The 144,179-nt window shown below is 36.3% G+C and overlaps 2 protein-coding genes, 2 long non-coding RNA genes, 1 other non-coding gene and 1 pseudogene across 5 annotated transcripts; 2 read left to right on the top strand and 4 right to left on the bottom strand.

Annotated features, from left to right (window-relative positions):
• Positions 1 to 51,377: 51,377 nt before the first annotated feature.
• LOC147488249 (small nucleolar RNA R71) lies at positions 51,378 to 51,483 on the bottom strand. The gene has a single exon (XR_015203397.1). It is a non-coding gene; the product is annotated as a small nucleolar RNA R71 (small nucleolar RNA).
• Positions 51,484 to 74,100: 22,617 nt separating this feature from the next.
• LOC147488248 (uncharacterized) lies at positions 74,101 to 74,876 on the bottom strand. Its single transcript, XR_015203257.1, has 3 exons — positions 74,739 to 74,876; positions 74,498 to 74,635; positions 74,101 to 74,405 (listed from the first exon to the last, which is right to left on the bottom strand). It is a non-coding gene; the product is annotated as an uncharacterized LOC147488248 (long non-coding RNA).
• Positions 74,877 to 75,999: 1,123 nt separating this feature from the next.
• On the bottom strand, positions 76,000 to 77,643 carry LOC147488247 (uncharacterized). Its single transcript, XR_015201838.1, has 4 exons — positions 77,519 to 77,643; positions 76,715 to 76,793; positions 76,320 to 76,406; positions 76,000 to 76,236 (listed from the first exon to the last, which is right to left on the bottom strand). It is a non-coding gene; the product is annotated as an uncharacterized LOC147488247 (long non-coding RNA).
• Positions 77,644 to 78,262: 619 nt separating this feature from the next.
• Positions 78,263 to 79,317, bottom strand: LOC147488246 (SNF1-related protein kinase regulatory subunit gamma-1-like). The gene is made up of 2 exons (XM_086572147.1): positions 78,877 to 79,317; positions 78,263 to 78,533 (listed from the first exon to the last, which is right to left on the bottom strand). Exons 1-2 carry the CDS (start codon positions 79,252 to 79,254, stop codon positions 78,375 to 78,377), a joined length of 537 nt encoding a protein of 178 aa, XP_086428273.1. The 5' UTR covers positions 79,255 to 79,317; the 3' UTR covers positions 78,263 to 78,374.
• Positions 79,318 to 104,167: 24,850 nt separating this feature from the next.
• LOC147488245 (uncharacterized) lies at positions 104,168 to 105,631 on the top strand (annotated as a pseudogene).
• Positions 105,632 to 107,244: 1,613 nt separating this feature from the next.
• Positions 107,245 to 108,575, top strand: LOC147488244 (uncharacterized). Its single transcript, XM_086574320.1, has 2 exons — positions 107,245 to 107,553; positions 107,706 to 108,575. Exons 1-2 carry the CDS (start codon positions 107,245 to 107,247, stop codon positions 108,573 to 108,575), a joined length of 1,179 nt encoding a protein of 392 aa, XP_086430446.1.
• Positions 108,576 to 144,179: the final 35,604 nt, after the last annotated feature.

Raw genomic sequence — 144,179 nt, 5'->3', positions numbered from 1 at the left:
GAACTCCCTAAGTAACCTTACTCATCTGTTTTTCAAGAACATACGGTGTGAAAACTGAAATGCAGCACTGTAAAGATCGTATTTTTTTCACAAGGTAAACCAACTTTGAAAAATCTGAAAATATTCCAGTAAATCAACAACACATTAAATATTATGTTTGAAAATTTTCAGAATTTTCAAAAATTTAAAAATACCTTCACCGCAGTGTTTTTCTCTGTGAATCCACAGCCCCTATGCCTAAAACAATGAACAGTTCCGAAAATTCAATAAATAAGAATGAAAAATTAAAAGGGTGGGTGGGTAGAGAATGGGGGATTGCCCCTTGGATTCAAGCAATTGAATTCTGGTCTAGAACGAGATTAAGATGGCAGCGGCACCATTTGATAACCGTAATAATAATAAAATCCTAATATTAATGTTAACAACACTAATACGTAATCCTACCGTTCTTACATTTAAATCAATTCTTCTTACTCTCAAAACATAATCATGCAATATAATGAGTAAGGATTCGTCTACTCTTAAACCTCTAGACTTAAATCGAATTCAACTAATCAAACCCAAAAGGAACAATGGTGAGAGTAATGATTTGATGTGAAATTTCTATACTACTATTCCCAACACAAGAACAATAATAACAATAAGACATAATTAAATTAAACTGAAATTAAAACTAATTTAGAACTAAGATTGTTAATAACTAATTATGAATTTAAGACAACTAAATCTAAATAAGAATTTAAGCAATAATCTAAATTGAAATGAAGAACTAATACTTTATTCTAAAAACTAAAATATGATTCTAAACTAACTAATTGAATGAATGTAAAAAAAACTAGATCTAGATCTAAAAACTAATCTAGATCTATCTTTTTTAACCCTAAACTCCATTAACATTAGCTTCCTAACCTAACTATCATTAACAAAGAGTCAAGCTCTTGTTTTTATACTTTCAGATCCAAAAATCGTGCATGGGCTTGGAGCCATGTTTTGGGCCGGAAAATCGGGCCCAAAACCCAATTTCTTTAGTCCAAAATGGGCTCTTGGTTTTTGTAGTTGGCTTCGATAGATGTTTTGTCCACTTCTTCTCCTCTGATTGGGTCAAGGCTTAGACCATTGGAAAGCTCTTTCCGAGCCGGTCGTTTTGACATAAGATACTCCCAATTCCGAGGTCTGAGTCCAAAGATACGGCCTTCGAAAGTTCTGCTGACTTGTGCACTATTTCTGCCCGTGTTGACTTTTCAGCTTTTGACCGGGCTTTACAAAGGCTTTGTCTCCTTGAATCTTGGCCTTTATTCACAGAACTCCTTAGCAACCGACCTTTGCTCCTTTATCTCGCTAAAGTGGCACATTTCTGCACATAATAGACTTTGAAGCCCGAAATGCATAAAACACGTGAATCAGTATTAACTCTTAATTATTACTCACATAATTGGTCTAAAAGTATGATTGTTAAGGGGTTAAAACTACAGTTTTGGGCTCTTATCAGTGCCAGCCCCTCTGACATCCACCACCGTGTAAGGGCCCTCTCAATTTGGTCCCAGCTTCCCGTCATTTACTTTCTTGGTACTTGGAGTAACTCTGTGAAGCACTAAGTCTCCTACTTGGAATTGTCGTGGTTTCAACCTCTTGTTGTACTGCCTTTGCAGGCGTCTGTGGTACTTCTCTAGTCTGACGCGTGCAGTTTCCCTCCTCTCCTCAGCCAGGTTCAAGTCTCTAGATAGTATGCCCCAATTCAAACCCCCTTCCACCGCCTTAGTGCATGTCGTGGATGCCCCATCTCTGATGGGATCACTGCCTCTATGCCGTATGCTAACAATAAAGGAGTCTCTCTAGTGGAGGTTCGTGGTGTAGTACGGTAAGCCCAGAGCACATGACTCAATTCATCGGCCCATGCCCCTTTCCGATCTTCCAACTTTCTTTTGAGGTTGTTCATTATGGTCTTGTTAGATGATTCAGCCTGTCCATTACCCTCGGGATTGTAGGGAGCTGAGAATCCCTGTTTCACATTATAAGACTGCAAGAACTCCTTCACCTTTGATCCTGTGACCTGTGTTCCATTGTCCGCTATGATGGAATGTGGTAACCCAAACCTGCATATGATGTTTTCCCATAAAAAAATTAATCACTTGCTCCTCCTTCACCTGTTGTAATGCCACGACCTCTATCCATTTGGTAAAGTAATCTGTAGCGGCTAGAATAAATCTCCTCTTACCACTGGCTATTAGCAGTGGACCCATAATATCCATGGCTTACATAGCGAACGACCACAAACTTGATACATTGTGCAGCGACTCCGCTGGTGCAAATATTAACTGAGAAAACCTCTGACGTTTTTCACATTTTTTAGCAAACTCTACCGCGTCCCTTTTCATATGAGGCCAAAAGTTACCTTGAGTCAACAGTCGTTGTGCTGTGGTTCTTCCTGCTGAATGGCTCCCACAATCTCCCGCATAAAATTCTGCAGTACTTCTTGTGCCAGGTTTGGCCCCAGGCACCTCAACAGCGGTCCATCAAAATTCTTTTTGTACACCTCCCCTTCTATTAGAGTGTATCTTTGCAAAGTCTGTTCAAACCTTCTCCTCTCTTTCTTATCAATCACCTCTCCTCCGGATAGAAAGTGCTTTATAGGGTCCATCCATCCTCCTACCCTTTCCGCAGTCTGGCATACCTCTTCCACCCTCTCGATACTCGGTTTCTCCAACCTCCTTACTCTTATGGTTCTCTCTTCTGACCCAGGTATTGTAGCCACGACGTAAGCCAGGGCATCCGCATGTTTATTCTCACCACGACCCAAATGTATAAACCTTATTTTTTTGAACTTCGCCACTCTAATGTGTACAATCTCTAAATATCTTGACATTCACGCACATATAGCCACAAAGCCTCCGTTTGCCTGAGACACCACCAGATTAGAGTCTGAGTACACCATCAACTCGTCCACCCCTAAATCCTATGCCATTCTTAATCCCGCTATGACAGTCTCATATTCTAACTCATTATTGGTTTCCACGAACTCCAACTTCATTGACAACTCTATTATGTCATTATCTGGAGTAACCACTACGACACCTATTCCGCTACACATATCTATGGGAAACCCGTCCGCAAACACTCTCCACCCATTCCTCTTATCCCATGGATCTAACCAGTCCGGTTCCTCTTCATGTTCAGGCTCCATGACCATCTCCTCCCCCCAAGTCGGATCCTCCGTCGGGAACTCTGTCAAGAACTCCGCCACTGCCTGAGCTTTTTCCACAGTCCTTATTTGATATTGAACTTCATAAGAACTCAGCATCACCGCCCATTTTAGCATTCTTCCAGACTTTTCTGCTCTCAGCGCTTACTTGAGGGGCAGGTTTGTTACCACCACTACCGAATGTGCTTCAAAGTAAGGTTTCAACTTCAATGCTGAGAATATCAGTGCCAAAGTGTACTTCTCTACTCTACTGTACTGGGTCTCCGTATCCAACAAGGTTTTACTCTGGAAGTACATTGATTTTTCAACCTTATCAACCACTCGGACGAGGACCGAACTTACTACATACTCTATAACCCCAGGTATAGGTACAATTTCTCTCCCTATTCTGGTCGTGACAGCAAAGGTGCCTTGCCCAAATAACCCTTCAGGTCCTGAAACACTTTGATAAGAGCTCAAAACTGTAGTTTTAACCCCTTAATAATCATACTTTTAGACCAATTATGTGAGTAATAATTAAGAGTTAACACTGATTACGTGTTTTTATGCATTTTAGGCTTCAAAGTCCATTATGTGCAGAAATATGCCACTTTAGCGAGATAAAGGAGCAAAGGTCGGTTACTAAGGAGTTCCGTGACTAAAGGCCAAGATTCAAGAAGACAAAGCCTTTCTAAAGCCCGATCAAAAGCTGAAAAGTCGACGCGGGCAGAAACAACACACAAGTCAGCAGAACTTCCGAAGGCCGTATCTTTGGACTCAGACCTTGGAATGGGGCCTACCTTACGTCAAAACGACCGGCTCGGAAAGATCTTTCCAATGGTCCAAGGCTTGACCCAATCAGAAAAGTATAAGTGGATGAAAAGTCTGTTGAAGCCAACTGCAGCTGAAGAGGCCTTTTTGGACTGAAATAATTGGGTTTTGGGCCTGATTCTCTGGCCCAAAACATGGCTCCAAGCCCATGCACGATTTTTGGATCTGAATGTATAAAAACCAAAGCTTCACTCTTTGTTAATGGTAGATAGGTAGACCTAGATTAAAGATTAGATTAGTAGCCTCCATTAATTAATTCTAGATCTAGTTTTCCTTAGATTTAATTAGTTTAATTTAATTAGTTTCATATCTTGTTTTTATTTAATTCCTTGAATGATTGTTCGTCATTTAATTAGATAAATAAAATAGTTATTATTATTCAATTTCGATTTTTGTCATTTGCATTTATAGATCTAGTTTAAATTCTTGTTCTTATTTCATTCTTAGTTAATTAATTAGATTTCAATTATTGTTTAATTTAGATTAGTAAAGTTAGAATTTTGATATGATGTGTAGTTATAATTCAATGGGAAATGATGGGTTGATGATTCGAGGCTAAAACCTCCATTAGGGGGGTTGATGAATCTTTGATGAAAACTTAGTGGTATAGTGTAGAAGTATTGTAGAATCTATTCCACTCTTGAAGGTCGTGATTCGCCATGAGAATGGGTGGATGACCTCACATGTTAGTTAGTATTTGGTAGAAATGCCATGAACACTAGGGATTAGAACTCGAAATTCTTGCCGTAAGAACGTAAGAATCGAGTACAAGAACTTATGCTAGGTTATCAAGTTGGATTCGAGGTGGATTCAATTCCCCTCTAATCCTTTATCTAGATTCAAAACAATCATATTTCCATAGCATTCGTAGTTTAAATTCAAATAATCAATTTCATATTGCTTCGTAGTATAATTCCCCCTCGTAAAACTCTCATTGACTTAAAGACCGATTAATTAGATTAGAAAACAATTCCATGCTAGAGCACTAGGAGTGGAACGAACTTCCTACTCCACTATATCTCATAGGATTGAGAGTAGAGAAATCTTTGAAAAGAACATAGCATCAAAAATAGTTTAGTTTACTTACGTTTTGATTTCATCGTTCATTTCGTAGGTAAGCTATTCATTTTATGTTTATCAAATGGCGCCGCTGCCATCTTAGTTGCACTTTAGCATTGTTTTCATAGTAGAATTAGTCATTTTTTAAGTCCCATTAAACCCACCCACCCTTGTTTGATTCATACTGTGGTTATTCATTTCAGCGTTGAAAAATTCCAGGACAAAATTACACTGAGCGTCGGCGCTTATAAGGGGCGTGCTTCGCCTCTATAGTTCGGCACACGAAGCGATCCGCCCTCATCTTGGCGACCCACCCTCACTTACTGGACTTCGAGTGCGACCCGCCCTCATACCAAGCCGCGACCAGCTCACCACTTGGACAAGGAGGAGCGGCACGCTTCTATGCGAGGGCACCTGCGCCCTAAGCAAAATTTTGCGGATTTCAATAGGTTTGTTTCAAACTTCAATTTTTTAAGTTTTTCAGTGTTCTAACTTGTTATTTCCACTGAACACGCGTAAACAAGACGCTATTCATAAGCGAAGCAAAGACGCTATCAGGTATTCCTTTCTTCCATACCTCGCATCTCCAGTTAGAGGTTCATACTAAATATCAAGATTGTTTGGATTGTTTTCGTGTTTAGACTTAGACTTGCATGAGATTAAGGTCTGGTCGGAGAAAAACACCGAACGTAATTAACCGTCAACAAACAAACATATCGAGTATACCAATCACAACACCTCTAACTACTATCCCACCAACCATACCTAACATAATGGTGAAGAAAGAGAGACTCCTCTCTCCCGACTTCTACAAAGCTTTGGCGATAGCCCTAAATCTTGCATCGTTCTAGCGGACCGGTGGGGGATTTTGAATCCCCAAACATATTTAATTTGTTACCCGTTTTCCATGGTTTAGGCCATGAAAAACCTTACCAACACATGCGTAGGATTGAACAAGTCCTTACAACATTCCACCATCCTATGGTTGGTGCGGAACAAATTAAATTGAGGGTATTCCCTTTCACCTTAGCTGATAAAGCGGTGTCTTGGTTAACGCCCAAAGCCTAATTTACGTGGACTCGTGGGCCAAACTTGTTGTTATTTATGGAACATTTTTATCCACCCCTAAAGGCGGATGAAATGCTTTCCAAGATTCACTTCTTTTCGGCGAGAATCCTCATGAATCATTTCGGAGGCTTGGAATCGTTTCACCGATCTCCTTATAAAGTGTCCACACCATCACCTAGCAAAAGACACGTTAGTTCGTGCCTTTTCAAAGGACTTCTACACCACCATAAAGAAGTCCTAGACATAATGAATGGGGGTAGTTTCCTAAGTAAAGGAGCCACCGAGAGGCATATAAATTTTTGGAAGATCGGACTAAAGCGTAATAATAATTGGGGGTAGTGACGATTACTCTCACTCGCTAGTTCTTCTTCAACAGATTAAGGCTACCGGTATGTTTGAGGTTAAATCAGATCCCGAGCTTAAAACTCTAATTGAATCCCTCACAAAAAGGTAGAGGCCATTTAAACGTACAACAAAAGCCTATCCCGTCATGAATGTAAATTCAAATCCATGTAGTTTGTTGGAGTCCCGAGCATCCCGACTCCCATCGCCCTATAGCCTATGAACATTCTTGTTCCATTAATAGTGAACCTAACGCCCTTGGAGACAAAATCCCAACTTCGGTTGGAGAAATAACCAACAAGTCACACCTACGTGGTGTACAATAATCAATATGTTAGGCCAACGACGGTTATAACCAAGCTCCACCACAACAAGGACAAGATCAGGGTAATTATAATAATTATAACAACCAAGCGCAACCTCGACAAAGTCAAGCACAAGGTCAATGTAGTTATAATAATTATAATGCTAATAGAGGTATCGTTTCGGTAAATAATAACTATCACAATCCGCCCATAAATAATCAATGCGAGATAGTTCCAGTCACACCACCCGTGACTACTACACCCACACAACCGGATCGTTTTGACACCTTCATACAAGTGAGCCAACAACTTTTCCAAACCATGGCTCAATCTAACCAACACATTCTACAATCCATTAATAATTTAAACCAACAATTTGCCCAAGAGAAAGCCAAACCAAAAGGCGTGTTTCCAACCCAAGCGATACCCAACCCTAGAACAGCAAACACAGCCTTTGAGGTAGACGGTAATACTAGTACAGAAACTACATCCGTAGGTCAGCTAAATGCAATCACCACTCTCCATTCTGGAAGAGTGGTGGATAACAAAGTAACTATGCCTATAGTTACCCCATCAGTACTCCATACACCGAATATCGAACTAGATACGAAATAAAACTGAAGAACCTACCACCGTAGAGGTACCGGTTAAACCCATAACCTAAGAAACGAAAGCCAAGGTTACACATCAAGTTGAGCCATACGCTAAATATAAAGCGAAACCACCGTTCCTTCGAGAAATTAGCCATGCTAACTAGGGATACTAACTTTGAGGAGATTAGGAAGCGTTTTCAAAAATCTAACGATAAACCTTCCTTTTCTCGAAGCTATAAAAAGCTACCTAACCACGCTTAAGTTTCTTAAGGAGTTGTGCACTACTAGGCGTAAGACCAACATACCTAAAGGCGCCTTTCTAACTGAGCGGTTCCCAACTTTATCCGAAAATAATGGAATTGTTAAGTACAAGGACCCCGGTTAGATCTATCGCATCAATGCACCTTAGGAGATTCTCACACGACGACCGGCTACTAGACACGGCGCTTAGTGTTAACTTACTCTCCGTTTTATTTGTATAAACAAATAGGTCTAGAGGAGATGCAACCTACTAAAATGACATTGCAATTAGCTGATCGGTTTATTAAGTATCCTAAGGGTGTGGTTGAAAGCGTCTTTGGTTAAAGTCCAAAATTTTTTACTACCGGCCGACCGTTATCCTCGACCACGTAAGTCACTAACGACTCTGTACCTATCATTTTAGGGCTTCCCTTCTTGGCTACGCTAACGCTCATAAACTGCGCGATGGTTCAATGTCCTTGTCCTTTGGCCATCTTTACATTGAGGTAAATGTTTTCAAACGAGGACCGCGATATCGATTCATCTACAAATGGCGAGGTTAGCATGATCGAGAGCTTAGCTCAAGATTACTTCAAAAACATGTTTCCGGAGAAACAGATTAACAAATTCATTTCCTTCGGAAATTCCGACTTTAACAATGACTCCCTGGTAGTAGACGAAATCGAAGAAGAATTCCTGCAACTCTTTTGCACCGCTTCTTTACCACTTCGCGAGTCCCCTTTTGCCAACAACCATTCATCCCTTGATGCTATGACGGAAGATGAATTTTTCAATCTCTATCCCAGTGATCCTTTTGACCCACCTATTGAGGAATGTCTTGCATATATCAAGATTTCTGATGATATGGACTTGAGAGCTCTAGCTGAGAATCATTCACCTTCCATCACCAATATTCTCCACCCTCCACCTTTTCAAAGGAACCTCGAGTTTGCACTCGATCCTTTAGTTTCTCCTGTGCTTCATGATTTTTTAAATCCACCTAGTAAACAAATACTTGCCAAGGATAAACCACTTGACACCTTCATTTTTAGACTTGAGACAGTCCCTAACTACACCATGAATGAGTTTTGTGCTAAACCCACATCCTCATTTTTTCCATGCTTTCCCTCTAAAACTTATCCCAATCCACCATATTTTCCACAACCATTCATTTTTCCACACTTATTCACTAGGACACCCTCTCGTTCAAAGATGAAACATAAGGTGCATGCTCGGTTATGTTATAGGTCTATCCGACTTCGCTTTCATTCCACTAGGCTGCGTCATAGGAAATCTTGGTGCTTGATTGTGTTTGGATATATTTTCTGCGATATTTATTTATGAAACGATCCACAACTATTTCGGTTGTTGATATATGATAAACTGCATATTCATACATATGTTTAGATAAGTCTAGGGAATCTGACTTTAAAAGACCCAAGTTTTCGTACAATACCAACGTCGAGTCTAGGCCAAACAAAATTTTCAAACTTAAAAAGAGTTTTCCAATTTTGTTTGGGGGTGGCGTATTTTGGTATTCATTTCAAATCATGTTGCCACCCTAAGGCTGTAATGTTTACTCCAGTAGAGTTTGTGTTAGTTAGTACGTACCAGTTTAATTGTGCTTCATATTATCATATCATTTTTACAATATTTTACATTGCAGTCGCCAATTTTTGCCACGTTTCTATGGTAAATTCTTTCCTTATCTCTTTACACTTTGAGGACAAAGCGTTCGATTGTTTAGGGGTGGGATAGAAACATTTACAAAAATTAGACACTTTTAGGATGTAAATTATGCACTTTTATTTATAAAATGTTAAAAATTATAAAAATTAGTTAGTTACATAATTTAATTGTGCTATTGAATTGTTTCATGAACCCCCTTCTCCCAAATTGTTTGGGGGTGGTATAGAAACACGATGTAAATGTTAAGCACATATTAGGTTGTATATTACGTATTATTTGTCTTAAAAATAATAAAAATAAAAATAAAAAGTTTATGCTATACACTTAGGAATATTGGTATTGTTTCTTTCTCTATGCTCTTAATAATCTAGAAGTCTCACGTAGCTTTTGCATTAGAATAGTTTTTAGAAACTTAGGTTATTATGTAGGTAATAATCTTTGCATCTATCTATAAATATATTACATGAGTATCTATGATTGTTTGGCAGTAAGTTTCTGAAATCTAGGCTAGAGTACTTATTCTACAAATCCTGTGAGAATATAGCCTAAAGCCTTATATGAGTGAAACATTTGAGAAATGACACAAGGGAGAAGTATATTCCGAATAGAGAAATCACACGTCCACTTGCTTGACCACTATACCATGTCCTAAGAGAGAATTTAGGCCCTTTTTGGATCGATATAGCTAGAAATTTCGACCTAAGTATATTTTCGCTAGTAGCCTTAGAGCCTTTCATTAGCCTTTCATAAACCACAAATCCTTTACCCTGTTACAAAACAGAAAAAAAAAAAAAAAAAATTCAACCTACCCAATTTAGATAAGTCTGAGAATAGAATAAGGAAGAAAGAAGAAGAGAAAAACCTGTGTAAACAAAAGTTAGTTAATTGCTTCAAAAAAAATAAAGAAAAGAAGTTTCCATCCAAAGAAAAGAAAAATAAAAATAGAAATAAAATAAAAACTCCAAAAAAATAGAATAAAAGGAGTCAAAAGCCAAAGAAAAAGAAAAAAAAAATGGCTAAGGATGGAAACAAAGTGTAGAAGCAAAAAGTAAATAACAAGGTTTTCTCTAGTTAAATAATATGAAGACTCTATTATCTCAGACTTGTCCCTTTTGAATATCCATTTCCTTCCTTCTTAAACCATCTCCTAATCCCCGCAACACCTAATAAATACCTCTAGCTTAATTAGGAATAGGTTAGTGGGATAGTAAGTGGCAGATGTGTTTGATCAACTTGGCTTCCTTGTGTGTCATTGAGATTGTAAGGTAAAGTATGCCCACCGCATTAATGGAGTAGCAAAACTTGAGTGGAAAAATCAGAGTGATTTTTGTCTTGACTTTTATGTGAGAACCTACTTAAGGATGCTATTCCAAAGTTTCAGAAACGGACCTGTTACTGCATTTCATAGGATTACTCATTTTATATATGTTTATTCATAGATGATTGATTATTATGCATATATTAGCTTAGGTTTCGACTTGCTTACTCTATATGCATTGCTAGTGAGAGGTATAGTTAATTTAGAGCATGAATAAGGAAACAATAGTTTTATTTCTTAGTCGTTGTAGTATAGATGAAGTTTGTGAGTACATTCACTGGAAAACTCTCACGAGACTATAACTCGTCCCACTAGGGAATTCCTAGTGGTTTAAGGCCTGTTGCATATATGGTCAACGCAATCGCACTCAAATAAACGTAGAGTAGATAGAACTCCATTTTGGTCACTTATTCTAATTTCTCATCTTTGCTTGAGGACAAGCAAAATGCTGTTTGGGGGTGGTTTGATAAGAGACCAAAACTGTAGTTTTGACCCCTTAATAATCATACTTTTAGACCAATTATGTGAGTAATAATTAAGAGTTAACACTGATTACGTGTTTTTATGCATTTCAGGCTTCAAAGTCCATTATGTGTAGAAATGTGTCACTTTAGCGAGATAAAGGAGCAAAGGTCGGTTACTAAGGAGTTCCGTGACTAAAGGCCAAGATTCAAGAAGACAAAGCCTTTCTAAAGCCCGATCAAAAGCTGAAAAGTCGACCTTGGGCGTAAACAAAGACACAAGTTAGCAGAACTTCCGAAGGCCGTATCTTTGGACTCAGACCTCGGAATGGGGCCTACCTTAAGTCAAAACGACCGGCTCGGAAAGAGATTTCCAATGGTCCAAGCCTTGACCCAATCAGAGGAGTAGAAGTGGACGAAAAGTCTGTTGAAGCCAACTGCAGCTGAAGAGGCCTTTTGGATTTGAAATGGATTTTGGGGATTTTGGCCCAAAACATGGCTCCAAGCCCATGCACGATTTTTGGATCTGAATGTATAAAAACCAAAGTTTCACTCTTTGTTAATGGTAGATAGTTAGACCTAGATTAAAGATTAGGTTTGTAGCCTCCATTAATTAATTCTAGATCTAGTTTTCCTTAGATTTAATTAGTTTAATTTAATTAGTTTCATATCTTGTTTTTATTTAATTCCTTGAATGATTGTTCGTCATTTAATTAGATAAATAAAATAGTTATTATTATTCAATTTCGATTTTTGTCATTTGCATTTATAGATCTAGTTTAAATTCTTGTTCTTATTTCATTCTTAGTTAATTAATTAGATTTCAATTATTGTTTAATTTAGATTAGTAAAGTTAGAATTTTGATATGATGTGTAGTTATAATTCAATGGGAAATGATGGGTTGATGATTCGAGGCTAAAACCTCCATTAGGGGGGTTGATGAATCTTTGATGAAAACTTAGTGGTATAGTGTAGAAGAATATTGTAGAATCTATTCCACTCTAGAAGGTCATGATTAAGCCATGAGAATGGGTGGATGACCTCACATGTTAGTTAGTATTTGGTAGAAATGCCATGAACACTAGGGATTAGAACTCGAAATTCTTGCCATAAGAACGTAAGAATCGAGTACAAGAACCTATGCTAGGTTATCAAGTTGGATTCGAGGTGGATTCAATTCCCCTCTAATCCTTTATCTAGATTCAAAAACAATCATATTTCCATAGCATTCGTAGTTTAAATTCAAATAATCAATTTCATATTGCATCATAGTATAATTCCCCCTCGTAAAACTCTCATTGACTTAAAGACCGATTAATTAGATTAGAAAACAATTCCATGCTAGAGCACTAGGAGTGGAACGAACTTCCTACTCCACTATATCTCATAGGATTGAGAGTAGAGAAATCTTTGATAAGAACATAGCATCAAAAATAGTTTAGTTTACTTACGTTTTGATTTCATCGTTCATTTCGTAGGTAAGCTATTCATTTTATGTTTATCACACTTCCTCGCATTCAGCCGTCCAAACGAAGTCCGGAGTACTCCTCAGTAGTCAATAAAGCGGCCTACACTTGTCTGACGACTTAGAAATGAACCTGTTCAATGCCGCGACTATTCTAGCTAGCCGCTGTACTTCTTTAATATTTTGAGGTGAAGGCATCTCTATTAGCGATCGTATTTTCTTGGGATTGGCTTCTATTCCCCGATGAGTCACAATGTATCTCAGAAACTTCCCTGTGGTCACCCCAAATGTGCACTTCTCTAGGTTGAGCTTTATATTATATGCTCGCAGTATGTTAAATGTCTCCCTTAGGCCCTCTAGGTGCTCTTCCTCCGACATGCTCTTTTCCACCATGTCATCTATATATATTTCGATTCCTTTTCGGATCTTGCTCTCGAACATTTTCTCTCCCAACCGTTGGAAAGTGGCCCCGACATTCTTCAAACCGAACGACATTCTCATATAACAACATGTACCCCCTTCCACTACGAAGGACGTCTTCTCTCCTGGTCCGGTCCATACATCGCGACCTGATTATACCCCATTGCATTGGCGTCCATGAATGAGAATATTTTGAATCCCGCCGTTTGGTCCACTAGATCATCCACTCGCGGCATGGGGTAACAGTCTTTAGAGCACTCTGAGTTGACATCTGTGAAATCGATGCACATACGCACCTTGCCATTCTTTTTCAGTACTGCAACGATGTTGGACAACCAGTTCGTGAACTCCACTTCCCATATTATTCCCGCTCCTTTCAACCTTGCAACCTCCTCGCGAAATTCCCTCATCATACTTCGGCCTAATGCTTCACATCTTTTGCCTCACAGGCTTAGCATCTTCCTTCATGTGCAAATGGTGACACACAAAACCTGGGTCTAATCCAGTGATATCCTCAATTGTCCAAGCAAATACATCCTTATTCTCAGAGAGGAACTGTATCAGTTTGTTCTTCCACTTTTCAGGCAAACTAGACCTTATTGACATAAACTTCTCTTCCTCCCCCATCCCCAAATTCACTATTTCAATCTCATCGAGAGTCTTTGGTATTGCTGACGACTCCGACTCCCCTCCGCAAAGGCACACTGTAATTGTTATGTCTGCCTCTTCCTAGGGTTGGATGTTTCTCCTTCATCCCCTCGGATCAACCTCTTCACTATTCCCTAATGACTATTTTTCACTATCACCTGATCTCCGCGAACCTCTTACATCCCAGCTGGGGTGGGAAATTGGATCACTTGGTAGTAAGTGGATGGTACCGCCTTCATCTCATGGATCTACCTGTAGAAACCATTATGGTCGCTGTTTACAAACCATGAAAATCATGCAGCGGAATAAAGGTTCTCACGATTTGGTTAGGATTATACCTTAGATCAATTGTGATAACTCTAAGAATCCAAGCTTTACGAATCAGCAACCTCTTGATCTTTTCTTGTATTCCTATCCTTATAATGGACTTTGCGTGGGAAACGATCTACCACCCCCTTCTTTCTCTCTTCGCCTCTTTCAATCACAAGGTCAGAACTGATTTTGGAACTAACCTTTCTTGAGAAAATCTTGAGTATTTCGGCCAGGAGAGAAGGGTTTCTATTTATAGGCTACAACAGGGACCATGATGAGAAATCAGGGTTAGGTCTCTTGACGGGCTTGGGCTTCCCATGTTCACCCAGAACACACGGCCCAAGTCCGTCAACAAATGGCTTATTCCACTAAAGGTCATTGTTGCACTACCGCCCTAATCCCAAATTACGTGTTACGTTTATGGGCTCCATATTATATGTTTGTTGATCTCCCTGTGTTTAAGATATCGAATGCCCATTGATTAAGTCAAGTTACTGACAACTATATTAATCAACTTCTTATGTCCTTGAGTAGTACCACTCAACCTCATTGTCATGTCGGATTAAATCCACCTACAGGGTTTACATGACAATCCTTATGAGCTCCTCAAGGGGACATCATCAACCCGACTTCCTGCAGGTCACCGATTCCTTCTATAATCAACAGTACACCTTACATACAATGTCATTACCCAATCCATCGAGTTTGTTGATTCACAAATGAATCTCACTCATTGATGATTTAAAGCAATGTACAATGCACGTAAGTGCCCGTTATTATATCCAGATTAAGAGGACAAGCATCCATAATAACAGAGGTGTTTGTTCTCTTATATAGTCAGTATAAAGAGAAACAACCTCACTTGGTCCTGTTCAATACACACAAAGTGTACTAGTGTAATCCTGTAGTAAAGATAGACTAATACTAGATTATACTACAACCGTACCAATGGTTTGTCTAAATCCATCTAGGTTGTGAACGTTTACTTATACTTTATAAGGTACTGATGATATGATCTTCTGTGTGTCACCACACACCATATCATCTACAACATAAAGTATTAGACGCATGCATATAACTAATAACATATATAATATGCATAACATTTGCCCATATGATTTTCATTCAAAATAAAAAGAATTAGAGTTAATACAAAAGTAATGCTTTTAGTATATAACCCTATCACTACCGCCTCCCTAGAATGGCATTGTCCTGCGAATCGGTGTCCACCAATTTGAATTGAGAGAACAGTGTCACTGGTCCCAATGTCACAGGGAGCAAGAGTTCTCCTAAAGGCTTAGTCATGCTTCCATTGAACCCATACAAATTTGTCTACGATGGTCTCAACTATTTCCTGTCTATCTTCATCTCCTCCATCGTCCCTCTGAACAACAAATCCACGGCGCTGCTGCAATCACTTAGTACCCTTTTCACCATGTAATTACCCATTGCCACTGTGATTACCAATGAATCCTCGTGTGGGGAGTCGACCGCTTTCAAGTCCGCGTTAGTAAAAATTATGCTCCCCCTTTCAGTCGCGGTCTATGGGGATGGCCGCGAGTGTCCTATAGCTTCGTTGACTTGTTGGATGCTCGCGGTTCATCTTATCTTATCGCGGTGGGCGTTGTGACTCAAAATCTCACCACTGAAAATGACATTGATTGTCCCCAGTATCCTTCCCTGGTTTGGTACTTGCTCCTCTTTCCCTTTTCCTATTGTAAACTCCTTCAACAACCCCTTCCCTATCATTCTTTACACTAACCACTTAAGTGCATAACATTCATTCGTCTTATGGTTCTGTATATGATGGTAGGCACAATAAGGCTTACCTGGTATTTCATCTAGTTTGGTTTGCGGCCCTGCATAGCCCTACAAATTCTGAATTAGCGATAATATTTCACTCAGCAGCCGGTTTAACGGTGCCTATTCCATTTCCCGGTAAGGTTTTCTCTCCCTGTTCTCCCTCCTGACTTCGTTTCTCCCCCTTTCGGGCCATAAAGAGTAGCCCCGATACCCACTGCTTCCCCTCTCTGATGCCTCGTATCTTCGACGATCCTCGCTTCCTTTTAACGACAATACGGCCTTCCCTGGCCTCTTCATCTCTTTCTGCATAGTGTCCTCATACCTTATATATTTCTCCACCCTCAGGTATAGGTCTTGTAATGTCGCAATCTCGCTCTTAGCAACGGACTCGTGTACCCTCGTTCCCGGGCGTAACCCCTTTGGAATGCAATCACCGCGATTCTTTCGTCCAAGTTTTCCACCTTCAACATCTCTGCCTTGAATCTGCACAAGAAATCTCTCACTGACTCCATGGATCTCTGTCTCACATTGAACAGAGCCGCGATACCTACTACCCGCTTTTTCTGGTGTATGAAGTGGTCCACGAAAGCTTGCTCTAACTCTTGAAAGTTGTTTATACTCTTCGACGGCAACCGCTAATACCAATCAGAAGCTCCTCCTTTTAAGCTAGCGGGGAACGTCATGCATCATAGTCCATTATACTGAGGTTCTTGCCACAACGACATCTGTTGTCGGAAGTGGTGAATGTGATCTGCCGGATCTCCCATCCCATCATACCTCTCAAATCTGGGCTAGTTGAACTGCTTTGGATCCTCAGATTTCCAAATTGCGTTAGCCAATGGTTTGCAGTTCAGCCCTACCACCACCTGGTTCGCTGCTCCACTTATGCCCCCTGGCTTTCTCCAGCTTCACTTTTAGGTCACTTGCAATCATTTCCCTCACTTGCTCCCTCATGAGTCTAGCTACCATATTGTCCACCAAGTCGGGCCTCCCCTCATCCTCTTTCTCCGACTCTGACTCCTCTATGGTCTCCTTCTCCCTCTGAAGTCCGACGTTATCTTCCCTCAATCTCGCTATTTCCTCATGTAATAGTCTTGTTCCCTCTGAAACCGACGCGGTGGTCTCTTCTCCGCCTTGCTTTCCCTTATCACTCCTCACTGACTCCCCCTCCTCCTCTATAACCACCACCTTTCTTGGCCTTCTTACTCCTCTCTTTACCGTTGTTGCCATTTCTCTAGTTGTTTAGATCTCGTTCCCCACAGATGGTGCCAAATGTTGTATCACTCTCCTCCTACTATTTCTCTCTAGTTTTTTTTTTCTCCTCCTCTTTTCTTCCTCATATCTCTTTCTCTTTATACCCCTTCCCCCCTTCATCTTGGCCGTCCATCTGTCGTCCAATCCCTCGGTTCCCCTCCTTTCCGTACACATGCCATGTCCACAATATAGGGTTCCGCAACAACTATCCTCTACTCGAGTTTTCTTATTACGTTGCATCCCCAACACTTCACCGCTGACCCAGCCCACTTTACATTCTTCGGCCACTACAAGCACCCCGAAACCAATTCAAAGAAACCTTAAATTCGCACTTAAGCCAATTGACTTTGAGATCATTCATAATTTTCTAAACTTTCCAATAAATAGACTTTGCCCAATATACAAACATAAGAGTCCATCATTCCAGTAGCAGAGAAACCTGGTATGTCTTATTCCCCATCAATTGAGCCTCATGAAAGACGCCTACTACCAACTTCTCACTCTTCTAGACAAGTAAACTATAATGGGTTATTGCTTAAATTCCATGATAGGTTACGCAAACATCATCTTATCATTCTGCATCTTACATTCCACATGCATTATTTCATTCTGTTTGGGGATGTATGCTTTTATATGTTTTTATAGATTGATCCTCAGTTATTTAGATTATTAGTTTATAGCAAGTATAAAACTTACTCACGAAGGAGAGCATGTCGACGAAGTCGTGTGAGCTGAACAAGTGACGTGAACGAAGCTGGAGTGCTAAAAAGTCTTTCTAAAAGATCCTATCTATGAGGATTGAGTTCTCTTGTTCCGATGTATTCCTTTCCCATTCCATTCCATCTTCTTCTTTAAAAGGGGATACATCAATAAGGTAACCGAACCTCTCCACTTGGAGGGTGTGGTTGTAAGTGTCGGAGCCTTAGTCTACAATATATCTCAAATATTCTTTGTAAAACACTTTTTACTCGTCGTTGGAGTAAGTGTGAACCTGTGGAGTGAGTATACAATTTTTCTTTTCTTTATTTTACACTTTTTTTTCAAAAATGTTTGATTTTTTGTGCTATTAATGATAGATTCTCGATACAATAATAGTTAAGTGATTTTTCAAAACGGGCAATGGGTTTTACACAGACCAATCCCTAGAAGTAGACTACAAAAAAAAAGGCTTCTCGCGATGACCCTTTTGCGGCGGTTGTAGTATGCGAGGCTAAAAGGACTGTTTTGCAGCGGCCATCCTAAGTGGAGGCAAAAAATAGTTTTTAGCCACGGCTTGTCAGCATCTGTGGCCAAATCATTTGTTCTGGCAACGGCTGTATATTTCCCACAGCTACAAGTTAACTTCTAGCCTATGAAGGAGCTAGGCCGCTGCCAAATGTTACACTTTTTGTGGTGAGGTGGCCAAGTGTACTAAAAAAAAGCAAGCAAAAATGACCTGCACTTTATTTCCTTGTTCCGCCCATATTTTCATTATCTCGCGGCCAACAAAAAATCGAAAAAATAAAATAGAACATTATTTCATTATCTCGGGCACATGTATTTTAGGGTTTTATGAATTTTATCTCTTTTAAAGAGAACATGACGACTAAAGTAAAGCCCCATTTCCCACCATATCTCTATCTAATCCACCATATTTTGTTAAACCCCACTTTCCCATTAATCAACCCCTTTCACCGAAAGCGAAAAATTTGTAGATTCAAGTCATTCAGCAACTAATTGAGAACCAGGTAACCCAAGCCTTAGTTCAATTTTGTTTGTCTTCACCAAATTCTTTTAATTTGAGGTGTAGATTCCTCTTTTTACAAGGAGTTTTTTTGTCGTGGTTATAGTTGGAGCTGGTATTGCCGGTGTTGTTCTTGCTTAGATGCTCGAAAGGTGAAACAAAACTTTGTCATTCGCATTAGTCTAGTGGTGTATCTATTGAATGTTTGTTGTCTTGCTTTATACAATTGATTGATGTTGAAATCTCTAGGTTTTGCTAGAAAATATAATTCATGTGGGGTTTTGGTCCATTGTTGATGTATTGAATTCGTTGGTTACTTAGTTTGAAAAGAGTTTAAGACAAAACTTACATCTTTTCATACAAAAAAGACACATCTTCACTAAAGTTTGTAAGACATTCCGAATGTTTTGAATTTGATTTCATTGTAGAATTATGACTTTTTAGGTAGTTGTAAAAGCTAACTTATCCTCTATGTTGGGCTATCTTTGTATTATTCTATTAGTTTTCAAACATTCAATGCTCTAATTTGTTTTATGGGTTGTGTAGTTTCCTACAGATTGTTATAACACTAGATACCCGAGTGTCTCTATTTTTTATACTTAGTGGTTAGTCAATGTAGGCTGCAAGCTTTCAACTTTAAGTAATCTAGAAGTGATTGAGCGTGCCATGGATGATCACCAAATGCTTTTTGCAACGTGTAAACAAAAGGTAAAATCTTAGACTAGAGAATGTGTTAGATCTTGTTCATAGTTTTGATAAATGAGATGCTATGATGTGTGATAGATGGTCTCCTAAGATGAATGATAAAGGTTATCCTAGATATGCTTGTGTGTTGCTACTATGAAGCAATAATATGCGAGTTTGTAGTGGGTCATGCATATTGAAATGGATATGAATACTTGAGAACTGTGAATACAATGTTTGAACTAATTGCAACAATTTCTGATTATTTATAATTTGCTACTACATGTAAGTTATATCTTTTCGTTTATGGCTGGTGCAACCATTTGTTAATTTAGACAAATGAATGATGTTAATTTAGCAGCAATGTTTCCAAGTGATTTATTTGCTTGAGATTAGCTTAGCTTGTGCATCACCACCTACTTAGTTTAATTTACATTATATTATGTGACTTTGGTCTTAGATCAGGGTATTTTCTTAAGTAGGTGCTAAGTGTCACCTGGGGAGGGTAAGAGGTAAGAGGTAAGTGGTACATACACCTCCTGCTTGTGCATTCAAAAAAGGGATTATTGGTTCTCTTTTAATCTTATCTGTGGGGATAAAAAAAAAGGGAGATCAGGAAAGGTGAATGCTCATGGAGAGAGTGCAACCTTACAATTGGAAGCACTATGAATAAGAGGAGGGAGGAACCCAACACCAACTTGATAAAAAAGCAAGGGTAATGTACACTTAGAGATTTTTAGGTAATTAACTATTTTAAAATTAAAGGTGGACTGTTCACACTCAATTGCCCGCGTCATTTGCGCATATTAATTGAAATCTAATCACCAATGTGGACTGGTTTGATCTTTTCTTGCTTTCCTTTTTTTTTTTATGCTCAAGGGTCAGGTAATTAGTTGCTTTTATAAATCCATTGTCTTGTTTACTACTTGTAGGCTTATTAGAAGGTTCAACACAAGTGTAGTAGTCTGCATTGGTTAGTGCATTGAACTAGTTTTGAGCTAAATTTTGACATATCTACTGTCCAAATTAGGTTTAGCTACCTACATTTAAAAGATAGTACTTTATATCAGTTTTATAATGAATCTAGTTTCGTTGCATTTGGATATTAGAGTCAGAAGTTGTACTTAGTCGAAGATAGACTAGTCAAACTGAATTTTGTACTCGTTTTGCTTTAATTGATGAGTGTGAATTAAGTTGTATCATGTAAATGTCACAATACTATATACTACGTGCCTTAAATTATTTTTGTAACATCTCTACTTACCATAACATTTTAGAGTACATTCCATCAAGGGAAACCAACATGTTAAGTTTTTAGAGAGAATGATAAAGAGAACTAAAGAGATCAGTTTGGGGGTGTTACATTATTTAAAGGTAAATTTTAGAACTACTTGTGCATTAAAATTTTATATTTAAACAATTTCAGTCAAAGTATGAGATAACAAATATGAGGATTGAGCCAACAATGTTTCAGTGTTCATATCAGTATGCTAGTTACCAAAGATATAGTAGGCGTCTATGATGCACGGATACAACACTTTTGTCATAATACCGGGTTGACATCGGTACGATACCTATGCGGGTATGGAATACGACACCGATATGGCTAAGTTAACTGAAATCTAAAAAAAGAAAAAGGCGGACGGAGAAAAGAAGAAGAGAAAGAAGATTAGAAGATGTTGTCCTCAAGAAGAAGAGATCTTGATCTGTTGCTTTTACTTACCTTTTGTCTCTTTCAATGGTGGAGAGATCTAGATCTGAGCTGATAATGGTGGAGACTGGAGAGAGACTATTTACTATTTTACGTGGTGTACCAAAAGACAGCAGACAGCCTGTACATACGTGTTGCACACATCAATCTTCTTAATAAACACGTGACCCACATAATGGTATATGAGCCGCTTGTTTTAGTCAACCTATTGAAGCCCTTTACATTGAACTAAAGCTTGTACAACAAAACTGGCCCATTACAATGAATTAAAGTCTGCACAACAAAATTGCCCCATTACAATGAACTAAAGCCTGAACAACAAAACTGGCCCATTACAATAACAATTTTCAAGCCCTTTTAAATGTCTTTCTATAAAAACAGATGGTCCATTATTAAAAAAAACATATAATTGTTTTATTTTTTATTGTGAAATAATATTAAATAACATAAAATAGCCGTACCCATATCCTAAAATTTTAAAAATCCCGTACCGGTGTCCCCGTATCGATATCCGTACCCGTATCCGTGCATCATAGGTAGGCATGGTTCTTATTGTTGTGAGCACTGCCATATGCCGTCTTATTTTATAATTCTTCAATCTTAATTATTTTGGCCTATTACTATTGGATCTTGGTACTTAGTCTCTTCTCAGGTTGGTACATTCAATCCAATATAACGGTTGAATTTTGGTTGTATTTCTCAGGTTTGGCGTCAATATTGACATCAACAAAGTAATCTGATTTTGGCTGTATTTTATATCTTCTCTGGTTGGTTCAATAAATGTTTCTTTCTATGTACTTATTCAAGATTCTACAGTTCTTTAGCTGAATGCAATCTTCTAATCCTTAGTTGAATACCATATTGTAAATCTTGGTTAGACATTTTCTAATTCTGACCATATCATGTTAAGTTTGTCATAGAGATGTATATGCTGGATATAGGTGCACTTGTTTTTCTAGTACTCTTGTCCAAGTTTAGTAACATACTATTTATTTTCTCTTGTTTTTGTTCCTACGCAATACAAGGGTATTGGGGAATGCTTCAGCAAAACAATTAAGGAAGAATGGTTTGGGTCATTGTGGAGAGGAAACACTGCAAATGTGATTCATTACTTCCCGACTCAGGTGACATTTCTTTTTTTATCAGATTTTACGTAACGTACATTAACAAAGTTGTTTTATATCTTGGGTGCTGCGTACTAACAGAGTTTCTGTAATTTGCACTAGGCCTTGAACTTTGCATTTAAGGATTACGTCAAGAGGTTCTTTAACTTCAAGAAAGACTGAGATGGCTATTGGAAACAATTTTCTTGTTTCATAGGACATTTTTTTTTCTTTGTACCAAGTTATTATTTGTTGATAAAATAACATTTTGTACTTGGCGAAGCCATATTCGATTAAATAGAAAAATGTTGGATTTCATTATTATTGTTGGAATTATTTTGAAGTACCTTATATTTGCTTTTGGTTGGTTTATGCTCCTCACCCACCAAAAATATATATATATATATATTTAGGGAATAAATAATATCACTTTTAGCAGCGGCCAAGTTGTGGCAAAAGGTTTTCTCCCAATAAAACTAATAATACCGCATTAAAATAGAAAATACATTTTGCTGCGAGTGCTTCCACGGCAAGAAGTTAAACATTTAGCAGCGGTCACTTTAGCTGCGGCAAAAAAGAACGGCCCACACCAAATACTGCCACGGTCGTGACAAAAAGTTTTCCTGTAGCAAAAGGCTTTTGGCCGCGAATTTGCCACTTTTAGCCACGGGCCAAGTTTGAGATCAGCTTTGCTTACTAAGGGTCGCCTATATCACTGAGCTATTCTCCCTGGTCAGGACATTCCATGTCTTGCACAATAAATCTCCCAACTCGCGTAGTTGAAGCTCTGTTTGTCTAAATTGGGTTCGCCACAGAGCCGACACGAAAATTGCCTAAGAATATTTGTTATGATTTGTTTTATAGTAGTAACATCTAGAATCACTACTTTTGAGTACGAGTTGAGTTTCTTAAAACATCTCTTCATAGTTTTCAAAACCAGAAAATATAAAAAATGAAAGTTATATGTCCGAAGTAACCAAAATGATACCGGGTTAACGTATAATTTTATCTTCTTGGCAAAACCTCTATATGGGTAGAGATATATTTTGAATGATAAAACAAAACCAAAAAAAAAAAAAAAAAGGTGAGGCGTCTCCAAACGAGAATTAAACAAATAGAGTAACCCAAAGTGATACTATTCTCTATTTAATTCTATCTTTTTGCCTCCACATCTCTATTTTGTCTCGAGAATCTGACGTTAAAAGACTTAAAAATTTCCAAAATTTTCAAAAATTTCCTTTCTTAAAAATCTTTCCCCTCTCGTTTAAATTTTTTCTCCTTCTAAATCTCTCTCGTTTCTGAAAAACTTTTCACAAATGTCTTCTGTAACAAACAAAAACCCTCCAACTAACAAGACTAGATGGATAAGTTTCAATGATCGTGTGCAAGCACTTCCTAGAGAACTGCAGCTTAAGATATGTACACATATACCGAAACTCTTTCCTAGTTTAGGTAAGAGTTCATACGCATGTAAGAGACGAACTAAGAGAGAAGGCTGGTGCTTGAATTGTCAAACACCAACTTGCCCCAGTCTTCAACCTCATAATAATTATGTTTACAAAGTCTACATGTGTTATCCCTTAGTGCATTACACTCGCTTTAAGAGAGTAATTCAGCCATCTGGTTGCGATTGACTCAAGTTTTCAAAAACTTCCAAGTCTTGGGGATCTGACTATAAACGACCCACCTTTTTAAAATTTATATCAAACTTATTCAAAACCAAAAAAAATTAATTAATTAAAATTTTCTTTCTGTTATCTGTACATATTTTTCCTTCAATTCTTGTACAGTTCTTTCCATCATTTGTTTCTCATCTAGTGTTAGATGTGAGTGTTTCCTATACCGTTATGTTACAATTTTGATGCTGATCATTTTGGTACCACACGGATCAAGATCGGATGAGTAACGAAGTGCAGATCAGCTCTGAAAGTTGGCATGGCACTGAGGACAAGATCGGAATTTCCTGATTCATTTGGGCTTGGGCCAAAAATTTCAAACTCTTAAAAAGGCACGTGCCATCAACCCTTTTAACCCACGCGATCGCCCCTTCCTTTCTTCTCCACCCCAAAAATTCCCAACCTTAGCTGCCCCACTTAGCTCGCGCCCGCCCCTACTCCACTCGTGGTCGTGACCTCACCCCAACACACCACCATATAATTTTTTCACAGCCTTCCCTATTTCCAACCCCCATTCCAACTCAAAACCCCAAATTTTCAAATCCCTACTCTAATGGCTCGAATTCTTAAAATTGTTCCAGAGCAAAATTTTCAAGACCTCTTCTATTCTGATCTATTTGAAGTGCACTTCAGGGCTGAGATCAGAAGAAGATGATGGGAATCCTTGGTTTTGTTGGAAGATGCAGTTTATTCTCCCTCTCTTACTTTTTCATTTTATAATTGCATGCTTAGAGGGAAGGATGACCGTATTACGGTTGTTAAGGATGGCTGCTCGCTGGAGCTCACCAAGGAGGTGGTGAGTGGTGTTCTGGGGATTCCTCTGAAAACCTATGTTCAGACGGAACAGTCCCCAAATGGTAAGATCATCGACGTGATGATGGTGGAGACACTTCTCAAGGGGGTTAAAAACCCTAAGTCTCACTACGCTTACCAGAGTTCGCTACAAAGGAACCAGCTAGCAGTATCTCAGTGGACAACCTACAACCTGCTAGGCTCGGCCAAGTCTTTGGATATAGGTAAGGCGATGCTTCATCTTTTATGGGTTCTTCAAGAGCAGAAGAACAACTTCTGCATCATCTCCTTTATCTTCGAGCAACTTTGCAAACCGAAGAAAACAACTGCACCTTTACCAGTGCTGGTCACCAAGATCATGCAGCACTGGGGGTTCCAAGCACCAGATGCCCTAGTGGAGGTCAAGGACGCTACCACAGGTACTATCTATGCCCACTGCTTCTAGAAGTCATGGCTTCCACCTGAAGCCGAAGCCGCTGAGCAAGCACTCCTGACTAAGAAGGTGGATTACTTCACTGAAGATGCCATTCATTGTCACCAAATTCGGCGTTTTTTTGAAAAAAACGTGTTTAAAACCTGAGATATTGGCAAGGCATCTTGTTCCAGTTTAAAACCCAGGTTTTTCAAAAAGAACGCGTTTTAAACTTAAAAACCGTTTAAAACCCGAGATTTCGAAAATCTCCCATTTAAAACTTATTTATTTATTTATTTAATCTAAAAGAAAACGCGAGAAGAAAAAAGGGTTTTGGAGTTTACCTTTTTGAAGAGTGGGCTAACGATTGACTTATTGAGACAGTTCTATTTTGCTTTGGACTATTAATAATTGGAAATTTTAAAGTTATTAACTTATTTGTAGTACTTGATTATGCCATTATGGTTGGTAATTAGTAGTATCTTATTTAGAGTCGTGTTTTGGTACTAAATCTAAAACTTCTAGTATTTGGATGAGTAATTATAATTTGATACTTTCATGTGTTTGAATTTTCTTTCATTTGTATTATTATTATTTTTATTTTATGTGCCTATTTTTTTTCCACTCTTATAAAAAATCAAACTCCTTATCTATTATATTCTTTATCATCGGTTTTTACCGTTTCTTTTACGTATTATACATATTATACGTTTTAAACCCGTTTTTTATGCCTTACCTTTTTTTCACGTTTCCATTTTTTCCCCAATATGTTCCGTTTAAAACAGAAACTAAGTTTTTTTTCAAGTACACTGTTTAAAACCCGTACCGTACTTGGTGACAATGATGCCATCGACAGTTTACTCAACCCATGGACGAAATTCCTTTCCTCCATGGAGGCCAGAGGATTCTACACTCATATCTCCACCAGCTCAGGGAAACTCAGGGTAACATCATAGTGGAACATTAGAATATCAGAGCTAAACAGCATACTCTTATAAAGGAGTAGTTGACCTTCTAGCAGGAGCAGCGACATTTTCAGCACAATGTCACTAGAACACTGCAGAGCATCAGAGACGCGCTCCCGCATAGTGATAGACATGTCAGGCCTCGATGTCAGCAAGGAGAAGGATCTTCTAGACGTCGAGATGAGTCACACATGGATTTTGACTAGGATTCCTTGTATCCGTATAGTTAGATCTATTTATTTTTATGTTTCTTTTTCACGTGTATGACGTAGTATAAGTTCAATGTTATGCATAATATTATCTGCTTGTTTTGTTTTGTTTTTCTTGTGGAACTTGGTTTATGAGTAGAAGGTAAAACAGATACATCATGCCAAAATTTTCCATTTTTTCTTTCATGCATGTTTTTAAAAATACAAAAACCCAAAAAGATTTTATATTAGAATAAATATCCTAGTATAATAAACCATATATTCTCGTTCTATATCAAACAACCCACGCCCCAAACTTATTTGGGGATGACATATTTTCATCATGAAGAACATAATACAGGTGTATCGCCATTTTTGCTCATGGTTCTATGGTAATCTCTTTCCTTATCTCTTCATACTTTGAAGACAAGCATAGTTCTATCATAGAGTTGGTATAGTAACATTTTACAAAAACTAGGTATTTTATATATAGTATATACAATAGTATATTTATTCCTTTCTAAAAAGTTTTGAAAAAGAATAAAAATATTTTTATGTTTAGTATAAAAAGTATTGTTTCCTTTTTCTATGATGAATAAAAAGTTTAGAAGTCTCATTCTAGCAATAGAGTAAGGACTTGTTCTTTGTATTTAGACTAATATACGTACAATAGTTTCCTCATCTTTTCATGAATGGCATGCATCAATATTTGTTTCTATATAGCAGTGAGTTTCCAAAGCCAAGGTTAACAAGTAAGTTCCATATCCTTTGAGAATCTAGCCAAAAGCCTCATCTAAATGATTATTGAGTGATGACACAAAAGATGTCCGGATAGAAAGACCACACGTCCACTTACTTGATCACCACGCCATATCTTATGAGGGAATTTAGGCCCTTTTTGGATCGATATAGCCAAATAAACATTAAAAACACAAAAAGATAGTTTTCCTCTAGTTACCCCTCTTGAGCCTTCACCCTTTCTAAAAGCCTTTTTATTCTTCACTAAAAATTCTTAACCCATCACAACACACAATAAAAAGCTTACCCAGCTGATGAGTTGAGAATTGGATGGTTATCAGAAAAAGATAAGAGAAGACCTTGTACAAAAATAGAACAGTTATTTTCTTCCAAAAGAAAAAGAAAATAAATAAAAAAAAGAAAGACCCATCAAAAACCAAAACTCTAAAAATCCAAAGGAGTTAAAAATCGAATCTCCCAAACTTTCAAAATCAAAAGGATATGATATAAAAAACAAAAAGAATCAAAAGCAAAGTTAGAACTCCTAAAATTCAAAATCATATGGAGTCACAAAGTCAAAGGGCTAAAAGAATGTCTCATAATTCGGAAGCAAAAGAACAAAACGAGGTTACTTCTCAGGTTACAAGTATCTTAAAGACCCAGTTTCTTGACTTATCAGATTTTGTTTCTCCCTTCCTTTTTCTTTCTAAACCATTACCCTAGCCCCATAACTCCTAATAAAAGACCTCTAGCTCGATTAAGAATAGGATGATGTGATAGTAAGTGGCAAGTGTGATCAATCGACTACAATTTCTTTGGACATCATTTGAGTATGCGAGAAATATAAATGCTTGTTGCACTTGAGAGAATGAACCTTGAGTGAATCTATCAGAGAGTTGTGAATGCAACACACCCCTGTGAGAACCCACCTTAAGGAAGCTCTCCAAAAGCATCTAAAACAACTTTGCTTTTGCATTTCATTGCTCATGATGTTTTGTACAATTATCTTTAGATGCTTAAATTATTGTACATATGTTATTCTGAGTTCAAAGGAGCTTGTCCTTATTCACCGCTAATGAGAGGTATGAACTTTTGAGAATAAATAAGGAAACAAGACCCTTTGTACTAAATAGAAGAAGTTTGTGAGTACCTTCACTGGAAAAATCTCACGAGGCTTAAAGCTCGTCCACTAGGAAATTCCTAGTGGTTTAAGGCCTTGTTGCATATGGTCAATGCAATCGCACTCTGCGAAACGAGATTAGTATAACATATAATAAATCACTCATTTGTGATCTTAGTTTTTTCTCTCATTCTTGCTTGAGGACAAGCAAGATACTATTTGGGGGTGGTGATCAGCTCCCAAATGTGCATTTTATTACTCGTATATTGCTGCATTACAATCCCTCTTACGCTTAATGAAAAGACAACTCATAGTTTTTACTACCTTTTTCAGGTTAAGGAGTATTTCAGACCACTTATCATAAAAGATGCATCTTAACACCAAAAGGAGCATTAATCACGCTTATTATGAAGACCAATAGTTGCTATGGAAAAGTGCTAAAAAAGTCAAAGTCAAAGGTCAAAGTCAATAGTTAATATTCAAAATCCTCAATTTAGAAGACCAAAGATGGAGGCCCTTATTTCATATTATGAAGACTTATCCCTAAATCTATCTTGCTCAAGAAGACACCAAAAAGCAAAAGCAAAAGTGAAAGGGGTGAGGTGTCTAATTTATAATGGATGAGGGCAAATCTGTAAATGACAAAAGTAGGGGTATATAAACAAAAAACAAGGGAGAGATAACTCATCTATTGTCTTAGGATCCAAACCATTTGCAGGTTTGTTTATTTTCTTGTCTTGTTTTTCAATTCATGTCTTTAATTTCTTGTTGTTTTATTTTATTTCAATCAACTTGTTATTTCATTTTCTTTCTTTCAATCAAACTTGTTATTTGTTCTTTGTTTTAATCTTTAATGTTGTTTGTTGCTTTCATTTCAATGTTTTAATCAATCTTCTTTTCATAATTTCAAGTCATTTAAATCAAACAATCAAAGCTTTCAAGTTCATTAGCTTAGAGCCATTCTAATATTCAAGAGTCTACATTTCTTCTTCATATCTCCCTCACTCAAACTCTAAACAATTTAGGATGAACCTCAACTCTTAATCTAAACTCTTTTGAAGTATGCTCACTACAAAATTAAAGCTTCAATTAACCTTCTTTTTCAGGTGCTCACATTTACAAGCATGTTTTTAGGGTACTCTTTATCCTTTGGGGAGGTATAGAAACATGTTGTAAATGTTTAAGCACATATTAGGTTGTATATTACATATTATTTGTGGTATAAAAAGTATAAAATCATAAAAATAGTTTATATTATGCACTTAATTATAATGGTATTGTTCCCTTTTCCATGATGGTATTAGTCAAGAAATCTCACGTAGTACTTGAATTATGATTTAATTTTTGAAACTTAGATTAATATGTAGGTAATAGTCATTGCATCTTTCCATGAACAACTTGCATGAGCATCTATAATTGTACTTGGTAGTATTTTTCTAAGACCTAGGTTAAAGTACTTAATACATATCCTATGAGCATCTAGCCTAAAAGCCTCATAGGAGTAAAATATCTGATTGATGACACAAGGGAGAAGTAAATTATGAGTAGAGAAATAACACATCCACTTGCTTGATCACCATACCATATCCTAAGCGAGAATTTAGACCTTTGGATCGATATAGCCAAAAATTCTAACCTAAGTATATTTTCCACTAGTTGCCCCATTGAGCCTTTTCACAAACCACAAATCATTTACCCAAAAAAACAAAATAAAAATAAAATAAAATTAGCCTTCCTATCTGGATAAGTCTAAAAAATAGGATGAATGAAGAAAAGAGAATAGAAAAACCTATGTAAACAAAAATTAGTTAGTTGCTTCAAAATAAAAAGAAATAGAAAAATAAAAGAAAAGAAAGTTTCCATCTAAAGAAACAAACAAAAAAATATAAATAAAATGAAAAGTTAGAACTCCAAAAACATAATCAAAAGTGTCAAAAGCCAAAACAAAAGGGCAAATGATGGAAACAAAGTGAATAAGCAAAGTTAGAACAATATTTTCTCTAGTTACATAATATGAAGACCTTACTATCTCAGACTTATCTTTTTGAATATCCATTTCCTTCATTCTTTAACCAACACTTACGCCCCGTATCGCCTAATAAAGACATCTAGCTCAATTAGGAATATGTTAGTGTGATAGTAAGTGGTAGATATGTTTGATCGATCTCGGTTTCCTTAGACTGTCATTGAGATTGTGAGGAAACGTGTGCCCACTATACACTGGAGTTAACAAACTTGAGTTGAAAAATCAGAGTGTTATGTGTCTTGACACATTCTTTATGAGAAACTACTTAAAGACGTTAATCCAAAAGTTTCAGAAATGGACCTGCCATTGCATTTCATAGCATAGTTCATTGTATAGTTGTTTATCTTAAGATAATTTGATTATTATGCATGTATTAATTTTGGAGTTAGATTGATGATCCTTGTTTAAATGCTAGTGAGATGTATAGATTCTAAGATAAATTAGGGGATAATTACTTTTATTATTTAGTCATTGTAGCATAACTGAAGTTTGTGAGTACCTTCTTTGGAAAACTCTCACAAGGTTAGAACTCATCCAGTAAGGAATTCCTAGTCGTTTAAGGCCTTATTGCATATGGTCAATGCAATCACACTCCGCGAAATAAGATTAGATAGGACCATATTTTTTGCCACTAATTTGTTTTTATTTCTCATTTTTGCTTGAGAACAAGCAAAATGTTGTTTGGGGGTGGTGTGATAAGCACCCAAAAGTGTAGTTTAAACTCCTTAATAGTATTCTATTTAAGCCAATTATGTTTATAATAAATAAGAGTTAGTAATGTTTACGTGTTTTTTTTTAGGTCTTGAAGTTGTTTATGTGCTTAAAGACACCATTTTGCATGGAAAATGAGTCAAGATGATTGTTGTGGAAGTTCTATATTTAAAGCCCAAGAATCATGAAGAAAAGCCTTTTTCAAGCCCAGTCAAATCTAGGAAGTCAAAGTCAATTCGGGTAGAAAAAGTACAGAAAAGTCAATAGAACTTCAAATGGGTGTATCTTTGGACTCGAGTCTCAGAATTGGGCCTACTTTATGTCAAAACGACCAGCTCGGAATAAGATTTCCAATAGACCTGACTTTGCCCCAATCAATGCTATAAAAGTGGATGAAAAGAGCAATGAAGTAATTTCCAGCAGTTGTGGCCTCTTTAGACTTAACCTAATGGACTTTAAGCTCACATTAGAGGCCCAAAGTCTCCCTTTTAACTAATAATCAATTGAATTGCGTGGTGGATTACCTATCTCTATATCTTTTCTCATCATTTAAATCTACTGTTTTGTATCTTTTATCTACTATTTTTGCATTATAAATTACTCTCTCATTAGTTAATAGTTGTTTAGTCTAAATTTGTTACAAGTACGTACAAGCAAGAGTGGAGAGCACGATTACTTCTCTATATCAACATGTTTAGATAGTATTATTATTGATTGATTAGAATGATTTTAGCATGTTAGAACTACTATTTTCACATCTAATTTAATTATCTTTTCATTGGGTTTGTATTGTAATTCTATGATGGTTGTGATGCATATTGATAAGACATGAATGCTCAATCAATGATGATGCACAAACAGTAGATTTTTTTTTTTTTAGATTTTTGAAAATATTTTCTTTGGTCTATAATTTACTATGCCCTGTTTAGGGGAACAATTGGGTGCGAGACTATGATGGCTCTACTACACGTCTCAAAAGTGTAGGCAGTCACTTCACCAAGTGGTACGCTACCAAGAATCTCACTCACGATGAATCTGAGGGAGGGGAGTGAGGAAGGTAGTTGGTCCACCAAAATCTGGTAACTGATTACTCTAAATCCTCCTGGCTATATTTTTTTGTCCTTTTCTGGAGGAGCATGACTACTTTGGGCTCTAATTGATTGATTTTAATTCATTTTTTTGGTTTAGGGCTCCAAGAATCAAGCAACGTCTGATTTATCTATATTGGGGAATGACTTCCTAATGGTTATTATGTGGCTCGGGTTCAGCCTTATGCGTCAATGTAAATTGCAGTGCGGAAATTAAATTTCAAACAATCATGTAAGTATGCTTGAACACACAAGGTATCCTCTTACATGGGCTTTGAGGAGGTTTAGAATTTACCTCTTAAGCCATGCTTACACGCTGCTTGAGGAAAATACAACGTTGGCTGGCACGTGATCTGAGAATAAGGCCCAACCGTTCGAGCTTTTCCCTATTTTAAGTTACAATAATAGTCCACTTAAAAAGTAAATCGGACTATGGGCTTTCTACTAATTATACAACTTTGCCTTCAATGGCCGAAAATATAAAACTAAACTAATACTAAACTACTATAATAGATTAATTAGTTAAGATAGATTATCTAGATTATTTAGAGCTAAACTTAGTTAGAGTGTTGATTACCAAGTTGATTCAAATTGTGTGAGCATATTATTCGTGACTCGCCTCGCACATTTGAACTTTGCAAGGCAGTGAAAACTCTAATATCTTAGTAAGTTTAGAACTTCAACCAAGTGTTCACTCATGTTCATCCATATAATCAATCAAAAACTTATATATATTTTTTTTCGGTTTTTTTTTTTTTTTTTCTTTATATCTCTATCTATTACAAACAAGTTCTACTTATTTATACTACTTTATTACAAAATCCAAGCTACATAGTACAAACAAGCACATAAAACAACTTAACTATGAAAAAATCAAGTATCACTGTTGAAGGTGGGCTCGCGGTCGCCCATCGGCAAGGGTGCGGTTGCCTGTCGGGTTCCAACGAAGTTCATTTATCTTTCAGCTGTAGCTTCAGCTCCTCTCCAGCATGTTGATCTCGAACCTGGATTTGTAAAAAAGTAAGTCAGTAATGAAAAACAACAAAATAAATCAACAAAAATTAGAAAAATAAGAAGTGAAAAGGTGAGAGTGATGCTTCCATCCTTAGATGCTCAACCAAGCATTCTTGCTCATTCAATCCATGATGGTGGTGCCATTTGAATTTGTAATATTTGTGGTGGTCTTCAAAAGAGTGGAAGTGAGGTTCACCATAAATTGTTTAGAGTTTGAATGGTTGGGAGTTTTAGAAGAAGGGAAGGTAGGATCTTTAGTGTAGGACAAATGTTTGTTTACTAGTTTATGAAGGACATTAAAAGAAAAGCTTAAGTGGTTTTAATGATTAAAGAACATAAACTTGTAAGCAATAAAAGGAAATGATTGATTGAAGAAAGAACAACAAAGAAAGATGATTGATTGATTGAAATATAAAAGCAAATAACAAGATTGAAATGAAGAACAATAAAGTAAATGACTTGATGTAAAAAGACTAAAAATTAAATCCTACATGACACTAAAATAAGTCTCGGTGCATTCTCTCTCCCTAACTTTTAGTTCTTATACCCTTACTTTATGTACATGACTGATTTGCCCTTCTCCATTACATTTGAGACACCTCACCCTTTACTTTATGCTTTTGCATTTTGATTTCTTCTTAATCAAGATAGGTTTTAGAGAAGCCATCTTTTATGTTAAGGACATCTATCTCTGGTCTTCTGAGTTGAGGACATTGACTTTTAGCTCTTTGGCTATGAGTCCTTGACCTTTGACCTTTGACTTTTTCAACACTTTTTCATAGCAGCTTCTAGCCTTCATAATAAGCGTGATTAAGGGTCCTTTTGGTACAAAGACACATCTTTTATGAAAAGTGGTCTGAATTTCTCTGTAACCTGAAAAATGTAATAAAAAATATGAGTTGTCTTTTCATTAAGCGTAAGAAGGGTTGTAATGCAATAATATAAAGGTAATAAAACACACATTTGGGAGCTGATCACTAGTGAATGAGTGCTATAATATATATAATAGATGTTATTAACTCTCTGCAAAAGGGAGTTAAGCATTGTACGGGCTAAGGTGAGTGATATTAAACGTACACACCAGCTATATGTGAAGCAGTGGAAGATGTTGATGCACTTTCTATTGGTTTGAATAGATTGAACAAGATGTTAGCTAAAATGGACAAAATCCAAAGAAGGGGAAATGTTATGGAGGACCAAATAGATATAGCTTATCTGTCTTCCTACAATGAAGAAGATTTTCATACACCACCTTTAAACAAAGGCAAGGTTCTATTCTCTTCTGATCTAGTCACCCTCAAAGAGAATAAGGTAACTTTAACTAGATTATAGAAGCATACCCTTCCATTAGTGTATACGTTGCAATTAATGTATAATTTGGGTTGCATTGTAGTTTGTAGTTAGCCATGACATTGAAGACATGCCATATATAGATATAGATCCAGAGTGGCTAGAACCTCACTGGCTGCTAACAACTGATGAAGAAAAAGTTTTCCGTTGGATATTTTTAGCTACTGCCAAACCCGGGTAAACATTCTCATTGAATTGCCTACATGTTATTTAGTTACCTCATCCACCAATGAATGTTATTCTTTCTTGTCACAGGGATTTTATTGCAGACTTTCCTACATTGCATGAGTCCCGATGTACCTTTAAATGCTTGTTAGAAACCAGTGAATTGTTGCTGCACGTATGTTACTATCATCGTGGTATTTGATTTCATAAATTTACTATACGACGTTACTAATATGTTATTTGTTGTAGCTTGGGTTTCTTTGGTGTGCCTATCTGAATGCACGACAAAAGCGCAGGCTTATGAATAAGGACTACTATTATTCTGCTCTCATGAACACAAATATGAAGGTATCAAACTAGATCTTTTATGTTCCAAACCATAAGTTAAATTATGAGACTGTGAATCAATAACTAGGAGGATTTCAAACAAAAGCATCCATCATTGTTTAGGATTCCAATTATGTTTTGTAAGAATGGAGCATTGACCATTTGAAGCTTGATGCTGCCACAAAAGCAATGAATTTAGATTCAGACATAGGACAATATCGGAGAGTAAGATGATTTTGTCATGAATCATACATTCTATAATATAGGTAGGGTTTCAACCATGGGAACTAATTCGATTGTTATTGTGTAGTGGTACATACCGATATTGAAAGATCATCATTGGCAGTTATATGTTATTGACCCGAAGAATTGCACTATACTTATGATGGATTCTCTGTCAACATCGGCTAATAATATCTCCGATGGTTTTGAGTTTGCCACCAAACTGGTTAGATTAATGTTAATGCCAAACTAATTATTGTGTGGCTCATTTTGCAAAATTTTGTATGTTATGTAGCCTAATGTTAGACGGATGATACATGTTACATATCATCATTTTGTCATGAGGTTATATCGTATATAACATCCATTTTTATCAGAGAATGTTCCTGGACTGTTTATTGAGATGCTATATATTATAAAGCATCCAGTCACAAGGAGGATATATAAAATGTAGCATCCATCATTTCTCTTTGAATGTTTCTGGTACACTCCACCAGAATGCTACATGAAATGTAGCATCCTATAAGTTTGTGAACATGTTAACTATTTACACTTTATGCTTATGCTTTATTTTTTGTTTGCTTAGGTGTTGTATATGCATACTATGTTGCATGCTCTTGGCGATGTTTATGCACAGCTTCTCTAATGGCAGATTAGGCAATTACAGAATGGGAAGTTCTAACACAGGCCAATGGGTAAAAAGTTTAATTTTAGATCTATTAGAATTTTACCATCTAGACCATCTAGAGTGACTAAAATGAATTTCTCTATGTAGGTATGACTATGGGGTTCGCCTTCAAGTTCATGGAGTTATGGGATGGGCACCAGCTGGACTACAACTTCAGCTAGCTAGACATTCCATACTTCTGACATCAAATGGTCGTTTCAATGGTGATGTTGGAATATAATTAATCGAAACCAGATTTGAATAAGATTTAGTTACTTTAGGGCATTGTCTATTTATCTATTGTCTTGTTCCACTCTTTTGGTATTTTGAGAGCTCAATTTGCAAAACATTTAGAAGATGTGATGTAGCCTCATGTAATGTTTTGGTATATTTTGGATGCAAATGCTACTGTGCGTAGTCACAATTTCATGTAATATATTTTGGGAGTTTGAAACATAGTTCTGTGCAGTTGGAGTGATCTATGATATTACTATTTCGAATGCACCGTGGCTTTTGTTTTGTAAGTGTTAGTGAATAATTACTGTTATTGATACATACAATGAATGTATTATTACTGTTATTGATACATACAATCTATACAATCAAATTAAGCATTTAAAATTATCCAAATAAAAACATTTAGGGTAATACCTCGCCCCCCCCCAAATTGACAGTCAGAAGTAGTAAACTAACATTGGGCGTCATTTGACTTTTCAAGGATCGTGAATTGTCCAAATTTCAAAAATATTTTCTATAAATGACTATATATTATATTTATCATCCTAACATACAAGATATTATATTGTATGTATCATCCTGAGCAGAAATTCCAGTATCAATGGTGCGAACCAAGACATAGCAGTGTCCAACAGGATGATACTTTGTGTGTATCATCCAGAAGAAGTTGTCAGGATGATACATATATGATATATAAACAAAAATATACATATATGATACATAGTAGAAGCTCTATATATTCAATGATGATATATATAATGTATCATCCTAAAATGGCTTCTCACTTGTGGGAGCTCTATTGACCTACGTTTTGAGTGAGATGGCTTGTTCTTGATCCTAGTTAACTAGTAAATTGTCCAATATTTACACTTTATAAATGCCAAAATCTACTGTGCGTAGACTTCACAGGTGCGCAGGCTTGTGAAATGGATAACTACATATGTAAGACAACAGGCCATTAGCCATGCACCAAATATTTTGGACCACTCACCTTGATATCTAAGCACAAACTCATCTAACTCTATCGATATTGACAAGTTAGGTGATGATTTCCCAGCGCAGAGTTCTCATTCAAGGAAAAAATAGTGCATAGTTTCCCCATAAAGTCCAGAGTTTTGTTCATGATAAAAATGATCCATAATAAACTAAGTGCGAAATATTATACAACTGCCATTTAAGCAACTAAGTTGTATTCCTGATAATACTGTTAGAGAAATACACTTGCCAAATAGTAAACAACAGAGTTCTATGTATTCATGATGAGAAAACACTGTTTGGTAAAGGCAATTGCCAAATGTTAAAATGCCCACTGAATCAACCCAAGTGCCAAACCATAATAAAATAAAATAAGTTAACAAATGACCTAGTAAATCATCTTGGAATAGAGTTAGCAGGATTAATTCATAATACAACAATAGCAATGAATTTTATCAGATGTATATAATAACTCAAGATTAAATGGAAGAAGATACTTGTGTCCCTTTACCGCAAACCATCCTCTCTCTATGGTTCGTCGTAGCTCACTTGAAAAATTATATAAAAAATTGTCAACGGGAGAACTAAATGCAAAAACATGTCTATTATCTAGCTAAATTAGATAGAACGGCAACGGGAACATGAAGGAATACCTGATTAACAACATATTCAAATTACTCATCCTCATCATCCAATTTCATCTCAAATTCCTCACTGTTGCCATCCGCTTCCGCCTCAACTTCCTTACTGTCACCATCCACTTCCGTTTGAACTTCCTCACTATCACCATCTGCTTCTGTCTCACCTTTCTCATTATCATTACCATCTTCGTCCATATTCATTTCTACTTGGATCCTTTTCTTCCTCTCGTCTTCTTCAGGACCCTCATAGTCGGATGGGATACAGTCTGAACACGATCGAAAGGAACTGTCTATATTGAGTTATAAGGAGGAGGACATAAAGTTTGGGCATGTCTTCCTTAAGTATTCTACCACTAAGTCCAGTTGGGATTTTGTAGTCAGCGTTAGCCGTTAAAGTCTTTTGTTTTGGCAGCAACAACTGCTATTGGGGAGTCGTTATCATTATCTAATTCGTACACAGTCCTACTTGTCATCCTTGAAATAGTAAGTAGGCTAATAGGGGAATCCTTTTAAATACACATACAATGGGGAGGAACACTAACACCTGTGATGATTTTGCTAATAAGAATGCCATAAAGCATACATATATTCTTTTTGCTTTTAACTGAATGCTCTATAATGTTATGCTAGATTATAATGCCCAAGTCGAGTTTATCCCCTTTCCGCATTGCATTGATCAGATAAAGCCCAAAGTCGTTGATGTGGTTAAAATGATCACATTTTGGCAGGACTGTTGAGAATAATATCTGATGGAGAATACAGAACCGCGACTTCATCTTAGTTGATGGCATACTATTTTCATAAGACCCCCCTCCAACAAACTTGGCAATAAAATCTTTGTGACGGTGTTCAAAATTGACCTTCAATTGATAAAGAAGATGAAAGTCTCCTCTAGAAACCTTAAGGGTTGATGCGATGCTTACAGGAGTAACTACAGTATCTTTCCTACAGACTTTTATTTTGAAAATGAGTTTTTTCATTTCCACTCCATGAATATTTGCGTAAAATAACTTGACCAAATGGGGGTATGCCACTCTTTTTATTTTCATCAAGTTTTGCCAGTTCATCCTCTTGATCCATTTGGTAATAATATCGTCACCGATCTCGTCGAGAAAAACCTCGTGTTCCAATGCCAACGGTCTATTATTACAAATCTTGTCCATGTATGTTGCATAAGCTGACAGGGATACAAAATCTTGACGAAAAACCTCACAACGCTTTCACAGTCGGGGCCTTATTACCAATGGACTGGGAAGGCCTCTTTCGCTTCGGCGCCATAATACTATATTTAGTTCTGAAGAACCTAAATTGGAAACAATATCAAGAGGACTACATCAGTAACAATTTAATCAGTTTGCTCAGTAAGAGCAATGTTAATAGAGCTTAAATTTAGATCTAACAATGTTTGACATAATACTTGGTTTCACTTCCAATTAAGCATTTTATTTCATGATCATGTATCAAACTAGCTTGATGGGGTTAACTAAATAACTAGTAACTAGTATTTGACAAATTAACATTGAATATATATTTTTATTTATTTATTTATTTATTTATAATAAGCTAGAGGTTATGGTAGACCTCAACCTGTATAAGATGAAACTCCGGGATACATAATACCTATTCTATCTTCCTCTATTATATGATGTAACTTTGCATCTAGAGTAAGAGAAAAGAAAATGACACCCTCTACTGGTGATCTATACAACTTTGAAAGGTAGTCGACTGCCCGATTTCCTTCTCTAAAGATATGACTAAAAGAGCATTTTACAAAAGAGTTTGTAAGACATCTAATATAGGCTACCATATTAGAACATTACCATGGACATCGCTCGATGCCATTTAAGATGTTTATGGCCCCAAGTGAGTCAGAATTGACTTCCAACTTGTCAATACATAAATCTTGGGCCTGCTTAAGTCTAACTGCTATAGCTTCAATCTCCTGATAGCTAGATAACAGAGTGCTTGGAAGAGTTGCCTACATAAGCTCGAGTAACATTCCCAAAGGATTCGCTAATTGTTCCTCCATAACAATTTCCAGTTTGCTGGACAGATCCGTCCGTGTTAAGCATGAAAGCTTCCTATTCAGCTGGTTTCCACTTGCACCAAAGAACTTCTTGAGGTTTGAAATTAAGTTGCAGTCCCAGCCTGGTTACAAGTGCTCAAAGGGTATAAGAATCTTTGACTTCTGACAGGTTTTTCTGAAGATATAGCTTCATTGAGGCCATAATCTTTGTGCTTAGCTGTTGGGAAGTCAGCGAAATGTTCTTCTTCTTCCATCTATTTCTTTCACCAAAGTTCATGTACAGAGGCTCCAACAAAGACTTTAAAGATATCGACACAAGTGGAGCTTTGTCTACATAGCCGAAAAATGTGGTACCATTCCGAAGTAGAGTCTTTAACAAGATCCCCTAGTCCAAGGTTGTTTTTCACAGTGGCCCATACTTGTTTAGAGTACTGACAATCGAAGAACAAATGCTTTGAGTGCTCAGAAGAGTTATCGCAGAGACTGCATTCAGAGAATTGCAAGGTCTTCTTCTGTATCAATCTATCTTGAGTAGGAAGGCAGTTTGAAAGCAATTTCCACAAGGTAAAAGAGAATTTAGGAATAGAGAGTTTGCCCCAAAAAACTCTGTACCATTTTACCTTTGGTCTCACTTTTCGCAGAACCGCATAAGCAGATTTGACTGAAAAGTCACCTGAGCTGTTCGGTGACCAGATTACTTCATTTTTGTCGAGAAAGCGATTCACTTCAATACCCAAGATAAGATTTTTCAGGGAACTATCAGAAATAGATTTCACCAGTGAGGATCCAGTTGCCTTGGTGCAAGATTTGACTAAGCTTAGTGTCGGCAGGAAGTGAGAAGGAGTTTCTCGCTACTGTTGATTCCCAAAGAGGCTGACTTGAACACCATGGGTCATGCCAGAAGAGGGTGTTAGTCCAATCTACAATAACATATCGAACAAATTTTCGGGCAATGATTCTATGCTTCAGAATCCCCCTCCATACCCAAGAGCAGCTTGTCGGTGTTTTCATCGTCCAAAAGAAGGACTTCTTTATCTATTGGCTCCATGTCCAGTTTGACCACAGTGAGCCATCTTTCACAGCAATTCTGAAAATCAAGCCGCAGTAAGCAACTTTGTTCCAAGTTTTACATCAATCATACATACCCAGTCCACCTTGATATTTAGCATACCTCAATACTTCATGGCGGGCATGATGCATCTTTCGTGTCATATTGGGGCTAGACCATAAAAAATGATTGCAAATCTTATATACATTGTCCAGGACTTTCTTTGGCAAGACAAAGGTTTTGGACCAATGGCCTTGAAAGGATGAGAGAATTGACTAGATAAGTTCAAGTCTACCGGCCCTTGACAAAGATATATTCTTCCAATTTGAGATTCGCGAAGTCAATCTCTCTACCATAGAAGACAATCTCATATACCTAGCCTTGAAGAAGTAAGTGGTAGACCAAGATATATAAGAGGCGGAGATATAAGGGGTATACCCAAAGCATTGGCCAAGTCCAGTCCAGCTTCATGAGACATACAACCAACCAACAGAGATGATTTAGCTGAGTTGATATGTAATCCTGTGAGGAGAGAAAATTGCAAGAGAATTTCCTTGATTGCAAGAATAGAAGCCATATCTCCTCTACAAAAAAGAAAAGCGTCATCCGCAAAAAATAAGTGAGAGATACTCAGCTTCCGGCATTTAGAATGCGGATGAATGTGTTCAGAATAGCGGGCTTGATTTAGAAGGCCGGAGAGCACCTCCATCACATGAACAAAGAGATAAGGTGAAATAGGGTCGCCCTGCCTCAGACCTTGTTCACCTTCAAAGAATCCTTCAGAAGTTCCATTGATAATAATGGAATAAGAAGGAGTGGTGTAGCACATAGATAACCACTCTATAAAGAGAGGAGGGAACCCAAATCTCTGCAAAATCATACCCATAGCTTCCCAATTGACTGAATCAAAAGCCTTCTTTATGTCAATCTTAATTGCGCAATTCTTGGTGCCATGTTTCCTAGTGTAACCTCGAATAAGCTCATGCTCAAGAATAATGTTATCTTGGATGTTTCCGCTTGGTACAAAGGTAGACTGAGCCAAAGAGATTAAGTAGGGCATATATTCCTTCATCCTGCTTACTAGAATCTTTGCAACACATTTGTAAATGGTAGTACAACAAGCAATGGGCCTGAATTCATCGACTTTAGAAGGTGCAAGATTTTTTGGAATTATGCATAGGAGAGTGGAGTTTGTACCTCTTGGTATGTACTTTTGATTGAACATATGCTGGACTGCGAGAGAGAAATCTTCACCAACAATATCCCAGGCTTTCTTGGAGAAGAAGGAATTAAAACCATCAGGCCCAGGTGTTTTGTTATCATCCATAGAGAAGAGTGCTTCCTTGATTTCCAAAATATCTATTTCATTGATCAATCTAGCAACACTCTCAGGGGGAAACACTTGAAGGTTAAGATGCTCCAGAATCCGAAGGTTACATGAAGATGAATAACAAGTACCCAACAAATTTTTATAGAAGGATATGAACGCCTGAGCAATATTAGATTGACCATCCTACTGGGCTCCTTGAGAATCCAAAATATACCATATGTTGTTCTTAGTCTTCTTTTCCTTTACAGAATTGTGAAAGAAGGCATTACCTTTGTCACCAAAGGATAGCCAGTCAGTGTTTGTCCTCTGCATGAGGTCATACTCCTCCATAAGCAGAAGGTCACAAAGCTTAGTTCTACGGATCTTTTCTAGATTAGAAAGGTGAGAATCAAGAGGTCTCCTCTACATTTGCATTTGAATATCTTCTAGATTGGCCTGGGCAGCTACCACCTGATTTTGAAGATCTGTGGAACTGAATCTAGGCCAGCCTTTGAGAGCTTCCTTGAACATCTTTAATTTCTTGCAAAGCATGAAAGATGGATTTCCCTATCTAGGAATAGACCAACAATTAATAAGAGTGTCCTTGAAGGACAGATTGACAACCCAGTAATTATAGAATCTGAATAGGGGCCTGCATGAATAAGAATTAGAGATCGAGATAACTGTAGGCGAATGGTCAGAAAGTCCTTGCTGCCAAAATTCCACTCCAGAAGAAGAAAAATGAGTAGCCCACAAGGAATTGATATGACACCTGTCAATCTTAGACCATTTTCTCACGGAACCAGCACCATTGTTATTCCAAGTAAAAAAATAGTCACTGGATTTATGTTCATAGAGACTTACAATGTTGAGACAATTTGCAAAATGGGTAGTTTCCCTAGGATGTACCAAGTCAGTACCAATCCTCTCATGAGAATAGAGGACGTTGTTAAAATCACCAACCACACACCAAGGACCTGAGAAGGATATGTATAGAGGCTGATGAGATCTTGCCAGAGAATCAACTTTTCCGATCTATTATTGGTTACATAGACTGACGTAAAATGAAACACTTGTGCTGTGGCAAGGATAGTTATCTGAGCATGTATAAATTGATCACTCTCCAAAATCTTTTGAACACCTAGAACTGAAAGATCCCATGAGAACCAAATGCGTCCAGAAACTGCACTAGAGTAATTGTGTTCAAACTTCCAAGAAGGGAAGCAGACCTTGCTAATACTCAAAAATTTTGCTAGCCGAACTTTAGTTTTTAATAGACAAAAGCAAGCTAATTTATTCTTGATTCGGAAAGCATTAAGCGCCTTTGCTTTATTCAAATCATTTAAATCCCTAATATTATAAGTGCATATCTTCATAAGGATCATCATTTGTTTTTTCCTTTGTTATCCAAGCCTTTGGCCCTTCCTTTACCTTTTTTTCCCGAGTTTTGCAGTTGTTGTTGTTGCAGCTGAGCTCTAGTAACAACTTGAGATGGCATTTGCAATCTTGTGACTAGAGGGGAGGTCACCATATGATCATCAAATGGTTCCTCATGCATCTCAGAGATGTCATCATCTATACCGTCCTCTTCAATGACTAAGGCTGTATATGCATTCATTGTCGACATTAAATTGGAAAAGTTCTTCTTTAGTTAAGATACCTTCCTCCTATTCAAAGACTGGCTGAGTCTGTTCTTGAATTGTTGAATATACCACAACTTCTTTTCCTCGAGTGTTTCCACTGTTAGAGAAGGCAGGACTGCCTGTGTTCCTCAAAGAACTAAAGGGAGAGTTACCAAGCAGGCAATTACGAGCTGATTCATCAGTGGATGTTCTAAGAAGCTGAGAAATAGGAGGAGTGGCCAGAAGAGGGCCTAGTGAACTAGAATTGTCCTCATTATTCCCTAAGATAGCCTGGATTGACCGAGGCAGTGATGGAGTGGAAGGAGAGCTCACTGTTGCCATTGCAGTACTAGGAGATTCCCTAGAGACTACTGCATCATTAAGAGAAGGAGAGCTCACTAATGCCCTTGCAATACTAGGAGATTCCCTAGAGACTGCTGCATCATTAAGAGAAGTTACTACTTCAGTAGCAATTGGATCAGGGGAGTTTTGATAAGTGGCAGTGTGCATGCTTGAATGAGTAACTGGAGCTGCAGCAGAGGGATTTTGTACTCTTATAATGCTTGTTCTAGGAACCCACACTTGAGGAGGAGTTTCTGGGCATTTGGTTGTTGAATTGGGTGTCCAAACCGGACAATATCTAGTGCATGACGGGGGTTTCCAAGGGTACTCCACATCAACATAAACATGTTTACCACGAATCTTCAATTTAATCGATGTTGGAAATTCAAAGTTCAAAGGTATTGTAACACAGACCTTTGCAAAATTGAGCCTTTTCTTCATAGAAGTTGTGCCATCCATACAGAGAGGACCTCCAATAAGACTTGCAAGGAAAGATAATCCCTTCTTAGTCCATAGCTCTTTCAGAAGTTTTGAATGTTTTTCCTAGATTGGAACAGTAGAGACGTTGTTTCTTTGACTTTCTGCTTCAGGTGACCATGGCATAACAACAAAGATCTTGCCAACAATAAAGATTGGACCACCTTCAAGAACAGATTGCTTATCTTCAGAAGTAGAGAAACTTATGAAAAATAAGTCCCTATCTGTAGTAACATCCATAGACCCTTTTAACTTCTAGGCTTTTTCTAAGGCACTCTTAACAAAGGGAAAACTCATCCTTTTGTCCTGGAAATAACCTATCAACACATCTTCCCATTCTGAAATACCTTCATCGATAAGGTCCTGGGGTACTACTGCTGCACCTTCTTCAAAAGATGGAGAGCAAGGGTCTAAAATAGTGTTAGAAGAAGCCAAAGACGAGCTGGCATTCTAAAAATGGGAACTCTAGAGGAAAGGTTGAGGAGGTGAGGATGCAGTATGCTTAAGTGACCCCCAACCGCCCACTCAAGGTCCCCAAGAGCCTCTTATCTATTTCCGTTTCCTTTGTCTAATTTTAACATTGAATATAGTTGTTAAGTCATTATGTAGAAAACCGAATAGAGGCTCAGTCTATTATGAGTAGAAGAGAAGGCGTACCGGAATCAACGTCAAATTGTATGTGAAGAGATGCTGATTTATGGGTCCGAACGTAATTGTATGTTCAATTTTTGGTCGAGAAACCCTAACCACCCATTTTTCTTAAGCTTTCAGGCAGCAGTTGAAGAAGAAGACAAGGCACGAGATATAATTGTGTTGAAAACAAAATTTCCAAATTTTGAATGAAATATATTGGACAACAAAATTTATCGAAATTAATGTTTTACTTGATATTATACCTCTAAATCAAATCAAAATCTCAAATGAGCAAAATGGTCATTAAGGGTGTCAAGCGGTTTTGGTCCAGTTCTTAGTGTTTTAAGAACCAAGAACCATTTAATTTTACGGTTTAGGTTATATGTGGTTCTTAAGATTGTGGAACCATACCCATAACCATCAATTCCTAGCAGGTATTCCCGGTTCCAGTTCTTCATTTTGGTTATTAAGATATTTACTATTTACACTATTTTTATTGGCTTTATTAAAAAATGTGTACTAAAAATACAAAAATATCTCACGAACAAGTCATTTTTTAAATATTCATATAAGTAATTATGTCGTTCAATAAGAAGTTAAATAAAACTATATATTTAAGGTTGTAAACTATATTTTTATATTATTTATAACATTAAATATTATAAAAACTACATAGTACACTAATAAATAAAATGTAGTAATATATAAATGAACATTTTGAGTTTTTATATTCTTTATATTGATATTTTTTATGTTAAAAGTACGATAATGTTCGATCCGGTCTGGTTCTGATTCTAGTCCAGTTTTTTTGTATAAAAAACCATTCGGTTCCAGTTCTATATGGTCAGTTTTTTTAATACCCATTTTTAAATGGTTCCTAAAAATAGGAACCGGGACCATGATTTTTTCTACGGTTCCGGTTCCTGTTAAACGAGTATCCATCGACACCCTTAAATGGTTGACGAAAAAAAAATAGTAAAAAAATTCCAAAATCTAATAATAAAAGCTAAAATCTAAGTGTGATCTTGGACACACCTATAAAAACACTCCCATACCCCATAACTAACTAAGTTTTTGCCATACCCCAATAACCGCCTCAATCCAATAATACTCCCAAATTTATTTGGTGTATTTCCAATATGGGCCAAAAAAAAAAACAACAGACGACCTTGTAATCTTGCACTTCAGACTTCAAAATCATTAGTTCTTGATCGAGAATTCGAGACTTAGTCGAAAAAAAAAACGTTGGTATTTGTACTTGTCCATTGTAGTAATCCAAAGTATAATAGTCTTCTAAGTTCTCTCATTGGTCAAAATTTGATTTTGAATTTTTTTTTCTTCTTCCTCATTACTTAGGTATGGTTGATTCAAATCAAAAGCGGATGCTTACATGTTTATTGGTGAGAGAAACATTGCTAAAGTGGTAACTCGAAATAGGAATTCCCCACTACCAGTAGTTGCAATTAGGATTACCACACCCAGCCTCATCACGTCACTATGTCGGATGAATGTGATAATTTCTTATGTCAATGTAGAATTATTGCTCCTCCTCTGCACTTCATCACTCATACTTCATGTACTAACTCCAGTGCTTGATATGTTATCTCACCTGCAACTTGTTTGTAACTTGTGTTGAACTGACCTGTGTCTTAAATTCATTTATGAGCTAAGTATACAAATATCTGAATTCTGATGTAATAAGACGGTTCATAGAAGCCTAATAATAGCAGTATGTCACTAAACATTTGTCTGTTAATATGAACTGCCCTGTGCCTTTAGATTACACACACTCTCACGTGATGAATGAATTTAATTTGATGCCTGTGTTAAGACACAAGTCATCCTTATATAAAAATAAAAAGATCAGTCGATCAGTTGATAAGACAAATATGATTATCTTTTGACTAGTTAAATTAACTAGTTTTAATTTTTTTTAGGTGAATTTTCTTCATCTTTGAAGGACAAATATTTATGACTGAGCAAATTTGACGAAGAATAGTGATATTGTCATCAAAATCAAGATGATCAAAGTTAAGTGTTTTGTTCTGAGCGAGAGAGACAAGGATGAGAGGCGTAACAGGTCCATATTGGATTGGTGAAAATGTTTATTAAAACCATGTTGGGCTACAGTATCATTTTGTGTATCCAAAAAAAGTAAAAAAAGTATATGTGATGTATCCAATCTGTCAAAACTTTTTAATCGTACACAATAAATTGTAAAACCTAGGTATACACATCATAGTCAGTATCATCTCTGATGTGTACATATCTCTTATTAATTCATGGAATGCTAACAATGGTTGACAGAGCCCTTGTAAGCATGGTTTTACAACTCGCCCGTTTTGACCTGGATTCGAAACTCCCCAAGTTGACTTTTTACTATTGAACCGGGTTGAACCAATTTTTTTTAGGGTTTGAACTGCCCGATTCAGGTTATGAACCGATAAACTCGGTTGTTCGAATGTTAAAAAATGTGTTTAACTTCGGAGTTTTTACTCAACCCGCCCGAGTTGATTCAGTTGATTCAACCAAATACTTCCTTTAGTAGCCTCAATTATAATTAGAGGTTATAATCATATCGCTAAATCTACGATGTGAAGGCTGAACCAAAACTAATGGCGCGTGATTTTACTTAACAAAGAACCGCTCTGGTTTTATTTGAACTAGTGGTTTGAACCGCAGCCTAACCTGATTAGGTAAAAAAACCAGTTCTCAAAACAAACATGTTTGACTTTGACCCAAATCGAGTAAGGTCGATGAAATCAGTTTAGTTAAATTTCATAGGTCATACTGTCTATACAAATTTAAAAATTTGGTGCGAAAAAGGGAAACCAAAGCAACCCGAAAATTTGGCAAAATTTGGAAACCAAAAATTACGCTCTATCTCAATTAACTGTTAAGTGTTAACAAATTAGGGTAAGTAGAATACTTCACTCATCTTTCAATTAATTGTTAACAAATTGTTTGTCATCTCTCTTAATTTATGGTTTTTCGTTTCTCTTGCTTAGATTTTGCTTGCATTGATTCTGCTTCAATTTTTCTTGCTTCAAAGGTATGTTTTATATTTTTTTAGTTATTGATGTGAATTTAATATATCAATATTGTTTCGGTTTTGCTTCGTTTGAAGGTTCTCGGGCCAGGGGAGGGGGGGGGGGTCCGCTCACTCCCCACTGCTAGGCAGTTATTCTAGTGTAACTTGATTTGCCAAGGAGATAAATGCATTAATCTAACGGCTGCAATCCAATTTTAGGTAAATTTGACAATGAATTGTTGAACAATCTATTCATTTTGAGTCTTCAGAACTATCTGGCCGATGTCCACACTAGTGCATAGGAAGACAATGCACGTCATGAATTCTTCTCTTATGTCATTGTTTATTTTTTTTAGATCGGTCCTATGCGATTGCTTCTATAGAGATTTTCTAGGTGTTTTGGATAATTGACGTGGTAGAAGTTTGATTCTTATGATACCCATTCATTCTTGTGCCGCTGATTTATTTTAGCTTCATGTATTCGTCAGTTTAGTGACGTCTAGTTGGCAACGAAGTCTAATTAACCAGTCTGGATTCGGTCTATAGCACTCATTGTCGCCTTATTGATGACTAAATATTGGTTTTTATTTTTGATTGCTTTTCCCTTTGTAGGGTGATAAGGTCCCAAAAATGTAGTTTAAACCCCTTAATAATATTCTATTTAGGCCAATTATGTTTACAAAAATTTAAAGTTAGTATTGTTTACGTAGTTTTTGTGTATTTCAGGTCTTGAAGGTGATTAGGTGACTACAGACACCAATTTTTCATGGAAAATGAGTCAAGATGATTGCTGAGCAAGTTCTATGTTTAAAGCCCAATAATCACGAAGAAAAAACCTTTTTCAAGTCCAGTCAAAGCTGCAAAGTCAAAGTTAATTCGGGTAGAAAAATGACAAAAAGCCATCAAAATTTCAAAAGGGCGTATCTTTGGACTCGGGCCTCAGAATTGGGCCTACTTTCTGTCAAAACGACCGGATCGGAATAAGATTTCCAATGGATGTAGACTTGCCCCAATCAGAACTATACAAGTGGATGTAAAGGGTACTGAAGTAATTTCTAGTAGTTATGGCCTCTTTAGACTTAACCTAATGGACTTTGGGCTCATATTAGAGGCTCAAAGTCCCCCTTTTTGGCCTATGCACAAAAATATAACCCTAACCCTCTTCTATATAAAGAGGGTTAAGGCTAAACTCTCATATTCTTAACATCTTTAACCTTTTAGTACTTTAGTTTTAATTAGGTTTTCTTTCTTTAGTTTATAATTAGGGTTAACATTGTAGCCTCCATTAAACCTTAGCAATAAAGCTTTTTAAATTCAATTCAATTCAAGTTCTTTTACATTATGTCTTCTATTGATTGTGTAGTTAATATGAATCTGATGACACAAGGCTAAACCTCCAATAGAGGGGGGTTATGAAACCACGTGAGGATGATTAGTAGTTAGTTTTATTATTGTTTTGCATAAGAACTTCAAGTCCTTCGTTGTGAGTATCTAGAGAGAGAGCTCATAATGGAGAACTAGAGATTAGAAACCCATCAAAGAGATTTGTTGGGGTGCTAATCTCGATCTCTTGCTAGTCAAACAATGACTATAGAGATGTAAGTTGTTTACTAGGGATAAAGAGAGGCGATTTGATGACTAAACTAATAGCGAGTTGAATCGTTTGGTGGATTAACCCCTCTCTAATCGCATCTCATATAATCAAATCACCGTTTTCTACTATTAAATTTACTATTTTGATATCTTAGTACTCTCACTAGTAAAGTAGTTTATAAATCTAAATGTGCATTCAAGTAACATATAACTATAGTGGATCGAACAAGACTACTCCTCTATATCTCATGATTTAGAGAGTATTTAAATACACTATTTTTCCATCATAAATCTACTGTTTAACATCTCTTCATTACTGTTTCACCGATATAATTTAATTATCTTAACAATGGCACCGTTGGCCATCTAGTTTGTTTATGCTACGCATGTTTAGGTAGAAAAACTATTTTTACTATTCAAAAACAAAACACTGAAAACATTGTTCGTAATTTCTTGAAATTTTTCTGCTATTGTCAAAGTGCATACGAGTTGCGAAACCAACTCCTTGCCCTTCCGTGACCTGACACTAAAAATTTCACCCTTAGTTATTCACTTGTGAGCGCGCATGCGCCTTAGTTTTGCCTTTACAGAGCACACCACGCTCTCTACTTTTAGTCGCGACCCGTTCCCAATATATCCTATTATGAAGCGTGCGTGCACCCTAGGTTAATTAGCTTAAATTAAATTTTTTATATTAATTGCAATATTATCTCACGAGTACAGTACATTACTTATATGCTACCAACTACAAAACTTTAAAATTAATTTTTCATTCTATACGGTGTCTAGAAAACTCAAGGAATTAGGGTTTTATAATTAAGGAATGTGCACACACGGACAATCTCCCTCAATTCTTAACTGGCCCTGGCCATTGGTTTGATACAAAAATACAATATATATATATTAGTTAAATTAGTAAGCCCACCAATTACCAAAGCCCATTTCACAGGCCTGATATCTAGGCCCAACACGTAGCCCATAGTAAAAAGCCTTTACCTAATTCTTAAAACTCTTGGACTAATAAGGTTCATCTTTTTATAGGATCTCACAATCCACCACGTGAACCTGGACCAGTACTCGTATAATTGTTCAATTAACATTACACGTGCTTCAAGGCTGTTGAAGACGCTATTTATATGCGTAGCAAGGACGCTCCAGGTACCACCTCTCTACATCCTCGAATTAACTGTAAGAGAATTCTATTTCTAGTAATAATCAGGCCATTTTTGCATGCTTATTAGGAATTTCCTATTAGATTTAAAACTTGCATGAGATTAAGATCTGGTACGTATAAACCTGCCATGTTAGTTTCTCGTAGATGCAGAAATAATCGCCTATCTAGAAATTCACCAATCATCACACACACCACCTACACCCACCAACACTACATCTGTAGCAATAGGTGAAGAAATAGCAGAGAGACCCCTCTCTGATTTCTACAAGACTTTAAACGATGGACATGAGTCCTGCATAATTATTACAAATACTACGGGAGATTTTAGAACTTACCCCAATATATTTTATTTGCTACCTGTTTTCCATGGGTTAGACCATGAGAAGCCTTATTAAGACTTATGTAGGATATAACAAGTTCTTACTACATTTCATCATCCTAACGTAAGACCTGAACATATAAAGCTTAGGGTGTTTACTTTCACCCTAGCTGACAAAGCGGCTACTTGGCAATCAGCACAAAAGCTGAACTTTGTCGACACATGGGAAAAACTAGTTGAATTATTTATGGAACAATTTTACACACCACAGAAGACTGATGAGATGCTACAAAATATTTACTTATTTCGCCGAAAGCCTTAAGAATCCTTTTTTGAGGCTTGGAATCGTTTCACTGATCATCTCGTAGAATGTCCCCATCATAATTTTGGAAAAGACACACTAGTTTGTGCCTTCTTCAAAGGCATATCCCAACATCATAGGGAGACTTTAGATATCATGAATGGCGGAAATTTCCTAGGTAAAGGAGCCACAGATGCTTATAACTTTCTAGATAATCAATCCAAGAAAAGTAACAACTGGGGAGGTAACGATTACTCCCGCTCTATCCCTTCTTCTTTTAAAGCTAAGGCAGTCAGTATGTTTGAGGTTAAACCAGATCCTGAACATAGAAATTTAATTGAATCCCTCACTCAAAAGGTAGATGCCTTTTCTGTAAATAAATAAGAAGCGAAACCCACTCTTGTCATGGATATAAACTATCCTCGTTGTAATTTCTATTTTAGTCTTGAGCATTCTGATCGTTATTGTCCTCTTGCCTATGAACAACCACCACTATAGCCAGAAGATGTCTACACTTTTAATATACCTAACGCACCTTAGAGACAAAATCCCAATTTTAGTTGGCGTAATAATCGTCATCAAGCAGCACCTCCAGGTTTTAATAATCAAAACGTTAGGCCTAACAACAACTACAATCAATATCAACCAAGGCAAGGACAAGGGCAGGGTAATTATAATAATAATAAAAGTATCGTCCTAGTTAATAATAACTATCAAAATCCACCAGTTAATAATCAACGTGAGATAGTTCTTGTTATACAACCCATACCCACTCAACCTTCCCAGCCCGATATATTCGATGAATACATGCAAGCTCAACAACAAATATTACTAAAAATTCAACAATCCATCCAATAGTTAGCTAAAGAAAAAACCCAACAAAAAGGCATGTTTCCAAGTCAATCCGTACCTAATCCAAAACCAACAAACATAGCCTTTGAATTAACCAGTGATCCTAGTAATGAAAATTTAATCCAGGGAGAATTAAAGGCCGTAACTACTCTCTGTTCAGGGAAAGTGGTCGACAACAAAGTGATTATGGTAGAATATTCCCCATAACCTGAAAAAGATAATGGAACCTTACTAGATACCATAGTTGAAACTGAAAATCCTATCACTATAGAAGTACCAGTTAAACCTCAACCTAAGGGGAAATCAACAAAAGTAAAAGAAAAGGTAAATACTCCTATTGACCCTTATGTTAAATATAGGGAAAAATGCCCATTTCCTAAGAGACTGGCCATGCTAAAGAAGGACGATAATTTTGATGAGATTAGGGAAGTTTTCAAAAATTTAACTATAAACCTACCTTTTCTCGATGCCATAAAACGTCTTCCAAAACACTCTAAGTTTCTTAACGATTTGTGCACCATGATAAGAGCCCAAAACTATAGTTTTAACCCCCCCCCCCCCAATATTACTTTTAGACCAATTATGTGATTAATAAATAATAGTTAGTGTTGTTATCGTACTCTCGTGTATTTCAGGCATTGGAGTCGAATATGTGAAGAAATGCGTCCCTTTTGCGAGATAAAGGAGTAAAGATTGGTTGCTAAGAAGTTCTATAATTAAAGGCCAAGATTCAAGGAGAAAAGACCTTTTCAAAGCCCGGTCAAAGCTAAAAAGTCAAAGTCAATGCGGGCAAGTCAAAGTCAATGCAGGCAGAAATAGTGTACAAAAGTCAATAGAACTTCCGCAGGCCGTATTCTTGGACTCAGACCTCAGAATTAGGCCTACCATATGTCAAAACGACTGGCTCAGAACGAGCATTCTAATGGTCCAAGTCTTGACCCAATCAGAGGAGCAAAAGTGGACAAAAAGGCTGTTGAAGTCATTTCCAGGTGAAAACCTCTTTGTGGACTGAAGTAATGAGGTTTTGGGCTCGATTTTCCGGCCCAAAACATGGCTCCTAAGCCCATGCATGAAATTGTGGATCTAGCATCTTCTATATAAAGAGGACTAAGGTTTAACTCTTAAGTAACTTAGTTTAATAATTCAATACTTAGTTAGTCTTAATTTTATAGTTAGTTATTCATAAATTTAGTTCTAAATTAGTTTTAATTCAGTTTTAATTCAGTTTTGAATCATTAGACTCTCTTTCAATTAGATTAATAAAGTAATTGATATTCTTTCAATAATGTCTTGTTCTTATTGTTCTTATTCCAAAAATGATAGTTTGATGAATCAAGGCTAAAACCTCCATTGGAGGGGTTTGAGGAATCCTTGATGAAAACTTGATTGTGTTAGTATAGATGTAGTTGTGATGATCTATTCCACTCTAGAAAGTAATTAGTTCACCATGAGAATGGGTTTAATTGCTTCACATGTTAATTGTTAGTTGGTAGAGATTGCCATGAACAGTTAGGGATTAGAAAGACCCAATTGTTATGTGAAAACATTATGATTCGGATTACAACTATTCTATGCTAGTTTATTAAGTGAAATCAAGGTAGAATCAAATTCCTCTAATTCCTTCCCATATTCACATCATAGTTTTGAATTGCCGTCGTTTGATTTATAACATCTTGATTAGCTAATTCGCCATCTTAGTTAAATTTCATTTCATTACTCTCATCGATTTTGTTAGAATTAATGAACTACGAAACGTTACATCTAAACGAGCTAGGAGTGCAATGAATTCTCTACTCCAAGTATATTGCATTGATAACGAGAGTAGAACTTTGATACATTAGAGTAAAAATTCATTTAGTTTTACTTATTCTTGAGTTTAATTAGTTAAGTCTAGGTAAAACTATCATTTTTAAATTTATCAAATAGCGCCGCTACCATCTTAGTTTTGTTTAGATTCAATTCTTTTAGTAGTGTTAATCCTACCAAAATCCCATTAAATCCACCCACCCTTGTTTGGTTCTAACTGTGGTTGTTTGCTTCAGAAACATATTTTTTCGCAAAAATACACTGAGCGCACCCTGCGCCTCATTAGTCTATTTCTGAAGTGCGCCTGATAAATGTAAAAATAGTAGAATCCTAAATATTAATGTTAACAACACTAATACGTAATCCTACCGTTCTTACGTTTAAATCAATTCTTCTTACTCTCAAAACATAATCATGCAATATAATGAGTAAGGATTCGTCCACTCTTAACTCTCTAGACTTAAATCGAATTCAACTAATCAAACCCAAAAGGAACAATGGTGAGAGTAATGATTTGATGTGAAATTTTTATACTACCATTCCCAACACAAGAACAATAATAACAATAAGACATAATTAAATTAAACTGAAATTAAAACTAATTTAGAACTAAGATTGTGAATAACTAATTATGAATTTAAGACAACTAAATCTAAATAAGAATTTAAGCAATAATCTAAATTGAAATGAAGAACTAATACTTTTCTAAAAACTAAAATATGATTCTAAACTAACTAATTGAATGAATGTAAAAAAACTAGATCTAGATCTAAAAACTAATCTAGATCTCTCTTTTTCTAACCCTAAACTCCATTAACATTAGCTTCCTAACCTCACCGCCATTAACAAATAGTCAAGCTTTTGTTTTTATACTTCCAGATCCAAAAATCGTGCATGGGCTTGGAGCCATGTTTTGGGCCGGAAAATCGGGCCCAAAACCCAATTTCTTTAGTCCAAAATGGGCTCTTCACCGGCAGTTGGCTTCGGCCGGATGTTTTGTCCACTTCTGCTCCTCTGATTGGGCCAAGGCTTGAACCATTAGAAAGCTCTTTTCGAGCCGGTCGTTTTCACATAAGCTGCTACTCCTAATTCCGAGATCTGAGTCCAAAGATACGGCCTTCGGAAGTTCTGCTGACTTGTGCATTGTTTCTGCCCGTGTTGACTTTTCAGCTTTTGACCGGGCTTTACAAAGGCTTTGTCTCCTTGAATCTTGGCCTTTATTCACAGAACTCCTTAGCAACCGACCTTTGCTCCTTTATCTCGCTAAAGTGGCACATTTCTGCACACAATAGACTTTGAAGCTTTGAAATGCATAAAACACGAATCGGTTTTAACTCTTAATTATTACTCACATAATTGGTCTAAAAGTATGATTGTTAAGGGGTTAAAACTATAGTTTTGGGCTCTTATCAAACCACCCACAAACAGCATTTTGCTTGTCCTCAAGCAAAGATGAGAAATTAGAATAAGTGACCAAAAATGGAGTTCTATCTACTCTCGTTTATTTGAGCGCGATTGCATTGACCATATGCAACAAGGCCTTAAACCACTAGGAATTCCCTAGTGGATGAGTTATAGCCTCGTGAGAGTTTTCCAGTGAAGGTACTCACAAACTTCATCTATACTACAACGACTAAGAAATAAAACTATTGTTTCCTCATTCATGTCTCAACTATCTATACATCTCATTAGCAATTGAATAAGAATAACCAAGTCAAAAACCTAAACTAATATATGCATAATAATAAATCATCTATGATACAAATATATATATTATGAGTAATACTATGAAATGCCTAGCAGGTTTAGTTTCTAAAACTTCGAATAAGCTGGCCCTTAAGTAGGTCTTCACATAAATGTCAAGACAAAAACCACTCTGATTTTTCTGCTCAAGTTTCGCTACTCCAGTGTGTAGTGGGCACACTTTACCTTACAATCTCAATGACAACAAGGAAGCCGGAGTCGATCAAACACATCTGCCACTTACTATCACACTAACCTATTCCTAATTGAGCTAGAGGTCTTTATTAGGTGTTGGGGATTAGGAGATGGTTTAAGAAGGAAGGAAATGGATATTCAAAAGGGCAAGTCTGAGATAATAGAGTCTTCATATTATGTAACTTAGAGAAAACCTTGTTATTTTCTTTTGCTTCTATACTTTGTTTCCATCCTTAGCCATATTTTTCTTTTTCTTTTCTTTGGCTTTTGACTCCCTTTTATTCTATTTTTGGAGTTTTTATTTATTTATATATTTTTTTCTTTTTTTGGATGGAAACTTCTTTTCTTTTCTGAAGCAACTAACTAATTTTTGTTTACACAGATTTTTCTCTTCTTCTTTCTTCACTCATTCTATTCTCAGACTTATTCTAGATTGGGTAAGTTGAATTTTTTTTATTTTGTTTTGTTTTTGTAACAGGGTAAAGAAATTGTGGTTTATGAAAGGCTAAAGAAAGGCTCAGAGGGGCGACTAGCAGAAAATAATTCATAGGTTTGAATTTTTGGCTATATCGATCCAAAGAGGGCCTAAATTATCGCTTAGGATATGGCATAGTGATCAAGCAAGTGGACGTGTGATTTCTCTATCCGGATTTTACTTCTCCCTTGTGTCATTTCTCAAATATTTTCGCTCGTATATAAGGCTTTTTAGGCTATATTCTCACAGGATTTGTAGAATAAGTACTCTAGCCTATATTTCAGAAACTTACTACTAACAATCATAGATACTCATGTAATATATTTATAGATAGATGCAAAGATTATTACCTACATATTAACCTAAGTTTCTAACAATTATTCTAATGCAAAAGCTATTGAGACTTCTAGATTGTTAAGAGCATAGAGAAAGAAAACAATACCAATATTCCTAAGTGTATAGCATAAACTTATTTATTTATATTTTTGAAAATTTTAACTTGAAAACAAATGCATATTATACATATCTATATCCTAACAGATGCCTTAATTACACGTGTATTTCTATGCCCCCAAACAAGAAGCATGCTTTGTCCTCAAAGCATTTAAATAAAGAGGGTAGAAAAATACCATGGAAATGCGTGAAATTCTGGAACATCTGCAAAACAAGGTTAGAACATACTAATATAGGAAAAAAAAACCGACACAACTCTATAAGAGTTCCACCCATTATGGGGTTAAGAATTAAATTGCTTGGGACATAAGCGGACACTAACCGAAACTAAAACTTACCTCCACTCCAGCGTTTTACTCGTCATCCTCCCTCTTCTATAAAGAAGTGAGGTTCCTTCAAGATCTGCCATGCCATTATAATTTGCCAAGCTTGCCGCCATTTATCATCTACAGATGCTAACATGTTAAGCGCCACTTGGTCGGATGGGGTGTAAGGTGCAACCTGATGAGGTTGTATCCTCCACCCTTGCCAAGTCATTACACGGAAAGATCGAATAATAGAATTGGTGGGTCTCACAATGTCGAACCCAACCCAGTCCGTGAAACGGGCACAAAAAATAGGGAAGAAACATAGTATAATATGGCAAACTAATATAGGCATAAGAAGATACTTATGCTTCATGCTATGGGCTCGTGCTAAACTAGACATTAAGGTCTTAGGAAGGTCATATAGCAGGCGTTCCTCAGCTAAAGCAAGGAAAACATCGCAAGTGGCATCATTCGCAGAAGAAAAATACCACTCCCCTAATATGTTTAGCATGATAAAGAACATTACCGTATCACATTAAGGGACAAGCTACCAAGGGCTACGTTATATGTCCCTTGGTCCTCTACACGGAAAATGCCGGACCCATAAGCCTCATGCAAAAAGTCATAAGTCTAGACATGTATATTATCTACCCAATAACATCATGGGTCTAGTATTTCAGCGGGCATGGCAAGTCCAAGAACAAATGCTAGCAAGAACCATAAGCGGTTCCCAGCCTACGTGTGTGATCACCTCGCGAAACCAAGCACCATAAGTAGTGCTTTGAAACAAATCTTTGAAAGACTGTTCTGGTATTATTGTAGGAGATGTCATCTCAAAACTATGCTCTGGAACAGCTGCAAATCACCCGGGAACAACCCACAGAAAACTGGAAATTTCCTGGTCTATGGAAGTCGTAGCCGAGGCGCTCTACTTGAAAGCTTGAAGTCGCTCAAGAAGATTTTAGAATTCTAGTGTTTGAGCACGAGTGCGCTCTGTACAAAAATTCTGAAAAATGTGTAGGAGTGGAGTCTGCGGCTCCTCTCAAGAAGCCTTGGCAGCGCCCGAGGTGCTTGATTTGTGAAAATGGTAAAGAACAACGGAAACGTGGGAGTGAAAGGTGAGAGATGGAAGTTAGGTGTAGTGTAGGTTGTGAGTGTAGAATGAATGAAGTTTTATAGGTTTTGAATTGTTAAAACGAATCGGTAGGTTGCCAAAAGCTTTAAGGCAATTTCCGGAAACAATAAAATTTCGAACCGAAAACGGAAACAACTCATATTCTTGATTCTATAATAACCTAATATCTTTTATAATGGATTTAGACTAGTAACTTCTAAACTCTCTTAGATTTCATCATACCACCACATCTAATCATAGGTATGCCAATTACGACAATATTCTCAACCTTCACTCCAAAACAAACTCTAAAATGGAGGATCTTCTACAAATCATGATAGAATAAATAATACCACCCCAAAACAATTAGGGAAGGTGGGATTAACAATAAAATCCATGCACAATTTGAAAAGAACAACATTATATTAAAATTGAAATTCAAACAACATTTAACTACCAAATTCAAAGTTAACTACTGAATTTAACAACGTAACATCCTATCTACTAAAAAATAATAAAAGACAACATCAAAACAACAAACAAAGAGAAATCTAGCTACTCTTAAAGGGGCGAGGTGGGGATAAGAATAGGAAGTTTAGTGATCAAGCATGGAAAAACCAAACACTCCACCCCAAACAAATTTTTGAAAACAGGGTTTGTAAAAATTTGTTTTAAAAAATGGGTCTTTTAAAGTCGATTCCCTAGACTTAAAGTGATATATATGTATTTACATGCGGTTTCCCATATATCAATAATTTAAAAGTTGTGGGTCTTTCCACAAATAATTAACATGGAATGCACCATCAAATAGAATTAAGCACCAAGATTTCCTATGGCGTAGCTTAGTGGAATGAGAGCAAAGCTTTATAGATCTAAAACCTAATCGAAAGCATGAGTTTCTTCTTTTGTCCTCCAACGAAGGGGATGCCAAGTAAATGAAGCGTGAGAAAATTGATGGTTGTGGAAGATACGTAGGATGTGGATAATTTTGAGAAGGAAAAAATGGAAAAAATGAAAAAGTGTCAGGTGGCTTGTCCTTGGGTGTTACTTCTTCACCAGTTGGTTTTAGATAGTTATGAAGCATAGGAGAAACACCAAGGTCAAGTACAAACTCAATGGTTGTTTGAAAAGGTAGAGGGCAAGGGACATGCGTGATGGAAGGTGAATGAGTGACATGAGGATGTGAGGTGGGTGAATGGTGTTCAACTAGTGTTCTTAGGTCTATATCATCAGAGGCCTTGAGATATGCAAGACATTCCTCAATAGGTGGGTAAGAAGATTCACTAGGATAGAGGGCGAAAAATTCTTCTTCCGTCATGGCGTCAAGAGATGAATAGATATCAATAAGAGAGAACTCGCGAGGTGGCAAAGAAGGGTTGCAAAAGAGTCGAAGGAAATCGTCCTTGATGTTATCTACGTCTAGGGAGTAGAAATTGTGATCCTTGTCTTCTTCCATAAGAGGGGTATCTACTAGTGTGGGGACTAAAGTGTCAGCCGCACTAATGTGAGGTACAAAACTCTTAATGGACTTCACTTCCCCTTCTACAGGCAAACCTAGTTGTCCCTGTGTTTGTCTAAACATGTTAACTTCTACAGAAAGATTTCCAAAAGTAAGAGTCATTGAGCCATCCCGACAATTAATTTGGGCATTGGCGGTTGCCAAGAAAGGACGCCCTAAGATGATGGGAATGGAATCATGAGCAACTTCTGTGTCAAGAATAACAAAGTTGGCTGGATAGTAAAAATCTTGAACTTTAACGAGAATATTTTCAACTACACCCTTGGGATACTTAATAGAACGATCGGCTAACTGCAAAGTCATTTTGGTTGGTTGAAGTTTTGTTAGACCTAGTTGTTTATATAAATAAAAAGGGAGTATGTTAACACTCGCCCCCAGGTCTAATAAAGCAGTTGTTATGAAGGTATCACCTAAGGTGCATTGTACAGTAGGACGACCAGGGTCCTTGTACTTAACAATTCCATTATGTTCAGATAAAGAGGGATATTGTTCAGTTAAGAATACTTCGTGGGGTATGTTGGTTTTCCTCTTCTTGGTGCACAACTCTTTTAGAAACTTAGCGTGTCCAGGTAGACTTTTTATAGCTTCTAGAAAAGGTAGGTTTATAGTCAAATTTTTAAACACTTCCCTAATCTCATCAAAATTCTCGTCTTTTTTAAACACAACTAGTCTTTGGGGATATGGTGCTTTATCGCTATTATTTTTAGCGAGAAGGGATAAAAGTTTTATTAGTCTTTGCTTTATCTCTAGCCGTTTTCCAACTAGGTGTCCATCTTGGAACCTCTACAGGTGTAGGGTCTTCACTTTCTATTATTGGGTCTTGTAATGTTTTCCCTTTTGGTTATGGTTTAAGCGGGTACTTCTACAGTTGTAGGGTCTCTTGATTTCTATTATAGTATTTGGTATGACATCATTTTTATTTTATGGGTAATCTTTAGGCATAGTCACTTGGTTATCAACTACTTCATACGATGGAAGGGTAGTGATCACTTTATGGAGGTCCCCTTTGGTTTATATTACCATTACAGGTAAATACCGTTTATTTCAAAGGCGGTGTTTGTTGACTTAGGATTAGGCCTTCGCTTGACTTGGAAACACGCCGATTTGGTTATTATTTTGGTTAGAAGACATGTCAATAACCTTTTGGCACAAAGACTGCATCATTTGCATCGTTTGTTTCATCATATTAGAGTTTTGATCATCTTTGGTTTTTCATCAAGTTGGAGTTTTGTTGAATAATTTGATTTTGTTTCTCCAACAAGGTCACTACTACTTTGTCGTAGATGGTTGTATTGGAATTAAAGCTTGTTGGCGTTCATGTCTTGATGTTGATAGTTACGGGTTATGGGTACTAAACCTCTATTCTGGTCACCTAAGTTCCCTTGTCCTTGATGTTGAGTTAACTGGTTGAAGTGTGATGGTTGTGGTGGTGTTTGTGCATAGACAAGAGGACAATAGAAGTCAAAATGCTCAAGACTACAACAGACATTACAACGAGTAGAGTTAATGTTCATGACTGGAGTGGGTTGTTGTTGAACAGAGATGGCATCTACCTTTTTAGTGAGGGCATCGATAAGAGTTTTAAGCTCGGGATCATGTTTAACCTCAAGAGAAGAAGGAGAGGAGCGGGAGGAATCATTTCCTCCCCAATTGTTGTTCTTCTTAGATTGATCTTCTAAGAATTTATAAGCCTCCAAGGCTCCTTTACTAAGAAAGCTACCCCCAGTCATGATATCTAGAACCTCCTTATGATAATGTGAAAACCCCTTGAAGAAAGAACGAACAAGCATGTCTTTCACAAGATTATGATGCGGGCATTCAATGAGAAGATCAGTGAAACGATTCCAGGCCTCTGAAAAGGATTCATGAGGATTATGGCTGAAGAAATGAATCTTGTGAAGCATTTCATCTGTCTTTAGTGGTGGGTAAAATTGTTCCATGAACAATTGAACAAGTTGAGCCCATGAGTCCACAGAGTTTGGCGTTTGGGTAGTTAACCAAGACGCCGCCTTGTCGGCTAGGGTGAAAGGAAACACCCTAAGTTTAACTTGATCTGGACTTACGCTAGGATGATGGAATGTAGTGAGAACTTGGTCTATCCTACGCATGTGTTGGTAAGGCTTCTCGTGGTCTAAACCATGAAAAACCGGTAACAAGTTAAATATATTAGGGGGATTCGAAAATCCCCCACTAGGTCTGCAAGAACGATGCACGACTTAGGGCCATCGTTTAGGGCTTTATAAAAATCAGAGAGAGGAGTCTCTTGTTCTTTAGCCATTGATGCAAGTGTAGTGTGTGAAATTCTAGATAGGCGTGTTGTATTTATTTCTATGAAAAACAAGCCTGATTATACTAGAATTAAAACTCCTCTGACAGAAGAGGCGAGGAGTGGAAGAAGGAGTACCTGAATGCCTCCTTGCTACGCGTTTGAATAGCGTCTTGTATACGCGATCTTAGTGTATTTAACAAGTTAGAAACACTGAGTAACTTGAAGACATAAAAATTTGCATTTACCTATGAAAATTGGGCTGTATATGCTGAATTTTCCTTCAAGGGCTGAGTGCCCCTGTTTTTGTCGAAATGTCGGTGTTTTGGGGCGGTCCTTTCGGGTTGGAATGGAATCGCTCTCGGGGGGTTTTCAAGTTTTAGGCCTTTTATCGTACTCCAAAAAAAATCTTCACCGCAGTGTTTTTTCTCTGTGAATCCCAGCCCCCTATGCCCCAAAACAATGAACAGTTCGAAAAATTCAAGAAATAAGAATGAAAAATTAAAAGGGTGGGTGGGTAGAGAATGGGGGATTGCCCATTGGATTTAAGCAATTGAATTCTTGTCTAGAACGAGATTAAGATGGCAGCGGCGCCATTTGATAAATGTAAAAATAGTAGAATCCTAAATATTAATGTTAACAACACTAATACGTAATCCTACCGTTCTTACGTTTAAATCAATTCTTCTTACTCTCAAAACATAATCATGCAATATAATGAGTAAGGATTCGTCCACTCTTAACTCTCTAGACTTAAATCGAATTCAAGTAATCAAACCCAAAAGGAACAATGGTGAGAGTAATGATTTGATGTGAAATTTCTATACTACCATTCCCAACACAAGAACAATAATAACAATAAGACATAATTAAATTAAACTAAAATTAAAACTAATTTAGAACTAAGATTGTGAATAACTAATTATGAATTTAAGACAACTAAATCTAAATAAGAATTTAAGCAATAATCTAAATTGAAATGAAGAACTAATACTTTTCTAAAAACTAAAATATGATTCTAAACTAACTAATTGAATGAATGTAAAAAAACTAGATCTAGATCTAAAAACTAATCTAGATCTCTCTTTTTCTAACCCTAAACTCCATTAACATTAGCTTTCCTAACCTCACCGCCATTAACAAAGAGTCAAGCTTTTGTTTTTATACTTCCAGATCCAAAAATCGTGCATGGGCTTGGAGCCATGTTTTGGGCCGGAAAATCGGGCCCAAAACCCAATTTCTTTAGTCCAAAATGGGCTCTTCAGCTGCAGTTGGCTTCGACAGATGTTTCGTCCACTTCTGCTCCTCTGATTGGGCCAAGGCTTGGATCATTGGAAAGCTCTTTTCGAGTCGGTCGTTTTGACATAAGCTACTCCCAATTCTGAGATCTGAGTCCAAAGATACGGCCTTCGGAAGTTCTGCTGACTTGTGCACTGTTTCTGCCCGTGTTGACTTTTCAGCTTTTGACCGGGCTTTACAAAGGCTTTGTCTCCTTGAATCTTGGCCTTTATTCACAGAACTCCTTAGCAACCGACCTTTGCTCCTTTATCTCGCTAAAGTGGCACATTTCTGCACATAATAGACTTTGAAGCCTGAAATGCATAAAAACACGTAATCAGTTTTAACTCTTAATTATTACTCACATAATTGGTCTAAAAGTATGATTGTTAAGGGGTTAAAACTACAGTTTTAGGCTCTTATCAGCGCCCCGCGGCAAAGTGCCTGGACATCGTCCAAGGCAAGAGCGCGCCCCGCGCTAAAGTGCCTTGACTTCGAGTCTGGAAAGAGCGCGACCCGCACCCTTGCTAGGCAAACTCTGAGCGCGCTGCGCGCCCTCTTATGAATAAGCCCAATTTCATAGGTTAGTTCAAACTTTCACTTTTTCAAAGTTATCTAGTGTTGCTATCTGCTTAAATACACTGAAATCGCGTATAGAAAAAGTTATTCAAACGCGTAGCAGGGAGACATTCAGGTACTCCTTCTTCCACTCCTCGCCTCTCCTGTTAGAGGATTTATTCTAGCATATCAGGGTTATTTTGACTATTGTCGTGTTTCCTTAATATTGGACTTAGCCTTGCATGAGATTAAGGTCAGGTAAGGAAAAAATTACTAACGTAATCTATTGTGAACATCAACACACACACCTATCTAGTATACCACACTACACCTGAAATAATGGCTGAAGAAAGAGAGACTCCTCTCTCTGACTTTTACAAAGCCCTGAATGCTAGCCCTAAGTCTTGCATCATTCTTGCAGACCCAGTGGGGGATTTCTGAATCCCCCTGAATATATTTAATTTGTTACAAGTTTTTCATGGGTTAGACCATGAGAAGCCTTATCAGCATATGCGTAGGATTGAACAAGTTATTACCACATTCCATCATCATACGGTAGGAGTGGAGCAAATTAAACTGAGGGTGTTTCCTTTCACCCTAGCCGATAAGGCGGCATCTTGGTTAACTGCCCAAGTGCCTAATTCTATAGACTTATGAGCCAAACTTGTTCAATTATTTATAGAACAGTTTTACCCACCACTAAAGACAGATGAAATGCTTTATAAGATTTATTTTTTCCGCCAGAATTCTCATGAATCCTTTTCAGAGGCCTGGAATCGTTTCACTGATCTTCTTATAGAGTGTCCACACCATAACCTTGCGAAAGACACGTTAGTTCGTGCCTTTTCAAGGGCTTTTACACCATCACAAAGAGGTCCTTCATATAATGAATGGGGGTAGTTTCCTCAGTAAAGGAGCCTCAGAGGCTTATAGCTAGGTTTTTAGAAGATCAAACAAAGCATAATAATAGTTGGGGGTAGTGACGATATCCCCCGCTCCGCTAGTTCTTCTTTAACAGTTAAGGATACCAATATGTTTGAGGTTAAATCCGATCCTGAGCTTAAAATGAATCCCTCACTAAAAAGGTAGAAGCTATTTCTGTGCAACAAAAGCCTACCCCTGTCATGAATGTCAACACTATTCCATGTAATTTCTGTTTGAGTCCAAGTCGCATCCCGACTCATATTGTCCTCTCGTCTATGAACATTCATCCGCACAGCCGAACAATGTTTGTTCCATTAATACTAAACCTAATGCACCTTGGCGAAAAAACCTTAACTTTGGTTGGCAAAATAATCAAAAAGTTACACCTACAGCGTATAATAATCAAAATGTTAGGCCAGCAAACAATTACAATCAAGCTCCACCGAGACAAGGACAAGGACAAGGTAATTATAATAATTATAATGCTAATAGAGGTATCGTTCTGGTAAATAATAACTATCATAACCTACCCATTAATAATCAACGTGACATAGTTCCTGTCACACAACCTGTAACAAACACTCCTCCACAACTGGATCATTTCGATGCCTTTATGCAAACCCAACAACAGATTTTACAGTCTATCCAACTTTCCTTACAGCAGTTAACCCAAGAGAAAATATAACCAAAAGGTGTGTTTCCAGGTCAAGCTATACTTAATCCTAAAATGCTAAACACAGCTTTTGAAGTAACCAGTAATGCTAGTAATGAAAATGGAAGCATAGGTGAGTTAAATGCTATCACCACTCTCCGTTCTGGCAAAGTGGTTGATAACGTCGTAACTATGCCTGTTGTTACACCACCAGTAGTCATAACAAAAGAAAATTTACTAGATACCGAACTAGAAACTGAAGATCCTACCCCTGTAGAGGTACCAGTTAAACCACAACCTAAGAAACAAAAGGCCAAGGTTAAACATCCTGTTGATCTATATGCTAAATATAGAGAGAAACCACCATTTCCCCAGAGATTAGCCATGTTAAACAAGGATACAAATTTTGACGAGATTAGGGAAGTTTTTAAAAATCTAACGATAAACTTACCTTTTCTTGAAGCAATTAAAAAGTTACCACAACATGCTAAGTTTCTAAAAGAGTTGTGCACTACTAGGAGTAAAACAAATATTCCTAAAGACACCTTTTTAACTGAATAGTTTCCAACTTTATCCGAACATAATGGAATTGTTAAGTACAAGGACCCTGGTCGTCCTACTGTACAATGCACCTTGGGGATACTCATACGACGACCGCACTATTAGACATGGGGGCGAGTGTTAACTTACTCTCTTATTATTTATATAAATAAATAGGTCTATAGGAGATGTAACCTACTAAAATGACGTTTCAATTAGCTGATCGGTTTATTATGTATCCTAAGGGTGTTGTTGAAAACGTGCTTGTTAAGGTTTAGGATTTCTACTATCATACTGATTTCGTTATCCTCGACACAAAAATCGCTAACGACTTTGTTCCTATCATTTTAGGGCGTCCCTTCTTGGCTACTGCCAGCGCGCTCTTAAACTGCCGCGATGGTTCGATGTCCTTGTCCTTTGGCCATCTTTCTATTGAGGTAAATGTTTTTAAAATGATGGAACAGTTCCTAGATATGACGGTCGATGGAAAGGTTAGCATGATCGAGAGTTTAGCTCAAGATTATTTTGACAACATGTTTCTTGATAATCAGATGCACCAATTTCTTTCCTTCGGAAGTTCCAACATTGACGCCATGACAGAAGACGAATTTTTCACCCATTATCCTAGTGATTCTTCTAACTCACCTATTGAAGAATGTCTTGCATATCTAAAAACTTATGATGATATAAACCTGAGAGCTCTAGCTGAGCACCATTCACTTACCTCACATTATCCTATCACTCATTCACCTTCCATTAATATTCCCTGCCCTCCACCTTTTCAAAGCAACTTTGAGTTTGCACTTGACCCTCTTGTTTCTCCTGTACTTCATGATTTTCTAAATTCTCCTAGTACAAAATTACTACCTACAGAGCCACCAGATACTTTCATTTTCAGTTGTGTGATTATACCAAACCACTCCAAAAATGAATTTTGTGATAAACCCACTCTCTCATTTCTTCCATTTCTTACTTCTACAATTCATCCATATCCACCATATCTTCCACAACCATCCATTTTCTCACAATCATTCACTTGCCCACCCTTTCTTTGGAAAAACAAGAAGACTTTGCATGCTAGGTTAGATTCTAGATTCATCGGTATTCTCTCTCTTTTCGTTATGCCACATCATGGAAAAATATGGTACTTGATTGTGTTTGGATGTGTTTTCTATGATAATTATATATGGCAAGATCCACAACTATTTTGGTTGTTGATATATTGCAAACTGCAGCGTATATATATATACATTTTTATTTGTTAAAGTCTCAAGTATTTGATTATAAATGACTCATTTTATTCTTTGATGTACACCATTCAGGTAATCGGGCCCTCCTATTAGAGTGTGTAGCTGTACTACCGGATCATAAATCCACGTTTAACATAATTCACGTTTTCCACTCTTACATGTTTTCTCGATTTTTGAGTCATGTTTCTCTATGATGTGAATTATGTCTTTATTGCTTTATTATTTTCCCTTATATTAATCAGTACTCATAAAAAAAAAAAAATATTAAAACCATAAAAATAATAATCTAGCAAGTCTCGGGAATCTGACTTTAAAAGACCCACATTTTTAAACAATTTTTTTAAACTATGTTGTCTAAAGATTGTTTGGGGGTGGGGTATTGGTCTTTCCTTTTCTTGCTCTCTCAACTTCCTATTCTTATTGTTTATGTTGTTTAGTCATATTTTAATTTGGGTTGACAATATCTATAAATTTAGATTTCATTTGATCACATAACTTATGTCATGCACGCACTATGAGGCATTTTCCACTATCTAATATGTCAACCTTAGTTAGAATTGAGTGTTTTATGGATTATTGGATTGAAAATTCTCTGCTAATAATTTTCATAGCTCATTCGCAAAAATCGGACCATTAACGAATCAAGAATTTCAGTTTTAAGTTTGCGCGCATAAGGACAGAGTGGGTATTTTTCAAAATTGTTTGGGCTTGCGCCCAAAATCTCACAGTCACGTGCCTTGCATGTGAGTCCACAAAGCAGAAGCTCATCGCGTTCTTCTTCTCCACTCCGCCTCCATCAGCCTCCATTAACGAAATTAAAAATAAAAAACACAAAAACAAAACCACCGATTTTCATAACTCCAATTTAAAAACCCCACTCTAATTTTGCTATTCCAGATCATTCTCTCCAATTCTGCCTCTATCAGTTCAAACGAACTAAACAAAAAAAAAAAAAAAAAAAAAAAATCGCACCACTTAACGGTCATTTCGTCCCTTGATAAATTTTACTCTCCCCCACCTTCAACTAACACCAATTTCAAAAAAAAAAAAAAAAAAAAAAAAAAACATCCATGGTCCAAAAACGAAAAATTCTACCCAAACAAGTTTTCACCTTTGACCATTTTGCACTATTTTACAATGATGAGATGCAAAGAAGGAGGTGGCAAGGGTTATGTTATAAGGAGAATGATTTTTACCATTCGGATTTGGTTTTTAATTTTTATAAGAAGCGGGAAATCGAAGGTCGGAGGATTTTTATTAAGGTGACTGGCGTGAGGAGAGAAGTGAGTATAGGGATATTGTCTAATTTACTAGGCATTGAGCCAAACAACTGCCCCATAGTTACATTGTAGTAGGGTGGGATTGAGGTATCAATGAGAAAGACTATTTTAGAGGGACGACAGTACAATCTAAAATCGCATTGCGTTCGACAGTCGACTCTGAGAACAAACCAACTCACTGTAGCTCAGTGGATTAGTAAGAACATCATTGGCACCTTGAAGGTCAGCGACACCGGCTCGTCTTGTCAGCACCTTCTTTGGGTTCTTTAGAACTTTTTGATTTCTGAGCTTAGAAGCGTTAGAGAACATTTTTCACCGTTCCTTGCTTTGATTACTAAGATAATGTTGCAATTTGGAGATAAACTAAAATCTGAGCGGATCATGTTGAAATTGCATTCAAATGCAAAGATTTATTCGGAATGTATTCAGAAGCCGTGGCGGTTGCCTGAGGATAGGGTTGTTGATTCGGATGATGATGAGGAAGATACGACATGTTTTGAGGTTGATGCCTTGGAGAAGCCTACTTCTAATGAAGAACACATGACATTGATTCATCAGGGCTTGCGTTCTCTTAATACCATTTGTGTGGATCTGCGGACTAGGTAGGTGAACATCCATAAGAATTTTGAAGGGCTCAGTGCTAGTAACCGAGAGCTCTAGGCTACCGTGGAGACCCTAGTCCTAATAGGGTTATATACTAAAAACATTACTTTTGTATTAACTCTAATTCTTTATATATTGAATGAGAATCATATGGGCAAATGTTATGCATATTATATATGTTATTAGTTATATGCATGTGTCTAATACTTTATGTTGTGGATGATATGGTATGAACACACAGAAGATTATATCATCAGTACCTTATAAAGTATAAGTAATCGTTCACAACCTAGATGGATTTGGACAAACCATTGGTACGATTGTAGTATAATCTTATATTAGTCTATCTTGACTATAAGATTACACTTGTACACTTTGTGTGTATTGAACAGGACCAAGTGAGGTTGTTTCTCCTTATACTGACTATATAAGAGAACAAACGCCTCTGTTATTATGGATGCTTGTCCTTCTAATCCGGATATAATAACGGGCACTTACATGCATTGTACATTGCTTTAAATCATCAATGAGTGAGATTCATTTGTGAATCAACAAACTCGATGGATTGGGTAATGACATTGTATGTAAGGTGTGTTGTTGATTATAAAAGGAATCCATGTCCCGCAAGAAGTCGGGTTGATGATATCCCTTTGAGGAGCTCAAAAAGATTGTCATGTAAACCCTGCAGGTGGATTTATTCTGACATGACAATGAGGTTGAGTGGTACTCTACTCAAGGACATAAGAAGTTGATTAATGTAGTTGTAAGTAACTTGACTTAATCAACGGACATTCGATATCTTAAACATGGGGAGATCAACGAGCATATAATATGGAGCCTATAAACACTGACACGTAATTTGGGATTAGGGCGGTAGTGCAACAATGGCTTTTAGTGGAATAAGCCATTTGTTGACGGACTTGGGCCATGTGTTCGGGGCGAACATGGGAAGCCCAAGCGCGTCAGGAGGCCCAACCCTAATTTCTCCTCATGGTCCATGTTGTAGCCTATAAATAGAATACTCTCTCTCTCTGGCCGAAATTCACTATTCATCTGAACAAAAAAAGAGGCAAGGAAAGATAGATCCAAAATTGGATCTAGCTTTGTGAGAAAGAAGGGGATTGGTAGATCGTTGTTCACACAATGTCCAATCTATTCTAAAGGAATACAACAGAAGATCAAGGGGTTGATTGTTGATTCGGATTCATAAAGATTGGATTCTTAGAGTTATCAAACCGGATCTAAAAGGTATGTTCTCTATCACAAATCATGGACACCTATTGATTCCGCTGCGCGTGGTGTTCATGATTTATGTAGTTGAATTTTAAGTTAATTTAAATTTTATCCAGGCATGCTGCTGTTGTTCTTTTTTATGAATCCCACCTCCCTGATCTGTTTAGGGGTGGCATTAATTGTCCAGCATTGTTTTGTTTCCTCTATCCACCATTTTGGAAGTATTTGTTGCAAATTTGTGAGAATGAACTTATGCGAGAATGTTACTAAGTTGGTGTAACTAGGTTTAGCTATTGTTGTAGTGGTGAAATTTTTGAGGAATGGAATTGGAAAGTTGCTATTTTAAGTTCAACCCATTAAACTATTAGGTTTGTTTTTGGAATAATGAATATGGTCTGTTTCCATTTTGGTTTTCAAAATATTTTGTTTCCATCAAGTTGCCATAACAATATGGGCAACTTGTGGAACTCGATTAAGAAACTAAACTTCTATAAAACCTTGGTTCACTCTACACTCCACACCACACCTCTCACCTTGCACCTCTCATTGTTACCTCTCATTTTTCTTTTCCACTTTTCAAATCAGAGCACTCTAGGTACACAGAGCGCGCCACGCGCCTTAGCTTGCCTATTCCTGAGCACGCCACGCGCTTAAGTGCTTGGACATCGTCCAAGACAAGAGTGCGCCCCACGCCCTTCCACAGCCATTCAAGAGCGCGACATGCGCCTTAGCCTTGCAACACTTCCACTTTTGATTTTTGATTTGTGGATTCTTCCAAGGTTGTCTCCAACAGCTCTAGCACGTGTTGTTTGATATGAAGTCTCCTACACTCATACCGAAGCAGTCTTTCGAAGACTTATTTTCGAGTGACACGTACGGATCTTAGTTTCGCGAAGTAATCATACAAGCAGGGTGGCAATCTTTAATGGTAAGTTCTGATGAACTTTACTCTCCTGCACTTACTTCGTATTTTTATGAACATTGTAAATTCTTTTATCGGATGGACGTGTTCTCCATCACCATTGATGACGAAACAATGGACATCACCAAGTTTTTGTTGGCTTTTGCTGTTGACCTTCCTATGCCTGCCGAAATAATGGACTCATGGGGCTATTTAGTTGATAATTTCTCTGCCTACAACTATGAGCTTTTACAGGAGACTTATGAGGCCGAAATTTTCCGTGTAGAGGACCAAGGGAAATATAATGTAGCCCTTGGTAGCTTGTCCCTTAATGTGGGCACGGTGACGTTCTTTATCATGCTAAACATATTAGGGGAGTGGCAGTTTTCTTCTGCCAATGACGCCACTTGTGACATTTTCCTTGCTTTAGCTGAGGGACATCTGCTATATGACATTCCCAAGACATTAATGTCTAGTTTAGCATGAGCCCAGAGTATGAGGCATAAGTACCTTTTTATGCCTATCTTAGTTTGTCGTATCATGCTATGTTTCTTTCCTGTATTTTTTGCCCGTTTCACGGATTGGGTTGGGGTTGACATTGTGAGACCCACCAACTGCATTATTCGTTCTTTCTGTGCAATGACTTGGCCGGGGTGGAGGCTACAAACTCATTGGGTTGCCTCTACACCCCATCCGACCAAGTGGTGCTGAACAGGCTAGCAATTGTAGATGATAAATGGCATGATGCTTGAAAAATCATCATGGCATGGCAGGATGTGAAGGAACCTCACTTCTTTATAGAAGAGGTTGACAATGCCTAAATGCTGGATATGAGGTAAGTTTTTATTTTTGTTCGTGTCTGCTTATGTCCCAGGCAATTTACTTCTTTGTAACCCCATAACGGGTGGAATTCATATAGAGTTGCGTCTGTTTTATTTATCTATATTACTATATTTTAACTTTGTTTTGCAGATGTTCTAAAATTTCACGCGTTTCCATGGTATTTTTCCCCTTCTTATTTCTATACTTTGAGGACAAAGCATGCTTTTGTTTGGGGGTGGTATAGAAACACGCGTAATTTAAGGCACCTATTAGGATATAAATATGTACAATATGCACTTGTTTCAAAATAAAATAAAAAATATAAATAAAAAGTTTATGCTATGGACTTTGGAATATTAGTGTTGTTTCTTTCTCTATGCTCTTAATAGTCTAGAAGTTTTATGTTAGCTTTTGCATTAGAATAGTCTTTAAAACTTAGGTTAATATGTAGGTAATAATCTTTGCATTTTTCTATAAATATATTGCATGAGCATCTATGTTTGTATTGGCAGTATATTTCTGAAATCTAGGTTAGTATACTTATTCTACAAATCCTGTGACACTACACCATAACAGTTTATTTGTAACGGATGCACATCCGTTACAAAAAATATTAGTAACGGTTATTTTTCGTCGACACAAAAGCGTGACAAATATTAGTAACGGATATTAGTAACGGTTATAAAGTGTTAACAAATTTACCAACGGTTATCAAATATTACTAAAATTAATTTCAACAACACTTATCAACCGTTAGTAAATTATTAGTAACGGTTATTAACTTTGTTCTTAATTTATTTACAACAAATGAAAGCGTTAGCAATTTTCATTTCTAACGGATACGTAACCGTTACCTATACTTCTATTAGTAACGGATACATAACCGTAAGCTAAATTTGGAAACATTTGAAAAAAAAAATAATTAAATATTCTGGCCCCAATCATTTTAGCATACATATATCCCACATATTATACACGTCTATCCATCCCACTAAAAAACTTAAACATACACTTAGATACAATAATGAGAAAGAAACATATTATACACAGTCTATCTATCCCACTAAAAACTTAAACATACACTTAGATACAATAATGAGAAAGAAAATACTTAAACCAAACATACTCCATAATTCATTCATAAGTCACAAGTCTTAACTTTGATTATATTTTATTCAACAATGAGATAATAACCAAAAATATAATAACAATCAGTAAACTCATTATGTCTTTTGTAAACAAAATACATAGATAGAATAAGTCCTAATAGCTCGATCTAAAACTTTAAACATTTTGATCTCACATTGTCCTTCCTCTAGCAATCATAAAAGCCATCGACAAAGCAAAACTGCACAATGACACCAAAAAGAAATTAAGAAAATTGAGATGATCGATACATAGTAGTCCACTTTCCATAAGTAAATGCTTGACACACCTAATAAAGTAAATAGCAACAACAAAGGTTCTAAGGAATCCCAATGAATATTAGTTTACACCTTATTAAACAGCCAAATACTATTACAAAAATGCCGATGTGTTTGAAATATGTAAATTCTAATTGTGGGACCAAATTAAACCTAAGACAAAACTGCCTTTAAGCTACCTCGGGATCCGCCACCAAGAGTTTGTTTGTGTATGCTAACAAATTAGTTCAATTAAAAAAAAAAAAACAATGTTTTCTAGTTCAATTAGTTCAACTTTATCTCCTCTCTTTTAAAAGAAACAAAAGACGGGAAGACAATTTCTTCAAAGAAACACAGCGAGAAAATAGCTAAGATGATATGTTTACTACTTCGGCAAAAAGAACTACTTCAGAACAAGCACTTTCTTTATCTTTTACTCAATAAGAAATAGAACCACTCATTACAAATAGCAACAGGAGCTAGAGGGAAGAGGAAATCCATGGGGTCTGGTAGCTAGGTTCCAAATCCTTGGGATCAGCGGAAGTAGGAGAACGTCCTTAAGTTATAGGCTCTTCCCACCTCCGGGAACTCACTTCGACTTATGCGGTTCAGAGTCATTCTCTAGATCTTGGATCCACCAAATGTGCAATGGATTATGTGGTATTCATCCCCTACCCATGCTCCATTATCCTATTCTAAGTTGGAATTAAAAGAGGGGGGTATAGTCGCATGCACTTACCAGTTCAATGATAGCTTTATTTAACTTTTCGAATTGCGGAGTCATCCACTGATTTAACTCTAAAAGTAGGAATTGTGGCTCGGAGTTCAAGTAACTATAAGAAATATAACGATATTTGTAAGAAGTAAGAATTCAAAATATAATTTTTTAAGCAGGAAATAGTAGTAACAGTAAAAGTGAACCTACTCTTCAAGCTTCAAGATCTTTTTCGTTAATAACAAGGTCCATCTTGGAGAGAATATTGACACGGGGTAGTTCAAGCTGAACCATTGCAGAAAATGATGCCATACAACCACTTATAAACTTTGTGACATCTGTCATGAGCTGATGCATATATATAAAAATCAAAAGGTTGCTAAAATGATGAAAATGTAAAGGCATATTTGGAAACACAAGTATTTAAACTCAGCTCAAGAATGAGATGTACCTTGAGTCAAGCAAGTAATTAGGTATGTTAATCATAACAAAAATGAATATGTACTGCAAACAAGTGATTTCAAAAGAAGCAATCAGCAAAACAAAAGACTATTTAACACAAGTTCTAATCTTATATAACTATGAACAACAACAAATAAAATAGAAGCCTTAATTTAAGAGGATGATTAAGAAATAAAATGAAACTTATAGGGTCATTTCTTGTGTTCTAAGCTTATGTAGTTGCCAATTCCTAACTCATAGTTTGCACACGTTACATAAAGAGGTCTTGATGGTAAGCCAGCCCACACAAACAAACAAATTTACATACAAACAAATTTCACAATCACCCTTCACGACCCATCCACCTTGGTATAGTTGAATATGCATTACTTGAGTATATGAAATTAACTTGGCTTGCTGATCTATACACATGTAATCTACCTTAAATGAACCTAACCCTACCATCCAGATCCATAAATAAAAACAATCTAAGTGATTCAACTTCCTCTCAATCCGTGCCTAATCTTTAACTTCAAATGACACCAATTCACTTACCAATGATGAATATATGCTAGCAGTAGGTATACGACTTCCTCCAGTTTACAAAATAAATGGTTTGACAAATCTTTACAAGGTCTATATCAATATTAATCACTTAAAACAATCACCTTATCATCATCAAATCAATTTCAGTGTAACAATGTAAAGTTTCACCTAGAAGAAGCCTACTACATTTATCACTTTATTTAAGGATTGAACAAGTAATGAGATCGACTCAAACAAAATTTCAGATTCGACTTCTTCCATCAAACTTATTATCTTGATGTATATAATACATTAAAATCACAAAGGGCTTCAAGAACAAAGCAAGGCCATTCAAGATAAGTACAAGAACACGTTTAGACACAACCAGAAAATCAAACACTGAAAAACACAATAACACATAAACTAAACTAATTCGAAATTAAAAGGATCTTAACTTTTAATAACTAACTTACTTAAGGCTAAACAAGCACAACAAACAACTATTGAATGAACATATCACACTCTTTTAAGTTTAGCCAAAACCTCATTTTAAAAAAAATTGAAACCATAATTAGTTGTTCCCTCATTTGCTCCATAATACTTCCCTCCTTCAACATAAGCCATAACATGCTACATAACACCAAAAAGAAGAGCAAAAAGAAGATGCATTAAATTAAATTTTAAGAAAAAAGCAACAAGAAAAAGTGATCTTTATTTTCCATGTGTATGTGTGGTTTTGCTTTTACCCGATGACCACTTTCATTCAGGTTCAGGTTTAGGTGACCTTGGTTTAGGAATGCTTCTATGTTTCTTCCTTCCAAATCTTTTTCATCGACCTTGCTCTTAAAACATCATCTTTCTTTGTTCTTTTCGATTGGTACAGTTCTTCCGGACATCTTCCATTTAAGTGCCATAACTAAGTTATGGACTTTCATTTTCTCTAGTGTTTGAAGTCACTTTATTCGATGATAACTTGGTCTTAACTGAAAACAAACCCCAAAATAAAAATAAATCCAATAAAATCATCTAAAATCAGATGAGTATAAGTAGCTGAGAAGAGACTAACTTGTATAGTGTGGTTTTTGAGAAATGGGTGATCAAAGGCTGGTTGATGGGCTTGGTGAACACAGTCTATTGTATCTCCATCTGGACTCTACAACAAAAGGGGATAACAAATATAACACTCATTAGCATTATCCCCATCATTAAAAATAACCAATTATTCAAGCATAAAAAAGGTAAACAAATTACCCCAAAAATTATGGAAATAAACTCTGAAAATTAACACAAAATGAGAAAATAATTAAAACTGAAAAAACAGAAACAACCCCTTGGTCTAAGAAATACAAAAACAGCTCCCATTTTACTGAAAAATGCTAAAAATATCAGGAAATAATTCCAAAGGAGTTAAAATAAACTATGAAAAGTAAAGAAGAGAAAGAGTAGAAGTAGAGAAAGTACATGGATGGTTTTGATAGCAGGTTTGTTTAAGCATTTCAAGTGTTTCTGAGCTTCTAACTTCTGCCTCAAGATACCCATTCTACTACCAAAACAAGACAAAGGAAGTAAACACAAGCAAAAGATCATCACTAGTGCAACAACACTTGATATAGAAGTGGGAAAAAAATCGTCTTGAATTGAAAAATAGTGTGGAAAAAGGGGTACATGGCAAAAATGGGAAGATGTTTTAGCATTTCTTTTAAAGCTAAGTAGTGCTAAAGATTTCAAAACATCATAGAATATACATGTGAGCAACTAAGGTGCTTTGAATCTTGTTACCACCTTCGCAAGATGATAGGCGTATGATAGGTAAGATCTGGTGTGGTTTTATCTAAATGGTCAAGATCTCAGATCTATCACCTGCAAGTACGATCTCCTAGTCGTAACAAATAATGACGCCAGATGATCGGGTGTCCGGTACGGTGTCCTTGGTATCACACTGTTTCTCAGTTAAGTTTCTTTTGCTATGAAACATTGATCATTTTATTCAAACAATCTTTATTGCTTCTAGCAGAACTGGAATATAGAACCACAACAATCGCGGTCGCCGGGCCAAGAAGACGCGTCTCATGCTTGTAAAATCGTGATAAATCAGAAATGCCGTTGGTTTTGCATTAGTCATGCAAAATTTCGGGGAAGCAAGGGTGTTATAGTATCCATCGATAATTAACTAAATTATCCGATGCAGATAAGCTTCACGCATACAAACATACCTATTCTAAAGCAAGTTTCTAATTAAAGATGCGAAGTGAAGTTTGAACTAACCAAGGTACCATTATGAAGGTGATAATGAGCTGAAGTAGATACCCGAACTGAATTAATGCGGATCATGCGGCAAGTCTAAAAGCAAGAACCACTTCATGTGACCTCATAAGATCAATGATGCGGAACTTGTATGTAGATTAGCAAGTTCACCAATTATAAGGTGTCCTACAAAGGCAACCAGATCCTCTAGCAAGCCCCATAAAACTTGTTCCAAGACTAACGGATATTAATGAATAACATTAAACTGTTTGCGTCTTTGTTGTCATCCCATATAATTGGATGGTTTATGGTTAGCATTCACACTAACATAAATCTTGAGGACATACAAATGGTTCAGACACGGGGATAATGTTTACATCTATTCCAACCACCTTATAGTGATAACATATAACTACATATTCCAATCACAAGGCAGCAGAACACAGAAAGCCGGACTTGCAATTTTCTACAAAATTTTACGTAACACGCAAAATCAAAAGGCCATGAAACACACTACAAATGCATAATTTTCCTAACTGCTCTTAGGAGGAATTTCCCATGTACTGGATAGCTTCTTTAGATACCCCTAATTAACAACAAAGAAAAAAGAAAAGAAGTGTCACTTATTGACTTCAACAGAAAGGTGAACTTTATTATTCCATCAGAATGTCCTTCTAGCCATCTACCACTGTTTTCCAGGAGATAATAAATACTCCAACAGGCAGCCATGCTCGAAATTTCAATGCTAAACCTATATAGTAGTAACTCACCTACTCATACGACGTAAAAGGAAGCCCAAAATCAAATATTGGGTGACCTGCAATGTAATCAAACAGTCCCTTCCTTTGCATTGTTGGAGACCTTGCACCACTGCTGACTAGGTAATAAAATTCTTAACGAAAGGATTTCCTGTCTCGGTAATGGGCACACTCCTCAATCTGTACTTTGATAGCAACAACAAGACACTCAACATGGAGCTATCAGTTGCAACAGGAAGAAAAGGAGCCCATCTGAAGGACTTTATGATTTGCTTGACCTAAAATACAAAGACATATTCATTACAAAAATATAGGAAGAGGCCATACAAATCGCAATATGGAATATAAAATGCAACTAAACAACACTGCAACACATAAAAACAATGGTACACCAAAATGCTAAAGGAATATATAGCGAGGAAAGGCTAAACGTACAAAAGAATGCTTTCTTTTCTTTCTTTTTCTTTTCAAAGGATTTACAGAGCATCCCTAAAACTAACATTACAGGTTTCATTTTCAAAAACAATTTTGAATCTAGGTCCTAGGTATTCATAATAATCTATGCAGGTGCGTAATTTTATAAAGTAGCAAGATCTCTACGTAAGACTCGAGTAAGCTTACCGTGGTGGACTTTAAAGGTTCTTCTTGAAGGATAACATTATAAAAATCCATTCCTAAACTATTGGCGGCAGTTGGGCCATCTTTTCCAGTTCTTTTTTCTACAAATATACCCCTAGCCACTGCTGCACCGACAATAGTAGCAGTCAATCCGGCAACTGTAATGGGACCAATAGCACCCACTGCTAGTGCTCCAAGAGCACCGACCGCACCTGCACCTGGTTCAGCTACTGCTGCAGATCCCGCAGACAAAGCAACTGCAGCTAATTCTGCATTTGCCAGAGCCCAGAGAATGATAGCTGAGTAATCTATCATGCCTATATATCTTACCCTCCAATCCGCAGTATTTCCCGCATTTGGATTCTTAACAGGAGCAGACATGATGTTGGCTTCAGATAAAAATTTTACTGCCTTTGCCACAGATGTATTTGCTGGAATTTCTATTACTGAAAAACAGACTATACATTACGAAATCTGACCCAAAGAACCATTGAAACAAAGGAAATAGAACTCCACTGCTCTAACGAACCATTAAAAATAATTCCAGATCCATAAAACATGACAACAGAATTATTTTCAGCAAAATATATTAAACAAGCAAAGACACTTATCGAAAGTAATATATATGGACACATATCATACATTGATCGACAAAGATTGCATTTCAAATGCATGTTGTGTAAATTTAATGTAACTTATATGAACTATATAATAAAGTTAATAACCATATGACTGCCAACCATAAAAAGAACCAAAATTACCATTTCCACTAGAAACTAAACATGAAAGGACCATATATGAAGCTATAAAGATACAATCTTTTACATAATAATTTAAAGTAATTCAACCAAACCCATGAGCTAAAAGCCTAATGTCAAAAACCGTTACACTAAAAACACTACATTAGTTGTTACCTTGAGCAGATCAAGGGCATATTAAGAAGCAACAACATCAATTAATGGCAACATGCACCTTCAAAAACTGAAAATGCCGAACCCCAAATAATGAAATCGACAAAGAATAATCAAAATTAAGTAAATTGGTTCGAAACCAAAGTATTAAAAACTCAAAAAGGCAAGAAATTAGTACCTGGATGAACAAAGAAATGGAAAAGCTCTCATCTTGTCTGATATTTGAATTAGAATCTTCAGAAATAGAGAAACTTGTTACTTAGAAATTAATATTTAACGACCAAAATTAAACATGTTCAGCAGATAAGGAAAACCACAACAACGACCAATAGTTACTTACCTATGTTAAAGAGAACCTTTTGTTCAATAGATCGAACAATTATGCCTAAAATGACTCTCGAAATCCTAGCCATACAAAACCAAAACGAAAATCAAAACCCTAGCCACCCAAAACCAAAATCAAAAGTCCAGACAATTTGTAGGAGGAGGAAGGAAGAAGAAGAGCACGAAGGAGAGGAAGACTCACTGAGTGAGGAACAACCTTACGGTTTATGTTTTTTCTCTTTTCCACTTTTTGATGAGCGGCGAGATGTGAAGAACTCCCGCTTAAGTTTTCCTTTTTTTTCCAACCTGATTTTTCTTTTCTTTTTTCCATTTCACAATTTCTAACATATAGGGAAACGTCACTAAATATCTCAAGAAATGTTAGAAAATAATTCAAGTATATCAACAACGGTTGATAGTATTTCTAACGGATTATAAATGTGAATAATTTGCTAACGGATGAATAAGTGTTACTAATATAAAAACTCAAATGTTGCAAAATCACCCAAATGGTGTAGTGTGAGAATATAGCCTAAAGCCTTCTTTGAGTGAAATATTTGAGAAATGACACAAGGGAGAAGTAAATTCCGAATAGAGAAATCACACGTCCACTTGCTTGATCACTATGCCATATCCTAAGTGAGTATTTAGGCCCTCTTTGGATCGATATAGCTAGAAATTCAAACTTATATGAAATTATTTTCCGCTAGTCGCCCCTCTGAGCCTTTCTTTAGCCTTTCATAAACTGCAAATCCTTTACCCTTTTACAAAATAAAATTAAAAAATAAAAATAAAAAATATTTAGCCTACCCATCTTTGAATGAGTTTGAGAATAGAGATGAAATGAAGAATATAAAAGAGAAAGACCTGTGAAACCAAGAATTTGTTAGTTGCTTCAAATAAAAAAAGAAAGTTTCCATCCAAAGAAATGAAAAAATAAATAAATAAAGAGTTAGAACTCCAAAAACAGAATCAAAGGAGTCAAAAGCCAAAAGGAAAACGAAAAAAAAAAATTAGCTAAGGATGGAAACAAAGTGTAGAAGCAAAGTAAGAACAAGGTTTTCTCTAGTTATATAATACGAAGACTCTATTATCTCAGACTGGTTCTTTTCGAATATCCATTTCCTTCTTTCTTAAACCATCTCCTAATCCCTGCAACACCTAGTAAAGACCTCTAGCTCAATTAGGAATAGGTTAGTGTGATAGTATGTGGCAGATGTGTTTGATCGACTTCGACTTTCTTGTGTGTCATTGAGATTGTAAGGTAAAGTGTGCCACTGCACACTGGAGTAGTGAAACTTGAGCGGAAAAATCAGAGTGTTTTTGTCTTGACATTTATGTGAGGACCTACTTATAGACGCTATTCCAAGGTTTCAGAAACGGACTTGTTATTGCATTTCATAGCATAGTTTATTATATATATATGTTTATTCGTAGATGATTAATTATTATGCATATATTAGCTTTGGTTTCAACTTGACTATTCTGTATTCATTGCTAGTGAGATGGATAGATATCTGAGAATAAGTAAGGAAACAATAGTTTTATTTCTTAGTCGTTGTAGTATAGATGAAGTTTGTGAGTACCTTCACTGGAAAAGTCTCACGAGGCTATAACTAATCCACTAGGGAATTCCAGTGGTTTAAGGCCTTGTTGCATATGGTTAATGCAATTGCACTTGGCGAAACGAGATTAGTTAGAACTCCATTTTTGGTCATTTATTCTAATTTCTCATATTTGCTTAAGGATAAGCAAAATGCTATTTGGGGGTGGTTTGATAAGAGCCCAAAACTGTAGTTTTAACTCTTTAACAATATTACTTTTAGACCAATTATGTGATTAATAAGTAAGAGTTAGTGCTGTTATCGTGCTCTCGTGTATTTCAGGCATTGGAGTCAAATATATAAAGAAATGCGTCTCTTTTGCAAGATAAAGGAGAAAAGGTTCATTGCTAAGAAGTTCTATGATTAAAAGCCAAGATTCAAGGGGAAAAAACCTTTTCAAAGCCCGATAAAAGCTAAAAAGTCAAAGTCAACGCGGGCAGAAATAGCGCACAAAAGTCAACAAAACTTCCATAGGTCGCATCCTTAAACTCAGACCTCTGAATTGGGCCTACCATATGTCAAAACGACCGGCTCGGAACGAGCTTTCTAATGGTCTAAGTCTTGACCTAATCAGAGGAGAAAAATTGGACAAAAAGTCTATTGAAGTCATGTCCAATTCAAAACCTCTTTATGGATTGAAGTAATGAGGTTTTGGGCTCAATTTTCCGGCCCAAAACATAGCTCCTAATCCCATGCATGAAATTGTGGATCTAGCCTCTTCTATATAAAGAGGACTAAGGCTTAACTCTTAAGTAACTTTGTTTAATAATTCAATACTTAGTCTTAATTTTATAGTTAGTTATTCATAAACTTAGTTCTAAATTAGTTTTAATTTAGTTTTAATTCAGTTTTGAATCATTAGACTCTCTTTCAATTAGATTAATAAAGTAATTGGTATTCTTTCAATAATGTCTTGTTCTTATTCCAAAATGATAGTTTGATGAATCAAGGCTAAAACCTCCATTAGAGGGGTTGAGAAAGCCTTGATAAAAACTTGATTATGTTAGTATAGATGTAGTTGTGATGATCTATTCCACTCTAGAAAGTAATTAGTTCACCATGGGAATGGGTTTAATTGCTTCACATGCTAATTGTTAGTTGGTAGAGATTACTATAAACAATTAGGGATTAGAAAGACCCAATTGTTATGTGAAAACATTATGATTCAGATTACAACTATTCTATGCTAGTTTATTAAGTCGAATCAAGGTGGAATCAAATTCCTCTAATTCCTTCCCATATTCACATCGTAGTTTTGCATTGCCGTCATTTGATTTATAACATCTTGATTAGTTAATTCACCATCTTAGTTAAATTTCATTTTATTACTCTCATCGATTTTGTTAGAATTAATGAACTAAGAAACGTTACATCTAAACGAGCTAGGAGTGGAACGAATTCTCTACTCCAAATATTGCATTGATAACGAGAGTAGAACTTTGATACATTAGAGTAAAAATTCATTTAGTTTTACTTATTCTTGAGTTTAATTAGTTAAGTCTAGGTAAAACTATCGTTTTTAAAGTTATCACACCACAAAGAGGAAAACCAACATACCTAAAGAAGCCTTCTTAACATAACAGTTTCCCTCTTTATCTGAGCACAATGGAATCGTTAAGTACAAGGACCCTGGTCATCCTACTAAACAATGCACCCTAGGTGATACTTTCACCACAACTGCTTTTCTAGATCTAGGAGCGAATGTTAACTTACTCCCATTTTACCTTTATAAACAACTAGGTATACATGATCTAAAACCGATTAAAATGACTTTACAGTTAGCCGATCGTTCGATTAAGTATCCTAAGGGCACAATTGAAAATATTCTTGTTAAAGTTCAAGACTTCTATTATCCAGCCGATTTTGTCATTCTAGACACAGAAGTTGCTCATGACTCTGTTCCTATCATCTTAGGGTGCCCTTTCTTGGCAACTACCAATGCCTTCATTAATTATTGTGATAGTTCGATGTTCATTTCCTTTGGAAACCTTGTTGTTGAGGTAAATGTTTTTAAGATGATACAACAGACACCAGACACGACAATAGATGGAGAAATTAGGATGATAGAGAGCTTTGCCCAAGATTACTTTAACAAAACTTTTCTAGAAAATCAGATGCACCAATTCCTTTCCTTTGGAAATACTGAGGATTCTTACATCCAAGAAGTACATGCCCTCTTAGAATCTATTCCTATCCATGACCCCTCAATAAATCTAGCTCCTGAGTTTGAACAACTCATTCCTGAACAAATCTGCGTTGTAGAGGAGGAAAAGCTTCCTGAATCCCTCATTCCCACCCCTGAGCTTAAACCTCTTCCCATCGAGTTAAAGTATATTCATCAAAATTTAGATGGCACTCATCCGATTATTATATCATCTCAGTTATCTGCTACTAAAGAGGCAAATTTGATTAGGGTTATTCATGAACACTGTTCTGCAATTGGTTGGTCTTTAGACGATATTAAGGGTATTGACCATAGTGTATGAAAACATCACATACATTTCGAGGATAATGCGAAAACCTCCCATGAGCCACAACGTCGTTTGAACCCTGCCATGAAAGTGGTAGTTAGAGCGGAAGTTTTGAGATTACTCAATGATGGCATTATATACCCCATCTCAGATAGTGAATGGGTGAGCCCGGCCAGTTCATGTAGTCCCTAAGAAATCAGGTGTTACAGTCATTCCGTAATGCTAACGGAGCGTTAGTTTCCACCCGAGTTCCTATAATGTGGCGGATTTGTGTTGATTATATGAAGCTTAATGCTATGACACGTAATGATCACTTTCCTTTACCCTTTGTCAACCAAATGCTTATATGTCTAGCCGGCCATGCTTACTATTATTTTTTAGATGGCTACTCTGGCTATTTCCAGATTATTATTGACCCTGACGACCAAGAGACGACTACATTCACATGTTCCTTCATTACATATGTATATAAATGAATGCCCTTTGGCCTTTGTAATGCACCTGATACTTTCCAACGTTGTATGCTACATATTTTTAGCAACATGGTGGAGAAATTAATGGAAGTATTTATGGATGATTTTTCCACTCATGGTCATTCCTTTGAAGATTGTCTTTCAAATCTTTCTAAAGTTTTGAAACGATGTCAGGAAAAGAACTTAGTCTTAAATTGGGAAAAATGTCATTTTATGGTCACTAAAGGCATAGTTTTAGGTCATATTGTTTCTAAGAATGGAATAGAAATAGATAAAGCTAAATTATATAAGATTTATACAGACATTTCATAAAAGATTTTTCAAAAATAGCTAAGCCTTTAACAAAATTGCTTTTAAAAGATGCCATTTTTTATTTTAATTATGATTGCAAACAGGCTTTTGAAACTTTAAAAGCCGCTTTAACCTCTACACCTATCATACAACCACCAGACTGGTCTAAACCTTTTGAACTTATGTGTGATGCTAGTGATTATGTCGTTGGTGCTGTGTTAGGACAGAAGTTAGATAATAAATTCCCAGTTATTTTTTATGCTAGTAAAACCTTAAATTATGCTCAACATAATTACACTACTACTGAAAAGGAATTTCTAGCTGTTGTCTATGCCTTAGATAAGTTTCGTCCCTACTTGGTTGGCTCTATGACTATCGTCTATGCAGACCATGCCACGCTTAGGTACCTTCTTGCGAAGAAGGATGCTAAATAGAGATTGATCTATTCGATTCTTCTCCTAACTGAATTTACATTAGAAATTAAGGATAAAAAAGGAGCTGAAAATGTAGTTGCAGATCATTTCTCTAGGTTAACTAATGTGGATGACAGTGATTCCAAATGGATATCTGACTCTTTTCTGGATGAGGATTTTTATTCAATTTTTTCTGCACCTTGGTATACAAACATTGTTAATTTTTTAATGTCCAAGATCATTCATGATATATGGTCCAGGAATGAATGTAAGAGATTTTTGGCCAAAGTTAAGTTTTACTACTGGGATGAACCCTACTTAAGTATTGTGCAGATCAGATAATTCGTCGTTGTATTTCCCAGTAGGAGCACAATGAAGTCTTATCCTTCTGCCATGAACAGTCATGCAGGGTCATTTTAATGGAAAGAAAACTGCCGCCAAGTTCTTTATTGTTGTTTTCATTGGACGACCTTGTTTCAAGATGCCCATGCACACTACAAAGCGTGTATTAGATATCAACAACTTTGGCATATTACTCAACATAATATGATACCCTTAAATCCTATTCTCATAAAGGAGATTTTTAATGTTTGGGGTATTGATTTCATTGGTCCGTTTCCCGTCTCGCATGGTTTCATTCATATTATTGTAGCTGTAGAATACGTTTCTAAATGGATTGAAGCCATGGCTTGTCATAGTAATGACCATAAAGTTGTAGTATTGTTTATGAAGGAGTATATCTTCTCACGTTTCGGCGTACCTAAGGCCATCATTAGTGATGGAGGAAAATATTTTTGTAACAGAGTTGTTAAAGCTTTAGTCAAGAAATATAGAGTTACCCATAAGGTGGTGACTCCGTATAACCCATACACTAGTGGTCAAGTAGAGGTGTCTAATAGAGAAATAAAAAAGATCTTAGAAATGATAGTTAATCCTGATAGGAAAGACTAGTCTAGACACCTAACAGATGTTTTATGGGCATATAGAACGACTTTTAAAACACCTATTGGCATGTCAGCCTACTGCTTAGTTTTTGGTAAACCTTGTCACTTTCCTGTTGAGTTGGAATACCGTGCCCTGTGGGTTATTAAAAGTTTAAATTTCAACATTAACGCTGGCTGGTGTCAAGCACAAATTACAATTAAATGAGCTTGAAGAAATTTGTAGCAATTCTTACGATCTCGCGAAGGATTATAAAACTAACATGAAATGTATTTATGATAAAAATATTTTGCGTAAAGAGTTTGACCTTGACCAAAAAAATTTGCTATATAACTCACGTTTGCATATTTTTCCTAGTAAATTAAAAACACGTTGGTCAGGACCTTTCCTGGTTACTAATGTCACCCCTCATGGGGCAATGACCTTGGTTAATCCTAAAGATAATAGTACCTTTAAAGTTAATGGCCAACATTTAAAACATTTCCACGAATTAAGGTCGCCAGCTGTAGAAGAAACCATTTTACAAGACCCTGTTTATGAGGACTGACCCTCTATGTTTGGTGTGCTTCCTATCCATATTCCATATTTTGGGAGTGCTCCATTAAGGTAACCGGACCCTCCTTTCAGAGTGTGTGGTTGTAAGTGAATGATCCTTAGTCCACGTTCATGTAATTCACGTATTCCAATCTTGCACTTTTTTCTCATTTCTTTTGAGTAATGTTTCTTTATGGAGTGATTTACATTTTTACTTGCTTTGATTCTATTATTTTCAAAAATTATTTTCATAAAAATTAGAAAATATAAAACCCATAAATATTAGATAGATTAATAAGTTTAGGGTATCTGACTTTAAACGATCCACATTTTCACCACAACAAATTTTTTTCATCCTATTCCAAAATTTTGTTTGTGGGTGGATAATCACCCAACCTTGTTCTCTCAATTTCTTCACTTTGTTTATGCTGCCTTTTAGTCATATAAATTCGTGTGACACAATGTAGTCTTCTAGATTTTCCTTTGCCCTCATAATTTATGTCATTTACGCATTTTGAGGCATTCTTCCATCACCTTAGGAGTCACCTACGGTTAGATTTTAGTTTTTCCTTGATCATTAGATATCATTCTTCATGTTCATCATTTTCATAGCTCATTCGCAAAAATCGGACCGCTAACAAATCGGGTATCTTAGTTTTAATTTTTAAGACACAGTAAGACATGATGGGTATTTCATAAAAGATTTAGGTTTGGGCCAAAAATTTATTTTCCACCCAAACACATGATATTTACACCCCACCGACCATCCCATTTTACCACGAGCCCCAGCCTAATTTCTTCATCTTCACCAAACAAAATAGATTTGACATAAATCGAGTAGAGCGCGACCCACACCTATCCAAACCTAAATCCAAACGTGACTCACGCCTTCATCTAAATAGACCTTTTCAAGTTTTTTACAACACCTTCCCCTCATCATCCCCTACTTATACCTCTACCCGTTTTCAACTTTCAACCTACCAATGGCCCAACCAGCAAAAATCATGCCAGAATTCGCATTCAACGCAAACCAATTCCAACCATTTTACAGTACAGAGATGCATGCTAGAGGGTGGGATAGAATGTGGTACTCTACTGATGAGTACTACCATGAGGATTTGGTTTTGAGATTTTATCGTAATAATAAGAGGATAACTCCTTATGGGAAGCTGTTTGTGGATTTGGATGGAGTTCAAATGGATGTGACACATGATTTGCTAGCATCCATCATTAGGATACCCGTGAAACAGGTCACCCTAACCTTATAGAGATCCCAGTTTGATAGAGTGCATCAGCTGATGCTAGAGATGCTGCTCGATGGTCGATACAACAGTCGTTCTCACTGTGTCAGGCAACAATAGCTTAGGATTAACCTGTTGGCTGTGACGCACTAGGCAAGAACCTCTGTAACACTTCAAAGCTGAGTGACATCAGCTTGTCATTCCTGCACGTCCTTTGGGTTTTCCAAAACAGGAGGTATGGTTTTTGCCTCATTGATTTTCTACATGAAAAGCTTATGGCTGTAGGCTTGACCATTGCACCCCTACCTGTTTTAGTAACTAAGATTATGTTATCTTGGGGTTACGTGCCTGAGTCACCTAGGACTCATATTAAGCTTCACTCAAATGCCAAGGCGTATAGTGAATGTATCCAAAGGCATTGGACACTGCCTGAAGAGAGGGTTGATGGTATAGATTAGGGGGAAGAGGATGAATATCCTGCTTGTTTTGTTGAGAATGCTATGGATTGTGCTTCTTCTAATTTTGCTGATTTTTTACTACTCCATAGTGGGATGCGTACACTTTATGATCACTAGCAAACCCTAAGTGAGCTCTGTGACTCGATACAGAAGCGCCAGGGTTCCATTCAACGTCTTCACCAAACCTTAGAGTAGAAAATTCAGACCCTGGATGACAAACAGGCTGACATGCTTAATACTTTAGAGAATATGGAACAAGAGCAACAACAATAACAGGATGCGTAGGCAGCTCTTCAGGCCGAGGTCTTGAGACATTTTCCCCAACCCAGAGGTTTGTCTTCTTCTTCTGACTCTAGACGTGAGTGTCGTCGTCGTCGTTCTGATGGTTCTAGACCATCTTCTTCTCAGGGATAGATCATTTCTTTTTGAATTATTGTGATGCATTTGATTTAGATTTATTTTTGTTTTGTAATAACTATTTAATTTCTGTTCTTGTTTTAATTTCAGTAACTTAGTTTAATTATTTGTTAATTGCATTTTCTTTAAGTTAAGTAGTTAATATTTGTTTATGTGATTGCTCTACTATGCATGTATCGTTAAATTTAATGCATGATTAATCACATAATCTTTACCATATAGTTTTGTTGCATATCAGCCTGTTTAGGTATTTTAATTAAATTATATCTTGAACCCCACCTCTCAAATTGTTTGGGGGTAGTATATTTAAATTTAGCACAATGTATGTGTACGTATGAAAAGTCTTGGGCCTTGTTTAAATTAATTGGGATCCACAATGTAATTAGGTACCTGATATTTTGAGGAATTTCAAAATTTTGTGGAATTTCATAAGCTAATATAATAGAGAAAACCCATTATATGCAACCCATGGGCCTTGTTTTATTCAATTGGGATCCATAATATAATTAGGAACCTTAAATTTCGTGGAATATCAAAATTTCATGAAATTTCGGAAGCTAATCATATATTTAAATTCTGAAATCAAAAATAGAATTCATGTGTTAGAAACTATTCCTAAAAATATGTTTTTGCACATCTTTTTATTTAGCTACCATCCGACCTTAAACTTAGCAACTAAACACTATAAAAATAATCTCTAAGTATGCTCTTCCACAACTAAAATCCTTAAACACATCGCTGCATCTCAGAGTGCGCACAAGCCTTATCCAAGAGCAGAAATAACACGCACCACCCTTATATAATTGATTATCATAATTTACTTAATCGCGCCCCGTGCCCTCCAAAGGCTTATTTCGCGTGCCCGCTCAGAGTTCCTGGTTTTTCTTCTCTAACTTCCAATACTTAATTTCATTATTTGGTTGCTATGACTACTCCAAAAGTTATACTAGAACAATTTTTTGAGGATCTATTTCTCAATAACAAGTTCGGTGCATACTTTGATGAGATGATAATGAAGCACGATTGGTCCACCCTACTGGTAAGACCTGATCAAACTTATTCTCCTACCCTTACTAAATATTTTTATGAGCATGTTGAATTCTTTACACGCTCTCATGGAGAACAGGCTATCGGAGTAATGTTAGATGACGAACCCTTTGAATTGACTAAGTACTTAGTTTCATTTTCATTAGGAATTCCTATCCCTGCCCAACACACCCATATTACTTATATAGATGATAATGCCAACCATTATGACTAGGTAAACTTCCATGATACCTATGGTGCGGGTATATTCCAAGTAGAACACCAAGGCCAACGAAATGTATCCTTATAAAGCATGGCCCTTAATATAGGCCTTGCTATGCATTTCCTTAAGTTAAATGTCCTAGGAGATTGGCACTTCAAATCTGCGGATTCTACCATATGCAACGCCTTCCTTGCTTTAGCTAAGGGACATTGGTTTTATGATATATCCAAAACCATAGTGTCTGGTCTTTCCAGAGCACGAACTATGAGGCATAGGTTCCTTCTTATGCCAGTCATAGTCACTTGAATTATGAACTTTTTCTTTCTGGAATCCTGTGCATGTTTCACTAATTGGGTTAAGGTTGTCACAATGCGCACGACCAATGCTATAGTTCGTTCTTTACGTGCTATGGTTTGGCCTGGTTGACGCATCCAACCTCACCTAATAGCCCCATATATCCCGTAAGATCAAATTGCACTAAATAGGTTAGCTAGGGTAGATGACAATAGAAAGAAGGCATGACAGATAGTCATAGATTGTCAGGACTTGAAGGAGCCTCATTTCTCAAATGAGGAACATAGGGAGGATAATGCTTAATTAGCGCAACTATATATGGTAAAATTTTAATTTTCTGTTAGTGTCCGCTTATGTCCTTAGCGATTTTTAATTCATGTTATCTCCATAATGGATGGAACTCATATAGAAGTTGTGTCTGCTTTTTAATTCTTTATATTTGTATCGTTTAACTTTCTTTTATAGGTGCTCCCATTTCCAAGCACATTTTTATGGTACTATCTATCCTTTATTTTCATTCCATACTTTGGGGACAAAGCATGATTCTGTTTGGGGGGTGGTATAGATACACGCTGTAAATGTTTAAGCACATATTAGGTTGTATATTTTGTATTAAAAGTAGAAAAAACATAAATATAGTTTATACTATGCACTTATGATAATGGTATTATTTCTTTTTCCATGATGATATTAGTCTACAAATCTCAAGTAGCAATAGAATTAAGCATAGTTCTTAGAAACTTAGGGTAATATGTAGGTAATAGTCATTGCATCTTTTCATTTAGATCTTGCATGAGCATGTATGAGTGTACTTGGCAGTATTTTTTTGAGACCTAGGTTAGACTACTTAATTATACATATCCTATGAGAATCTAGCCTAAAAGCCTCATATGAGTGAGTATCTGAGTGATGACATAAAGGAGAAGTAAAATCTGAGTAGAGAAATCACACATGCATCCACTTGCTTGATCACCATACTATATCCTAAGCGAGAATTTAGGCCCTCTTTGGATTAATATAGCTAAAAATTCATACCTATAAGTAATTATCCACTAGTCGCCCCACTGAGCCTTTTCACAACCACAAATCCTTTACCCATCTTTAAAACCAATAAAAATACAAATAAAAAAAATAAACCTACCCACCTTGAATGAGTCTGAGAAATAGGATGAGCTAAGAAAAGAAAGAGAAAGACCTGTGGAAAACAAAATTAGTGAGTTGCTTCAAAAAAAAAAAAAAAGAAAAGAAAGTTTCCATCCAAAGAAAGAAAAGAAAAAGAAATTAAAAACTCCAAAAAAATAAAATAAAATGAGTCAAAAAGCCAAAACAAAAAGGCTAAGGATGGAAATTAAGTGTAGAAGCAAAGTAAGAACAAAGTTTTCTTTAAGTTACATATTTTGAAGACCCTATTATCTCAGACTTGTTTATTTGAATAAATGCAAGATATTCCTTAGTCCCATGAGCATCAGAAGAAGAACTATCATTCAGGAGACTTTGAATATAAAGGAAGGATCCCTTCCTGAGAAATATCTAGGGGTACCTCTTATTATAGGGAGAGTAACAAAAGCTATACTTGCTCCACTGGTTGATAAGATCAGAAGGAATGCTTCGGGATGGGCTGGGAAACTTTTATCTTTTCAAGGAAGAGTAGTCCTTGCAAGGCATGTCCTCAATAGCATTCCAGTGCATAAAATGGCCATATACAAGTGGCCAAAATCAGTGATAAGGGAATGTGAAGCCATAATCAGGAACTTCATTTGGAGTGGAAACCCGGCACAAAGGAAGACTATCACAGTGTCATGGGAGAAAGCATGCAAACCTATAGAGGAAGGAGGCCTCGAGCTAAGGAAACTACAAGATATCAACCTTTCAATGCTCATGAAACATGCTTGGAGCTTACTAACTGAAGACTGTGATTGGTATACTTTCATGAAAGGTAAGTATATCAATCGTACAGGGGGGTCGTCGAACTTCAAAACCTCCATAATTTGGAATGGTATCAAATGGGCCTTGAGAGAAATAGAGCATCTTCATGGATGGGCTGTGGGGAATGGCTTATCTATCAATCTATGGAGAGAGAATTGGTTGTTGCAGAAACCAATATGTGACTATTTCCAAGCCGAAAGAAAGGAAATTGTTAAATTTCAGGCTACACTCAGCGATTTTATCCAAGGTGATACTTGGCAATTTTCTGAATCGATGATTTAAGTCTTACAGAAACTCAGGATTGATCTAGCCACTATTCAAAAGTTGGATAGCTCAAGGGAAGATACAAGGATTTGGATAGCCTCAACTACAGGGGAATTCACAGTTTCGGCAACCCATGAAGCCATAAGGAAAAAAGCTATGAAAATCTCATGGTGTAAATATATCTGGAGTTCCAAAGTTCTTCGAGGACTCAAGGTATAGCTTGGAAGTTGGCACATGGGGCAGCTCGAACAGACGACAACCTGCAAAAGGGAAAGACACAGCTGGCTTCAAGGTGTTGTATATGCTGCACTCATGAAGAAACTCTGGAACATATACTATATCGATGTGCTTTGGCTAGAAGAGTTTGGAAATATGCCTGGGATATTTTCAACATTCGTCAGGAGATAGAGTCCTTCAATGATGTGCAACAACAAGGTAAACATTTTAGCTCTCTGATTCTAGACATGTGGAAAGCTTGCTCCCTGACAGTAATGGTGAGTCTTTGGAAGAATAGAAATAAAGTGTTGTATGATGAAAAAGTTTCTAGCTATTCTCAAATTTGCTACATGGTAAGGAGGGCTACCATAAGAGCGCATCATCAATCAGCAGGTCATATGGAGAATACGGTACATGACTTAAAGATCCTCATGTCCTTTAACCTTAATCACAAGTTTAGAAGAGCTCCTAAAATCTTTGAATGCTATTGGACGCTCCCTCCACCGGGCATCATCAAGATTAATAGTGGTAGGTGTTCGAGAGGAAATCTGGGAAAAGCAGGATGGGGACTTGTGCTTCGAAATTATAAGGGAGAATTTGTTGGAGCTATAGCAGGAAGATTGGGAGTCGCTACCAATTATCTGGCAGAAACGGTGGCCATAGTGGAAGCCATTAAAAAAACATTTGTGCTCGGATGGAAATATATATGGGTAGAAAGTGACTTGACAACGGTAGCTCAAGCCTTTCAGGAAAATAAGATGCATTGGAGAGTTAGAGGCATCTGGCAAACTCTGAAGGCACAAGCAACATAGATCAACATCACCACCACTTGGAGGGAGACTAATTTTGGAGCTAATAGTTGTGCTAAACATGGTGCAAATTTACCGCAGGGAGAAAGGAAATGGTGGGACAGTAGACCTTCATTCATGAAAGATCTAGAGAATCACTACACCACCTACTTTCGATTTGTCCACTAGTATTTTGATATATTTGGAAAGGTACACATATGATGATACCTTTCCCAATCAGTTCTTCAAGTCCTTTTCTTTTATTGTAACCTTATTCTTTATTAATCAATTACCTTTTAGCAAAAAGAAATCCATTCCATTTCTTCTTAAACTATCATCTCAGCCCCGTATCACCTAATAAAGACCTCTAGCTCAATTAGGATTAATTTAGTGTGATAGTAAGTGCTAGATGTGATTGATCGACCTTGGCTCTTTTGGACGTCATTGAGATTGTGAGGAAATGTGTGCCCACTGCATACTAGAGTGTGCAAAACTTGATTGGAAAAATCAGAGTACTTTTTTCTTGACAAATTGTGAGGAATTACATAAGGACGCTATTCCAAAAGTTTCATAAACGGACCTGCCATTGTATTTCACAACATAGTTCATAGCATGCATGTGTATCTTTAGATGATTTGACTATTATGCATATATTAGCATAAGTTTCAGAAGAATTGTTCCTATTATATTGTTATAGAGATGTACATATATTTGAGATTAATTAGGAAATATTACTTTTATCTCTTAGTCGTTGTAGTATAAATAAAGTTTGTGAGTACCTTCTCTGGAAAACTGTCACGAGGCTATAACTCGTCTACTAGGGAATTTCTAGTGGTTTAAGGCCTTATTGCAAATGGCCAATGCAATCGTACTTAACGAAACGAGATAAGTTAGGACCTCATTTTTGGCCACTTATCTATTTTTCTTTCTCATCTTTCTTTGACGACAAGCAAAATGCTTTTGGGGGTGGTGTGTTAAGCACCCAAAAGTATAATTTAAACCCCTTAATAGTATTCTATTTAGTTCAATTATGTTTATAATAAATAAAAGCTAGCACTGTTTACATGTTTTTGTGTATTTCAGGTTTTCAAACTGATTAGGTGACTAAAGACACCATTTTTACATGAAAATCGAGTCAAGATAACTACTGAGCAAGTTCTATGTTTAAAGCCCAAGAACCACGAAGAAAAAGCCTTTTTCAAGCCCAGTCAAAGCTAGGAAGTCAAAGTCAATTCGGGTAGAAAAAGAACAAAAAGCTATAAGAACTTCAAAAAGGTGTATATTTGGACTCAGGGATCGAAATTTGGCCTACTTTATGTCAAAACAACTAGTTTAGAATAAGATTTCCAATGGACCCGACCTTGACATAATAAGAGTTGTAAAAGTGGATGAAAATGGCACTGAAATAATTTCTAGAAGTCATGGCCTCTTTAGACTTAACCTAATGGACTTTGGGCTCACATTAGAGACCCAAAGTCCCCCTTTTTGGCCCATGCACGAAAATGTAACCCTAACTCTCTTCTATATAAAGAGGTTTAAGGCTAAACTCTCATATGCTTAACATCCTTAACCTTTTAGTAGTTTAGTTTTAATTAGGTTTTCTTTCTTTAGTTTATAATTAGGGTTAGCATTGTAGCTTCCATTAAACCTTAGCAATAAAGCTTTTTAAATTCAATTCAATTTAAGTTCTTTTATATTATGTCTTCTATTGATTCTTTAGTTAATATGAATCCGATGACACAAGCTAAGGCTAAACCTCCATTAAATGGGGTTTATGAAGCCACGTGAGAATGATTAATAGTTAGTTTTATTATTGTTTTGGATAAGAACTTCAAGTTCTTCATTATGAGTATCTAGGGATAGAGCTCATAATGGAGAACTAGAGATTAGAAACCCTATCAAAGAGATTTGTGGAGGCGTTAATCTCTCTTGATATTCAAACAATGACTATAGAGATGTAGGTTGTTTACTAGGGATCAAGAAAGGCAATTCGATGACTAAACTAATAGCCAATCGAATTGTGTGGTGGATTAACACCTCTCTAATTCGTTCTCATATCATTAAATCATTGTTTTCTACTCTTAAATTTATTATTTTGATATCTTAGTACTCTCATTAGTAAAGTAGTTTAGAAATCTAAATATGCATTCAAGTAACATACAACTAGAGTGGATCGAACACGACTACTCATCTACATCTCATGATTTAGAGAGTATTTAAATACACTATTTTTCCATCATAAATCTACTATTTAGCATCTCTTCATTACTGTTTCACCGATATAATTTAATTATCTTATCACAAGGTTTACTTCATTCTTCTTGACGAAAGAAGAAGCCGATTACTCTGCTTGTGCCCCACTACAATGCAATTTCCTAGTAATTATTGTTGAAGAAGAATGGGTCAAAGGAAAAGTGCAAGTGCAATTTCGCAAGGGGGAGATGTCATCATCGACCCAGATGCATTGAGGTTCAAGGAGCGTAGTAAGGTAGATAAATCTCGGAAAGCATCCACTGCTAAATCTTAAAAAGTTTATGCTTCTAAATCTAGGAAAGCACCCACTTCAAAATCTCAAAAATCATGTGAAGAGTCACAGGTAAAATAATTTTTTAACTTATTTTTTTAACTTTAAAGATCTTGTTGCATATATATCCAATAAATTTCTATAAATTTTAGAAAAGTCAACTTGAAATGCCATGTTTTGGAATCGTATATATGTTTGTTTGTTTGTTTGTTTATATTTTTTTTATATTTAAACTAGTTTCTTCAAAAATAATTGGAATTTATCGGAACATGTCAACATGTTATATGTATATGTGAAATGTTAGTAGGAACAAGCTATATAGTGTATTTGTTTTAGTTTAAACCTAGAAGTTGGATAAGTAAGCACTTGGGTATTGAATAACTTTATTGATTGTGTTAGGGTAGTGGAAAATTTTGTGCGAGTGATTGTTTGTTTACTGTTTATAATGCTATATCCATGATTTTCAAGTTGACCTTTTGTTCAGCCCTTATTGTTCCTTCAAACAGTGTGATTTTGTACAATGTGTGTTGTACATGTTATGTTTATAATCAACCTATAAAAATGCTTGCTCTTGTTGTCTAGCTAGTCCCTTTTTCATGCAACTTATAATCAACCTATACTGAAACTTCCATTTTTCAATCTTAATTTATGCAACGTTTAGATTTCATCCCACTAGACTATAGTTCACTTGAATTTCACCAACACCTCACGTCTAGTCAGATCATTGGAATATTTCGAACCTTGTCAAAACTTGTCTTCAACTCAATTCTTCGTTTTATTTTCTCTGTTAATGCAACTTTTAGATTTCATCTCTTAATCGTAGTTTTAGTAATTGCATGGATTACAATGTGAGTGCGTAGGCTTCCTCTTGGATGGTTACGATGTTTTGAATAAATTTCTACAAGTTTTCTGGTTCTGTTATCAGTAGGCCCTAATTTTCCTGTTTAGTCTTAATAACCTTTTAAGGCATTAACCAAGATGTCGATTGGTAGCACTAGCACTATCACTATCACCACATTTACTCTGGTTGTCAGATAACATCTACTAGGTTTCTATTTCTCCTTGTCTGTGCAAGGGTGGTTGTCTTCTTGTTTTCCTAACATTTCACAGCACATCTAAAAGGTGGTTCTAGATAAGAAATTTTGATTGGACTGCTCCACTATGGTACTTAGTTAACCTTCTGGGATTGCCAATGGGGCTATGGCCTTCCATTTGAATATACAGAGAATTTAGGCCACTTATTTGACACACTTTAAATAATGTAGAAGTACATTGAACTCCCTTGAAGGGCATCCAACAACTGGGTGTGCATGATTTTGACCACTCTCCCTTTTTGTGCCGATCTTCCTCTTGGAAATAAGGTTCATAGGCACTTAAACATAATTGACAAGAAAAAAGTCTTGTGGTGCAATTTTGGGGAAAATTGTCACGCGGTAGTCACTTCTCACAAACCAGTAACAATTATACGTCTGGCCTTCTATTAATGGACTTACTAGCCATGAAGATTTTGTTTTCGAGTGCTACCTAAAGAGCATCTTCCTTGGCCCTTAAATGTCATACTATTGACTCCTTGCATTATACGGTTCATTTACTGTGTGTCCCAACATTCTACACCGATATCCTGTTATAATTATTTTGCGATTGTAAGCTTCTATTATACTTCGTTTGTATATATTAGGATTTTATTCCAGTTTTTCTTTTGTATTTGCATCCGTTTGATTTAATTTTTGGTTTCATGCATTCTTATCGGCATTTGATTATTTTTGTTGCATCTTTATATGTTGTGCATGTCACTAAGCATGCATGAGTTGTGTTCAATGCATTACGCCTGTAATATTTTATTGGTTTTTTTTGTCATTTATTTGTTATACACTCTATGATGGATGTTGCACTGTATATATTGTGCCATGTGTATATATTATATTATGTAGGATACAATGTTTGTACAAAACTATCCCATGTCTTAAGTCTTCCATTACATTTTTTACAACAAATATCTTATATCAGGATTTGAGAAAGGACAAATCCAAAGGAAAAACGAAATCAAATGAGCAAGAGGTAGAGGAACAAAAAGACAAAGGCAACTCCATTCCACAGTGGAACGTTGTCTTTGGTTAAGCTTATGGGTGAAGAATCTTTTAAAAGTGCAATCAAAGAGTGTCACTTGGAATAGATGAAGAAAACCCCTTTCTTCCCATTGTTCAAATGTTTCTATGATTCGAAACTAACTGAGAAGATGGTTTCGCAATCTAATGATGTCGTCAAGACTATAATTGAAGCATACAACGCAAATGAGGGGGGTTTCGTAATACATGGACTTACTATGTGACTAACTCCAGAGGATGTGAGCCTTACTTTTGGCTTACCAAAGCATGGCGTAGATGTTGCTGAAGCAGTAAGTAAACCGGACAAGAAGGTGTTGAGTGGGGATGCACCTGATTTTAAACAAAAATATATACATCAATGATACCATCATCACCACTTCCGCCATTCAAAGTGCATTAGAAGCAGTTGTGAAGAAACAAGATAAGGAATCAATAGCGTACTTTGCCAAGTTGATGGTGTTGTTTATGCTCAACTCCATATTCTTAACAAAATCAAATAGTAGTCTGGCTTCAGCATACATGTGTTACATCTAGAGTTTGGACGAAATGAATAAGGTGTCATGGGCAGCAACAATCTCCTCCCACATGATGAAGCATATTAAAAAACACAGTGTGGAAAGGCCAATGAGCACTGCTACATGTGTGGTACAACTACTTGTAAGTATTTCACCTGCTTTAGTGGTATTATAGGTTTTATTATTGAGTGATTGAATAATAACTGTTTTTTTTTTTATTTCTTTTTATTTTCAATGATAGTATTGGTTCTGCGAGTATACGGTGGACTTCATCTCACCGGTCAAGGATTATGAAACGTAATACCCTAGGTGTGAAAAGTGGGACCTGAGTGTGCTCAATGACAAGTTCCAACAAGTAGTAGGTGAGGGGTTGAACAAAAAGAGTAATGCGAAGGTAAGTTTTGTATTTGATAAGTGTAACACCATATTTTTTAGAACTCTCCTAAGTTATTAGGGTTTTGTTTGTACGAGCTTTTGTTGTGTTTAAAGAAATTGCGACATGTTAATACAGTTTTCATCTAGTGTGGGGAGCTTTTGTTGTGTTTAAAGAAATTGTGACATGTTAATATAGTTTTCATTTAGTGTTGGATTGCATATATATGAAACCACATTTAGAATTGAGATTTTAAAGAATGTTATTGAGAAGGACAAGTTTGAGAAAAAATATATGAAAAGTACACAGAGGAATATTTAACTAAAGGGCGAATTGGTAAATTTGTAGGGACTAATATGCAATAAAAATAGAACCTAATAGTTTCAGTACAATTGGATATTCTCTCTCATTTTTTAAAGAGTGGACAACACTAGGAGAGAGAAAATAAAAATATTAGAGAGGGAAGTTGCTAGATTTAGATGATTAAGGGCGGCAGTATTTACACCCCATAAAATGAGATTACCACCCCTTGACTAAAATCACTGGTATTGGCACCCCTCCTTTAATTGATACCTAGTTGTACACCCATTCATTTAATAAAATACCAAATCACCCCAATCCATCTATCTCAATAGGCCAAAGCAAAGGAAAAAAAAACATAGAAAGAGGCCACGAAGACAAAATCTTTGTGCGCAATTCTTCCCTCCATAATCAATCTCTCGGCACCTTGATACCTTCTATAACACTATCACAAAGAACAAGTAGAAGTTGAAAAAGTAGTAGAGGAGATTTGATTTGCATTTTTCAGCAAGTTTTGGGTTTCTTTGACACTACATAATATAGAAGTACATTGAACTCTTTCAAAATGTAAGTCTTCATGGGCCTTTTATTTTTGACATTTAACGGGTTTTTTTAACAAATATAAAAAAATAAAAGACTTGAGCCAATTAGTCTGCCTAGCCCAACTAATCGGGTGCCTAGACCGATAAAGGTCAATTAGCTGCCTAGAATGCTTTTTGAACCGACTTGGGCCTAGGTGAGTCGGTTGGGTACTGGCTAGCGCCTAGAGAAAGTGAAACCTAAGTTGTAAGAAGGACTCGGGAAGAAGTAGAGTGTGACTTTAATGGTGTTTCTGCCTCCACAAGGTTGTTAGCTTGCCCGTCCCTCCATACCAGACAAGAGGAAGTACTGGGATAATCTGAGTAAACTATATATAACTGAGTTATAGCCCTTGTGTTTGTCATAAAGATCTCCATATGTATAAAATTTGTTGTCAAAGTGAATATTGCATGATCTGATGTTAAGAAATGGGTTAAAATTGCTTAGTGGAAGTATGCCAAGATGATACACACAAAGTATATTACCAAGCTCACTAGGCAATTTTTTAGCATTTTTTTTAATGGTGGCAATTAAAGGGCGATTTTCTTATTAGGGGAAAAAGTGTCTTTCATAACAAATTAGGAAAAAAAATGGAAAAAACACATTTGGAGGCTAGGTTAGCACAGGAAACAGAAGGCAAACGAGCACCCAAGGAATGCACTCCTTGCCATCCTACTAATGATTATGATGTAGACGAGGTAGAAGCTATGGTGGTGAAAATATTTGGGGAAGGTTCTCTTGAACAACTATTAAGGAAGAGAATATTGCGTATCCGTGATGATCTTTTACAAGGTGAGCCTGGAGTAGAAGGAAATACTAATGAAATGGATCAGCATGTGGTGGTGGAGACTGAGGACTCTCAGGGTGAGAAAGAGCATGGTGGTGTACCTGCAAACAACTCAAATTCTATACCCGAAAATAAAGGATCTGGAGAAATCCAGAAGAAGTCATCTTGGGATGAAGTGCTTAGTCGTAACTCAGTAGGGAAAAAGGACTTACAGTACATAAAGCTAACCAATGTTCATGTCACAATAGTTATCCATGTTAAGTCGAGTCAATTTGATCAGATTAAGAAAAAGTATGAGAAGCTAATAGTGGGTAACTTTGTCGGGAAGAAACATAGATTTATGTATGTTAAAGAGATTGTTACCTGAACATGGAGACTAAAGAACAAGTTTATAATGAGAACCAAGGGAGAAAACATGTTTACTTTTGAACGAGAAACTGAAGAAGATAGAGAGTCAGTGTTAGATAAAGGAAGTTGCCATATTGCAAGCCAACTTTTTGTTGTGCGTCCATGGAAAATGTTCATGGAAGCTGAAGCAAAGGAGTTGAAGACAATCCCAATTTGGGGGATTCTGAGGAATTACCCGCTAGAAATGTGGCACTCAAAGGGTTTCAGTCAAGTAGTAAGTGTGATGGGAACACCTATGTTCACAAACAAGCCTACTGAAGATATGACAAGAACGAGCTATGCAAGGATCTGTGTGGAGATTGATGCGGACTACAAATTTCAAAAGGAAGTTCCATTGGTGGTAGATCAAATGAGAGAGATCAAAATTCTAGTGGAATATAATTGGAAGCCTCCTTTGCGTTCTTGTTGTCGGGTGTTTGGGCATGTAGATGCCAAGTGCCCAAAAGCATTGAAAGATAACAAAGAACTGACAACTCAGGTATGGGTGAAAATGAATAATATTGATGTGCAAAGTATTGAACAAACTGAGTAACAAGAAGTTAATGAGGTGCAAGAGGTTACAACAGTTGAGTAAATGACAAAGGATAATGAAGGGTAGGAAACACCGACTCAAAAGCATACAGCAAGAGCAAGATCGGAGCATCGGGTAACAGAGGCACCCATTGATGCCGGTAATAAACAATCAAGAAGAGCCAGTGTAGGCTGGAAACAAGGGGAATCATCCTTGAGCAACAACATGGTAGTGATGTCAAGTAAAAGCAAACAGCCAGGAAGCCTGAGCGATCAGATACAGAATGGAAAGGATGGAAGAACATCTAGTTCTACTGGACCAGCTCAAACTAAAGTAAGTGCATCGAGTAGTACACATAGAACTAGTAACAAGGACCAACTATGGTACAACCAACTACTCTCTAATAAACTTAAATGATTAATACGACATGTTGGAATATGATAGGGTTAAACATGGGGTTTAAGTAGATGGAAGTAAAGGATATGATAAGAAAATATAACATTAGTATTTTTGGATTAGTTGAAATAAAGGTGAAGTAAAATAACATGGATACTATAACTAATACAATATGCCCAGGATAGGATGTGATTGAGAACTATCACACTACTAAAAAAATGACTTGTGATGACGGCTTTTAGCCATCATGAAACAGGTTTAATGACATTTTTTCATTTAAAAAACAACCGTCATTATAGAGCCCGTCATAAAAGTTAACAAAAAATGTCATAAAGATGATGACGGTTCTGGAGAAGCTGACATAAAAGCTCAAACTTAATATGACAAAAATTCATTTATAAACGTCATAACTGGATCCTTTTGCATAACATGTTTTACTTAACCATCATAGTTTATTAGAAAAAGTGTCAAGAACTAAACCTTCATTTATGACTGTTTTTATTTAAGCGTCACCCTGAGAAACAAAAGCGTCAAGAAATTAACACTAAAAACTGTCAAGAATTGGTATGCCACACGACAGTTCTTTGGAAGCCGTCATAACTCCCCTTTTTTTTTTTTTTTCTTTCCTGTAAATCTGAAAATTCCTGTAAATTTGAAATTCTTGTAAACCAATACATTCAGACACCACCAATACATTTAGACACCTAACAGGTAAAGTCCATTACGGAAACAAGAATCATACTTTTATTACCAACATAAATCATTCCAAGAACTTGTTCATATTACATGATTTATTCACGGAGAAAAAAATTAAATAACTTAAGCACTTTATTCAAAATCAAGCAAGTCTCATAATCTAACAACAATGCAATTTACATAACCCATCCAACAAATTGCTAATCAACTAATCCATCTCAAACAAACTTAATTGAGCTACCTTATCTCACTTATAACCTAAAAAACAATATGAAGAAGAATGTGTTAGTTTGTTTAATAAGTAAACTAAAAATATAATCATATAACGACTTCTACACAGTATTAAAAAAAATACACAAACAATGTGTTAGCACACTAAGTCAATAACTACTAAACGAAAGAGATATAATCAACTATGACAGAGAATCATATTGGTTAAGCCCGAAATAACATACGTACACCACTGTAGGATATATCTGATCTGTATATATATCTACCACAAGTACACAAATAACCCTTTGCTAATAGGCAAAGGAAAGAACATAAGTTAGACCTAAATTCGAAATGTATGGTGGAAAAACTTCAGACTAAAGCTTCATATACAACCCCCAAATACCTATCAAACATAAAAGATATATAAATGGTACACATACCTATGCCGAGATAAATTTCTCGATGTACTTGATAAACTCCAAACGAATTTCAATAAGATCTGCGCTTGTATATGTCCTAGTGTTAGCCAACTCCATTAGCTACATAAGTCAACAAAGAAATTACAATCATCTCTGTTCTTTTTATATACTTGCAATTAGTATGATAAATAACAGTTCTTGGGATACCAATTGTAGGTATCCATTCGGTTCTGGGGGAAACGAGAAAAAACTCTGCCTCCTGTTGCTTTCAAGTGCTTATCAATCATTTCCTTTGTATTACATACCCTTAGCACACAAAGTCGTTGAAAAATACTTCAAGATGCACCGAAATGAGCAAATAAATTCTACCGAAATGAACAATAATAAAGAAAACACGATTTTCAACATTTCTATATAAAATACTATTATACTCTTGCCAAAATTTCAAAATTAAATGAAGCATGAGTCATGGATCATGCCATCACGAAAAATCCACTGTGACCTGGAAAGAGTACATGGACAGCGAGGGTCACTGTTAGAACAACGATAAACAACATTATAAAAACGAAATTGTTATGAGCTAAATGTGTCCACAAGGTTATATAGCTCACTCTTAGAACAACATAAAACAACATCATAATACAATATTGTTATGAGCTCTTGCGGTGCACGAGGTGACCACGCAACTCTAAGGCGCACAAACGCGTTGGAAGAAATTAGATCAAAAAAGAGCGTAGAAAGACTAAGCAAAGCATCATCGGGGCCTCGATCTCCAATCTTCTTCCAATCCACTTCCGTCTTTGGGAATCAATAGATCACAAAGTGGTGGCCAACTCTCTGAGCTTCAAGCAAAGGAAATTGAAAACGATGCGTTGCACAAGCGTTTGAATGACCTGGAGCAGAACAGTGTGCCCTCATTGAGGAAAGCTCTTCGGGATGTGGCCATGGAAAAAGATGCAGCAGTTACTGCACGGGAGGATTTCTCATCCCAGCTTCGGATGGTCAAGAAGAGATTGAAGGAGGCAGAAGAGGAACAGTACATAACTGAGGAAGATGCTGCATCTTTGAGAGCATAATTAAATTCTTTACAGCAAAAAGCAATAATGAATCCACTTGGTGGCATCTCTTCTATGGGTATCTCACAAGATCATTTCCAAAGCATGGAAAAAGAGTTGGCCAATTTGAACTCTGAGTTGCAGCAAGTGAAGCTACTGCAGCAATAGGAGCAACGAATATTAGCAGAGGAGCAATCTAGGAATTCGTTGCTTATTGTTGAAAAGCAAGAGTTGGAAGAAAGACTTGCAGCTTTATCAAAAAAGACCTCAGAAGCTATGAATGAAGCTGCTAACAAGGAACTTTCAAAGGAAGACAAGGATAGATTTGAGAAACAATTGCATGATATGGCAGTCATGGTTGAGAGACTGGAAAATAGTCGTCAGAAACTTCTGATGGAGATCAACTCACAATCTTCAGAGATAGAGAGGCTTTTTGAGGAAAATTATAATATCTCGGCCTCTTATGAAGAGGGGGTACAATGGCAGAACCAGGTCAAAGACTGTCTTAGGTAGAATGAAGAACTCCGTGGTTTACTGGATAAATCAAGAATTGAAAAGACTAGCATACTACCTATGGGTAACGCAAAGGTCTAGTCAAGATTTTTTTAAGCTGAGAAAGATCGTGGAAATGTTGCAGGTGCTAAAGTTTACACAGATGAATATTTGTTACTTGAGGGGCAACTTGCAAAAGAACAAAAGTAGAGCAGAGGAACTTTCTGCTGAGGTCATGAAGTTTTCTGCACAACTCCAACACGCTGTTCAAGCATATAATGGCCTTGCACGCATGTATAAACCTGTATTTCGAAACATTGAGAGCAGCCTCATGAAAATGAAGCAGGATGGCTCTGTAACAGTCTAGTGAATGGTGATAAATTATACTGGTTTTGACTTCTAGATTTGTCATCCAAGGGATCTCCACACTGATTACAGAATTACTTGTAGAACATGTTTTACCTGTTGGATTTTTGTTTTCTTTTGATCATATCTTGAACTAAAAAAAGTAAAAGTGCTACGTCTGCAAGTAAAACTTTACCTATTTTAAATCATAGTCAAATTTCTTTCCTTGCCTTGCGAAAAGCATTTTCCCGATACGACCTACCCCATCCTAGAATTGAGTAAAACATTTCGCACAAGCTTAATTATGTAAAAGGGAACCCACAGCTTAAAAATATGAATCCTGAACATAAGAACAAATTCAATTTAAAAAAAAAAGAAAAAAAAAACAGTAGATGCATCTCTGCGAGATCAAACATTGTAGCAACACCAACTAACGATACTAATGCCACGTCTCTCTCACTGATCCAGTATATAGGAGGAATGAAGAGAGACGTTGTTTGGGTGTTTTGTCTTCAAATGGGATTCATCGTAGGACAGTGCTAGGAAGCCTACAAGATCTGTAGATTTCATAGAGATTGATAGAAATCTTCAAGAGATAAGACTAAGAGTACAGCTCTACAAAAACCACCATCCAGACCGACAAATACTTTAATGGATTTAGTTTAGGAGGATTGAAGCTTTCAATCAAACATTGCATAAACAAAACTTTAAGAATAAGTCTGTTAAGAGCGAGAGAATAGTGTAGCGGCGGTGAGAGAGAGAGAGGGAGAAAACATAATACTGTTGCATTTTTTAAGATGATTTGAACCTCAGACTGAGGTTCTCATTAAAAACAAAAAATTCGAATGCAATAAAAAATATTTCTACAAACAATTTAAACAAGAAAAAAGAAATAAACAAAAAAAAAATACTTACTTTTAGATTTCAGAAAACTTTGTTGTAGTAGTAATCAGACTGATCCCTTCTCAAACAAGTTTAAGCGCAGCGAAGAAGTGTGTGTGCGAGAAACCAACGAGACTAAGAAAAAAAAAGGCGTAACAGTTAGGGTTTGCAATAGAAAGGGAAGAAATATAAATAGGCGTAACCCTAACATCAATCCCTTAATATCCGGTGAGAGGGAAAAACAATTGAGGTGAGCGGGAGAATTTTCATTGGAGAGGGGAACTTGGATTTCTCTATTGTGGTTTCCATAAGTGAGGACTGAGGAGTCTATTGACCGGTTCAATTTTTAGTGAAGAGTCTATTATTTTGGTATTTTTTTTTTTTTTTTGTAAAGTTGTTGACGGTTTTATTGAAAGCCAAAATGGTACAGCCTAGCTAGTGCCCAAGAAATTGTGAGAACGTTGACGGTTTATTCTATTTGCTAATTTGACTGTTTTAGGAAACACCACCATATTTTCTTGACGCTTATGTTATACACGACATAATGTTGCAACAGCCGTTATAAAATTATTATATTTTTTTGACGTTTGTGTCATACACGACATAATGTTACAACAGCCGTCATAAATTTATTATATTTTCTTGACGTTTGTGTCATACACGACATAATGTTGTACTAACCGTCATAAATTTATTATATTTTCTTGACGCTTGTGTCATACACAATATAATATTGCAATAGCCGTCATAAAAATATTACTAAAACACCTATCTTGACGGTTTTTAACAAAGCCGTCAAGATAGATAAAAAACAAGCGTCATAATATGTCATTTTTTTAGTAGTGTCACTGTAGTGATATGGGTAGAATCTAGGTGTGTATTGACCCGAGTATGTGTACTATTATAAGGGTGCAAAGAAAGTTGTGGTATATTTGAATGGATTTAGCTCTAACTAATGGTAGAACTTTTGTTCAATACTATCATCAATGAGAGTACAGATGTAAATGCAAGAAGGAAGGCTTGGAATGACCTCATTGATACTTCTAATAGAGTACAGGTGCCATGGCTTGTAATGGGCGATTTCAACTCCATTTTGCATGCACAAAAAAAGGTTGGTGGGAACAGAGTTAGGCTATCTCAGTTTGCAGACTTATTGGAATGTACATCTCTTTCAGGGTTAGTGGACCTTAAGAATAAGGGAAACTACCTAACTTGGAACAACAAACAAGATGTTAGGGTGTGGTGTAAACTGGATAGGGTTATGGTGAATGCAGAATGGATAGAAGACTACAATGACAGCAAAGCAGAATTCTTGCATCTAGGGGCGACGTCTAATCACTCTCCCATGGTCGTCCAATTAGTGATACAAAGGCATAAGAAGAAAAGATCTTTTAGGTACTTCAATTTTTGGCATAGGAACAAGGCTACAAGGAGGTAGTGCAGCAGGGATGGAATACACCAGTAATAGGCAATCCAATGTACACTTTCATAAAGAAATTGAAATATGTAAAGCTTGTTATGGTTGTATGGAACAGGGATAGAGTTGGGCAAGTTAAAGACAAACTTGAGAAAGAGAAGAAGAGGTTAAATGAAATCCAAGACAAATTACAGCAACAACCTTTAAATGGGGAGTTAATTCAAGAAGAAAGAAAGGCCATCAGTGAGTATCTTACAGCTTCTTTGAATGAGGAATCTATGAGTAAGCAGAAATCAAGAGATCAAGTTATCATTTTTGGGGATGACAACACAACTTATTTCTATAAGTCTATTCAAACAAGGAGAATGATGAACAAGATCACCTGTCTGAAAGATGAAAATGATAATGTATTGAAGGACTCAGATGATATTGGAAGAGAATGTGTAGAATTATATAGGGAACATTATAGCCCAGTGAACCTCAATGCACTGGATTTTACAATGTTCAAAGATATAGCACCGAGACATCAACTGGATGAGGACATGATAGAAGAACTGGCAAGGGAAGTGACTAGAGATGAGATCGTTGAAGCCTTAGCAAGCATTAATAGTGACAAAGCCCCGAGTGCAGATGGATTTGGAGCTTACTTCTTCAAGCCTGCTTGGAAAATTATTGGCAATGACTTTGTCAAGGCAATCAAAAACTTCTTTGTTTTAGGTATGCTTCTTAAGGAGGTGAATTATACTTGCATTACCTTGGTGCCTAAAACTATTAGTCCTGAATCCCTAAGTGACTATAGGCCCATATCGTGTTGTAGAGTATTATACAAGTGCATTACTAAGATCATGACTGATAATAAATACTTTTGATTAGACTAGAAACAGTAATGAGAATAGGGAAAAAACATTAATTTTATCAAGATGTGAAACTCTCTAAATCATGTGGTAGAAGGAGGAGTAGTCGTGTTCGTACCACTCTAGTCGTGCACTAATTGAATGCAAGTTTATATTAGAATTGTGCTTTTAGTAGTGAGAGTAATATGATGTGAAAACAGTAGATAAAGAGTGAATTATATGATGAGGAAAGATATTAGAAGGGGTTTAATCCGACATGCGATTCGATTGACTATTAGTTAGTATCGAATCACTTATTTTATTTCCTAGTGAAGACCAAGTCCTCTCGGATCGAAGTTTCACTAGCATGAGAGTTTAGCTCCACTATAAATCTCTTTGGTGGTGGCTTTGAACTCTAGTTCTCCGTTATGAGCTCTATCTCTAGACACTCAAAACGAAGAACTTGATGTTCTTATTGAAAAACAATAAAACCTAATGGTAAGCATCCTCACATTGCTTCATAAACCTCCTCTAATGGAGGTTTAGCATTATATCATTGGAATCATATTAACTAAGAATTGAATAGAAAACATAATTTAAAGAACCATTATTGAAAATAAACTAAAACTTTATTGATGGGAATTAATGGTGGCTATTAACAAGATGTAATTAAATTAGATGTAAAAACAGTAGTTCTAATATGCTAAAATCATTCTATCAATCAATAATAATACTCTCTAAAACATGTGGATATATGGGAGTAGTCGTGTTCTCCACTCTTGCTTGCACGTACTTTTAACGAATTTAGACTAATTAAACTAATCACTAATGAGAGAGAAATTTATAATATGAAAACAATAAATTTAATATGCTAAACAATGATTTATAAGATGATAAAAGAGATTAGAGAGGGGTAATCCACCACACGATTTGATTGACTATTAATTTAGTCATCGAATCACTTGTTGATCCCTAGTGAATACCAAGTCATCTCTGATCATGGTTTCACTAGCATGAGAGTTTAGCTCCACCACAAATCTCTTTGATGGTGGCTCTAAACTCTAGTTCATCATATTGAGGTTTATCTTTAAACACTCATAACAATGAACTTCAAACTCTATTATAAACAACAACTATTCTAACAAGCAATCATCCTCAAGTGGCTTTATTAACCCCCTCTAATGGAGGTTTTAGTCTTGTGTCATTAGATTATCTATATTAAAATAGTAAAGTAATGACATTAAAGTAAAGAGAATAATTGAATTAAATAAGTAAAGGCTTTTATTGAAAGGTTTTAATGGTGGCTACAAACTAAACTAATTCTAACCCTAAACTAAACTAAAACTACACTAAACTAATTAGAGACTAAGGGGATGAAGGAGTGAATAAGTTTAGCCTTAAACCTCTTTATATATTAGAGGGTTAGGGTTATATTTTCATGCATAGGCCAAAAAGGGAGACTTTGGGCTTCTAAAGTGAGCCCAATGTCCATTAGGTTAAGTTTAAAAGGGCCAATTTTGTTGGAAATTACTTTAGTACCCTTTTTGTCCATGTTTCCAACTCTGATTAGGATAAGGCCAGATCCATTGGAAATCTTAATCCGAGCTGGTCGTTTTGATATAAAGTAGGTCTAATTCTGAGGTCCGAGTCCAAAGATATGCCCATTTGAAGTTCTGTTGACTTTTCAATTCTTTTTCTACCCGAATTGACTTTGACTGGGCTTGAAAAAGGCTTTTCTTCATGATGCTTGGGCTTTAAACATAGAACTTCCTCAGTAATCATCTTGACTCATTTTCCATGCAAAATGGCATCTTTAAGCACATAAACAGCTTCAAGACCTAGAATCCACAAAAACACGGAAACATTACTAACTCTTATTTATTATAAATATAATTGGCCTAAATAGAATACTATTAAGGGATTCAAACTACACTTTTGGGTGCTTATTAGCTACAATACTAGAACTATACTAAACTAAAAAAAATAAACCTAATTAAAACTAAACTAATAATGAAGAGTAGTATAACTAAAAGGTAAAGAAGAGAGCTTAAGTTTTGCCTTTGACCTCTTTATATATGAGAGGATTAGTTTTACATTTTCATACATGGGCCAAAAAGGGAGACTTTGGGCCTCTAAAGTGAGACCAAAGTCAATTAGGTTAAGTCTAAAGAGGCCATAACTGTTAGAAATTACTTACGTGCCCTTTTAGTCCACTTTTATAGCTCTGATTGGGGCAAGTGTGGATCCATTGGAAATCTGGTTCCAAGTCGGTTGTTTTGACATAAAGTAGGCCCAATTATGAGGCCCGAGTCCAAATATATGGCCTATTGAATTTCTATTGACTTTTCTATTTTTTTTTTACCCGGATTGACTTTGACTTCCCAGCTTTGACTGGGCTTGAAAAAGGCTTTTCTTCATGATTGTTGGGTTTTAAACGTAGAACTTCCTTAGCAATCATCTTGACTCATTTTCCACGCAAAAGTGGTGCCTTTAGTCACCTAATCAACTTCAAGTCCTGAACTGCAAAAAAACACGTAAACAGTACTAATTCTCATTTATTATAAACATAATTGGCCTAAGTGGAATACTATTAAGGGGTTTAAAATACACTTTTGGGTGCTTATCACACTACCCCCAAACAATATTTTGCTTGTTCTTAAGCAAATATGAGAAATAAAAACAGATAAGTGGCCAAAAATGTGGTCCTAACTAATCTCGTTTTGCAGAGTGCGATTGCATTGACCATATGCAATAAGGCCTTAAACCACTAGGAATTCCCTAGTGGACAAGTTATAGCCTCATGAGAGTTTTCCAGAGAAGGTACTCACAAACTTCATTTATACTACAACGACTAAGAGATAAAAATAAAATTTTCTAATTAATCTCAGATATCTATACATCTCAATAACAATATAATAAGAACAATGCTTTTGAAACATAAGCTAATACACGCATAATAATCAAATCAACTAAAGATACACATGCATGTTATGAAATGCAATGGCAGGTCCGTTTCTGAAACTTTTGGAATAACGTTCTTAAGTAGGTCCTCACAATTTGTCAAGACAAAAATACTCGATTTTTCCACTCAAGTTAGCTTACTCCAGTGTGTAGTGGGCACACGTTTCCTCACAATCTCAATGACTTTCAAAGGAACCGAGGTCAATCAATCACATCTACCACTTACTATCACACCAAATTAATCCTAATTAAGCTAGAGGTCTTTATTAGGTGATACGGGGCTGAGGTGATGGTTTAAGAAGAAACATAATGGATATTCAAATAAACAACTTTGAGATAATAGGGTTGTCAATTACATGTTCTTAATTTGCTTTTATACTTAGTTTCCATCCTTAGCCTTTTATTTTGGCATTTTGACTCCTTTTATTCTATTTTTTTGGAGTTTTTATTTTATTTCTATTTTTTCTTTTCTTTTCTTTTCTTTTGATGGAAACTTCTTTTATTTTCTGAAGCAACTAACTAATTTTGGTTTTCCACATGCCTTTCTCTTTATTCTCTTTCCTCATCCTATTCTTAGACTCATTCAACAATGGGTAGGCTTATTTTAATTTTTATTGGTTTAAAAGATGGGTAAAGGATTTGTGGTTGTGAAAAGGTTAAATGAAAGGCTCAGTGGGGTGACTAGTGGATAATTATTTATAGATATGAATTTTTAGTTATATCAATCCAAATAGGGTCTAAATTCTCGCTTAGGATATAGTATGGTGATCAACTAAGTGGATGTGTGATTTCTCTACTCATATTATATGTCTTATTTATGGCATCACTCAGATACTCACTCATATGAAGCTTTTAGGCTAGAATCTCACAGGATATGTATAATTAAGTAGTCTAACCTAGGTCTTAAAAAAATACTGCTATGTACACTCATACATGCTCATGCAAGATATTAATAAAGAGATGCAATGAGTATTACCTATGTATTAACCTAAGTTTCTAAGAACTACGCTTAATTCTATTGCTACTTAAGATTTCTAGACTAATATCATCATGGAAAAAGAAATAATATCATTATCTTAAGTGCATAGTATATACTATTTTTATGCTTTTTCTATTTTTATAAGACAAATAATTAATACAACCTAATATGTGCTTAAATATTTTATAAGTGTTTCTATACCACCCCCAAACAGAATCATGTTTTGTCCCCAAAATATGGAATGAAAATAAATGATAGAAAGTACCATAGAAACGTGCTTGGAAATGGTAGCACCTATAAAAGAAAGTTAAACAATACAAATATAAAGAAATAAAATACAGACGCAACTGCTATATGAGTTCCATCCATAGTGGAGATAACAGGAAATATAAATTGCTTGGGACTTAAGTGGACTTTAATAGGAAATTATAAATATTATCATATATAGTTGTGTCTATTCATGCATTATCCTCCGTTTACTCCTTACTTGTGAAATGAGGCTCCTTTAAGTCTTGACTATCTATGACTACTTTCCATGCCTTCATTCAGTTTTCATCTACCCTAGCCAACCTATGTAGTGCGACTTGGTCAGATGGGGTATATGGGGCTACTAGGTGAGGTTGAAGACTCCAGCCAGGCCGAACCATAGCACATAAAGAACGGACTATAACATTGGTCATGTGTATTGTATCAACCTTGACCCAATTGGTGAATCGTGTACAGAATTCCAGGAAAAAGAAGGTCATTATACGTGTGACTATGACTGGCATAAGAAGGTACTAATGCCTAACATTTTATGCTCTGGCAGGACCAGCCACTGTGGTTTTTGATATATCATAATACAAACGCCTCTTCTGCTAAAGCAAAGAAGGCGTTGCATGCATGGGAATCCGCAGATTTGAAGTGCCAATCTCTTAGGACATTAAGCTTAAGGAAAATCATAGCAAGGCCCGTATTAAGGGCCATGCTTCCTAAGGACACGTTATGTTGGCCTTGGTGTACTACTTGAAATATACCCGCACCATAGGTCTCGTGGAAGTTTACCAAATCATAATTATTGTCAGTATCAACTATATAATCAATATGGGTGTCTTGGGTAGCAGTTGTAATTCCTAATGAAAAAGCAATTAAGTTCTTAGTTAATTCCCGTGCATATAAATGAAATTATGGATCCCAATTAAATGAAACAAGGCCCATGGGTTGCATATAATGGGTTTTCTCTATTAGATTAACTTATGAAATTCCGTGAAACTTTGAAATTCCTCGAAATATCAGGTACCTAATTACATTGCGGATCCCAATTAAATTAAACAAGGCCCAAGGATTAAAGCATGCAATTTCATACATGCACATATATTAAAATATACCACCCTCAAACAATTTGAGAGGGGGGGGGGGGTTTCATGACCTTGATCAATTAAATTACCTAAACATTATGAATATCAACAGAAAAACTATATGTTAAAGAATATGTGATTAATCATGCATTAAATTTAACGATATGTGCATAGATGAATCATCACATAAACAAAATATATTAACTACTTAACTACAAAATATGAAATTAACAATTAATTAAACTAAAGTACTGAAATTAAAACAAGTATGGAAATTAAATAGTTATTACAAAACAAAAAAAATTCTAAATCAATTGCATCACAACAAATATAAAAGAAAGAATCTATCCCTGAGAAGAAGATGGTCTAGAACCATCAGAAGGACGACGTCGACGACGCTTACGTCTATAGTCAGAAGAAGAAGGCGAACCTCCTCTCAAGACCTCGGCCTGAAAAGTTGCATCCACCTCTTCCATATTCTCTATATAATTAAGCATGTCAGCGTGGTTATCAGCTATGGTTAGAATGTTTTGCTCAAAGCTACAGTGATCACATTGAATGGAACCCTGGAGCTTCTGTATTGATTCACAGAGCTTAGATAAGGTTCGCTGATGATCATAAAGTGTACGCATCCCTCTATGGAGTAGTGAAAAATGTGCATAATCAGAAAAAGCACGATCTATATCATTCTCAACAAAACAAATATGATATTCATCCTCATCCTGATTTATACCATCAGCTCTCTCTCTTCAGGCAGTGTCCAAATGCTTTGAACACAGTCACTATACCCCTTTGCGTTTAGGTGAAGCTTAATATGAGTCCTAGGTGACTCAGGCACACAACCCCAAGATAACATAATCTTTGTAACTAAAACAGGTAAGGGTGCAGTGGTCAGGCCTACAACCATAAGCTCTTGACGCAAAAAATCAATGAGGCAAAAACCATACCTCCTGTTCTGCAAAACCTAAAGAACATGCAGGAATGACAAGCTAATGTCACTCGGCTTTGAGGTGCTACAAGTGTTCTTGCCAAGCCACTACGTCACAACGAGATGGTTAATCCTCAGCGACTGCTGCTTGGCATAGTGAGAACGATTGTTGTAATAACCCTCAAGTAGCGTCTCTAGCATCAACTGATGCACACCGTTGAATTGGGATCTCTGTAAGGTCAGGGTGACCTATTTAGCAGGTATCCTAGTGATGGTAGTGAGCAAATTGTGTGTACATCCCTTTGAACTCCGTCTAAATCGACAAACATCCTCCCTGAAGGGAGTATCCTCTTATTATGATAAAAACACAACACCAAATCCTCATGGTAGTACTCATCAGTATAGTTCTATATTCTATCCCACCCTCTAGCATGCATCTCAGTACCATAGAATGGCTAGAATATCTTCATGTTAAATGTGAATTCTAGCATGATTTTTGCTAGTCGAGCCATTGTATGGTTGAAATTTGAATACGGATAGGGGTTTAAGTAAAGGATGATAGGGGAAAGGTGCTGTAAAAAGTTGGAGAAGGTTTGTTTCGATAAGGGCGTGTGGCACGCTTGGATTTAATTTTTAATACGCACGGTGTGCGCTGGGATCAATTTAGGTCAGATTGAATTTCATGTAGGAAGATGAAGTGAATGGGCCTGTGCATGAGATTAAATGGGATGGTCGGTGGGGTGAAAGTATCATGGGTTGGGTGGAAAAATAAATTTTGGCCCAAGCCCATATCTTTTCTAAAATACCCATCCTGTCCTGCTGCCTCGTAAACTTTAAATTAAGATTCCTGATTCGTTTGCGGTCTGATTTTTGCAAATGAGCTATGAAAATGATCAGTATGAAGAATGTTATCTAATGATCTAGCAAAAAATCAAATATAACTATGGGTGACATATGAAATGGTGGAAGAACGCCTCTAAATGCGTAAATGGCATAAGTTATAAAGGCGATGGAAAATCTAGAAGACTAGATTGCGTCACACGAATATATATGACTAAAGGGCAGCAAAAACAAAGATAGGAAATTGAGAGAACAAGGTGGGGTGATTACCCACCCCCAAAAAAAAAAATAGGATGAAAAATAATTTTGTTGTGGTGAAAAAGAATGTCTTTTAAAGTCAGATACCCTAAACTTTCTAATCTATCTAATATTTATGGGTTTTATATTTTATAATTTCTATCAAAATGATTTTTTGAAAAATACAAGAATAAATCAAGTAAAAATGTAAATCACTTTATAGAGAAACACTACTAAAATGAAACGAGAAAAAGTGCAAGAAAGGAATCCGTGAATTATATGAACGTGGACTAAGGATCCGGCACTTACAACCACACACTCCAAAAGGAGGGTCCGGTTACCTTAATGGAGTACTCCCAAAATATAGAATATGGGTAGGAAGTATACCAAGCATGGAGGGCCAGTCCTCATAAACAGGGTCTTGTAGAAGGGTTTCTTTTACACTCGGTGGACGTAATTTGTGGAAATGTTTTAAGCATTGGCCATTTACTTGAAAGGTATTGCTGTCCTTGGGATTTACCAAGGTAATTACCTCTTGAGGGGTGACATCAGTAACCAGAAAAGGTCCGGACCAACGTGTTTTTAATTTAACAGGAAAAATATGCAACCGTGAGTTATATAGCAAAACGTTTTGACCAAGATCAAACTCTTTATGCAAAATATGTTTATCATGAATACGTTTCATGTTACTTTTATAATCCTTCGCTAAATCGTAAGAATCGCTACGGATTTCTTCAAGCTCATTTAATTGTAATTTGCGCTTGACACCACCGGCATTAATATTGAAATTAAGACTTTTAATAACTCATATTGTACAGTATTCCAACTCAATAGGCAAGTGACAAGATTTACCAAAAACTAAGCGGTAAGGGGACATACCAATAGGTGTTTCAAAAACCATTCTATATGCCCATAAAGCATATGTTAGATGTCTAGACCAGTCTTTCCTATCAGGTTTAACTATCGTTTCTAAAATCTTTTTTATTTCTCTATTGGACACCTCTACTTGACCACTAGTTTGAGGATGATACGGAGTCGCCACCTTATGGGTAACTCTATATTTCTTGACTAAAGCTTCAATAACTCAATTACAAAAATGTTTTCCTCCATCACTAATAATGGCCTTAGATACACCGAAACGTGAGAAGATATACTCTTTCATAAATAATACTACAATTTTATGGTCATTACTATGACAAGCCATGGCTTCAATCTATTTAGCAACATAGTCTACATGTACTAGAATATAAATGAAACCATGCGAAATAGGAACGGGCCCAGGAAATGAATACCCTAAACATAAGAATGAGATTTAAGGGTATCATATTACATTGAGTAATACGCCCAAGTTGTTGACATCTAATACACGCTTTACAATGTGCATGGGCATCTTGAAATAGAGTCGGCCAATAAAAACCGCATTGAAGAACTTTAGTGGCAATTTTCTTTCCACTAAAATGACCTTCGCATGATTGTTCATGGCAAAAGGATAAGATTTTATTGTGTTCCCATTGGGGAATACAACAACGAATTATCTGATCCACACAATATTTTAAAAGGTCGGGTTCATCCCAGTAGTAAAACTTAACTTTGGCCAAATATCTCTTCCGTTCATTCCTAGTCCATATATCAGGAATGATCTCAGACACTAAAAAATTAACAATGTCTGCATACTAAGGTGCAGAAAAAATTGAATAAAGATGCCCATCCGGAAAAGACTCAGATATCGATTCAGAATCACTGTCATCCTCATTAGTTAACCTAGATAAGTGATCTGCAACTACATTTTTAGCTCCTTTTTTATCTTTAATTTCTAAGGTAAATTTAGTTAGGAGAAGAATCCAACGGATCAATCTCTGTTTAGCATCCTTCTTCGCGAGAAGGTACCTAAGCGCGGCATGGTATATATAGATGATGGTAGTGGAACCAACTAAGTAGGGACGAAACTTATCTAAGGCATAGACAATGGCTATAAATTCCTTTTCAGTAGTAGTATAATTACGTTACGCATCATTTAAGGTTTTACTAGCTTAAAAAATAATTGTGGATTTATTATCTAACTTTTGTCCTAGCACGGCACCAACGGTATAATCACTAGCATCACACATAAGTTCAAAAGGTTTAGACCAGTCTGGTGGTTGTATGATAGGTGCAGAGGTTAAAGAGGCTTTTAAAATCTCAAAAGCTTATTTGCAGTCATGATTAAAATAAAAAATGGCATCTTTTAAAAGCAATTGTGTTAAAGGCTTTGCTATTATTGAAAAATCTTTTATAAAACGTCTGTAGAAATTTGCATGGCCCAGAAAGGCTCTAATGTCAGACTGTCCATGGTATAGGCAGAGACGCTATCTTATCTATTTTAGCTTTATTTACTTCTATTCCATTTTTAGAGACTATGTGACCTAAAACTATGCCTTTAGTGACCATAATATAATATTTTTCCCAGTTTAAGACTAAGTTCTTTTCTTGACACCATTTCAAAACTTTAGAAAGATTTGAAAGACAATCTTCAAAGGAATGACCATGAATGGAAAAATCATCCATAAACACTTCCATGAATTTCTCCACCATGTCACTAAAAATATGCAGCATATAACGCTGGAAAGTACTAGGTGCATTACAAAGGCCAAAATGCATTCTTTTATATGCATACGTACAGAAGGGACATGTGAATGTAGTCTTCTCTTAGTCATCAGGGCTAATAATAATCTGGAAATAGCCAGAGTAGCCATCTAAAAAACAATAGTAAAGGAATGGTCGGCTTGACGTTCAAGCATTTGGTCGACAATGGGTAAAGGAAAGTGATCCTTACATGTCATAGTATTAAACTTCCTATAATCAATACAAATCCACCACATTATAGGAACTCGGGTGGAAACTAACTCCATCGACATTACGAATGACTGTAACACCGGATTTCTTAGGTGTAGGAACCGTTATTTCATAATGTAAATTTGTACAAACCGTGAAAACCATGTGCAGCGGAATTAATGGGGTTCACGATTTTGATTGGAAAATATACCTGTAAATTGGCTAAGATAACTTTGAGAATATAAGATATATGAATCAGCAACCTCTTGATCTTCTGTTGTATTCCTATCCTTAGATTGGATGTTGTGTGGGCAACGATCTACCAACCCTTTCTTTCTCTCTTTCCTTGCCTCTCTTTTTTTAATCAAAAATGAAAAAATAAATAGTCAGTTTGGCCAGGAGAGAAGGGTTTCTATTTATAGGCTACAACAGGGACTATGAGGAGAAATTAGGGTTGGGCCTCCTGACGGGCTTGGGCTTCTCATGTTCGCCCAGAACACATGACCCAAGTTCGTCAACAAATGGCTTATTCCACTAAAGGCCATTGTTGCACTACCGCCCTAATCCCAAATTATGTGTTACGTTTATGGGCTCCATATTTTATGCTTGTTGATATCCCCGTGTTTAAGATATCGAATGCCCGTTGATTAAGTCAAGTTACTGACAACTACATCAATCAACTTCTTATGTCCTTGAGTAGTATCACTCAACCTCATTGTCATGTCGGAATAAATCTACCTACAAGGTTTACATGACAATCCTTATAAGCTCCTCAAGGGGACATCATCAACCCGACTTTCTGCGGGTCACAGATTCCTTCTATAATCAACAGCACACCTTACATACAATATCATTACCCAATCCATCAAGTTTGTTGATTCACAAATGAATCTCACTCATTGATGATTTAAAGCAATGTACAGTGCACGTAAGTGCCCGCTATTATATCTAAATTAAGAGGACAATCATCCATAATAACAGAGGTTTTTGTTCTCTTATATAGTCAGTATAAAGAGAAATAACCTCACTTGGTCCTGTTCAATACACACAAAGTGTACTAGTGTAATCCTATAGTTAAGATAGACTAATACCAGATTATACTATAACCTTACCAATGGTTTGTCCAAATCTATCTAGGTTGTGAACGTTTACTTATACTTTATAAGGTACTGATGATATGATCTTCTGTGTATCACCACACACCATATCATCTATAACATAAAATATTAGACACATGCATATAACTAATAATATATATAATATACATAACATTTACCCATATGATTCTCATTCAAAATATAAAGAATTAGAGTTATTACAAAAGTAATTCTTTTAGTATATAACCCTATCATTAGGGACTATATGAACTGGGATCACCCATTCACTATCTGAGATGGGGTTTATAATGCCAGCATCGAGTAATCTCAAAAATTCCGCTCTAACTACCTCTTTCATAGTTGGGTTCAAACGATGTTGTGGCTCATGGGAGGGTTCAAACTCAAGAGCTAGATCATGGATAGGAGTAGATTCTAAGAGAGCATGTACTTCTTGGATGTAAGAATACTCAGTACTGCCAAAGGAAAGAAATTGGTGCATCTGATTTTCTGGAAAAGTTTTGTTTAAATAATCTTGAGCAAGACTTTCTATCATGCTAATTTGACCATCTATAATCGTGTCTGGTGTCTGCTGCATCATCTTAAACACATTTACATTAACAGCAAGGTTTCCAAAGGAAATGGACATCGAACCATTACGACAATTGATGAGGGCATTAACAGTTACCAAGAAAGTATGCCCTAAGATCATATGAATAGAGTTATGAGCGACTTTTGTGTCTAGAATGACAAAATCAGCTGGATAATAGAAGTCTTGTACTTTAACAAGAACATTTTCAACGACACCCTTAGGATACTTAATCGAACGATCGGCTAACTGCAAAGTCATTTTAGTTGGTTTTAGATTGTGTGTACCTAGTTGTTTATAAAGGTAAAACGAGAGTAAGTTAACACTCGCCCCTAGATATAAAAGAGCAATTGTGGTGAAAGTATCGCCAAAGGTGCATTGTATAATGGGATGACCAGGATCCTTGTACTTAATGATTTTGTTGTGCTCAGATAAAGAGGGAAACTATTCTGTTAAGAAAGATTCTTTAAGTATGTTTGTTTTCCCCTTTGTGGTGCACAAATCTTTAAGAAACTTAGCATGTTTTGGAAGACGTTTTATGGCTTTGAGGAAAGGTAGGTTTATAGTTACATTTATAAAAACTTCCTAAATCTCGTCAAAATTATTGTCCTTCTTTAGCATAGCTACTTTAGTCTTTGGGGAAATGGGGTTTTTCCCTATATTTAGCATAAGTGTCAATAGGAATATTGCCCTTTTCTTTAACTGTTGTCGGTGTCCCCTTGGGTCGAGGTTTAAATGGTACTTCTACAGTGGTAAGATCTTTAGTTTTAACTACGGTATCTTAGGAAAGTTCCTTTATCTTTATTAGTTTGTGGGGAATACTCAGGCATTATTACTTTGTTGTCAGCCTCTTTCCCTGAACGGAGAGTACTTACGGCCTTTTATTCTCTTTTTATTAAATTTTCATTACTAGGATTACCGGTTAATTCAAAAGTTGTGTTTGTTGATTTTTGATTAGGTACTGGTTGTCCTGGAAAAATGCCTTTTTGTTGGGTTTTTTCTTGGGATAATTGTTGGATGGTTAGTAATATCTGTTGTTGAGTTTGCATGTATGCATCAAATCTATCAGATTGGGAAGGTTGAGTTGTCATGGGTTATGTAACAGGAACTATCTCACGTTGATTATTAACGAGTGGATTTTTTTAGTTGTTATTTGCCTGGACTAAAGTTCTATTATTATTATTATTATTACTTTGCCCTTGTCCTTGGCTTGGTTGATATTGATTGTAGTGATTGGTGGGCCTAACATTTTGATTATTAAAACCTGGAGGTGCTCCTTCATGATGATTACTATGCCAACTAAAATTAGGATTTTTTCTCCAAGGTGCGTTAGGTATATTAAAAGCGCAGACATCTTCTGGCTATGGTGGTGGTTGTTGTTCATAGGCAAGAGGACAAAAATGATTGGAATGCTCAAGACTAAAACAAAAATTGCAGCGATGAGAGTTTATATTCATGACAGGAATGGGTTTCGTTTCTTGTTTATTTACAGAAAAGGCATCTACTTTACGAGTGAGGGATTCTATTAAAGTTCAAAGTTCAGGATTAGGTCTAACCTCAAACATACTTGTTGCCTTAGCTGTAGAAGAAGAAGGAATGGAGCGGGAGTAATCGTTACCTCGCCAGTTATTACTTTTCTAGGATTGATTATCTAGAAAATTATAAGCATCTATGGCTCCTTTACCTAGGAAATTACCTCCGTTCATGATATCTAAAGTCTATTTATAATGTTGGGATATGTCTTTGAAGAAGGCACGAACTAGTGTGTCTTTACCAAGATTATGATGGGGACATTCTACTAGAAGATCAGTGAAACGATTCCAAGCCTAAAAAAGGATTCTTGAGGCTTTTGGCGAAATGAAATGAATATGTGATAGCATTTCATCAGCCTTCTGTGGTGGGAAAAATTGTTCCATAAATAATTCTACTAGTTTTTCCCATGTGTCGACAAAGTTCGGCTTTTGTGCTGTTAGCTAAGTAGTCGCTTTGTCAGCTAGGGTGAAAGGAAACACCCTGAGCTTTATTTGTCCAGGTCTTACTTTAGGATGATGAAATGTAGTAAGAACTTGTTGTATCCTACGTAAATGTTGATAAGGTTTCTCATAGTCTAACCCATGGAAAATAGGTAGCAGATTAAATATATTGGGGGGGGGGAGGGGAATCTAAAATTTCCCGTAGCATCTGCAAGAATGATGCAGGACTCAAGTTCATCGTTTAAAGCCTTATAGAAATCAGAGAGGGGTTTCTCTGCTATTTCTTCACCCATTGCTACAAATGTAGTGGTGGTGGGTGTAGGTGGTGTGTGTGCGGAGATTGGTGAATTTCTAGTTAGGCGATTATTTATACATCTATGATAAACTAATATAGCAGGTTTATGCGTACAATATCTTAATTTCATGCAAGTTTTAAGTCTAATACGCAAGTCCTAACGAGCATGCAAAAATAGCCTGATTATTACTAGAAATAGAATCCTCTAACAGTAAATTCAAGGATGTATAGAGGTTTTACTTGGAGCGTCCTTGCTACACGTATAAATAACGTCTTCAACAGCCTTGAAGCACGTTTATGTTACTTGAACAATTATATGAGTACTGGTCTGGGTACACGGTGTGGATAGTGAAGTCTTGTAAAAAGTTAACGCTAATTAGTGATAAGGTTTTAAGAATAAGGTTTGGGCTTTTTTACTATGGGCTTCATGTTAGGCCTTGATGTTAGGCCTATGAACGGGCTTTGGTAGTGGGTGGGCTCACTAACTAATATTAATTAGTTTTTTTGTATTTTTGTATCAAACCAATGGCCAAGACACTTAAGAATTTAGGGAGGTTGTTCGTGCGTGCACGTTCCTTAATTAGAGAACCCCAATTCTTTGAGTTTTCTAGACACCGTTTAGAATGAGAAAAATATTTTTAAAATTTTGGAGTTGATAGCATACGAGTACTGTACTGTACTCGTGAGAGAATATTGCAAATAATATTTAAAAATTAATTTAGTGTATTTAACCTAGGGTGCATGTGCACTTAGAAATAGTGAATATTGAGCGCAGTGTGCGAGTTAATGTAAGGTGCGGGTCGAACTCAGCGATTGTAAAAATGAGGCGCGTGCGCGCTCACAACTAAATAACTAGGGTTGAGACTTTTAAGGTCAGGTCACAGGAGGGCAGGGAGTTGGTTGAACAACTCGTATGCTCTTGAATAGTAGAAGAAAAATTCGAAGAATTTGCGGACAGTGAATTACAATGTTTTTGCTTGAATAGTAAAAACAGTTTTCTACCTAAACATGCGTAATGTAAACAAACTCCCCGGCAACGGCGCCATTGATAATAAATACTTTTTATTGAACTAGAAACAGTAATGAGAAGAGGGAAAAACAATAATTTTATCATGATGTGAAACTCTCTAAATCATGTGATAGAGGGATGAGTAGTCGTGTTCGTACCACTCTAGTCATACACTACTTAAATGCAAGTTTAGATTAGAATTGTGCTTTTACTAGTGAGAATCATATGATGTAAAAATAGTAGATAAATAGTGAATTATATGATGAGAAAAGATATAAGAAGGGGTTTAATCCGTCACGCAATTTGATTGACTATTAGTTAGTATCGAATCGCTTGTTTTAATCCCTAGTGAAGACTAAGTCCTCTCGGATCGAGGTTTCACTAGCATGAGAGTTTAGCTTCACCACAAATCTCTTTGGTGGTGTCTCTAAACTCTAGTTCTCCATTATGAGCTCTATCTCTAGACACTCAGAACAAAGAACTTGATGTTCTTATTGCAAAACAATAAAAGCTAATGGTAATCATCCTCATATGGCTTCATAAACTTCCTCTAATGGAGGTTTAACCTTGTACCATTGGAATTATATTAACTAAGAATTGAATAGAAGACATAATTTAAAGAACAATTATTGAAAGTAAATTAAAGCTTTCATTGATGGGAATTAATGGTGGCTACAATACTAGAACTATTCTAAACTAAAGAAAGTAAACCTAATTAAAACTAAACTAATAATAGAGAGTATTATAACTAAAAGGTAAGGAGAAAAGCTTAAGTTTTACCTTGGCCCTCTTTATATAGGAGAGGGTTAGGTTTATATTTTCGTGCATAGGATAAAAAGGGGGACTTTGGGGATCTAAAGTGAGCCCAAAGTCCATTAGGTTAAGTCCAAAGAGGCCACAACTGCTGGAAATCACTTCTATGCTATTTTCGTCCACTTTTGCAGCTCTGATTGGGGCAAGACTGGGTGCATTAGAGAGCTAGCTAGTTTTGATCCTGTCGTTTGGACATAAAGTAGGCCCAATTCCAAGGCCCGAGTTTAAAGATACAGCTTGTTGAAGTTTTATTAACTTTTCTATTCTTTTTCTACCTGGATTGACTTTGACTTCCCAGCTTTGACTGGGCTTGAAAAAGGTTTTTCTTCATGAATTTTGGGCTTTAAACGTAGAACTTCCTTAGCAATCATCTTGACTCGTTTTCTATGCAAAAGTAGTACCTTTAGTCACCTAATCAACTTCAAGTCCTGGAATGCAGAAAAATATGTAAACAATACTAATTCTCATTTATTATAAACATAATTGGCCTAAGTAGAATACTATTAAGGTGTTTAAATTACATTTTTAGGTGTTTATCAATGACTATTAGAATGAAGGAGATATTGCCTGTGATTGTCTCTCCATATCAATCAGCATTCATTCCAGGTAGAAGTATACAAGATAATATTCTACTTTCTCATGAGTTACTACACAATTATCATAGAGATGAGAATCCTCCTAGAATAGCTACAAAGATAGATTTGAATATGGCATACGACTCAGTAAGATGGGAAACAGTTGAATTTGAACTTAAAAGGTGGGGGTTCCCAAATAAGTTTATTGCTTGGGTTATGGCTTGTGTTGGACCCCCCCATTTCTCTGTTATGATGAATGGCTCACCATAAGGAAAAGGGGCATTCGACAGGGAGACCCGATGTCATCTTATCTCTTTGTGTTAGTGATGGGACTCTTCACAGACCTTATGAGGCATAGTGTTATGATTGGAGATTATAAGCTTCATTTCAGATGTCATGATCCAATTATCACTCATTTATCATTTACGGATGACCTTGTAGCTTTCATGCATGGGGATTTGACTATAGCTCTAACTCTAAGGGTAACTCTCAACAATTTTACTACTTGCTCGAGATTAGAAGTTAACATGTAGAAGAGCCAGATATTCTGAACTAGGATGGATGATAGGTTATATGAAGTAGTCAAACAAGCACTACACTTCTCACAAGGAGTATTGCCAAGCAAGTATTTGGGTATGCCTCTCATCACGACAAAACTAACTTATACAGATTGCATGCCTTTATTCACAAAGGTAGCAAATAGAATCCAGAGTTGGAGGAGTAAGTTTCTTTCATATGCAGGAAGATTACAATTATTAAAATATGTGCTTAACAACTTGAGCATATACTGGTTATCTGTATTTATTCTTCCATAGAGAACTATAGATGAATTAGAGAGTTTGCGCAGAAACTCTCTCTGGACAGGCCTAGATGGGGGCCTCATGCTCTAGTTAGTTGGGAAGATGTATGTGTACCCTATGAAGAGGGAGACATTGGGGTTCGGAGTATAGCCTCTACTAACCATGCAGCAAACATGAGACACATTTGGAAGATTATAAGCAACAAAGATGGGTATAGTGGGTGCATAAAAACTTGATCAAAGGAAAGAACTTTTGGAGCCTAAACACCCCTCATGATTGTTCATGGAGTTGGAGACATATTCTAAAGGATAAAGGTGAGGCTGTGGACATAGCATTGCATTTGATTGGTAATGGGCATAAAACAAGCTTGTGGTACGATCCTTGGCACCCAATTGGGATTCTAAAGGATAACTTCCCTTTAAACTTTCTGTATGACTCAGTTTGCAACATAAAGGCAAAGGTTGCAAATCTAATAGAGGATGGACAGTGGAACTTACCAAACCAGCTTCGAGTACTCTTCCATGAGTTACTTCAAGGCATAGAAGAAGTAAAGATCCATAATGGAGAGGATGAGATAATCTGGTCTGCGACTTTGGAGGGAGGTTTTGCACTGAAGGACACATATGAATGCATAAGGCAGGTAAAACAAAAAATAGATTAGAATGATATAGTGTGGTTCTCTAATAGAATTCTGAGGTTTTCCTTTATCACTTGGTTATGTCTGCGAAATGCTTTGAAAACAAGGAGTAGATTGAAAGAATGGAAGAAAGTGGATAGTGACAGTTGTGTATTATGCAATGTCGAGGTTGAGACTAAAGAGCATTTATTCTTTCACTACCCATTCGGGCAAGAAGTATGGAAGGGATTACTTGAACAAGTAGGCTATAGAAGAAGCAGAGAAGTTATATGCATCAAGAACTGAACTGCATAAAGAGGAAAAGTCAGGGAAAAGGAAGGTATTGATCAAGATGCATTGTCACTTATTTTTACTAGCTTCGTGTATAAGACATGGAGGGAAAGGAATAGCAGAATATTTCAACATAAATATTCCATAGCAGAACAAGTAAAAGAAAGAATCACAAAGGATGTTAAAATAAAGCTGCAAGTAGTTAAAATCAAGATGAAGGAAGGACCTGAGCGAAGTAGATTAAAGATGCAATGGAATAAAGAACCTGACTTAGTGCAAAAAAAAAAAAAAAAAAAAATTAGATGCACATGGAAGAAAGCACAACAAGGTAACATCTCTTTAAACTCCGATGGTAGTGTCCAACAGTAATTAGAGATAGCAATGGTGGGCTGATAGCAGCAGTGCATGGGGTGTCAGAATTTCACACCATAGTTTTAGTGGAACTAGAAAGGCTGGAGCAAGGAATCAGGTTGACATTGAGACATGACATATGCAAGATAGAAGCACAAACATACTCAAAGAATGTGGTGGGCTTTGTGAGCAAGAAAAGGGTCCCATGGCGAGTGAGGAAACTAATGAAGAGTATACAAGACATGCAAGCATATATGACTTTATTTTCATTAGTACATATTTATAGAGAGTCAAATCAATTAGCAGATGCACTAGTTGCAAATGTACCTAATGTAAGTTGTATGGACATCATACTTAGTTCATTTGCTGAGGATGTAAGAAAAATTGCATATGAAGATGGAATAGGAAAGGAATACTTGAGAATGTAAAGACAAAATTTATTTTATATGAAAAGGGGTAGGGGACCTCTCTAAAAACCTCGCTTACCTACCAAAAAAAGATACACACAAAGTATCATCCTGTTGAGAAGCCATTCTGTCTTGGTTTGCACCATAGTTACTGGAATTTATGTTAAGGATGATACATACAATATAATATCGTCTATGTCAAGATGATACATATAATATATCATCGACCTGTAAGTCAGTTTTGTAACCAACTATATAAACGGTCAAGAGAGAGAGAGAGTGTGTGAAAAAAAAACATTTTTTCTTTGTGATAAAGTGAGACAACATTTTCTTTGTGAGAAAGTTAGAGAAAACGTTTCTCGGGTTTCCATGAGAGAGAACTAAAGAGAGATTTTTTAGAGCATTCTTTGTGAGTGAGAGAGATAATTCTAAGTGAGTGAAGTGAGAGATCCTCTTCGTAATCCTCTATCTTGTTCATCTAGTAAATCATTGACTTCACTCTTGGGATGTAGGCACATTGCCGAACCACGATAAATCCTCTTCTTGTGTGAGTGTGTTCTTTACATAGTCTCTACACTAGTTTATGTTTGTTTGTTGATATTGTTGATTGGGTTTATTGCTTGAGTTATTTGTTGGAACCTTTTGTCTTGTGTGAAAGATCACTCCTTTGGTGTTTGATCTAGTTGTTGTTGCACGTTTTAGTGATTAGGCACAACATCCGACATGATAGGTCTCTAATCTGTTTCCTACCAAAGATGGGTATTTCTTAGAAGTAAAATTCCATCTATAATATATTGATGTGGCGTGATGGGTTTCTTTTTGTTTCTCTGTAGCATAATATATCATTTATCTTTGAAATGATATATGACATATATCACTAAAATTATGTATCAATGTTAGCAATGAAGAATGGTGGGATGTATTCATGGATTATATGATTTTGACTTCTCAACTAAAATTAAGTTTTTCGTTTCAAGATCAAATTTCCTTAAAAGTACATAAAGTGCTCAGAGATATAAGTAAGGAAGAACAAATTCTTCTTAGACCGATGGTATGAACCAAAAGAGGCTGAGACTAAGTGTGAGAGATTAAGGAGAGAAAACGATGACCTCAAGTCTAAGAATGCACAACTTAGGGCAATTTTAGGAAAGGCAATGAAAGATGATCTAAGTGGGAACGTGGGAGATGGAGGTTTGATGGGTGAAGACAGCCCCAACATCGATACTCCTCATGATCAATGCCCTTCTTCAAAATCGATTTCGATGGATGGACCCCAAATTCTAGAGGAGAGGCAACAAAATGTTCATGGAACAGGAGGTAACTCAAAGGGTCAGATTAGGGCTGAACCAGACACTGATGAAGAAAAATATGGTCTGTGTCCCTTTTCTTTTGTGATTTTCATTTTTACAATACCAAAAAAGTTATATAAATTGTTGGTTCCCAAATTTTAGGTGAAGATGAAGAGGAAGAGGAAGATATTGATGTTAATGGAGATGGAAATGGAGATGATGCCACCGATGGCACTCATCTTAATAGTCAGTTCATCAAGCTGCATTATGGAGGGCTTTGGATTGTTAATAAGATCAACAAGATAAAACTATTTGAGCATGAAGGGGGGAACATTGTTCAATCTCAACTCATGTTCCAGATTAATAATGTGACGAGAGGGCAGTTGTTGGGTTAGATACGACGAGCTATTGAATGTCCTCCCAATGAAACTGTTATAGTTTATTTCTGTTTAAAATCAAGTGCATCCCCACTCAACACCTAATTATCTAGTTTAATTACTACTTCAGTAACATCTACGCCCTGCTTTGGTATGCCAAAAGTAAGCCTCACATCCTCTGGAGTTAGTCGCACACTATGGCCATGTATTACAAAACACCCCTGCTTTGCATTGTACGCTTTAATTATAGCCTTGACGACTTCAGTGGATTTTGAAACCATCTTCTCGGTCAGTTTCAAATCATAGAAATATTTGAACAATGCGAAGAAAAGGGTTTTCTTCATCTCTTCCAAGTGACACTCTTTGATTGCACTTTTAAAAGATTCTTCACCCATAGGCTTGACCAAAGACAACATTCCACTCCGGAATGAAGTTGCCTTTGTCTTTTTGTTCCTCACTACCTCTTGCTCTTGCTCTTGCTCATTTGATTTGTCTTTCCCTTTGGATTTGTCCTTTCTCAGTTCCTGATATAAGATATTTGTTGTGAACAATGTAATGGAAGACATAAGACATGGATAGTTTTGTAAAAACACTGTATACTACATAAGATAATATATACACATGACATAATATATACTGTGTATAATCTGTCATACAACGTATAACAAATCAATGACAAAAAAAATACTAACATAATGAGTTTAACACAACTCATGCATGCTCAAATTTCGACAGCACAACAAATAAAGATGCAACAACAATAATCAAATGCCAATATGAATGCATGAAACATAAAAATAAAACAAACAGGTGCAATGACAAAAGAAAAATAGGAATCAAATCCTAATAAATTGAAACAAAGTGTAGCTAATATGCTAATGATATGCAATGAGACAAACGTACATATGGCTATGAGATGCAATCTTTCACCCATTCGATGTAGTGCCACCCGACTTTTGCAAGTCTAAAAGCACCTTCAAGTCATCCTTATGCCCATAACTATGCAATCTTGGGTGTGAGTAACACAATTTCAAAACATTAAGTGCATATCTTCTCCTTAGTCATCTTTCTCGAGGCGCTCTCTATATGATATTCACAATACACACGACTAGCACCAATGCACCATTGTTATCAAATGGTCTCCTATGGTGAGTTGGCCAAAACTCATCAGTAAAAAAAATGACAACTTTTAAATCATGAATCCCAGCAAAAAGGATGCAAGGTGACCAGTTATACCCCCTAGGGCCCATAGTTCTTTATGACACTAGGGCAATAACTCCTTAAAATTTTGATTATCTGTAAGATTACCTTTTAGAAAAATATCAGTACATCAATAATTTTTTTGAAATTAATAATAAATTAATTAATTAAAATGATAAGAATCAAGGATTTATAGGAAGTAGATGTGTGAAACTAAAAAGAGAAAAGGGGGGGTAGGGGGGTTTAGAGGAATAGAAGTATTTATGAACTTCAAAAAAAAAACAAATTACACTATTCAGTTTAAGTGCAATACTTGAACTTTCACAATGTACAAATGTGTCATACACAAATCACATAAAAAATTATAGCAATGCCAAAAAATTTATGAAAGAACTCATGTGGTAGGCTGAAAAATAACCCATGCTCCGCTCACACACACTACTAATTATAAGCAATTTTTCTCGTATATCATTAATTGTAGAAAAGAAAATTTAACTGATGAATGTATTTTAAAAACTTTGCGAGTTCCATGAATACATTCAACACACTATTTCCCAGTGTTATCCTTGCACACCAGTGAACACAAAATCCCAAGTGCTCCACTGGCCTTCAATGACTTGAATAACTACATACCACTACATATTATATTCATTCACAAAGCAAAATAACTCACAGAGAATGTTCCACTAGTTGAACACAATCAATAAAGTTATTCAATATCCAAGTGCTTAAACTAATACCTTAAACTAAAACCACTAGACTACATAACCTGTTCCAACAAACATTTCACCTATTCTTATAACCTGTTCCAATAAATTCCAAATATTTTTTCTAAACACTTAACAAACAAACAAACAAACAAACAAACAAACGCACATATATATATTTCCAGAACATGGCATTTCAAGTTGGATTTTGTGAAATTTATAGAAAATTTCAATTGATATATGCAACAAAATCTTCAAAGTTTAAAAAAAACTAGTTTAGAAGTGATTTTACTTGTGACTGATGAGATGATTTGGGAGATTTATAAGTGGGTGCTTTAGTAGATTTAGAAGTGGATGGTTTATGTGATTAATCTACTTTAGGACGCACCTTCAACCTCACGTTTGGATTTCTCTCGACGACGCCCTTTCCCACCTCCGAAGTTGCACTTGCTCTTTTGCTTTTACCCATTTTTGTTCAAGAACAATGATTTATCTACTTTGATTGAATAGATTTTAGCATTTTAGTTTGATTGAATAGATTTTGGCATTTTAGTTTGATTGAATGGAAGTTTTGTTTTTGAATAGCCAGTTTTGAATATTAAAACCTATTACTAGTTTTGGAAGATGGAACGCGGGCATATATTAATCTATTTGGAAAACATGAATGTTTTGAAGTGGGGTGGGACTGTTGGGATGGCTTGGTTGGACTAAATAGAGGCGTGTCCTGGAAGATTTTGGTTTAAATCGAGGGTGCTAAATACACGTGCAATGCACATGCCATGACAGTTTTTGATTTTTGATTTGTTACAGTTCGTAGGTAGTTTTCGATTTGTTACATTTCATAAGGAAACTCATGAAATTTTCTATTTTCGCTTTCTTTTGTGTTTTTTTTTTGTGATAACCTTTCCATATATTAAAACAAGGCCCAAAATATCACTGAGATTTCCCAAATATCGCTGATATATCTTGTTTTTTGGGTACACGAGATGGAAATATTCGATATATCTCCACCGAATATTAAATCTTTTTTTTTTTGCCGATATATATTATAATTTTTGATATATTGATATATATCGACCAATATATACCATATATCCAATATAAATTGTTGACTTTGTTAACTTTGACCAATTTTTGCCTAATTTTTATTAACAAAAATCCATATATCCGATATATCTCAATTTTATTAATATATCCCTATATTATTAATATATCAACGATATTTCTGATATAATTGACGATATTTCTGATATATCGACATACAAAACAAAATTATGACCGGTCAATAGAAGGATATATATCCACCGATCTATCCATATATTTGATATATCTCGATTTTTGGGGTACACGATATATTGCTTGAATTTGATATTTTGGTCCCTGCATTAAACTGTTCATAAAGGATTTACAACAGCATAGATCCACATAGGTGGAGGACCAATACCGGCATACTTTAGAGCCTATTTACATAATCATTTCTTTAAACTGCCATCCTACTCCGGCACCTTCCTCTCTTAGTATCTGCATCAAGTATTTGTTCTTTCAAAAAATCAGCATGTGTTGAAGCTTTAGGACCTTGTATAGTGATAATTGAATTTAATTAGATGTGAAAACATTGTTTATATCATACTAAATCATACATATCAAGTTAATAATAATACTTTCAAATATCATAGGATAAAAGGGAGTAATCATGTTCGATCCACCCTTGTTTGCACGTACTTTGAATGCGAATCTAGACTAAATAAACTAATTCACTAATGGGAGTAATATTTTTATACTATGAAAACAGTAAATTTAAGATATTAAAACAGTTATTTAAATGAGAGAAAGATAATAGAGAGGGGTAATCCATTACACAATTCAATTGACTATTAGTTTAGTTATCGAATTGTTTGTTTGATCCCTAGTGAACATCAAGTCATCTCTGATCATGGCTTAACTAGCATGAGAGTTTAGCACCCCCACAATTCTCTTTGATGGGGTTTCTAATCTCTAGTTCAACTCTTATGATTTTTATTTCTAAAAAATCATGAAAATCAAACTTGAAACGCTATTCTAAACAACAACCATTCTAAATAATCAATTATACGTAACTTCATTAACCCCCTCTATTGGAGGTTTAGCCTTGTGTCATCGGATTGAAACTACTTAAATTATTTTGGTCCCCCTCTATGGTGGCTACAAACCCTAACCCTAAACTATACTAGAGAGAGAGAGAGAGAGAGACCTAAATTATCACTAAACTAATAAGGGAGTAGCCAAATAAAAGTTTAGCCTTAATTCTCTTTATATAGTAGAGGGTTCAGGTTACATTTTCATGCATAGGCTTGGAGGCTAGGCTTTGGGCCTCTAATGTGAGCCCAAAGTCTACTAGGTTAAGTCTAAAAAGGTCAATTCTTATGAAAATTACTTCAGTAGGCTTTTTGTCTTATTTTATAGCTCTGATTTGGTCGAGGCTAGGTCTATTGGAAAGATTATTCTGAGCTGGTCATGTTGACATAATGTAGGCCCAATTTCAAGTTCCGAGTTCAAAGATACGCCCTTTCGAAGTTATGATGGTTTTTTGTCCTTTTTCTACCTAAATTGACTTTGACTTCCCAGTTTTTACTGGTCTTGAAAAGACTTTTTATTTTTTATTCTTGGGCTTTGAACATAAAACTCGTCTAGTAATCATCTTGACTCATTTTCCATGCAAAATGGCGCCTTTAAGTACATAAACAATTTTAAGACCTAAAATATATAAAAACACGTAAACAGTACTAACTCTTATTTATTATAAACATAATTGGCCTAAATGTACTACTATTAGGGGGTTTAAACTACAGTTTTGGGTGTTTATCACACCACCCCCAAACAGCATTTTGCTTGTCCTCAAGTAAAGATGAGAAATAAACAGATAAGTGGCCAAAAATGTGGTCCTAACTAATCTCATTTCGCAGAGCGTGATTGCATTGACCATATACAATAAGGCCTTAAACCATTAGGAATTCCTTAGTGGATGAGTTATAGCCTCATGAGAGTTTTCTAGAGAAGATACTCACAAACTTTATTTATACTACAACGACTAAGAAATAAAAGTAATTGTCTCCTAATTTTATCTCAGAATCTATACATCTCACTAGCATTTAAACAAGGATCATCAATCTAACTCCTAAATTCATACATGCATAATAATCAAATAATTATAAGATAAACCACTATACAATGAATTATGCTATGAAATGCAATGGAATGTCTTTTTCTAAAACTTTTGGGTATAGTAGCATGCCTAAGTAGGTTCTCACAAGGAATGTGTCAAGACACATAACACTTTGATTTTTCTACTCAAGCTTGCTAACTCCAGTGTGCAGTGGGCACACATTTCCTAACAATCTCAATGACAATCCAAAGAAGCTGAGATTGATCAAACACATCTACCACTTACTGTCACACCAACCTATTCCTAATTGAGGTAGAGGTCTTTATTAGGTGATATAGGGCATAGGTGTTGGTTAAAGAAGGAAATAAATAGATAATCAAAAAGACAAATTTGAGAAAATAGGATCTTCATATTATATAACTAGAAAAAACCTTATTCTTACTTTGCTTCTACACTTTGTTTCCATCCTTAGCCCTTTTGTTCTGGCTTTTAACTCCATTCATTCTGTTTTTGGAGTTCTAACTTTTTATTTTATTTATATTTTAATTTTCTTTTCTTTTTCTTTTTCTTTTGAAGCAACTAACTAATTTTTGTTTACACAAGTTTTTCTCTTCTCTTTTCTTCACTCATCATATTTCTCAAACTTATCCAGATAAGTAGGTTAATTTTATTTTTTATTTTGTTTTATTGGTTAAGGGATTTGTGATTGATGAAAAGACTCGGTGGGGCGACTAGCGGAAAGTATACTTAGGTCAGAATTTCTAGCTATATCGATCCAAAGAGGGCCTAAATTCTTGCTTAGGATATGGTATGGTGATCAAGCAAGTGGATGTATGATTTCTCTACTCAGATTTGACTGCTCCCTTATGTCTTCACTCAGATATTAATTCATATGGGCTTTTTGGTGAGATGCTAACAAGATATGTATTAAGTACTCTAACCTAGGTTTCAGAAAAATACTGCCAACTACAATCATCGTTGCTTATGCAAGATGTTCATGAAAAGATACAATGACTATTATCTACATATTAATCTAAGTTTCAAAAATTAAATCCCAATTCAAGTACTACATAAGATTTCTAAACTAATATCATCATGGAGAAGGGAACAATACCATTATCACTAAGTGCATAAAATAAACTATTTTTATGATTTTTATATTTTTCTAATTTTTATACGACAAATAATATGTAATATACAACTTAATATGTGCTTAAATATTTACAACGTGTTTCTATACCACCCCCAAACAGAATCATGTTTTGTCCTTAAAGTATGCAATAAAAATAAAGGATAGAGAGTACCATAGAAACGTGTTTGTAAATGTGAGCACCTAAAAAAGAAAGTTAATCTATACTAATATAAAGAAATAAAAACATACGCAACTCCTATATGAGTTCCTCCCGTTATGGGGATAACTTGAAATAATAAATAGCGCTTAGGACATAAGCGGACTCTAACATCAATAAAATAATACCATACGTTCACAATTCGAGCATGCACATATCGTGGCTCCTGTAGAATTAGCTTCCGAAATTCCGCAAAATAGTGAAATTTCACAAAATTAAGGTATCTAATTGCATTATGCATCCCAATTAAATCAACAAAGTCTATGGGTTCTATATTTCGATATTTATACATGTAATTTTAATACGTTAACGTATAATGTTCTAAAATTAAATATATCACCCCCAAACAATTTGAGATAGGGGGTTCATGAAATAATTCAATATCACAATTAAATAATGTAACTAACTAACCTAGACTCTACTAGTGTAAATATGATAGGCAAAAGGGTGGCAAAAAGTTTTGAAATGAAAGACCAAAATATGTCACCCCCAAACAAAATTTGAAAAATCCTTTTAAGTTTGAAAACTTTTGTGGCCTATACTCCAGAAAGGTGGTATTGTACAAAAACTTGGTCTTTTAAAGTCAGATTTCCTAGACTTACTAATATATGCTTATGTTTTTAACTTTTTAAATTTATATACGTTTAATTTTTGGAAAAACAAAATTACGAGGAAGAAAAAAAAAAAATGAAACTCACTCCATAGAGAAATACTACTCAAACAACAAGAAAAAGTGCAAAAGATGAATGCGTGACTAACATGAAACGTGGACTAAGGATCCGGCACTTACAACCAGTCAGTCCAAAAGGAGGGTCCAATTACCTTAATGGTGCACTCCCATAAAATAAGATTGGAATGGAGTACACTGCAGAGTACAATGAGTCTTTTATAGTCAGATACTCGATACTTTATCTAAAACAAATATTGGCATGCAATTTACCATATATTAAAAACCTAAAGAGTTGTGGGTCTTTCCATAGATAATTAACATGGAATGCACCCCTAAACAAAATTAGGCACCAAGATTTCCTATGACATGGCTTAGCAGAATGAGAGCGAAGTTTGATATATGGAGAAAATATACTCTCTTCTTTTTACTCCAATGAAAAACATGCATATCAATACGAATCAATTTAATAATAATACTCTCAAATATCATAGGATAAAGGGGAGTAATCGTGTTCGATCCACTCTTGTTTGCACGTGCTTTGAATGCGAATCTAGACTAAATAAACTAATTCACTAATGAGAGTAATATTTTAATACTGTGAAAATAGTAAATTTAAGATATTAAAACAGTGATTTAAATGAGAGAAAGATAATAGAGAGGGGTAATCCACCACACAATTAGATTGACTATTAGTTTAGTTATTGAATTGCTTGTTTGATCCCTAGTGAACACCAAATCATCTATGATCATGGTTTCACTAGCATGAAAATTTAGTGATAAGCACCCAAAAGTGTAGTTTAAACCCCTTAATAGTATGACATTTAGGCTAATGATGTTTATAATAAATAAGAGTTAGTATTGTTTACGTGTTTTCGTGTATTTCAGGTCTTGAAGTTGTTTATGTGCTTAAAGACGCCATTTTGTATGAAAAACGAGTCAAGATGATTGTTAGAAGATTTCTATGTTTAAAGCCCAAGAATCAAGAAGAAAAGCCTTTTCAAGCCCAGTCAAAACTTACTCTCTCCTATATGTCCCAAGGTTACTCTAATTCTGCTAATGGGGAACTTGAGTTGGAGAAAGGGAGTAACTTAGCTTACTCTAATTCTACTATCAGGTGCACCTCCTTTTTTTCATTTTGACTATTTTTAGTCTTCTCCTCCAGGTCTATCCATTTTCTACAAGGTTTCTTTCCTTTTTTGTTCTTGTTTAACCTTCCTGACCAAACCCTTCCCGCCATCCCCTCTCATTTGTCTATTTACTTAAGAGATAGATCAGCTCCATCCCTTCATGATACTAGCCACCCCATTTTTTTAATGGCTGATCTACCTTCTTCCTCCTCTAACCCCCCTTTCCGCTACAAATGTTTCATCTTGTCTGCGTAACCAAGGCTCATGGAGCTCTCTTTTTAGAGGAGGGTCCAGTAATACAAACATTTCTCTGAGAAGTTTTGAAACTCATCAAGTTGATGGAGTAGCTGAAATACCAGCTATTATTTTAGAGCAAGGAGTATCTTTTTGGAGTGACTATGTCGTTGGATTCTTTGTTGAGAAAAGACTTCCATTCCCTTTGGTCAAATCCTTTCTGGCTAGATTATGGAAGATTAAAGGTAACTATACCATATCTACAGATAGAGAATTATTCTATTTCAAGTTTAATCTAGATGAAGATAGAAGACAAGTGTTGGAAGTGGACCCCATCTTCATTGCTGGTCGATTATTTGTTGTTCGACAGTGGACTCGGGAAGTTCAAGCTCAGAGGCATAGGATCACAAAACTTCCCATTTGGGTTAAGATCATGGATATGCCAAAAGAACTATGGACTGATAATGGGCTAGGTTATGTAGCGAGCTTGATAAGGAAACCGATAAGTACGGATGAGGCTACAAAGGAAAGAACCAAGCTTAGTTTTGCTAAGATATGTCTTGAGGTCTCGATATATTTCTCCTATGGGACCACTATACCAGTGAAAATGGGTGAAGAGGTTGTAGAACTGGCACTAGAATATCCTTGGGTTCCTGCATCATGTACAAGGTGTAACTTGTTTGGGCATAAATTCTCAAATTGCCCATCTCGACCAAAGCAAGTTTGGAGAGACAAAACTATACATAAAGAGAGCACAACACCAAATATGGGGAAACAAGTCATGAAGATACCTCTACTGATGGAGGCTCTACCTATGCCGAGTGTGAGGATGGTGAGGCTATGGAGATGCATACCTCTAGGCTAGAGATAGTACAATAATATGAACTACCAGTGACACCTGTTCAGAAAGATGCCTTGTAGAGTTTCATCCCTGTCTCCAACATAATGTCTCGAGCTATACAAAGGCCAGAAGTTGAGGAGTATCAAATCTCCAGTGCTATCAGAACTGAAGAGTACAATGTTGTTACCTTGCAATCACAGGGAAAAGGGAAAAGGGTACAGGAAGATTACTTAAAATAACATAATACTTTTCAAGCACTAGCTGATAGTGAAAATGAGTTATAAGATGATATATCTGAAGGGGTCCCTCTCGAATACTTCAGTGATCCTAGGGATGTGGTCGTAAAAGCTAAGACTCAAGCTAAAAAAAAAGCTTTTGAACTTGAGAAAGAATGTGAGAACACCAGAACTGAGAAGAGCAAGTAAACCCACATTAGTGAGAAGAAGAAAAGGCCAGGAAGACCCAAGGGGTCAGGGAAGAAAAAACATTAAATGGTTTAGATGATTGAATTTTGTGCTTGGAATATAAGAGGTCTCAAAGATTTCAAGAAAGTGGATGAAATAAAAAAGTTCATTTTGAAGAATAAATTATGTCTCTTGGGAATGATGGAAACAAAAGTTAAGGACGCAAAGAGCAGCGTTATCAGTGGAATTTGTGCACCAAATTGGAATTTTGTTAACAATTATTGTAGTAACCCAAATGGATGGATTTGGATACTATGGGATCCTAACCTAGTATCAGTTCACAAGTTGCATGAAACCTCTCAATTTATCCATTGTAAGGTGTATGTGCACCTTAACACCTCTTGTTTCTTTGCAACAATTATCTATGCAAGTAATAATACTCAGAAAAGGTTGGGACTATGGATAGACCTTAGACATCTGCACCAAAGTATCTCTGAACAATGGTGTGTTCTGAGTTTAGCGCTTTTTGTTTCCACTTTTGGTAAAATCCGTCACTGCCAACAGTGAGTGTTCAATAGTGGAAGCAAATCTCCTTAGTTAACATCTTTTCTTTCTTCTGTTCGTAAAACCCTCCACTGGATACAGTGTGAGTTATGAAGGAAAAAAAAAAAAAAAAAAGTTTCTCCTCTGTTTTCTGGGCCCTCTGAGATCTATGGCGTCGGTTCCAATTGGTCTTAGTAGTGACAGACATCAAGTGAGGTTTACAAGGCCTTCTGAGGTTGTCGGAGTGGAAACATCAAGACAAGGCGTGCTTAGGAATAGTGCCATGTCTAACAAGGACTCATATGCTGAAATAGCTCGAGGTAGGATGAAACAAACAGTAGACATCACAGCTCTTCCTCTCCCTACGCGCATAGGTGATAAACCGGCTATTAAACTTTCTCGATATGTGGTGGAAAAAGGCATTGAAGCCTGTAAGTTTGCTTTAATTGCTAGGCTGGAAGCTAAAACTCTAAACCTAGACACCATCAGATCGGTAGTCAGCACTGAATGGGGACTGTCTACAACATTCAAGCTCTCACCTTTGGGGAAAGGATATGTTTTGTTCAGATTCTCTAATGAGGAGGACTATAATAGGATTTTCTTTGGTGGTCCTTGGTATTTGCAGAGCCAACTGGTTAGATTCACTAAATGGACACCGAATTTTAATATCGAAACTCATCGACAAACATCTACGTTTGTTTGGGTTAAATTCCCAGGTTTGCCTTTTGAGTACTGGGAAGTGGAAATACTCATAAGTATGGGAAGAGGACTTGGTTGTCCAATTCGTGTTGACCTGAACTCTCTGGAAAGGAATAAGGGCTACTATGCTAGTGTGTTGGTTGATATCAACCTAGCCAATCCAATTCCGGACCAAATATTTGTGGAAGTGCCTGAACTAGGGATTGAATTCTGGCAGAAAATTCAGTTTGGACCAATTCCTAAGTTTTACAACCACTGCAAGTTAGTATGACACCTAGTTGCTGAGTGTAGGAGTGCTGCAAAAGGAAATGAATCAGTGGCACAAGCTACTACAGAGAATGTAAACTCAACAAATGACAGAGGCAAAGGACCAGTAGAGCAGGAACCTCGGGAGGACAGGGTAAGAATGTCAAAGAACCAAAAAAGGAGACTAAAGAGAAATAAGAGAGCACAGGAGTGGAGACCTAGGTCTACACCAGCCTCTAATAGTGCAGTTCCTGAAAGGCAGCAATAAGAAGAGGAGAATCAGAATGGGCAAGTGGACACCACTTAGTATGCAACTGAAGTGAGTGGTGAAGCACTAGGGACTGACACCATGGAGTCTTCTAGGGCTGAGTACAATGTCCAACAGGGAAGTAGAAGGGAGGGAGTGAATCTAGACATTATCAGTTATGAATTAACTCACACTGAACCACTCGATTCATGCATGGACACTGAAGATAGAGCTCTATACAACCTGGAATCAGGTAGATTCCATCTGTTGAACTCTGAGGAGTCGAAAACTTCGGAAGTCGAGAAGGAGCATTTCCATGATCGTATTCAGATTGAGGATGTGGTAGTGGCTGAACCTGTTACTCCGAATGTAGAAAATCTGAATGGAGTTACAACAAGATCGGGGAAACAATGTGGTAGAAGAGGACCTGATGTCAGTAAACAGAAGGACTCGAACCCAAGGAGTAACAACAGTGGCAAGAAGAATAGGGGCAGACCTCGAGGCTCCAAAAACAAGAATCATCGATGAGGACACCTATGTGTTTCTGGAATGTGAGAGGTGCAAATGAGGTTGCAAAAGCGAGAGAAATAAACAAGGTCAGAGTAGAGAAGAAGCTTAGTGTTTTTTGCTTGCTCGAAACCAAAGTCAGGCAAGATAAATATGATCTCATTAGGACCACTTGTTGTCCGCTATAGGAGCATATGAATAACTACAATAAGGATCCTTCTGGGCGTATTTGGATATGCTGGGACCCTAAACTGATGGAATTGAATAAGATATCAGAATTGGATCAGTACATTCATTGCAAGGGGAGATTCAAACCTACGAATGAAGAGTTCCTTTTAACTGCAGTGTATGCCAGAAATACCAAAAACCTCAGACTGCAGCTATGGAGAGACTTAATTATCATCAAAAGCTTAGTGAATTTTCCTTGGTGTACAGTAGGAGACTTTAATAACATCACCAATGCGGAAGAAAGAATGGGTGGGAGTCCAATGCACCCTAGAGAAGCAGAGGAATTTGTTGACTGTCTGCACAAAACAGAATTATCGGATCTGAGATTCAATGGGTTTTTTTACACATGGAACAATAAGGTGGAGGGAAAAGGCAGAATAATGACCAAAATTGACCGATGTATGGTTAATAGTCTCTGGGAAGATGTTTTTGCAAATTCCATGGCAGAATTTCTGCCCCACGGAGTCTCAAACCACTCGCCGATTCTTCTCTTTTGGAATGATTTCGAGAGGAGGGCGACACCTTTCAGGTTCAAGAACTTTTGGCTTGACCAGATGTAGTTCCACACTATCCTCCAAGAAGTGTGGATGAGTAGTATTGTCTCCAATCCCATGTATGTGCTGATGCAAAAACTAAAGCTTCTGAAGGAAAGGTTGAAGCCGTGGGCAAGGAATAACTTTTCAAACATCCATGGAAGAGTTCAGCGGGCCAGAGAGAATCTATATGATATTCAAAGGCAGCTCCAATCTAAGCCTTTGGACACTTTTTTGGGACAGAAGGAACATGAAGCTCTACAGAGATATAGTGAATTAGCAGGTATTGAAATCTCGGAGATTAAATGCAAGCAAGACAGTGAATGGATGCTAGAAGGAGACAAATGTACAACATTTTTTTTTAAAATCCATTGAAGAAAAGAAGGCTAGAACTGGGATATGGGCTATCCAGAATTCTTAAGGGACTACTATCACAGGATGGGCAGAGGTGATCAAGACTATCATCGAGTATTACTCTGGCCTTCTGGGAACTGAAGCAGAGGAGATAAGTGATAAAAGATAAAATGATTAGCTTACCTACGAAATGAACGATGAAATCAAGTTGTAAGTAAACTAAACTATTTATGTTGCTATGTTATCAAAGTTTCCTACTCTCAAGTCTATCGAATTAGAGTGGAGTAACAAATTCGTTCCACTCCTAGTCCTTCCGCATGCTGTGTTCTCACGTGTACGTAATCTAAACTTAAAGTCTAATGAGAGATTTAAAAAGGCAACTAGACTACGATGCAACTACCCACCTAAATGCAACTAGTCGGCGATGGGAATAATTAAGGGAATGCTACGTTGATTCGATGATAAGGAGTTAGAGGGGAATTGATTCCACCTTAACTCGACTTAATCCTATTAACTACAAATCGTCGTAATCCGAATTGAAATCGCTTCGCCAATAACAATTGTTTCTTCCTAATCCCTAATTACACATGGCATTTCTACCAATTAATAACTAGCATGTGAACGATTAAACCCATTCTCATGGTGAACTAAATGTTTCTAGAGTGGAAAGAAAAATTATGAGCCGAATCTACGTTAATCGAATCAAGCTTTCATCAAGGCTTCTCAACCCCCCTCTAATGGAGGTTTAGCCGAGAATCATTCTGTAATCATTTCTGATTACATTTAAACTAAACATGATATAAAGAATTGAAATTTACTTAATTAAATAATAATGAAATCTAATTTAATGACTCAAATGAAATAAGGACAGGAATTTAAATTAGATCTAGAAATGGAAATGACAAAAATTGAAATTGATAAAAATACTACTTTATTGATCTAATCAAAATGAAGAACAAGATTCAAAGGTTTAATCTAATACAATGATTGAAATGGAACTAAACTTAATTAATCTACATGAAAAACTAGATCTAGAATTCATTAATGGAGGCTACTATTCTAATCTATTTCTAGGTCTAACTATCTACCATTAACAAAGAGCTAAGCTTTTGTTTTTATACATTCAGATCCAAAAATCGTGCATGGGCTTGGAGCCATGTTTGGGCCAGACAATCAGGCCCAAAACCCAAATCTTTCAGTCCAAAAAGGCCTCTTCAGCTGCAGTTGGCTTCAACAGACTTTCCGTCCACTTTTGCTCCTCTGATTGGATCAAGGCTTAGACCATTGGAAAGCTCTTTCCGAGCCAGTCGTTTTCACATAAGGTAGGCCCCATTCTGAGGTCTGAGTCCAAAGATATGTCCTTTGGAAGTTCTACTGACTTTGTGTGCTGTGTCTGCCCGCGTCGACTTTTCAGCTTTTGACCGGGATTTTAGAAAGGCTTTGTCTTCTGGAAACTTGGCCTTTAATCACGGAACTCCTTAGTAACCGACCTTTGCTCCTTTATCTCGCTAAAGTGGCACATTTCTGCATATAATGGACTTTGAAGCCTGAAATGCATAAAAACACGTGAATCGGTGTTAACTCTTAATTATTACTCACATAATTGGTCTAAAAGTATGATGTTAAAGGGTTAAAACTACAGTTTTGGGCTCTTATCAAACCACCCCAAACAGCATTTTGCTTGTCTTCAAGCAAAGATGAGAAATTAACATAAGTGACCAAAAATGGAGTTATATCTACTTCTCGCTACCGAAAGTCGCGATTGCATTGACCATATGCAACAAGGCCTTAAACCACTAGGAATTCCCTAGTGGACGAGTTATAGCCTCGTGAGAGTTTTCCAGTGAAGGTACTCATAAACTTCATCTATACTACAACGACTAAGAAATAAAACTATTGTTTCCTTATTCATGCTCCAAACTATCTATACATCTCACTAGCTATGAACAAGAATAACCAAGTCAAAAACCTAAGCTAATATATGCATAATAATCAATCATCTATAATAAACATATATACAATGAGTAATACTATGAA

The sequence above is a fragment of the Coptis chinensis genome, chromosome 7, assembly GCF_015680905.1.
Source record: "Coptis chinensis isolate HL-2020 chromosome 7, ASM1568090v1, whole genome shotgun sequence".
Classification (NCBI taxonomy): Eukaryota; Viridiplantae; Streptophyta; class Magnoliopsida; order Ranunculales; family Ranunculaceae; genus Coptis; species Coptis chinensis.
The sequence above is the reverse complement of the archived record's forward strand: the minus strand, read 5'-3'. Positions and strand labels throughout refer to the sequence as shown.

Coding starts and splice junctions, on each gene's coding strand:
- LOC147488246 (XM_086572147.1), bottom strand. CDS start 79,254: ATGTCTGCTCCTGTTAAGAATCCAAATGCGGGAAATACTGCGGATTGG. Junction 78,534..78,876: donor AACCTTTAAAGTCCACCACG/GTAAGCTTACTC, acceptor TTTGTATTTTAG/GTCAAGCAAATCATAAAGTC.
- LOC147488244 (XM_086574320.1), top strand. CDS start 107,245: ATGGTAGAACTTTTGTTCAATACTATCATCAATGAGAGTACAGATGTA. Junction 107,554..107,705: donor GTAAACTGGATAGGGTTATG/GTGAATGCAGAA, acceptor TTTTTGGCATAG/GAACAAGGCTACAAGGAGGT.